This window comes from Mangifera indica, chromosome 3 (genome assembly GCF_011075055.1).
Source record: "Mangifera indica cultivar Alphonso chromosome 3, CATAS_Mindica_2.1, whole genome shotgun sequence".
NCBI lineage: Eukaryota > Viridiplantae > Streptophyta > Magnoliopsida > Sapindales > Anacardiaceae > Mangifera > Mangifera indica.
The window spans coordinates 17,647,764-17,785,536 of NC_058139.1; the positions used below are offsets into that span (position 1 = coordinate 17,647,764).

The 137,773-nt window shown below is 32.4% G+C and overlaps 3 protein-coding genes and 1 pseudogene across 3 annotated transcripts; all 4 read left to right on the forward strand.

The window, feature by feature from the left end:
• The first annotated feature begins 38,830 nt into the window (after nucleotides 1–38,830).
• LOC123210475 lies at nucleotides 38,831–42,042 on the forward strand (annotated as a pseudogene).
• Nucleotides 42,043–54,952: 12,910 nt separating this feature from the next.
• LOC123212065 (beta-D-xylosidase 1-like) lies at nucleotides 54,953–59,040 on the forward strand. The gene is made up of 7 exons (XM_044631100.1): nucleotides 54,953–55,451; nucleotides 56,290–56,571; nucleotides 56,811–56,980; nucleotides 57,116–57,213; nucleotides 57,312–57,662; nucleotides 57,735–58,148; nucleotides 58,234–59,040. Exons 1-7 carry the CDS (start codon nucleotides 55,008–55,010, stop codon nucleotides 58,833–58,835), a joined length of 2,361 nt encoding a protein of 786 aa, XP_044487035.1. The 5' UTR covers nucleotides 54,953–55,007; the 3' UTR covers nucleotides 58,836–59,040.
• Nucleotides 59,041–74,525: 15,485 nt separating this feature from the next.
• LOC123210676 lies at nucleotides 74,526–76,475 on the forward strand. Its single transcript, XM_044629150.1, has 7 exons — nucleotides 74,526–74,758; nucleotides 74,842–74,903; nucleotides 75,573–75,632; nucleotides 75,711–75,758; nucleotides 75,845–75,907; nucleotides 75,975–76,040; nucleotides 76,310–76,475. Exons 2-7 carry the CDS (start codon nucleotides 74,859–74,861, stop codon nucleotides 76,316–76,318), a joined length of 291 nt encoding a protein of 96 aa, XP_044485085.1. The 5' UTR covers nucleotides 74,526–74,758; nucleotides 74,842–74,858; the 3' UTR covers nucleotides 76,319–76,475.
• Nucleotides 76,476–118,380: 41,905 nt separating this feature from the next.
• On the forward strand, nucleotides 118,381–125,489 carry LOC123210689. Its single transcript, XM_044629174.1, has 4 exons — nucleotides 118,381–118,736; nucleotides 124,505–124,740; nucleotides 124,894–125,119; nucleotides 125,194–125,489. The coding sequence occupies exons 1-4, from the start codon at nucleotides 118,631–118,633 to the stop codon at nucleotides 125,310–125,312; spliced, it is 687 nt and encodes a 228-aa protein (XP_044485109.1). The 5' UTR covers nucleotides 118,381–118,630; the 3' UTR covers nucleotides 125,313–125,489.
• The last annotated feature ends 12,284 nt before the right edge of the window (nucleotides 125,490–137,773 follow it).

Consider the following 137,773-nt stretch of genomic DNA (forward strand, 5'->3'; position numbering starts at 1 on the left):
TTCCCAGACGAAGACGACGGCGTCGGCTTCGTTTGGGAAGATGAAGAACTTCGTCTTCCTGACGAAGTTCTTAGTTTCCCACGGTGTCTCCGGGCGTCGATCGAACCTCCAAATGAGAGGAAAGAGATCGCCAGAAGGAGAGGTTGCTTCGGGAGGGAGCGGTCGTCGGCAACGGAGCCGGAGAGGTAGCTGGAGATTTCAAAACCAAACCCTAGGGTGAAACTGTGATTTTTTAAAACTTAGGTGGGGGAAAAATTTTAGTTTTTAAAGTTTAGGGGGGCAAAATTAGATTCTATTTTAGTTTATTTTTAATATTATAGCAAAAATGACGATTTTACCCCTACCACCGTTAGGGTTTGGTTAAATCTAACCGGTTATGGGTGGGTGTTTGGTGTTTCCATAGTTAAAGGAGGGACTTTTGAGAAAACGTTAAACCTTGGGTGGGAAATAGTCGTTTGGCCTTAAATTTAAATCGAATTAAGTTAAACCATTTTTTATTTAAGTTAAACTCAAGTCATTTTTAATTTTGACTCAATAAAATCAAATTGAATTCAAGTCAAATGATTTTTATTTAGATCAATCTCAAATCAAATAGTATAAAACTCAACTCAGTTCGTATCCAACTCTATGAACACCCACCAATCAACAATATTTGGTCATTTTAGATTAGCTTAATTCGTTTAATATTTTAATTTGAAGAGAAAAAGAGCATCAAGGGGATTTGCTGGAGTAATAAAAGATTATTTTGATAAGGCCAAAAGACTACCCAACTTTTTACCTGTTAATTATTAAAAATCTAAATATTCATATATCTGATAAATTTTATTGTTATTGTCAGAGGTAAAATCGTCATTTAAAATGAAGGGTTTCATCTCAGATGAAGACTCATCTGACAAGTCTTCGTCAAATAAAGATAGTTAGAGTGGGAAGGGAAAGCGACTGACAAAGTAGATATTTAAATTTTTAAAAGTTAACGGATAAGAAATTGAGTTTGCATCAAACCTTGGGTGGGAAATAGTCATTTGGCCTTCTGGTGATCTATCTTTTATTGTTATCCTTATCTTGTTTAGTTTGTCAAATAAAAAAAAAAAATTCAATAATCTTTGTATTACTAATTATAATGTAACAAATAATATAAAGTAATCTGATTGTTATCTCTTACTAAGATAATATTTATTTTATTATTAATTTTTAAAATTAAAAAACCATCACTTTTAAAAATATAATAAATTACATAAGAAATTTAAAAATAATTAATATAAGAATATTTAATATATTTTATTTCCTACTATCAGTACAACGTAACGTGATATTTGGGATAGTTAGGATAAAATTATTTTTTAATAATTAATTCACATTTCATGATAAAATCTGTTATCATATAAATTTATAAAATATGATTCATTCATATTTTTAAAGTTTTATTTTGAAAGGCTTATTAACCATACATCTACTACAAATACTAACACCGACATGTTTTTGAGAGGTTATTTTTTATTTTAATAAAAATGAGGGTATATTTGTAATTGACATATATAGAGAAGGTGGGAAGTTACCGTTTGGGGCGTATAGTTTACAGTGTGCATGTTTCATGCCCCACAAATTTTGTCAATGAACTTGACTTGAGGGGTAGTCATTTGATGTGGACATTGAAAACTGATTAAATATGACATTTTTAGTACAGAATGTCACAGAAAGTTACTGCTTATTTTCTGCAATGTTCATGGTGAAAGGCCTCACATCACATTGAAATCCTTTTTCATGTGACGTACGCTTGACCCAATTACGTCTTATTTTTACAATTATTAGAGTTACTTAAATACATGAAAAATCCAAACTCCGTTAAACTACCGTGATTTTGATTAAGAGTAGATTTAAATCAAATTAAATATAAGTTTAATTTAATTTATATATAACAAAGTTTGAATTTGAGTTCATGTTCGTTGAACTCATAAAAGTTAAATTTGAACTTGATTTGAATTTAATTCGACTCATTTTAAACTTGATTCGAATTCAATTTGACTCATTTCGAACTTGAATTTTTAACTATTTTGTTATTAAAACGACGTCGTTTATATATATTGATCAAAACGATATCGTTTTATATTAAAATTTTTAATTAAAAATTTTGATAAATAGCTTGAACTTGAACTCAAGCTCGACCAAATTTTTATAAGGCTAGCTCATTTTGGATTCGTTCAAACTGAACTCAAGCTTGAACAGACTCAGTTCGATTCCAGACCTAACTTTGACAAATGACTTTGACATAAAATGACTACCATAATTATTTTCATATATACAATACACACATACTCTCATTTATGTTTTAAATTTTAACCCTTAATTCTTACATAAATCCTAACTCTAAATTTTCAAAATCTTTTATTGTATTTCAAAGAGTTGTTTGTTTTAATAAATATTACTAAAATCAAAGAGAAGGCAATCACAAAACAAAAAAAAATCTAATCCCAAAAAAAAAAAGTTTCAAATTGAAATTTTGTAGTGTAAAAAAAAAAACACCTAATTAATTGAAAAAAAATAGTGTAGATAAAAGAATCTAATTAAGTTTAAATGGGGGTGAGAATGAGGTGTTGAAAAAGAAAAAACCTAAGCTTAAAATTTAAAAGACTAAGTAGTATAAAAAAACTAGAACTGATAATTTTCAATATAACCCGTTAATATAATATGATATAACATAAAATAATTGATTATTCTAGTTAGTTTGACACAACTCAAAACTAAATTGAATCATATTAGAGTTAATATGAAAGTAGATCAAACTATCTGGAATTGACCTAAATATTTAGAGAAATATTATTATAGCATATTTTGTTATCAATAAATTAAAGAAATGTTATAAAACAAATAACAAAAACAATTAAAATCTTTATATATTGTATATAGTCGTGTCTTCATGGTTGTAATTAATTTGATTGTTTTTATTTTTATTTAAAAAAAATATTTTATTTTTCTATAATGAAAATGAGATTTAGTTAATAATATTATTGACGTGTTTTAAAGTTCTTAACATGTAATTATTTAGATTATTTGCAAACAAGACAAAATATTATACTTTGCTAGGAAGCTTGCTCAATTTTTTAGGCAAATAGAGGTATCTTTCCCCTCCTAATCAGTCAAAGGCTGCCTAAATTACCCAAATATCATATTTATTTCTTCTCTTTTACAATACTCACTCCCCTTTATATATAACTCATATTATCTTGATTTTATATATAATATCTTAATATTAATAAACATCTTATCCTAATAAAATATTATCTTAATCAATTAATAATAATACTAATAATAATAATAATAATAATATTATTATTATTAATTATTAAGTCTTAACATTACCAGATGTAGGACAAACGTGGATAAGAATATAATATCATTTATAAAGACGCTTAAAGTTGATATTGTTCAATAAATGCAAAAAGATAAACAAGAATTTAATGCATTTGCAGAGCAATTCAAAAGAAAAAGAAAACTCAAACTAAATTTTATTGTTAACTTGAATTGATTGATTACAAAAACTTAAGTCCTTTATACAGGTTTTTGACTCTCTTAATTAAAATAAAGATCTTGATTCTACTAGAATGAAAAACTAATTAAACTATGACACTAGTTTCACTATTGTTAGAAATATTAATTAATTCCAAATTCTAATAAATTTATACTTTAAATACATAATATTAAATAGAGCTTTCGAAAACACAAACTCCTCAAAAAACTAAATTAATTCCAAAATAATATTCTTAAAACTATTAGAAAAACTAATATTAATAAAAAAACTTAATTATCTAAATTAGATTAGGAAATTTGTTTTAAATCAAACTTCACAAGGAGACTTGATTTAAAACAAATTTCATTCAACTATGAATTTTTTTCCCACACGTATAAGACTTCCTATATGGCTCCACATCATCCTGCATGCCTATATCATCATGCCATGTCACCAAATTAGCTTCCAAGTCTTTTGCCACATCATCTTAGGCTACCACATCATTCTTTTTTGTTTGGCTTGATCCTTTTATGTTTTTAATGTTTTCCACCCAACCACCCTCTTGTCATGGTCCCCTAGTAATCTCCTCTTCATTTGCCTCTTCCACCCAACCCCCTTTTTGCCTTGAATCATCCTTCGACATCTTTTATCTCTATGTTTCAGTCTTGTTTTTCTTCCATAAATCAAATGTCTTGGTCTCCTATCATTACGGTCATCCTAGTAAGGATTCAAATAGTAGTTTATTAGTGACTGAGTGAGACATAATTCGATTTGAGAGTTATGATATGTAGCTTAGATATTCTTGAGATCAGTATGAATACAAATATGACATAAATGACCCATTATCATCCTAATGGGAGTTTAATGTCAAACTCTAGATGATAAAGATTATGTGGGTCAAACGAAGGGTATTATGGGGATTAAGTAAAAGTTAGCAGTAGAGTCTCTTACTTACTGAGTGTTTTATCACTCATTATTCTACTTTCATTTGTGCAGGTATAAGTGATCATGAAGCTGTAGGATGAACGACAGTCAATAGACAGAGTGGTGGAGGGCCTTTATGTTATTTTAATTAGGGAGAAGGACTATTTCCCACTTAACTTTTGATGCGTTTTTAAAATACCACCTACGATAGATGAAAATCCACTTTTCCTACCCATGAGCTGTTAATATAGATGATATCTGTTTGCATAAGGGTAAAATATCTATTTTACCCTTGTTAGATGAAATGACAAAAATACCCCTCAATTTAATCTCCCAAAATTGATGTGAGGGTTTTACCATTCACCCCCTTTAGGTTTTAGAAACTAACATTTTCACCTTACCTAAAGTTTTTAAACTTTAAAAACTAACATTTTCACCCCCAAACCTAGGGTTTCCATATTTTTCAAAATACGCCGCCCCCCATAACTTTCAAAACTAACATTTCACCCCCATTCTTCAACTTCATCTCCCGACGTCGTCATTGGCCTCCTCCTTCTCCTGGTGCGATGGCGGTAGTGCGACGAAGAGATCTTCATCTCCTCGTCGCACGGTGTGACGAAGAGACGAAGATCTCTTCGTCGCACGATGCGAAGAAGAGACCTCTCTTCATCGCTCGTCGTCCAGATCTGGGAGATCGGTTTTAAACTTCGCTCGTCGCCCAGATCTAGGAGATCGCTCGACGAAGGTCTCTCTTCTTCTCTCTTCGTCTCTCGTCACGTCTAGATGACGCGACGACGAAGGACAATGAAACGTCGCCCTTCGTCTGTTCTTCCAGATCTGGAAGACGCTTCATTGTCCAGATCTGGGCGACGAAGGGTCATCCTTCGTCGTCCTTTGTAGTCGGAGATGAGAGATCGATCGAATGCGTCGACCGTCGGTGGTGGCAGGAGAAGGAAGCAAACCCCAGGGGTGAAATCTAAACTTTTTAAACTTTGAGGATGGGTTAGTTATTAGTTTTTAAAACCTGGAGGGGGGAAACGGTAAAATTTTAAAGTTTTAAGGTTTTAAATAGCAAATGACAATTTTACCCCTATCCCTAATTGAAAAATTGGACGGCAGTTTGCTCATGGGTGGGAAAAGTGGATTTTCATCTGTCGTGGGTGGCAATTTGAGAACACATCAAAAGTTGGGGGTGAAATAGTCCTTCTCCCTTTTAATTAATGTTTAGTTCATGTTTATGTTTTGATTAAATGTATTATGCTACACATTATGCTATGTTATGGATCATGTTTTATAATGTTTTGGGCATCCTTTATCATGTTTCCAACATTTTAATGTAAGGGTATTTTTGTAATTTTCTATTTTATAAAAAAAAGTTTTATCCAAGTTTATATGTGATTAATTCATAAGTTTTTTTTAAAAATGTTTTTAAATGTATGCATGATCAAATGGTCTAAATAGTGACATATTTGTTTGGAAGGCAGTATTTCTAGAGAGGGGTGTTACACCTGATTACCACCTAATGGCAACTAAGAAAAGTATATCCTCCACTATTTGATGATTATGACCAAACATATCCCCTTAAAATAATCAAAGTAGCTTTCGAACATTATAAGCTATGTCTTATAAGGAATCTTGGTGCATCATCATTAACTCCCCTTTGGCTAGAAAAAATGACATGCCATTAGGATTCCAAACATAAGATTATAAAGACAAAATAAGAACCTTTCAAACATATATTTTTTTGAAAGAAACATCACATTTTAGATAGATAAACTTTTTAGACCACTCTTTGTCCTTTACCAGATAGAAAAATACATGTCAATTAAATAAACCAATCACTTTTGGGTGTATTAAATGTTATGGTAGGTGCCTTAGAACCAATTAAATTTGACATTTGTGAGTGTAATTTTATATTAATCATTAATAAAAAGATTTATTGTTATTCAATTCATATGTTGTTTATTTATATGATTGTAAGAATAATATGTCTTTAGAATGATGAAACTATAACAAAGGGATTAGACGATTGATCGTGAAAACTTTACATACACATTAAGTGTCATTCTAGAAATGTCCGTAATCTCAACATTATAATAAATAAGGATACATGTAATGATGATAAGATTATCATAGTGTTCAGCGATTCCACCAAAAGTGGCAACGGTTCTCACATGTTGAAGCTATTGTAGACAACTTGGTGCAACACATGATGCATATTATAGACAAGTTCATCGAATTGATCCTATCAAAGGATATCCACATGGATGGTTGCTTTAACGTTTATGGAAAAAAATCCCCTAAACACCAAGCCCAAGCCTATAGGTGATGTGGGGAAAGGAAAGGTTATATGCTTCTGTTGTGGCAAAGTAGGTCAATAGAGGAGACATTACAAAGCCTTTCTAGAGAACAAGAAGAAGAACACAGTTGAAGCCTTTACTTCAGGTACGTTTATCATTGAGATAAAATATTCTCCTTATTCATCATGGGTTGTAGACACATGATGTGGTTCTCATATTTATTCTGATATGTAGGGACTGCGATAGGGTAAATTGCTCACCAAAGGAGAGGTTGACCTATGTGTTGGAAATAAAGCACATGTTGTTGCATTAGTCGTTAAATTAATTTGGTTGCCCACTGGGCTAGTCATATTTATTATCTTTGGTTGTCCACTGGGCTAGTTTTAAAATTAAGAAATTATTATTATATTCCTTCTGTTTCTAGAAACGTAGTTTCTGTGTTTATTTTAGACAAAGAGAGATATTTATTTTCAATTACTGGTGGTATTATAACCATCAACTTAAATAATATTCTCTACAAAATAGCTAAATTACATAATAGTTTATATATTCTAAAACTAGATAATAAGATTCTTAAAATAATAAATGATTAAAATTGAACGATCTAAATACTACATATCTATGACATTGCAGTGTAGGCCATATAGGACACAAACATATATCAAGACCTTTGAACAAAGAATTTTGTAATAATTTGACTTCCAATCATACAATAAATGTGAATCATGCCTATTGTGTAAGATGACCAAAACACCTTTCAAGGGACACAGTGAAAGGGTGACTAAACTGTTAGAAATCATATACAGTGATATGTGTGAGCCCATGACAGTGCATAGTAGATATGGGAAAACCTACTTCATCGTATTTACTGATGACCTTAGTAGATATGACTATGTGTTTTTGATAAAACACAAGTTTGAATGCTTTGATAAATTTAAAGAATTCAAGAATGAAATAGAAAAACAACTTGAGAAACAATTTAAAGTCTTCCAAAATGATAAGAAGGTGAATTCCTGAGTACTAAACTCAGACAATACCTAAAGGAAAATGAGATAGTGTCTCAACTCACTTCTCTTAGTACTCCATAGTATAATGGTGTATCTGAACAGAAGAACAAGAGTTTAATAGAAATGGTCAAGTCTATGATGAGTTTTACTGATCTACCCATGTCTTTCTAAGGTTATGCCTTAGAAACTGCTACCTGTACACTGAACTGTGTCCTATCTAAATCTATAGATAAAACTCCATATAAGTTATGGACTAGACGAAAACCCGATCTATATTAATTGAAGATTTGAGGTTGTGAAGCTTATGTCAAGACATTGACTTCAAATAAGTTGAATGTTAAGTCTGAAAAGTATATCTTTATTAGGTACCTGAAGGTTACTAAGGGATATTATTTTTACCCCGTGGAAGAGCAAAAAGTCTTTGTTGTTCACATAGGTGTGTTCTTTAAGAAGGAATTTATTCTTAAAAGAACTAGTAGAAGAAGGGTGGAACTCCATAAAGTTCTTGAATCATAAGATGCCACAAATATTAGACAAGATGATGTGTCATCACAAATGGTTAATCATGGTGAGAAAGTTCCTCTACTTCAGATGGAACAACCTCAACATACAAAAGAGCTACGTAATCTACATGATACGTCACAAGCTAGAGAGATTTGGTTTTATCCTAACTCAATATAGTGATGCACTGGTCATTAATGATAACGAACCTAAGACCTATAACAAGACTATTTCAAGTCCAGATTCTAATAAATGGTTGGATGTTATGAAATCTAAAGTAAACTCCCTGTACCAAAATCAAGTATGGACTCTAGTAGATGCACCAAAAGGGATAAAACCCCTAGGGTACAAATGAGTTTTCAAAAGGAAAACTGATATGGAAGGTAACGTGTATACTTATAAAGCACAACTGTTTATCACAGGTTTAACTTAAAAGTATGACATCGACTATAATGAAACCTTTTCACCAATTGCTATGCTTAAGTCTATTAAGATTATGCTTGTTATAATTGTGTATTATGACTATGAAATTTTTTAAATGAATGTCAAGATTGCTTCCTTGAATGGTAACCTTGTAAAAGATGTCTATATAACACAACCCAATGGTTTCATTCTTACTAGCAAGTAGACAAAGTATGAAAGTTGGAAAAGTCCATTTGTAAACTTAAGTAAGCTTTGAGAAGCTGAAATATCCATTTTGATGACGTTGTTCATGAGTTCAGATTTATAAAAAATGAAGATGAACCGTGAGTGTACAAAAAGGTTAGTAAGAATGTGATTATATTTCTAGCATTGTATGTCGATGATATCTTAATTATTGGAAATGACATACCAAACTTACAATTGGTAAAAGTTTGATTATCCAAGTGGTTCTCCATAAAAGACTTAAAGGAAACAACCTACATTTTTGAGATTAAAATTTACTGAGATAGAGAGCATACATTATTAGGCCTAAGTCAAAGCATATACATAGACAATGTATTGACTAGATTCTATATGAAAGAATCCAATAAAAGATTTATACCCATGTCTCATAGTGTATATCTTTCAAAAGATATGTATCCTAGTAGATAATCTGAGGGAGACAAGATAAGTAAGATCTTTTATGCCTCAGTTATAGAATCAATCATATATGTCATACTATATAGGAGGATTGATGTCTCATATGTCTTGAGCATTTGTAGTAGATATCAATCTAATCCAAGTGGAAAATATTAGTTGACTATTAAGAACATCCTCAAATACTTGAGAAGGACTAAAGATGCGTATTTGGTTTATGAAGAGAAATTTGAACTCACTATAAGATAATATAACGATTTCAGTTTTCAGATTGATCAAGATGATTACAAATCTCAATTATGGCTTGTGTTTTGTTTGAATGGTGGTGTAGTTAGGTAGAAAAACTCCAAGAAAAATATAGTGGTTGATTCTATAATAGAGTTTGAGTATATTGTCATCTAAAAAGTGGCAAAAAATGTTATATAGATCAAAAAGTTCATCACTGAACTTAGAATGGTTTCAAGTGTCACTGAGCCAAATGAGCTTTACTATGACAATAATAGAGTGATTGCTCAGGTGAAAGAATCATAGTCTTATCAAAGATCCAAACACATATTCAAAAGATATCATATAATCTAAGAGATTGTTTAACAAAGTGACATACAAATAGCAAAGATTGATACAGATGACAATTTGGTTGACTTACTAACAAAACCTACGTTGCAGTAGAAATATAATGACATGTAGTCAAGCTTGAAATTAGATATATAAACAATTAACTATATTGTACGTGAGAGATTATTAGAGTAAATGCCCTAGAGTCAATCGAATTTAGTATTTGTGAATATAATTTTATATTAATCATTAATAAAAGGATTTATTGTTATTCAATTCATATGTTATTTATTTATATGATTGTTGAATAATATGTCCTTAGAATAATGGAATAGTGACAAAGGGATTAGACGACTGATTATGAGAACCTTATGTATACATTAAATGGCTATTCTAGAAATGTTTATAATCGTAACATTGTAATGAATAAGGGCACATGTAAGGATGATGAGATTATTATAGCATTGAGCAATCCCATCAAAAGTGGTAATGGTTCTTATATGTCGAAGCTATTGCAGATAGTTTTGTGTAACACACAGGTGCATATTGTAGATGTGTTCATTAGACTAACCTAACTAGAGGTATCCATATGGATGGTTACCCTGGTGTCTATAGAATAAATCCTTTAAACATCACGAGTGCATATGATCTTTTAACTTGAGGTCGCTAGACCATCTTGTGTAAGAATTGGCATGGTTTGAAGCCTTCTAATATGTTATTGTAATTGAGGTAACTATAAAGATATTAATTAACCATATCATAAGATATATAGAGGTTATGACAGATCAATAAATGATTCGCCACCCTTGAGCACAAAAAAAGATATTTCATATGAGAATACTGAATGACATTTATAACTACTTGAATATATGGCCATAGTAGGATAAGGTTGTAGTCTAATCTGTATTAGTTATTAATATATATTAGTTCACACTGAGAAACCACTAAGATAGATACATTTTTATATCTTACTCTTGAAAGATATTGGTTGACAAAAAGGTTGAATTGCATGTAACTATGATCTTGTAAAAACTTAAGAGATATTCACTGACACTTTGTCATCTGAGTGGCCATGATGCTTTGTTAGAGGCCATGGTCTGTGTATAGATTTACCTTGAATTCATACATTTCTAACTCAATAAAGAGCTTATGGGTCACACGCATAAAAGAGTTGAATCAAACTCAAAAGAATGAATTGTTTGTTGACAATTTTAGTGTTCATGGCTGAGAGAGAGAAACTGCAAATAGATCAGGTTTGCCTAATAGGTTGAAAAGACTCGATTTGACTATGCCTTGACTAAGTGCCAATAGTGCACTTGGTAAGAGAGGTGTCGACCATGCAAATGCATGAGTTTGACTGGCACCTTGTGACAAAAACTTTTTGGTTAGCACACAAATATGTGCCAACCATACAAGTTGTGGCCATGTCAACCGACACATATTTGTGTGCCAACTGTGTATGCCTGGGCATGTTGACCAACACACAAATGTGTGCCAGATGTGTAAATGGCTTGATGATACTGGCTAGACAAGTTTCATGCCAACTATGTATCTGTATGTTAAAGGTGTTTTGCGCGCTTAGAATTCTAACCATGCTTGGATACTTGTATATATGTGTGTGTGTGTGTGTGTGTATAAGACATGATTTTCATATAAAGGAATAAGTAGATACAAAATGCACATAAAGCTTAGTCTCTGGTTCTATGTTCTCTCATTTTGTCATAAATCGTGATTACAGTCAAGAGCCCTTACAACCTCTTCGTCTAGATTTCCTCTTTTGTGTTTATGCTCCACGTGAATATTAAGGTGTCACCACGTGAATACTAAGGCGTCGCTATATGAATATTGAAGGTTGGATAACGTACTTTCTCTAGTCATGTAAAAGTTAAAAGAGCCATGAACACATGTATAATTCTAAAACACCTTATACGTGTTTTACATGTTTCATGATTATTATGTTTAAAATGGGTATTCCGGCTGGGGTTTTTAGGATTTTTTTTTTAAATTTTAAATTCCGTTGTTTTGTTGATTATCGGCACCTTGAAAACCATACATTTAATATATTCACAACCAATGTATTTTCATAAAATTAACCTTGTGATTCATAAACTAAAAAATGTATCATTGCTATAAAAAAATTTTGTAAGTTTCACTAAATGCATCATTTTGATGATTAAACATTTTGAAAACTTAAAAAATTGTTCTAATGATTCTTAATATTATTGTCATAATCAAGATTTCATGAGACATGTCACTATATTATCTATGACAATCTTGACTCCAAAATTGTTGTATCTTAATTAGTGAACAATAGTCTTATTTTAATAGGCTAACTTAGCCACATAAAATAAATTTGATATTATATATTCATTAATCTTAATATAAAAGGAGTTGTAGCACCTATATGTAAGCCCAATGATATTTTAGTCTTTATCTTTGCATTTAATTAAGTTTAATGATAAGTTTTTTAGAAGGGTGCACACCTGTGTATGTCGGTATACATGGTCGTGCATTGTCAAGAAAGTTTGAATTTAAGATAAGATAAAAATTACGACTAAATCAAAAACTGCCTTAGTTGTGTAACATCATTCACATCTGTGTGTCTCAAATGTATGCCCCATTTATTGTGTTCAACAATAAAAATAAAAATAGACATTTAACCTAATTGTGTTATTCTTTACATACTCCAATCGCATGAACCAAAAGAGAGGAAAGGGAGTTAAGACTTAAGATGCCAAAAAGAAGCCATTAGTAGTCGAAAACGCTGCAACCACATGAAGGTTAATGCATTCTACTGAGGACGAGTAAGTTGGTGCTTTTGTCTTAGCTATTTGATATGCATATTGATGACTTTGTATACTATGATGCTAAGCCATGATTTGTAAATAACCTATGATGTTATGATAACCAAATTAATGATTTTGTACGTATATGTATTGCTAAATTAATATGTGAATCCTATGAACATGTCAATATGATGAAACTATGAATTTGGAGATGGTTATAATTATAATTGATTATTTAAAGCCTATGTATGTGTTATGGTTAATGAAAATGAGAATTAGGATGTTAGAGACATACTCTGAATATGTGTGATAGATTGAATGGCTAGAAGTTAGCTAGAGTTTATAGAAATCCATAGGGAATGAAGTACAGATCGCGATACACAACTATACAGGGTAACCCACACAACTGTGTATCCCTTACATAAGAAAGGAAATTTTGTCTTTATCATATCCATCTTGAGGAAAGGCATACACGATCATGTGATATGAGAAACATGTTATGTGTGGCTTTCCAAAAGTGGACGTCATGTTTTAAAGTTGTCACAATAGTGTATGAGTGTTAGTAAGCACACGAGGGTATGTCTACAACAACATGACCATATATATACATAAAAAAAGGGATACCAGGGTGTAGTTCAAAGACACACCTGTATAGCTACCAAAAAATAGAAAAAACTATTTTTCCCTTAAGTTGCATGGAAGAAAGGGAAGAAGAAAGGAAAAGAATAGAAAGACTTAAATAAAACAACAGAAGTTAGTCAGCCAAAGAAAAGGTGTTCAACTATATAGAAGACAGAACAAACCTTAACCGAGTTAGATATAGGTTGAAAACTAGGAAAGCTAAGAAAAAGTGATACATACCTAGATAACCACCAATTGTGTTTGTAAGTGACAAGATATGTAAAAGAAATAAGGTTAGATGAGTGATAGATGCCTATCAGATACATCATATACTCGGTGCTAAGATGCATTAGCCAAAAGTTCAGTTTAGTTTAGGTGTGCATGGTAAGGGTTATGGTCTTTTTAGTTAGTAACTCAAATGGTCAATAGAATACATCACATACATAGTCGTGATAAGGGTCATTCAAGGATAGTTTTTAAATAGTAGTCACGTAGCTAGTGCATGTGGTAAAGGAGTGACTATGACCAGATTCCCTGTCTTACCATGGTATCATAGTTAGCTAGCCTAATAGGTCGTATGGTATATGCACAAGACACGATAGCTAGTAGACATAACATGTGTCATTTGTTTTCACCAGGACATTAGATATGTCGAGATCAACTTAAGCTTTAGTAACTTTTGTGGATGACCTATGTTAGGGTATAAAGGTGTCAAGTTGTGACCACATTGAGATTTACTAATGAGACATCGGGTTTTTCAGTTATATACTTTGTGTATAGTGTCGAGAGGTTATGACTTATTGAGTGTTTTTCACTCATGTGTTCTTTTTCTATGGTTTTGCAAGTAGAAGTTAATAGTAGGGTAAGTGGGAGAACCAACAGTTTAGCTGAGCTATTGCATGAGAGTGAGGAGCAAAATCATCATTTTTGTATTACTTTCTATTTGCACATTTTGTATTTTAATTATAGTCCTTATAGACATTTATGCATTATCATAGTATATTGACGATTTTGGACACAATTATTTGAATAATTTAATTTATAATAAAGATATTTAGTTCATTTATTGCACCTTTTTGCATGTACAAGTATAAATGTTTAATATCTTGCTATAATTATCCATTGTTTTTAATTAGAAAGTTAAGTAGTAAACCTCTCTTCGAGTTATATTTTGTGGAGGGTAATATATCTAGGAGGGGTGTTACAAGAGTACTTTACCACAATATTCAATCTAAAATTCAATTTGATTTTAAATAGATTCTCACAGACGTTTCATATGCCTTTACATACCACCACAAGTCATCCATGAATCACCATGTATTGTCACTTATCTTTTATGTGCTACCACATACTTTTACACACGACATGTATCATTCACGCACTTTTATGTGCTTCAATAAGCCATTCATGTGCTCTTAGGCACCATCACATATCCTTAATTTGCTTCACATGTCGCTTTAAACTTTTCACAGGCTCAAATGTGTCTCACCTATCTTTTATTATGCACTCACACATTCTAGAAAACTTTTTATGCATATTTGCACACTCTTGGAAACTCAAACATGTCCTCAGAACCATTTCGTGCGCCTATATCCACTATAGAAACCTTTGACACACCTATAGAACACAATTATGTAATGTCAAGTGCACACACATACTATAGAAGTAATCCATAAGCACATATGCACTCAGATTCTTCAACATACACTTATATGTGCTTCTGGATAGTTTTCACATGCTAACATATGTATTATGCACCAATGGCATCTCACGCATCTTCACCTACCTAAGTAACATCTAGACATGTCACCACACATTGAAAAATGCCATGACACATTGAAATGCTATTTCATGTGCCTCCACGACAATTTGATGTGCTTACATGTGCTTTAATGCTCTTGCATATATAGACAACACACCTTAACATACCGGTGAGTCGTGACAGGTGCTTGAATGCTTTTTAGCACATTGCCATGCATTAGTTTGCATGACGGGTCAAATTGACTTGTCCATCCGATCTGGGTTACCTTTTAACTCATTGACTAGATGGGTTAGGTTGTTGACCAGTTTAACTCCATTGACTACTGGGTTTGGTTGATCTAATGACCATCTAGGTCAGTTTATTAGGTTTTTCCAACCTAATTTTGATCCACATATTTCGAATTCTCTGATTCTAGCGTTGATTTGTTGAATTTCGATCATATAAATGTTTAATGGATTTGATTTAATTTTTATATGTTAGCATAATGCACCAAAATTGGTTCCCGTGGTTGAAATTGGGTCATGATATTACTACTCAAAAAAGGGACTCGTTGTCATCAATAGTAATTTAAGGCTTGAGGATGACATCGTTCACGATGTCAGATGACTAGAAAAAGGTTTCAGCCCATGGCTAATGTCGGAAATGGCATATGCAAGTCCAATTTAGTAGCGAATCAGGGCAAGAACTATTGCCACTCGTGGCAATGGTATGGTCTGATTTTGGCTTTAAAAAAGTGCCCAATGTTAAAATTAAAGTTATCAAAGTGAAAATTCAGGCATTATAATTCTATATATGTGATTTACATACTTTGATTTTAGGGTTAAATGAATCAATTGAACTATCCAAAATTTGTCTATAAACCCTAAATGAAATCATATCAATTTCAACCAAAAATTAAATTAAATTTCACAAAATAGATCCTATAACATGATATAAATCACTTTAATACCACATGTTAAATTAATTGTACAAATCCATACATAATGTTTCATGTAATTAATCAATTAAATTATAGTAAACATAAAGTTATAAAATACTTGAAATTAAAAGATTTAGAGATTCAAACAAACCTAATACGCTATAGTTAATGTCGAACCAACTTTGAATTTGATCGATTCTCAATCAGTGGAATTGGTCTTCTTGCCTAATAACACATAGAACTATAATGCGATCATGTGAATGGTACATCAATCACTTCTGTATGTTTTGGGAAAGAGACCTAACTCTTTTATAATAAGTTTATGGGCTCTCCTATTAAAGACCCAATAAACTACAGCAACCCACATTTGTTACCCAAATTAAAAGACTCAATATGAGGTGTAATTGACATTTTACAATTTGATCACATAATGCCCAACAAATTGATTTTGAACTATACATTTATTCGGTTTTATTTTAATCAAATAAAAACTTAATAAATGTGTGCCCACATAAGAAATTCCAATACTTGAAGGTAGATCTATTGAATCATCCAAAATACCTATAAGACAATCCAATATTGGTGTTCCAAATTGCAATTTAGAGGTGGATGACTCCATACAGGAAGAATCAGACTTCAGCTCACGATGTGTTTATTGGTTAATGGAAGCCCACCAAGAATGATACCAAGGTCAAACGGGTTCTTTGTTTTGGAACTACCATGAACACTCTTTAAAAAGATGTCGTTTACAAGAATAGTGATGATCATGAATCCATGAACAACATTTTCTCCCATTACTTATATTAGCGAGACCTGATGGGCATTGGCTGTGAAGAGGTCAATCCCTAGGAAATCCTCGGCTATGGGTCTATGACCAACAAAAGGTTTTCAACCCATCATCTTTGTCTTTATCTTCTTGAGCTTGATCAATAAACCCTTGATGGTATGGATAACCATGCTCGATAGTAGATTGTTGAACAAATTTACAATAAGGGAGGGGCAATTGCATTTTTTTGGGGAATGAATATTCAAAACTTTGACATTAATTTTCGATAACATATGAATAGACAAGAATTATATAGAGTATTGTATATTGATTTGCTACTTCCTTTTGTTGTGTACATTTTGAGATATTATTCTACAAAAATTGTAAGTACAATAGCATGTTTTAGTTATGTGAAATGTGTCTTTAATTCTGTAATTGGTAGTCAAGTGAGTTAAATGGGTTAAAATAGTTGTGTTTTGACAACATGACCTATTTATTGGTCAAGTGAATTCAAGTTGAACTAGGTCATCCTACTCATAAATTAGTCATGGTTTAGTTGTGTTTTCAATTACGATTTTAATTTAGATTAGATTCAGATTGAAAGTTTTTTATCCTAAAATCCGAAATAACATGATAAGAATATGACCCAAAATCATGAATTGTCAAGTCTATATTATTAATAACGTATAGATCAATCTGGAGAGCACATTTGGATTGTATAAAGATGGAATTGGGATCAACTTACTTATATTAATTTTGAATGATTATGGTGTGTTGGGTTTAGAGACATAAAATATTAATTCAGTAATATATATTTTATTATTGATATTATACAATAATATTAATTTTATTACTATTTTATCCTTATTAAATTTTTAAGACAAAAATTCTCTCATATTGAATTAAAACTAAGTAGAACCCTAAGCCCTATTTTGACTATTTTACCCTTACTCAAACATGTGTTAATATAAAAAGCCCTTCATTTAAATTAAAATTACTCACACTACCACCAACTACAACCAACCACTATTATGCAAAGAAGGGAAAAACAATTGGATCTTGTGATTGTGCGAAGAAGATGAGGAGGGTTGGTGCTCGTGTTCATGTTTTCATTTGCTCTCATGTTATTGTTTGCTTCTAAGTTTTCAACCTCCATGACATTGCTCTCATGCCATTATTTGCGGTTTAGGCAGTTGTTTTGGAGTTTTCGATTGGTGGATAATTTTGTATATTTTATGAATGATAGTGGACAATTTTTCTATAGTTTTTGAACGAATGGTTTTAATCTAACCCTCAACTTTTGATTTACTGCATTTTCCCCTTTCATTTATTCTACAATCCATCTTTAATTTCTCTTGTCTTAACACTTTTAATTGAGTGAAATATTTAAAAATATTAAAAAAATAATATTTTAATATTATTTTATTACTATCAACTAAAAATAATAATTAATTATACATAACAATTCATTCAAATACAATATTAATTTGTATTTACACCTATTAATTTTAATATTTTTATTATAATTTTACAATTGTTTGTTATAAAAGATTGTTGAAATCACAATCCAACTATATTCTCTTATATTCTTTCAGGAATAAGCGCATGGTTATCAATTGCAGTACTTTACCCTAATTGATTTAATTTAATTTAATTTCCCCTGAGCATTAATAAGAAATTTTCATTAATAGAACAAAAATGCTTATATTTTCTTAAATATTAATAATATTGATAATTTATTTTAAAACATTTGAAACATAACAAAACTTTTATGTTATCTTAAATCTTAATAATATTCACAAGTGAAACATAGCAAATGGACAAACAAGTGTATTAAATGAAACAATATATATATGATGAAATATAGTGAAAAAAATCCACATACATTAATTCGATTTTTAAAATCCGACCTTATAATATAAAGGAAAATTGAAATTTTTACTTTTATTTTTATCAGTGTATATATAAATGTCACTCATTTCAAAGTCTAAACAAATATACCATAACAATAATCTATTTTTCTGAAATACCTCTCTTAATACGACCTATGCAGAGATTCTCTCTCTTTTTCTCTATAATTTTGAAAAATATTTTGTGTCAATGGAAACTATTTGAAACAGTAAGATGATGGTATAATATATAATATAATAATAATTAAAAATTAAAATAGTGAGATAGTCATTGATATCACTTTCAACATGAGCTAAAAGTAAAAAATAGTAGCAGGTGGAAATGGAAAGGATTCGCATTGACGCTGACGCCAACCTTCTTGCTATGGATTTAATTTTAAAAATGGAATGGGTCACGTACGTGAATTTAAAAATTTTGGAGTTGAAAATTTTTAGATTAAATTTCAACTCTTTTTTACTTGCTTAATCGTATCTCTTTAAATTATGATTAGTGTTACTGTTCATATTGAAGCCACCTGTAAAGAGCATGCAGTGAACGTCTTGGCGTGAGACATAAAACATAGAATATTGCATAGAATCTTACAGAGATTGTATTAGATATGAATATAATGCAATGTGTTCAACAAACAAAGTATATTATAATAAATATATATGAATAATGCACTGACAAACAAAAAATATTATAATGAATATATATATTAATAATGCAGTGACAAGCAGAAAATATAATGAATATGTAGAAGACTTTGCTTATTTGCTTCCATTTTTCTTTTACATGAAAGTTTTGCTTGCTTCTATATATGTTCATGCTTTTGCAAATTTTCTGCAAAAGTATTTGCTTGCTTGCTTCATATAGCATATATAACATAGGTCATCGGATTATTTTTCTGTGCACGAAGAAAATTCAGTGAATAGTTTCATTGATCATCAGCAGTGTTGACGTAATGGTTGGATGATAGGTCAGGTTTCGTTAAAAAAATGGAAGCATTATTGTATCGTATCAAATTTAATTCGATCCAAATTTAATGTAAATTGAAATTTAATTCTGTCCGAATTCAATGCCGAATTCAATGTAAATTGAAATTTAATTCGATCTGAATTTAAATCAATTTGAAATTGAAATTCTGGGATAGGGGAGGTTGGTGGAAACGCTAAGGCTTGGCAGTAACGCCAAGGCTTGGCGTTTCCGCTGAGCCTTCTACCACTAACCTCCAACATAAGACTTATTTATTTCTTTTTAGTATGCTGGTACCATCCATATTAATTTAGTGAATAGATTTTATTTTAGTAAGCTCATGATTGAAATCTTAAATGTAGCTTAATTGATATTAAAAACTTAAAAATGTTAATCTCATATAAAATATTATGAACACTCAAATTTAATAGTTTTTATAAAAAATTTCATTTTAAATATTTTGAAATGAAGTTGATGCCATCCATATTAATTTAGTTATAATCCAGTCTTTTTTTTATTCCAATATTACATTAGTTGATACCAACCATATTAATATAATAATAATAATCTAGTTTGGCCTACCAACCTTTTTTCTGTCAAGTTTGATTCCAATTTTGCCTGTCACAAATCCATTCTTTTAAAAAATGTTACTCATGAAAAAATTCATTTTAATAATGCTAATTCCAATTTTTTTGATTTCAATGTTACATTAGTTGATGTCTACCATGTTAATTTAATAATGATAATCTAGTTTGTTTGATTAATCTTTGATTAAAATGATTGTTTTTCATTAATCTTTCATTACTGTAATTTAACGAATTAATATATATTTTCAGACATTTGCAATCAACTACCAGGAAAAAGCGTACATATTTCATGATGCATATAGATTTCGAATGCACATGTCACTTCAGATAAAGATGGATACCATGACTATAATTAGGAATAAACTAATATTTACTCAGAGAGCTATTTTTTGAACAACTTATTTCAGACACTTATTAGATTTGGCCGAGCCACGATTTAGTGTCGTATTTATGCAAATGATGTTATTTCGTATGATTAATTGCAGGAGCCCAGATGGAGAAATGCAGTTTAGAATAAAAGGTGCTGAGTTCCGATTCAGCCTGTAGAGTTTGCATTAGTCATTAGTCTGATTTTTGGGAAGGATATGGACATGTCTAACTACATTGATTGCATGGAGACGCCTCGACTGAGAGAAGAATACTTTTCGAGTATTCACAGGTTGTTATCCTATGAAGAGATCAAACAAGTAGTTGGGAATCAAATTTGGTGAGATAATGACGATGATACAGTGAAGTTCGCGGTCTTGTATTATGCTTTTACGAGATTATTATGGGCTGATAATAGAACCAAAATACTTGATCATTTTTACATTTAACAGACAATTTAGATGTATTTAGTCTATACTCATCGGAGATAGTGATATGGAATAAAACAATTGAATCAATGTAGAAGGGAATTCATAACAAATATCAGTATTATGTTGAACACTACTCGTCGTACATAAGTTTGCTCCTTTTTCTTAGTTATAATATTTTGGGATACCCAATTACTTTCCAGGTAAGTATCGTATAATAGATAAAATTTACATTCATACTAACGATTATAAATACTAACCATAAATATTGTATATTGTGTGGTATTGGATTTATGAGACGATTCAAAATTTATCACCTTATGTCTGTCTGAAAGCAAATGATCAAATCTCTCGTATCCTAAAATGGAAGACAATTGTACTACCAATCTAGGATTAGATATTGATATTTTGAGATTCTTCTTTGGTAAGTTACTCATTAGTAGATTTATATTTTATTATTCCATCTTGCATTTCATTAATTTTTTTAAATTTCCTTTATGTTCCAAGAGGGATTACAACTACATTACGTTCGACTGAGATTAAGCATAACTCTAAGTGATACATTTGGGCTGTGGAGTTTATAGGAGAATAGACACCACTAGCATTATCAGATGACGAGTCTACATATTTAAAAGATGATGATGACACTTAGTCCATTTATCCTGTTGCCTTTCACGAAGCCTCCAGAGGGTTTTCACATTTCTCTACCACTTTCGTATGAATATCCTTGTCACGAAGGCTCTGACCTGTTATTTTTTGGATGTCTTGTATTGGATAAACATTCTCTCTATTGCTGTCATCCTTTCGCATTGCACACCTTTGAGAGTCACATAAGACTTCTAATAATATATGTGTATCCCCTTCACAGATGCCACCTCTTGTGCCTCCCATCCTCGAAAGCATTATAGGGATAAGCCTGCAAGACACTCAATTCACAGAACATTATATAGTAGTGTATCATATGACCGTCTTCAACAAATCTTAATGGAATATGAAAGAGGCATCAACTCTCAAATGCAGAAGCAATTAGACTAGCATGCTACAATGATACGTGTAGAGTGGCAGCAACAAACATTGATGTTTCGTGCGGATATGCAAGCACAATGACAGTAACAAACATCGATGTTTCATAGGGAGATGTAGGAGCAATGCAACAGTAGACATCGATATGTTCGAGGGAGATACAGGAACTCCAATGATCATTAAATAATTGAATTATGAGACTTGAAGATTTCTATATTCAGGCATTAGGATTAGTATAGGTTATTATCCATTATACTTATATTTTATTTTAATTAATTGTGTTATAAAATAATGATATCCATAATTTTTTTTGCAATTGGATGACTCATCAGAGGATAATGTTCAACAACAAGAGTAGGATCAACTGACAACTATTTAGAAGTCGATGACAACAAAAAAAGTGTTAATATTCGGATGTGTGCTACAAAAAGGAAAACAGTTGGTAAGTTCATTCGCAAATTCAACAAAGGCAAAAAAGAATAAACAACTTATACTTGAAGACCATCTTCTAGACTTGCGATTGGCTGAGGCCTACTCAGAGTTCTTATTATGGTACCGTTGTGCATCAGATAATGACAGCCGATGTGTTTTCCTCAAGGGACTAACTAGAATGACAGCCTATATGAGCAAACCATAGTAGACCCAAATTGCAACTCTGGAGCAATGGTTGAAAAACATGGTATGCACCATTCTTTTGTATTAGTTCATATTGGTTATCACTTTTAACTTATGGTCTAATTTATTTGTAGACAAAACACATCAAAACTTTTATGGCAATACTTCGTAAATCTTTTCCAGATAATAACTGGATGATTGTTTTCACCCAGTTTGTTGCACTTTTCTCACATTGTTATGAGAGTTTAAACGGTTGGGTACAAATACAGAGTGACCCTTTGTAGTACCCTTAGGTATGTTCTAGGGGTATTTATGTCTTTTGACTCTATTTAGAGATATTTCTCATTTTAAGTACATATATTTGTTTTACATGTATATGTGTGTTATATATATATATATATATATATATACCTAAAGAAAAAGAAAAAAAAAGAAAAGAAAAGAAAAGGAAAAAGACAAAGAGAAAAAGAGAAAGAGATAAGGCTTTATAGAGAAGACTTTTCCATCATTTTCGTCCATATTCCAGCAGCCTCCAGCAGCCACCATTCTTCATGTTTTTCCTTTGCTTTCTTGAAGAAAAAGGAAGGATTTGAGGGAGTTGGAAGATAAGAAAAGAAAAGAAAAGAAAATGAAGCACTTGGAAGCTTTGGTAACCAAAGATCTCCTTCCTTCTCCTTTTATCTATGTTTATATGCATGTTATGTGAATATGTTAGTGTGTTTTGATATTGATTTAAAGTGATTTTGATGATAAGGGAAACAAAACAAAGAGGAGGAAGCCAACTTACAAAGATTTGACTTGAAACAAGGTAAGGGGTATCCTGCTTGATATGTTACATGTTTTAAGCTTTTGGGTCCTTGGATCTATGTTATAAATGATGAATTTGAAGTTGAAGAATGTGATTTTGCCATTTGGGATGTCTATGTGTGTTATTTTGTTCATGGCAGAAAGTTGCATGATATTTATAGTTTTTGTCACTGAGTTTATCTCACGTTTTGACTGCCTGATTGAATGAATTATGAGTGCTATTATAGCTTGTTGGAAAGATCTTTGAATCCTCTTTCCAATGATATATAGCTTGTATGAATTAGAGATTATTTTGACTGTTAAAGATTGTATAAACCGAAAGGACTGCTTTATCAAGTAAACAGGGGAGGCAGTTTTTGCCACTGACTTTATCTGCTGTTTTGACTGCCTGATTGAATGAATTATGAGTGCTATTATAGCTTGTTGGAAAGATCTTTGAATTCTCTTTTCAACGATATAAATTTTGTATGAATTAGAAACCGTTTGGGCTGTTAAATTGTATGAAAATAATGCTGCCCTGCTAAATGTCTGTTCTGTGAACAGTATTTCGTAATTTTATCACTGAGTTTAGCTCACGTTTTGACTGCTTTATCTATTGAATTATGAGTGCTATTATAGCTCGTTGGAAAGATCTTTGAATTCTCTTTTCAACGATATATAGCTTGTATGAATTAGAAACCGTTTGGGATGTTAAATTGTATGAAAACGAAGGCTGCCCTGTTAAATGACTGTTCTGTAAACAGTGTTTCATAATTCTAGGCAAGAAAGAAAGAAGGAAAGAAAGGAAGAAGAAAGGAAAGAAAGGAAGGGAAAGGAAAGGAAAGGAAAGAAAAGAAGAAAAGAAAAAGAAAGAAAAACAAGAAAAAGAATTTGGGGCTCAAGATTTAGGGGTCGTCTCAAGAGTAATGTCTGGTGCGTTATGAATAAATTTAAATGGAAGCAAAATTAGTAAGATATAAGACCCGCATGCGTGCTATAAACTATGAGGGGGCACTTTACACTACACCGCCTGCAGTAGGGCACGTTCGCAGTAGGACACGTCCGTAGTAGGACAGAGACCCCTAGTAGAGTCCGCTCGCAGTAGAGCATGCTCGCAGTAGAGCTCAATTCAGATTCAGAAATAGTGTAGTGAAAGAAAAAGAGTTTGAGCTTAGAAAAGTGCCAAATCCCTATAGTTAGCTTCCAGAAAGTATTAAATAGACACCAGATGGGACAAAGTATGACCCAAATAGTAAAGAGTGAACTAAATTACCCCTTCAATCTCTTATAGAGGTTAGGATGTGAGGTTGAGTCCCAAAAGTGAGTTAGAACAGGAAAAAAGATAGTTTACTTGATTCTTTCCCCTTACTGAGTGTTCTTATCACTCATTCCCTTTTCTTTCCTGATTGCAGGTACAGGTGATCGAGGTAGCTACGAGACAGGGTCAGGTCAGCGTAGGTAGATCCGGTTAGAGCAGGTTATCTTTGGTTTATATTACATGCATACAGTGGCATGTTCTTATCGACTTTTGACTTTTTAAGATTATGGTACAGTTACATATGATTACTCCCTGTTTTCAGATACTTTCAGATGAGTCTTCATATGAGTATATACATCTTTTGTTCGCTTCCAGATTTTAGTTTTCTTGGAATACTTTCTAAACACTTTTAATGATGCGTTTATTTTAAAGTATTTTTAAAAAGAAAAAAATAGACGCTCCAAATATTAATTCATAACATTTCTCCTTCGGTGGGTAGTACTTCTAGGGAGGGATGTTACAAGTTGGTATCAGAGCATGATTTTGGAACCCAAAAGATGTTTTCTAAAACAAAATGGAGTAATCAAAGTAACACAGAGATGAAATACCCTTCAGCCACGCTGACCACCCTCATAGCCGATCACTGTAAGTTAAGTTTTCATTTATACCTGCTGAGTTTTATGAAACTAATGTGTTCATTTTCAGGACCTATGAGTCAAACACCAATAGATCCCTCTCAGAGGAGCCAGAATGAAGGAGCAGCCCCTCAGGTACCCTAGGGGGCACTCAGTGCATATGATGTACGAGAGATTTTCAGAGAGATGATGAGAGAGCACAAATGTGCTCCTACACAGGGAAGTGAGACGGCTCATACGCCGCCAATCCAGGGACATGATATGAGGGAGGTTACGTCAACATCTACAGCAGCCCCAGTGAGGACTCAGTTGCATCCTATTTTCAACCTCCCTAGTATGCACCAACCTAAAAAATTTGATGGTGCAAGAGACCCACTAGCAGCTGAAGAGTGGTTGGAATCAGTAGAGAGTGTCATGGCCTTGTTTGACATGACTGACCAAGAAAGAGTGAGATATGCCACTTATCTTTTCAAGTCAGGGGCAAGAATATGGTGGAACTTAGTCAGGGAGACGGTCAATGTCTCAGAAATGACATGGTCAGAGTTTAGGCGCCGATTTGAGGCAGAGTACAGAGGCGCCGATGTTACTTGTATCAGGGCCCAGGAGTTTATCAGTCTAGTGTAAGGGACAGAATCTGTAAAAGAATATTCCACAAAGCTTAATCAATTATCCCAGTATGCCCCTAAGATAGCTAGCACAGAAATTGGGCGTATACAGAAGTTTGTGTACGGGCTGGATCCAGAGATAGCTCGAGATGTTATGACCGGGGCGTAGCCACCCAGAACTTATGCAGAGGCCCTTGATAGAGCTTTGAGGGCAGAGGTTTTTGTTAGGAGGAGGTTTGGTCAGATCACAGGGCAAAAGGTTACACCTCCTTCTACCATACCAGCTCCCCCGGTGAGTAGTGGTTCAGCTTCAGTACAGAGAGGCCTTCCTCCAGAGTGAGACAGGAAAGGTAAACAACCTCTCCAATTCATAGGCATGAAAAAGAACTGGAAGAGTGGAAAGAAACAAAGAGTACCTGAGATACCAGCTTGCCAGAAATGTGGGAAGTACCATAGAGGAGAGTGTTTAACAGGTCAGACAGTTTGTTTCAGATGTCGTCAGCCTGGACATATTGCTCGTTTCTGTACAGTTGCCCCAGTGAGTGTAGAGCAGCAGCAACCTATAAGAGGGGCTATAGCCAGAGTTTATACGATTACCCAGGGCCTAGCAGAGGCTAACCCATCAGCAGTCACGGGTCAGATTCTCTATCTTGATACTCCTATTTATGTTTTAATTGATTGTGGGGCCACTCATTGTTTTATAGCCAAAAGTTTGCTTGAGAGGTTAAAGTTACAACCTGTTAGAATAGCTTAGAGTATTATGATTGAGTTGCCTGATGGGGGGTCAGTCATTAGTGAGATGATGCTACTAGGACAGAGTATTATGATTCAGGGTCGACAGTTACTAGTGGACCTGATTGTGTTTGAAATGCCAGATTTTGACATGATTTTAGGGATGGACTTTTTGAGGAGATATGGAACTGAAATTGATTGTAAAAAGAAGAAAGTGAGATTTAACCTAGACTCTGGAGATCAATTCGAGTTCGATGAGGGTCATATCCGGAGTTTGATGATCAGTATGTTAAAAGCTAGTAAAATGTTGAAAAAGAGGTGTACAGGATATTTAGCTCATATAGTGAGCAAGGTTGAGTCAGACCCAACTATTGAGGAAACACCAGTGATATGAGTTTCCAGATGTGTTTCCAAGTGAGCTACTGGGATTAGCTCCCGAGAGAGAGATTGAGTTTAATATAGAGTTGGAACCTGGCACAACACCTATTTCAAGAGCTCTCTATCGAATGACCCTTGCCGAGTTACAAGAATTGAAAAAGCAGCTTCAAGAGTTATTAGATCACGGTTTTATCAAACCGAGCCATTCCTCTTGGGGAGCTCCCATCCTATTTGTGAAAAAGAAAGACGGATCTATGAGAATGTGCATTGATTACAAAGAGCTAAATAAAGCCACAGTTAAGAACAAGTACCCATTACCCAGGATTGATGATTTATTTGATCAATTGAAGGGATCCGTGGTCTTCTCCAAAATAGATTTGAGATCTGGTTATCACCAGGTGAGAGCGACAGAGAAAGATATACCCAAGACAACTTTCTGAACGAGGTATAACCATTTTGAGTTTGTAGTGATGTCATTCGAATTGACAAATGCCCCTGCAGTATTTATGGATTTGATGAACAGGGTATTTCACGACTGCCTGGATAAATTTATTGTGGTATTCATTGATGATATCTTAGTATATTCTTGCAGTCGAGAGGAGTATGAACAACACTTGAGGTTTACCCTCCAGAGATTGAGAGAGAAACAACTGTATGCCAAATTCTCAAAATGTGAATTTTGGCTAGATAGAGTTACCTTTTTGGGGCATGTGATTTCAACAGAGGGTACATCAGTGGATCCCAGTAAGATTAAGGCAATAGTTGAATGACAGAGACCAAAGACAGTCAAAGAGGTTCGTAGTTTCCTGGGTTTGGCAGGGTATTATCGAAGGTTTGTGGAAGGATTTGCCAGATTAGCTAGACCTCTTACAACCCTCACGAAGAAAGCAATGCCATTTCAGTGGTCAGATGCCTGTGAGACAAGCTTCCAAGAATTGAAAAGAAGATTGACTACTGCTCTAGTGTTATCACTTCCAGATGAGGGAGTTGAGTATGATTTATACACGGATGCCTCACACGGTGGTTTATGAGCAGTGTTGATGCAGCGAGGTAAGGTGATAGCATATGCCTCAAGACAATTGAAAGAATTTGAAACTCGATACCCCACTCATGATTTAGAGTTAGCAGCGGTGGTTTTTGCTTTAAAAATTTGGAGACACTATTTGTATGGGGTAAAATGTAATATTTATACTGATTATAAGAGCCTCAGATATTTCTTCACTCAGAAGGAATTAAATATGAGGCAGAGGCGATGGCTCGAGCTAGTAAAAGACTATGACTGTGATATTAATTACCATCCAGGCAAGGCTAATGTGGTTACAGACGCCCTCAGTAGAAACGTGATGATATCACAATTGACGGTCAAGAGAGAAATTCAGAGAGAGATGAATCGAGAGCAGATTGAGCTCATGATTGGAGCCTTCACCAGATTAGAGATTGAACCTACTCTCATAGATAAAATTCGAGAGGCTTAGACACAAGATGAATGGTGTCAACAGAAAATTTAGAAAGTAGAAGAGGGTCTCGAGGTAGATTTTCAAGTATCAAATGAAATTCTCAAATTTAGAGATCGAGTGTAAGTTCCCCAGATAACTGAATTAAGACAGAGAATTCTTACAGAAGCTCATAATTCTCTTTACACTGCCCACCCTGGGGGTGTAAAGATGTATCAGGACTTAAAAAGGCATTTTTAGTGGTCAGGCATGAAAAAGGATATAGGTGAGTTTGTTACTAGATGTCTCACCTGTCAGCAAATTAAGGCCGAACACCAGAGACCTGGAGGTTACTTCAGCCTCTACCTATTCTAGAATGGAAATGGGAGCATATCTCCATGGACTTCATTAGTGGACTCCTTAGAGCTCAGAATGGATGTAATGCTATCTGGGTGATTGTTGATAGATAGACTAAGTCAGCTCATTTCCTATCCATCAAAGATACTACTACCACAGATCAGTTGGGGAGATTATATGTTAGGGAGATTATTAGATTACATGGTGTACCTAGGACCATAGTATCTGATCGTGATACGAGATTTGTATCAGCTTTCTGGAAGAGTCTCCAAAGATCCTTGGGTACTAATTTGGCATTTAGTACAACCTATCATCCTCAAATAGATGGTCAGATGGAGAGGGTTAATCAGATTTTGGAAGACATGTTGAGAGCTTGTTGCTTGGATCATAAAGCTACGTGGGTAGAAATGTTGCCCTTGGTGGAGTTTGCTTACAATAATAGCTACCAGACGACTATTCAGATGGCATCTTATGAGGCATTATATGGTAGGAGGTGTCGTTCTCCTCTTCACTAGGATGAGATAGGAGAGAAAGATGTGTTATCCCGATCCCTTGGGCCCGAATTGACCCAGAAAATGATTGATGATGTCCAACTGATCAGGCAGAGAATAAAACAGGCTCAGAATCGACAGAAAAGCTATGCAGATCATCGACACCGAGACTTGGAATTCAATGTAGGTGAATTTGTATTTGTAAAGGTTGTTCCATTCAAGCATTTGATGAGATTCGGAAAGAAAGGAAAGCTAGCTCCCAGATTTATTGGTCTATATGAGATACTTGAGAGAGCTGGTAAAGTAGCTTACAGATTAGCCTTACCAGCGAGTATGGACCGGATTCATGATGTATTTCATGTCTCATCGTTAAGAAAATGTCCTGGTGATTATTCCCAGGTTGTGAATACATAAGATATTAAGTTATCAGAAGACCTTAGTTATGAAGAAAAACCGATTCAGATACTTGACAGAAGAATTAAACAACTAAGGAACCGACAGATTCCTCTAGTAAAAGTTTTGTGGAGAAGCCAAAAGTTAGAGGAGGCTACTTGGGAAATAGAGCAAACCATGAAGGATAAGTATCCAGAGTTGTTTTTTGTGAATTTCGAGGACGAAATTCTTGTGAGGGGGGGAGAGTTGTAGTACCCTCAGGTATGTTCTAGTGGTATTTATGTCTTTTGACTCTATTTAGAGATATTTCTCATTTTAAGTACATATATTTGTTTTACATGTATATGTGTGTTATATATATATATATATATATATATATATATATATATACCTAAAGAAAAAGAAAAAAAAAAAGAAAAGAAAAGAAAAGGAAAAAGACAAAGAGAAAAAGAGAAAGAGATAAGGCTTTATAGAGAAGACTTTTCCATCATTTTCGTCCATATTCCAGCAGCCTCCAGCAGCCACCATTCTTCATGTTTTTCCTTTGCTTTCTTGAAGAAAAAGGAAGGATTTGAGGGAGTTGGAAGATAAGAAAAGAAAAGAAAAGAAAAGAAAAGGAAACACTTGGAAGCTTTAGTAACCAAAGATCTCCTTCATTCTCCTTTTATCTATGTTTATATGCATGTTATGTGAATATGTTAGTGTGTTTTGATATTGATTTAAAGTGATTTTGATGATAAGGGAAGCAAAACAAAGAGGAGGAAGCCAACTTACAAAGATTTGACTTGAAACAAGGTAAGGGGTATCCTGCTTGATATGTTACATGTTTTAAGCTTTTGGGTCCTTGGATCTATGTTATAAATGATGAATTTGAAGTTGAAGAATGTGGTTTTGCCATTTGGGATGTCGTGTGTTATTTTGTTCATGGCAGAAAGTTGCATGATATTTACAGTTTTTACCACTGAGTTTATCTCACGTTTTGACTGCCTGATTGAATGAATTATGAGTGCTATTATAGCTTGTTGGAAATATCTTTGAATCCTCTTTCCAATGATATATAGCCTGTATGAATTAGAGATCATTTGGACTGTTAAAGATTGTATAAACCGAAAGGACTGCTTTATCAAATAAATAGGGGAGACAGTTTTTGCCACTGACTTTATCTGCTGTTTTGACTGCCTGATTGAATGAATTATGAGTGCTATTATAGCTTTTTGGAAAGATCTTTGAATCCTCTTTTCAACGATATAAAGTTTGTATGAATTAGAAACCGTTTAGGCTGTTAAATTGTATGAAAAGAATGCTGCCCTGCTAAATGTTTGTTCTGTGAACAGTATTTCGTAATTTTATCACTGAGTTTAGCTCACGTTTTGACTACCTTATCTATTGAATTATGAGTGCTATTATAGCTCGTTGGAAAGACCTTTGAATCCTCTTTTCAACGATATATAGCTTGTATGAATTAGAAACCGTTTGGGATGTTAAATTGTATGAAAAAGAAGGCTGCCCTGTTAAATGACTATTCTGTGAACAGTGTTTCATAATTCTGGGCAAGAAAGAAAGAAAGAAAGAAAGAGAAGGAAGAAGAAAGGAAAGAAAGGAAGGGAAGGGAATGGAAAGGAAAGAAAAGAAGAAAAGAAAAAGAAAGAAAAACAAGAAAAAGAATTTGGGGCTCAAGATTTAGGGGTTGTCCCAAGAGTAATGTCTGGTGCGTTATGAATAAATTTAAATGGAAGCAAAATTAGTAAGATATAAGACCCGTATGCATGCTATAAACTATGAGGGGGCACTTTACACTACACTGTTCGCAGTAGGGCATGTCCGCAGTAGGACACGTCCGTAGTAGGACATAAACCCCTAGTAGGGTCCGCTCGCAGTAGAGCATGCTCGCAGTAGAGCTTAATTCAGATTCAGAAATAGTGTAGTGAAAGAAAAAGAGCTTGAGCTTAGAAAAGTGTCAAATCCCTATAGTTAGCTTCCAGAAAGTATTAAATAGACACCAGATGGGATAAAGTATGACCCAAATAGTAAAGAGTGAACTAAATTACCCCCTTAATCTCTTATAGAGGTTAGGATGTGAGGTTGAGTCCCATTCCCTTTTCTTTCCTGATTGCAGGTACAGGTGATCGAGGTAGCTGCGAGGCAGGGTCAGGTCAGCGTAGGTAGATCCGGCTGGAGCAGGTTATCTCTGGTTTATATTACATGCATACAGTGGCATGTTCTTATCGACTTTTGACTTTTTGAGATTATGGTACAGTTACATATGATTACTCCCTGTTTTCAGATACTTTCAGATGAGTCTTCATATGAGTATATACATCTTTTGTTCGCTTCCAGATTTTTAGTTTTCTTGGAATACTTTCTAAACACTTTTAATGATGCGTTTATTTTAAAGTATTTTTAAAAAGAAAAAAATAGACGCTCCAAATATTAATTCGTAACATTTCTCCTTCGGTGGGTAGTACTTCTAGGTAGGGATGTTACACCCTTATTTTTTCTAGATCAAATCAATGGCATCTCACGTATACAATCCACTGAATTCTTTTAGCTATGAAGTAGTATTAATAAGGTGGTTTACAATTGTAAGTCATTTACGGTACATGGTTATTGGTAATTGTACTTATTTCTCTTTATTGTTTAATAGGTATTCAGTCTTCTCAACATTGGCAACCAACATTGGGTTGTGATGTATCGGATATCAACGATTGAAAGTTGTATTTATACGACTCTACGCAATATACCACTAGCTTAAAGAGGGTAAAGAAGTTAATGATGCGGTATAGGACACTGACACACCTAATAAAGGTGAGTAATTTTTATACATCAAAGAGAATTCAACCGCCAAATACTTTATTAATGTTACAATACAAGTGTGTTCGTGATGTTCCAAAATAAGATGTGGGAAGCGGAAACTGTGATATTTTTTTACTTATGTTTATAGAATATCTCGCCTGAGTTAATCTATTTAATTTCACATTGAAACATTCTAAGAGGCTAAAAATACACGTAGCCACAACTATATTCCAAATGAGGGCCTTCAGTAAGTATTTAGGGTTCACAGATTTGTTTATATATTACTAAACTTTACTTAATTGGTTGTATTTATTAAATTCAATTGGATTGTGAAAATGCATGTTTCGAAGAATTTGATTAAGACGTGGGTGGGCGGGCATGCATATGAATTGGATTTCATTTTATTATTGTTTCAATGATGTATTTTATTATTGTTTCAGTGATGTATTTGCAGTATAAATAATAACTTCCTTTTGATGATTTCTTAATATGTATTCATGAAATAAAACTAGTCCTGGCCACGGTTCACGATTCGAAAAAATAAGGACCCTGAACCGAAACCGTAATAGGACAGTTTGAAACTGACGGTTCTGGTTTATGACCCTGGTTCGAAACTGACATTGAATCGTCAATTCTAATACATGATCTTGATTTAATTTTTAAATTATTAATTACAATAATTGAAAATTAAAAGAAAGGTTTGGACTTAATTTTTCAATTAAGTTTCCTACGTATCTTCTTGGGTTTAGAAAAATCAAAGCCTACGTAGTTCTTTTACCTTTGCATATCTAATAACTAGCAGTACCCCCTTACCTTATCATTCACCTCCACTATCTTGATTATTATTTCCCGTCATCGAACTATCCGTAGTTAAATCAAGCGATTCTTCATTAAAGTCCACTTTTTATTTCTTGTTGGCGTAATTCGGCTCTTGTCCAATCGTCCATGCATAGTTGGGCTTCAATAGATCCGGGAGCCAAACTTAATCGCCTCTCATCCAATATATTACTCCCTTGACTAAAAACTTGTTCTACTGCGATAGTTGATACTGGTGCTGCTAGGACTTGTTTAGCAATAGCTGCTAATGTTGGAAAAGTTGATACATGTCGACTCCACCATTCTAGAACTAGAAAGTCTTTACCCATATTGCTGTCATCAAACTCAAAAATAGTAGTTAAATAAATATCAAGCTTTGAGGTGGAGCCTAATGTTCCTCTTGGTCTTTTGCCCCTTTGTATCATAATATGGGCACCATAACTCATATTTTGGGTTGATGATGGGGTAATAAGTGGTAGAGAGGAAGAATAACCACCTTGGTTACCATAAATTAATAAATATTCAGCATAAATTTCTTTAATTAAATTCATAATGTTAGTTATAATTAATGGAATATTAACTTCATCATCACAATCTAATTACAAGCATTCATAATATAATGTCAAATAATCTGTAACACCATCTAATTTAAATATAAGATAAAAAAAAAACAACAAGAAAAAGTTCTGAAATTGTTTTATAATAAGTTAACCATTTTGTTTTCATTAAAAAAATAGCTTCTTGTAGAATAATATCTTGTTCAGTTTCTTGTAAAGCCCCAATAATATTAACGGCTTCATTTAAAAATAAATGAGAAGTGGGATAATAAACCCCACTTAAAATATAAGTTACATTATTAAAATTTCTTAATACATTTAAAATTGTTTTATAAATATCTCAATGTTGGGGATATAATGTAACTTGTGGCACATATTGTGAAATAAATTAGTATAATAAATCCCTATAATCAAAAGACTCGTTGAGTAATTCATATGTTGAATTCCAATGAGTTGACACGTTTTTAGGAAATCTTTTTAGTCTTCTATTATGTTGTTTACAAAATTTACCCTATTCTTTCATAGTTTGGGGATATGTCCATAAAAATGAAATTGTTGTTTTTATATAATTATTAAGACAATGTAAACCATCATGTACACATAAATTTAATACATAACATGCACATCTAATATGAAAAAATCTACCACCTAAATTAGGTTTGTAAATATTAATTAAATCATTTATTGAGACAATATTTGAACGTGCATTATCAAATGAAATTGAAAAATTTTTATAAAGTAATTTATATTATTCTAATATTCATTTAATTATTCTATAAATATTATCGGTCGTATATCGGTAATCAAACATCCTAAATGCTAAAATTCTTTTTTGTAATAGAAAATTGTCATCTATCTAATGACAAGTTATACCCATATAAGAGTGAACTTGTCAATAGTCACTCCAAATATCACCAAATTTTCACCAAAACTAAATGCTAAATGATCTATTGCTATCATTTTTGTAAATTCTTCTTTACTTTTATTATCACAATACATAAATAAAGATTTGTGTGTAGAACTATACCCGGTTATTTGTGTTTGACCTCGACTTTGCCCCATTTTTTTCGGATGCTTTGATTCCAAGTGCCTTTTGAACTTCCCATATCCACCTCCTTGTTTGAATTTATAAATTTGCCTACAATAATTGCAAGCAACATCGAAATTATCATCTTCCTTTTGTATTTTCTTGAAATGAATCTTGAAAATATCGAATGTAGGAATTTTTTGAGTGTTGTTCCATCTCCATCTGTTGTTGATGTTGTTGTTGTTGCTCCATCTCTACATATTGACTTTCACTTTCTTGTGTTGAAAAATCATCTATAAATTGATTTTTATTCACATTTGATATATGTGATTATTGACCAAATCTTCTATTAACGGAAAAATTTTCACTACTTGTCATTTTTTGATAATAAATAAAATTAATTATATAAATAAATTATATGATAAATTATGAAAGATAATAATGAAATAATAAATAAATTTGATTATAGAAATAAATTCTATAATTAATTATGAATTGTATAATAAAAATAGAAATTGGAATTAATAAAAAATTAAGAAAGAATTTAATTAAATTTAAGAGAATTTGATTGAATTGAAAGATTGAGAGAGTATTAAGAATTGAAAGAATGAGAATGAGAGTTTGAAGAATTGAGTTAGAGAGTGCAGAGATTGAAATTTGAATGGATATATATATAGGAATTTAAAAAAAAAAAAACAGGGGGTGAAATGCGATTTTGAAAAATTACAGGGGACCAACGGTCCGCTGCAAAAGTTTTGCAAATTGTAGGGGACCATGGTCCCCTGCAATTTTCAAATGTGCAGGGGACCAACGATCCCCTAAAATTGTTGCAGTGAACCAACGGTTCCTTGTGTAGGGAACTGTTGGTTCTTTAATAAATTTTAAAAAATAAAAAAAATTCAAAAAAAATTTAAAATTTTCGATTCAGTACAGTAAAACCGTCGATTTATATGTCGGTTCATAAACCGGGTGTGAATCGACGGTTTCACGGTTCAAAATTAGGTAAACCGAAACTGAACCACTAAAATCTGGTTTCGATTCCGGTTCAATCCGGTTTCGGGTTTATTGGTTTCGATTTCGGTTTTATTTGAGCTGGTTTTGGTCTGGTTCACGGGCCGAACCGGCCTGTGGCCAACTCTAAATAAAATGAATTAATAAAATATGTTAATACGAAATATATGATGTGATATAATAAAAAATCGAATATATACATAAAATGAATAATAATAAGGGAAAAAGATTATTTTCCACCCAACTTTTAACTCAATCTCAAACCCATACCTACAAGAGATGAAAAACCTAAATTTCCACCTATGACCGAACTTCTGATAATTTTTTCTGTTAAAGAGAGGGGTAAAATAGTTATTTTACTATTCATATTAAAAGTTATAAAGTTTATTACTTTTCGCTCCCTAAGGTTTTAGAAATTAATATTTCACCTTTACTTAAAGTTTTTAAACTTTGAAAAGTAACATTTTCACCTCCAAACCTAGGGTGTTCATATTTTTTAAAACTCAACCGCCCCTTATAACTTTGAAAAACAATAGTTTCACTTACACTCTGCAGCTTCATCTTCTGACGTCATCTCTGACCTCTTCTTTCTTTTAGTACGATGACGGTGGTGGGACAAAGAGATGGAGATCCTTATAATGTATTTATTTCATATGTTTTGACACTTCATGCTTATGTATAGGGTATGTCGATTTTGTACCTATTTGTCATATTTGAAATAATTTTCTTCGATTAATAAATACGATCAACCACAAACATTGACTTAAATATGTTTCGCAATGACTTTGCATTAACTTGTCTATGGTGTAATAATATTTGATCCTGCAGAAAAGTATGTGTCTCGTCTATATATCGTAAGACCCAATAGTCTTCATATTGCTTTCTCGTTGCTCGTGTCCACCATTTATATTATGGATATACACACTTAAGTTTGTACCGTATATTATTAAAGTGACCAACCTTGCATTGAATTCCTATCTTTAAGGTATATGTTTGAAATAATATTTTCAATTCTGCCTTCGAATTATAAAAACCCATCACTTACAAATGGTTGCCCCTTTATGTTGTCTAATTATTAATACCTGTATTTTTAACATCAACAATAGGCTCAGAAACTTATTGAAATGGATTTAAATTATGGATATGATTTGGATATGCTCCAATATTTATAAAGTCATGATGTCTCGTGTTACATTCAGCTGCCTCATTACAAGCATGATTTTGACTTCTGCCAACGTCTTGACTTGGAACACCATATCTGTCCTCATTAAACCCCGAGAATTCATCATCATCCTTATTTCCTTTTACTTCATAATCCTTATTCACATTATCGTTATTATCATCATCAGCACCATAATTCTCATTAAACTTAAGGAAACTTTGTGGATGTGTCTATTCATCTGTCGGATGATTTTCCCTTTCTTTCTCATAAGCATCTTCAGCGTGTTGATTCTCCTTTCTATCAATTGGACTTTCAGTAACATAAAGTTTTGTAGATCTTTGTGAACTTCTTGCTACAACCATTAGAAACTCCACATCATCATTGTCTACAATCTCCATTAGAGCCATATCACTTAGGGTAAATACACGTGCATTTGACTGAGTTTGATTGAGTCTTAGACGATAGTTTATTCTTGCAATAAATTCTTCAAAATCAACACTTGTGTCAATACAAATCCCTCTCTTATTCCCACCAACGTATCTTGTTACATTATCATCTCTTTCAATCCATTGAATTCTATAGCTAATCTTAAATGCATATTTTTCCATCTTGATTAAAAATAAACCTAAAAAATATAAAAACACTTGTGTTTAGGCAAAGTTTATATACTGTAAACAGTAACTATCAGTGAACAGTATCTTTCCATATATAACAGTAGCTTCAAAATGAAAAGAATCATAGTGAGCTCATACAAATAATCAATGTTGTGATACCAAACTGATGTGTACGATCATGTATGAGCAATAAATCCAAAAGGGATGCGCTAGAAAATACTATTAGCTCTAAATTACACTATTTAATAATTTTTTCAAATTAAACCCCAAATGCAATAGCAATGCAACAAATTTTCATATATACGTATTTATAACATATTAAACTATCATATCATCAAGTGATGTACAAATATTAATTAAGACAAGACAATAAAAAAAGGAAGAAAATGACAATAACAATTCTGTAATTTTTTATGTAACTATCTACCAAGATAAGGAAAGCAATACATATACTAAAATTACACCAAATTAAAATAAACAAGCATAAAAAATAAATAAATTGAGTGGAATGAAAGAAAACAGAAAAAAAAAAAATTCAGTGCGCATGGGGGGGTTAGCATTAACACCAACTTGTTATTTGGTTGGAATTTTTTCAGACTTAGATTTTCATATTTCATAATCATCAATACAATATTAAATAATATTATAATAACTTTAAACAATAGAAATAACATGAAATAATAGTATTAAAGAATTTAACAATATGAAATCATAATAAAATTAAATTTTACATGAAGTCATGAACATAAATCCACCATACATTATTTCATGTTGAATTGTTCATAAAAAAACACATAATATACCAGCTTGAATAAAAAATGATTTAAATATGAATGATTTTACTGTAAAATCTTTGTAACAAATGTTAATCTTTTTAATAAATTTAACAATTTTTGTTTCTCTTTCTCTCGTGTCCAAATTAAATATTTTATAATGGTTTTTTATGAGTTTTATTATTCAATTATGTATCATTTTTGTTGAAAATTTTTCTTATACTGTAGAGATTTCTTTTCATTTAAATGTTAAAAAAAAAAGAAATAATATTATCTCTTTTCGTATAAGTTATACCAATAAAAGTATTTTACTCATATAAAATATTATTATAATAATATATACAGATTAAAAAAAGGTAAAAATTTTAATTTCACTTATATAAGTGTCCGCTACCAGCCCTTTCCTTTTCCTGTATTTTGACAAAACTAAAACTCATACGCAGAGCCACAGCTAGAGGTGGTGTTGTGTTGAAGCTCCAGAAAGATGTTAGTGGGGAAGGACATGGACGGTCTTCCAAAAAACGCGGCCACCTACACGGCATTGACGCCGCTCTCGTTTCTAGAAAGAGCATCTACGGTTTACCCTGATAGAGCATCCCTGGTCCACGGATCCCTGCGCTAAACCTGGCGTCAGACTTACCCCCGTTGCCCTAGATTGGCCTCTGCTCTTTCTAAATTGGCTGTTGGACTCGGTACCCCGGTAAGCTCCGTATACTTGGATACATATACGTCTACATAATGATCGAGATAAAGTAGAAATGAAAACAAAATGAACTGAACCTTAACTCAGCAGTTTGCCTTGGCTGAGCCCTTTTTTTTTTTTTAAATAATAAAATTAAAATATTGATATGTGTTCAGAAGCTTTAGGAATTGAAATTAAATAGAATATCTTTTTTTTCTCTGAAAAATGCTGAATTGTAGCGACTGCTGAAAACCATTTTTTTCTACAATAACTTATAAATCTATGTTGAAATACAAAAATGTTTTTTCCTACTTATTTTTTAACCAGAGCGTTTTTCAGAAAAAATAAAATCCCAGAAGCATTTTTTTATTTAAAAGATGATGCTTTTTTCGCGATTCTGGTTCAATGAAAAAATCTAGCTTGGATGTGATTACTCAAAATAATGTTTACCGCGTCTTCTATGGATTCTTGTTGAATAATTTGACTGGTTGAACATCTGGCAGCTTTTGAATTCATCAGTTGTAAATTTTGAATGCTTTGTCATAAATTGTGCATAGTAAGATAATTGATAGTTTAAAGGTAGGTATCTGAAATCATTGCTTATCAAATAAATAATCATTTATTTATGTCGGTTTTTAACAAACCTTGTATATTATTTTTTGTTCTTATCCAAGTACTTAATTTGAAAGCAGAAAAAAATCTGTTTCAAAGTAACCGTATGTTATTTTTATATGTCAACTTGATTATGATGCTTTAAGGGTTCTAATATGTATGTATACTATCTTGTATCTGATGCATCAAGTTTATTTGCTGCTTCTTTTTGTTGAACTAGAGATTGTGGCTGCTTAATGTTTTCTCTGTCTTATGCTGCAGGTAGCCATTATTGCACCAAATGTCCTGGCTATCTATGGAGCTCATTTTGGAGTTCCAATGGCTGGAGCTGTGTTAAATTGTGTCAATATTTGTCTGAATGCATAAACAGTTGCCTTCCTTCTAGGTCATTCATCATCTGCTGTTGTTATGGTGGACCAAGTGTTTTTAACTTTGGCAGAAGAAGCTCTGAAAATCATGGAGAAAAGCAAAGCCAACTATAAGCCTCCAATTTTGATTGTCATAGGTGATGAAAGCTGTGATGCTAAGGTACTGGAATATGCTTTGGGAAGAGGCGCCATTGAGTACGAGAAATTCCTGGACACAGGTGACCCTGAGTTTGCTTGGAAGCCTCCACAGGATGAGTGGCAAAGCATTACATTAGGATATACCTCTGGTACAACAGCCAGTCCAAAGGGGGTGGTGTTGAGACACCGTGGGGCATAATGTCTATGACTGCTACTCTTGTATGGGGAATGAATGAAGGAGCTGTGTACCTGTGGACTTTACCTATGTTTCATTCCAATGGCTGGTGTTACACTTGGTCACTTGCAGATCTTTGCAGGACAAACATATGCCTTTGGCAGGTAAATTAGTGAGCTTATGATTGTGTTACATATTAGTATTTGAAAGGAATTATGTTCATTTTCATGATGATAACCCGAGGTTCTGATCTTATAAAAAGAGTTACACTCGGATTTATTTTTTAAATAGACCTATAATGTGATTTGAATATTACCCTGTAGGTAAAGATTTGGGCTTCTTACATTAGCCACACTTTCTTCATCAAAATATTTTTGTTGTTGGCTTAAGCAATATCATGACCAGAAAGGTAGAATTCAGTATTTTCTCACTATAAAAGAGCTTGAGGTGTTGCCTTGTTTACTTACTTCACCCTATGCCAATGAAGTTGTGCTTTGTAGCAGCAGTTAGATTCAATATGCTATGTGTGTGAACTTATGATTTTAAGATAACTTTCCATTTGGTGTTGTTCTTGGATATTGGGAAATATGTTTAAAGATTATTAGTTCTTTGTTCTCCTTTAAATCACTATTAAGATTAAGCATAGGGTTTTACTATAGTATTTTGTACTGAAATCTGCAATTTACATTTTTGAATATATATTCAGATGCCTGAGAGTACATTTTTCTTTTGCAGGTCACAGCCAAGGCAGTGTGCCATAGCCAAGTATGGTGTGACCCACTTCTGTGCTGCACCTGTGGTCCTCAACACCATAGTCAATACCTCACCAGAGGACACTATCCTTCCCCTGCCCCATGGTGTAAATGTGATGACAACTGGTGCTGCTCCAGCCCAATCTGTTCTTTTTGCGATGTTCCAGAAGGGCTTCCATGTCACTCACACATATGGTCACTCAGAAACTTATGGTCCCTCAACTGTTTGTGTGTGGAAGCCTGAGTGGAACTCTCTGACACCTGAAATCCAGGCCCGACTAAATGCACGCCAAGGGGTACGATACATTGGTTTAGAATTTTTAGATGTCATCAACACTTGAACAAGGAAAAACCATAGGAGAGATAGTGTTTGGTGGTAATAGTGTAATGAAGGGCTATTTAAAGAACCCAAAAGCCAATGAGGAAGCTTTTGCAGATGGGCGGTTTCATTCCGGGGATCTTGGGGTAAAGCATCCAGATAACTATATAGAAATCAAGGACAGATCAAAGGACATTATTATCTCTGGAGGTGAAAACATAAGTAGTTTGGAGGTAGAAAATATACTTGCAAGAAGTTGAGCCATCGAACTTGAGAATTTGACGAAAGCAGAAAAATTCTAAATAAAATCACCAATTTTAAAAAATAAAAACTTGTTTTAAATAGGTCTGAAGCTTAGTGTAAAGTATTTACTAGTATTTTTTAGCTAAATTGTGACTTTTAAATGTTTATAGTTTAGGGTTGTGTTATCCATTTAAGGGTATGGGGTCACGAATTTTTGTGTGAAGATTGCCTTAATGTTGAGGGAAAAGTGATTTAAGAGGCATTATAGTGTTTTTTTTTAGTGGATAAAGGGAGATTTGACATGAAAATCGTCAAGAACCCGTCAATAGATGTCATTTGTCCAGTTGACTTGATCATGCCTACTAGGCAAATTGATTATTTAAAAGCTAGCTCCTATACTAGTTCATAACAAGTAAAATGATGGAAACAAGTCCAAGTATTGATCCCATGAGGACAAAAAGAATTATCAATAAAATTACATATACATATTTTTGTATATGTAATTAGATATATAAATTATATATCATTATATGATTAAGTGATTTTGAATTAAGGATCAAATAACACTCAATTATATGATGACATATCGTTTTTATATACTAAAATTACCTTAAATATGGAACTACCTAAATTTGATTACACTAAATTCAAACAACAACTAAATCAATGACTTTAGATAATTAAGGTAGGTGTAACAGCCTAACAATTTTGAATTTTATGCCATTGGCTTGATAAATTGAGCAAATAATTACGAAATTTTCTAATGCATTCATGCCATCACTTTAGGTTAAGAAGTCTATTTCCATTTAATAACATTTTATATTAAATGAAACACACTATGATTTATAAAATTCTTAGTTTACAATGAGATTTGTGGGTTATTTTATAGTTAAAAGCCGCACAAAAAAAATCAAATTATATCTGTAATCAATTTAGAGATATATATGTAAAAAATTTAACTTGGTATATCTCCTCTCTTGTCTCAAAAGTCACCACCTGATCATGTAAATAATGGTCAAACACAGAGGTTGCACAGTGACAAGCAATTAGGCTAGGTTGGCCCATAAAATTTTTAAGGCCCAAGGTCTAACCCAATATATATAGGGTAAGGGAAAAGATCTTAATTAGGTCGACCTATTTCAATAAATTAATAAAATTTAATTATAAAATTTAAACACGAATTATTTTTCAATTATTAAAATCGAAGACAGTACTTTGAATATTTTATTTATAATCCCCCACTTATGACAGAAGAATACCATAGTTACATGATAAAAAATATTATAACATAGTATAAAGAAATTAATTTATATACTGCATAATTACAAACATAAATAATATACATATATATATAGACCATACCAATTATTGACATAAATAATATTTAAATGGATTGAATTTATTTGACCTTGGATCAATTTGTAATATTTTATAATGATAAAATTGAAATAATAAACACAAAGAATTATTATTTGTGAATTCAGATAGTTTATGAAAGAGACCTGATGAAAGAAAATAAAATTGAGAATATAATACAAAAATTGAGATTGTGATATTTGTAAATAAAATTGAAAAATGGAGAATATTTGAGTTATTTATATAGGTGGAAAAAATTAAAAAATTAAAAAAAAAAGATTTGGGTCTAGCTTCTGCCACAAGCAGAAGCAAATCTGCTTGCGGCAGAAACAATTGCAGAAGGCAATTGGGAAGACGATTTGGTGTGGGTCTTTGAATTATTAGACATTTGATGCGAGGGTTCAAATAATCTCTTTTATAAATTGGTTAGGTCATCTTTCTAAAACTAAATTGCTATCATTTTTTCCATTAAAAGTCATCATAAAAAAAGTTTTTGGAGTGAAAGAACCAGTCATAACATATCTTTGATTTCAGGTGATTCTCAAAGATTCTTCAGATTCAGAGACATGACGTTCTAGATATTCTTATAACCTTAAAAAAATTAATTTATTAATTTATAATTTATATGTAAATCTTGATATTAGGATTGATTAATTTTATTTAGTTTATATAAAATAAATCTTATATACAAAACTGATTCTTTAGATTTTAAACAAGATTTACCCTAAAATCCAATTAATCTAATAAAAACAATATTAAAACCAAATATACATTTACATACCTGGATTAAGAGAAGCTTCATATTGGATTTCATGTTTTTCAGTGAGAATTTGATGACAAATTTGTTGGAAGGGATGGTTAGCTGATGAAGGATGTTAAACATTACATTTCATAAGGCTAGGGATGAGACAGAATTGTCATTATTTGAATTGTTTTGTTATATACGTATTACCACTAGAGAGTTTTACTAAAATCATTTACACCTCCAAACTCAGGCTAATTTGCTTAATTTTCCTTTAAGGAAATGAATCTCACGCTGAAAGAATTTGTACCATCCCCTAGATTTTTCTTATGTAATTTCTTACAAAATTCAACTCCTAGTATTGCATGAAGTTGAAGTACAAGCTACTACAGCCAGACTAAGATATATACTTAACTGTATATGAATAAATAATAAAATGTTGCGTATTAGGATGTAAAGAGAGTTTAGGTTTGGTAAGGAAGTTTGGAAGCTGAAGAAGATAAGGCGAGATGAGAAGGAAACTGATTACTTGGCAGGATAATCTGTGTCCATCTCATATGTCAATTCATGGTACATTTTTAAGGATAAGATTAATATCATATCCATAAAAAAATGTACGCAAAATTGTAGCTCCACGCCATTGTTGTATTGTAGCTAGCACCTCCTTGCTTAAATCCAGCTCTCTTTAATATCCATATAAAAATAATATACCATTTTCATGGATCATCTTTCCGACAAAATTTTCGCAACCCAGTCAAAATCATCCAGCAATCAGAAATGTGACCAAACTTGTCTCAAAACAGATTGATTTTATCCATCTTGCTTTCAAGCATCAGCCACTCAGGCGTTATTTTGGACTCCTTAAGCTGTTTTTGGCCACATCTGCAACCAATCAATCTTCTTCTTTTTCATTATCTCTGCAAATTGTCTTGTCTATTCCAAATTAAGTACCCCACCCCACCAGTTGATGATGAATTAATTTAAAAGTCTTTCGGCGACTGAATTGAATGTCAGCAAAAAAGATCGAGTTGGCGTTAGTTGGCAATACCCACAAGCAAACGCCAAGACAACCGTTTTTTCTTCCTTCCTCCATAATTTATTATATATCAACAAACAAACCTATCCATGCAAACTCATTATTATTGCTGTACTTGCAACCCAACCATATCTTGGATTGAACTATAAGTTTGGAATCTTTTCTGAGTACACGATGTGAAGTTCCACCAATCGCTTGCACTCAACTCTAGTGATGAATGACATCATAAATTTTGAGTTGTCATACATATATATGACCTGAGATTTACTCCCTGTTACGTGATAAATAAGGACACTTAGTGAAATTACGGCCATCATGTTAAGTTTTCAATTAATTTCTTTTCCATTTTTTCACATATAATATAAGTTTATAGCTTCTGGGTAATGTGACAAACCATTCCTAATTTTAGGTTCAATAATAAATTATGGAAGCAAGTAAAACGAACAGATCATATCATTTATGAACATTATTGACTCGAATGAGATGGGAGGCTTGTAGATTCCTTTTTCGCGGTGTAAAGATTTCTAAAAGGAAGCTGATATAGGTTACGCAATTAAGGTCCGAATGAGTAGCATCAAAGGGCAAATTGACACGTGGAGATGAGAGTGCTTTCTCCAAGAGTTGTTGCTTGCTTCATTTGTACTCAAACACAAAAGATTACTGTTTTTCCCGTTACACCTGCAGTAACGAATTTTTAACGTCTGGTGGTTTATTATGGTGGCTTTTTAAATTGGATTTTTCCAATGCATTGGAAAACATGGTAGTGCTTTAGACCTTTTCAACTTCTTTTTCTTTCTTAGCTATCTAATCTATGTATAACTTTATCCTTTTATTATATAATTTATCAATAATATTATATTCTAACAACCAAAAGAGAACAAGGAATTCATGAACATTAATTAGTGTCACGGTGCTAAACTCTCAAACCAGTTAAATTTTTAGTAAGTGCATTTTTTTTAACTCTCGAACCACTTAAATTTTTAATGAGTGCATTTTTTTAGTACAGTCAAGGATATTTTCATGACAATTTTCCAACATCAAAACTAGTTTCTACCTGAATCACTTTATATTTTGGAATATTAATTAAAATATAAATGAAAGTTTCCTTTTAAAACAAACTTTGAGTGATTTTATATTTTTAAGTAAATTTAATTTGTATTTCAATAATACCCCTCTCCCCTAATTATGTCAGATTCGGTATAATTTTTCTTCGATAACCTGTCCTCTTCATCATCATATTGATGATACGTTTGATAACTTATGATCCGAACATTTAAAAACTTATTCAAAAATAGATCAATTTTTGGTGTAATTATTAATATTTACAGATCGTAACGAAAAGATGAATATAAATGCATAGAGTGCGTGCGGGTGTGAAGAGTGCGTGCGGGTGTATGCGAGGTACGAAAAATTGTGAGCTAAATTACAATGCAAAATTGCATGAATTTATGCATAAAAAAATTGAAAAAGTTGAATGAAACTGTTGTATGAAAACCCTTGTCATTAAACAGTTGCATGAAAACAACTGATTTCATTAATGTATTGCTTGAAGATAATTGATTTTATTTATTAATGTTTTGGATGGGATAGCTTTGGAGGCAAATGAAAATATTTATTGCACTTTCGTGCCTCATTTATAAAGAAACACACTTTTTTACTTGTTTCATTCGAAACTTAATTGATTTTAAACAAACCACATTTCACTTGCTTGAATTGATTGATTAGAAAAAATGGTGTGAGTGATATTCATGCTTGGATTTGGTGGGCAATGGCGCAATGAAAGTGGTAATAATTTAAAATATATTGGCAGAATTCATACATTAGTTTCAGTTAATAAAAAAATCAATTACGATGGATTTGTAGAAATGGTATCTTCTCGTTTAGGTATCGTTCGAAGTTATAATGAGATAAAAATTTACATGCTAAACCCAACGAAGTTCAGTGATTTGTCATATTTATTAAAAGATTACTATGATATTCGAATGATGATGAAGCTATCTAGGTCATGCAGAAGGTCTTCTTTATTTCTTGAATTGGTGACACACCAAATTGAATTCTGAGTTAACTATGAACAACAACATCCATAATCAAAACTAGGGATTCACCAAGGGGTTCATCAAAACCCATCCACTGAAGTTAACTTTATGGATAACATATATATGCAACCAAAAAGTGTACTCAAAAGTAGCAGGATAAATGTAAACTTTGATCATGATGGTATTGAGATTGATGTTAGTTAGAATTCTTCGTCTCAAGATTGGACATATGGTGAAAGAAACTTAGAACCACTATAGGGAACACCCAAAGGATGTTATCAAATAAACGATTTATCAACAAATGATTTTCACTTTGATGAAGAAGATGAATATCATGGTTATTATGATGATGATGGTGGTAGTGATTATAATGACGATAATGATATTGGTGGTGTTGAAGGAGGTTATGATGTTGTTGATGATGTAGGGGTTGGTCCATCAAGGATAGTGCATGAAAGTTTAGTTGACGTTGCTCCAATGCATTATGGTTTCAATCCATTTGTTGGTGGTCTAAAACCTTATATAGATGAAGAAAATGAGGGAATTGAAATTCACACAACTGCACCACGAGATGACATATTCAAAGTAAAAGATCAATTTACTTCTAAACAAGTTTTAATAAATATATTATATAGAGATGTATTGGAAAATGATTATTAATTCAGGGTTTTGAGTTCAAATATATATAAAAAAGAGATATAAAGTGTATACATCAACAATACGAATAGAAAGCAAAAAGGGCGAACTAACGTAACAGTGACATTTTTGTGTTTCGAACATTAGGAATGCATACTTGTCCTTAGGATGTCATGAGACCTCATCATAGACAAACAAACAAAAAGACACTTAGAAAAATATTATAGACATTGTTTATTATAGGTGACTGTGTGTATAGGCCGAAAGTAATCATAACAAATATGCTAGGTAGGTATCGAATTGATATCTCTTATTTACAAGCTTGACGTACCAAAAATTAGGCTTTGAATGAGATAAGAGGTTCACCGGAGGAGTTATTTAGACTATTACCAATATTTTGTTATAAACTTGAACAACGAAACCTTGACACTGTTGTACAAATAGAAATTGATGTGGATAATCGATTTCATTTTGTCTTTATAGCTTTAGGATGCTCTATTAGAGTATTTTATGATTATTGTCGTCTTATTATTTGTATTGATGGACATTCTTGAAAGGTCAATATTAGGGTACATTTTTTATTGCAAAAGGCAAGGAATCAAATTTGTCCATTATTTTTGATGTTGGAGGAAATGAGGAAACGATAACTTAGATCCCGTTCCTTCGAGCATTACATAGATGTATTAGGGATCTCCTAGATTTAATAATCATCTCAGATATATACCACATTATCACTTATTACGTGAGAGAAGTGTTCTCGAATACGCATCACGGTTGGTGCAACCATTATATAAAAAGGAATATACATAGTCACTTCAAACAAACAAAACATATAGAAGGATTATTTTGGAGAGTTGCTAAAACATATCAAATAGAAGATTTTAAGAAGGGTTTGTGGATAGTTAAAACTAAAAATCTCACTACAACAACTTATTTGGAAGGTATTGATCATCAATGGTGGGCTCATGCTCACTTCATCAGTATTCGATATAATATCATAACCATAAATATTACTGAGTTGTTTAATGCTTTAACACGACACGCACGTAAGTTGCCAGTGGTGATTCTCCTTGAATTTCTATATTCCATTTTACAGAAATGGTTTTATACTCGTTCCAATATGACAGGTTCAATAAATTTTTTGTTTGATATTTGATGCTTGTACGAATTCATAAATTTTTAATATTTCTATGTTTGTTTGATCATGCAAATGATTGTAATCATTTTCTAACTTTGAGGGCTGAAGAGAAGTTGGCTGGTAATATCCAAAAATTAGCCAATATGATTATCAAGCCAAAAATCATTAATAGATATGAAGTGCATGGTCTAGACAAATTAGTTCCTAAAGTTAACGTTGCTACAAAAGAGTGTAGCTGTAAGAAATTTCAACTATCATAAATAACATGCATATACATTGCAGTAATTGATAGATTTCAAAACCTCTTAAATTGTTATCCATAGGTGAATAAGTACTATACTAAATATTAGATAACGGTTTATAGGGAGAGTGTAAAAACTATTGGGAGATCCATTTGAATGAATGCAACTTGAAGAAATACGTATCGTCTATCCACCTTAGAGAAAACGTCAACGTTTTGGTCATTCTTCTGAACACAATAGTAGACCATCACAAGGGAAAAGAAGTTTGTCAAGTTGAATGCAATCGATGTTATGAGAAAGGTCATACATAATTGACTTGTACGAATCCATTACATGAGGCTACTACATCTTCATCAGGTGTCGGTTCTTCAAAAAGAGTATAGTTTCAAATAATGTAATCTTTTAAACTTTACAAGAATAAACATTAGAAAAGGTAATTTTGAAATTACTAAACCGTATATTAAATTAAGTGATATATTATATTGTTATGTTGGTTCCATTTCTTCTATTTGGTCTGTTGTTTCTATTTTTGCTTTTTTTGTTTGTTCTGTTGTTTTTGCATTTTCTATTTAAGTATATAAATGGTGGTTCGTTAAACAGTTATATTTTTTGTTGCAAGTTTGAATTCTTGGTTTTTTTTCTTCTGTTTTATTTTTAAAAAAAGGCCAAAGGACTATTTCCCACCCAAAATATGCGTTTTTCTCAAGGTTTTCCCCATTAACTTTGAAAATACCATTTATCCACCCGTGATCGGTTAAAATTAACGGTTTCAAGAGCAAAATCATTATTTTGTCTGTATTATTAAAAATAAATTTAAATTTGATTTTATTTTTCCTTCTAAACCCTAAAAACTAACAATTTCTCTCAACCAAAGTTTTAAAAAACTTCATTTTCCCCCCTATGGTTTTCAATTTTCTGAGTTAGTTTTTTGATGCCATTTCTTTCTTTCCAACGAGCTCTAGACGACTCCTCTTCCTCTTTGACGCGGTCTCCTTCTAGTAATTATCTTGGGAACTGTTGTCGACGAAGATGAGTCCACGATTATGCCTAACATAATCGTCGAAAAGAGGCCATGTCAGAGAGGAAGAGGAGTCGCTTGGAGGTTCTCAGAGAGAAAGAAACAACGCCTTAAAACTAACTCTGAAAAATTGAAAACCCTAAGGGGGAAAACGCTATTTTTTAAAACTTGGATTGAGAAAAATTGTTAGTTTTTAAAATTTTAAGGGGAAAATGAGATAAATTTTTCAGGGGTTAGAGTTCCATTAAATTTAACAACTCATGGGTGGGTAAATGGTATTTTCAAAGTTAATGAGGGGAAACTTGAGAAAAGTGCATACTTTGGGTGGGAAATAGTCCTTTGGCCTTAAAAAAATTTTGGTAGTATTTCCCCTGTATTTTATGCATTTTCCTCTCTGTGTCAAGCAAATAACAAATAAAAAATATTCCAATATATATATTCAATCAACCCAAACTTTAACTACTCCAAACATCAACCAAATGACAAATAAGAAAACACTCCAATATATGCATTTGATCAACCCTAACCTTAATTACATCCAAACATCAAACAAATAACAAATAAAAAAACACTCCACTATATGCATTAAGTAACCCAAACTTAAACTCCATCCAAACATCAACCACAAGCAAACAAAACAATTATGAAAATGAAAACCATAATATAAATAAAAAACAATAATATAAATAAGTATAATATGAAAAATTATCTAGAGGGTGAATTGCCACCAAGCTTCCACATCTGTGATGATACAATGCAACTCATAGAGATAGCGTTTTTTGTTAAACATGAAATATGTGTCCAATGGCAGGGTACTCTAAAATATAAATTGTGAATATCCCATAATCACCAGATGTTGTGGCCTATTGGGTACATCCATACATATAATTAGTTACATTGATAATGGATAGAAGATGGAGATAATGTGTCATCGCCTAAAAGAACCTCTTTGTAGAGTTAAAAAAAGTTATTGATGAGTCATAAATAGTTAAAGTCCATGCATTTAGGTTTAGCTCAATGCATACCCAATGCTAACAATCAAAATTGATTAGAATGTATACCTGTAAAAATAATAATAACTTTGTTATTATTGCTACTAATATGTGTAAAATTAATTAAATAATATATTAATATCATTTAAAATGTGATAAACCCTATCCATATGAAACCATAGGGTATGGCCTCATCTAGGCTAGACCATTTATTCCTTCGATCAGGTTTAGTAGTAATAGCGAGATAATTATCGAGTCTAGTCTCTTCCCGATTCTTTATTTCGCATGACAACCATCCATTGAAAGAAGTCTCTTAATGCAAGTCCATTTGACCAATGGAAACACATGTCATAACATGACTAAATAGGTATCACTGTGTTGAAACAATAATATTATAAATATAGTGAGAGAATTGATAATACAATAATAATATGATGAAGAAATAATCCCATGTGTGGGTTCAAAATTATGTACCTGATCCATTAGCCATTGATTGTCTTCATATAACCATTTTCCACCATTCAATTTTTTTTTTTGCATGACCCATACAAAAAAGTGCTTGCTGTGGTATCTTCAGAAGTGTCCCCATACCATTGCAAAATTCCATTATATTATCTTTTTCTCTATGCAAATGTGACCGTTGGAAAACTTCTTATGCATGCCGTTGTCTCAATGGATCAGTATATAGGCTTTGAAGTAAACGATCCTTCTTTACAATCCTTCCTCGTAATGTTCTACAAATACTAGATTAATGTTGTATCGGAGTTTCTTTTGTAGAGATAGTTGATTGCTGGGGGCCCGCATCCTCATGGTTGGTGAACTTAATCACCACCTCGATTGACTCAAATTGAAATTTAGAAAAAAATTATCAATGATAGTAAAAAATATAACTACAAATTATAAATAATAAATAATATAAGAAAAGACTTACCTCTTCTGTGGTGGTTACGTAGTACATACGCTGAAGCTCTATTAATTTGGCTTCCATTGATGTTTGATGTGCTTTGAGTGTCACTTGGCACTTATCGATGTTTTCAAGTCGCTTAACAACTTTGAGCATAAACCTTTAGAGAAGCTCCTGAAGTCGATTGAGTTTATCTTTAACCATTGATGCGGATACAGTGGTAGCCACATAGGGGAATGTTTCTTTGGTCGACCGAGATGATGACATGACAACGCTGTGCATAGGTGTACCTGATGTGATAGGACTACATATAAGTGTACTTTGATGCCTATGAATAGGTGTACTTTGATTTTTTTGATTGTAGAGATTGGATTTTTGGAGGAGATCTTATAAGGACACGAGCATTATCATATTCTTCTTTATCACTAATGTACTCCATAACATCTTTGTACCCTGGAATTCCCTGAGAAATCCTTTTAAAAAAATTTTGTAACATTAAATCATTTAAACCCAAAACAAAATAATCCATTATGTTAGTGCAAGTGCGACGAGTGTGTTTGGGTGTGAAGAAGTAAGTGCAGGTGCGAATGGGTGCAAAGAGGTGCAAATAGTGCGTGTGGGTGCATGTGAGTGCAAAAAGTGTGGGTGAGTGCGACGAGTGAGGCCATAATCAACCTTTCTTCTTTGTCACTGACAACACAACACAGTAAATTCGACAAAATACACTACATTATAATTGAAACCTATAACTTTAAACCAAAATAAATCACAACCTACAACTCTAAACCAAACGCAATAGTATAATCGAAATTGAGAAAAAAATAACCATTTCAAACATCCCTAAACCGAGGAATAAAATACCTTTTCAATTTTAACAATGCAAAGGAATTAGACTTACCTTAGATGAATTAGACGACATTGTTGAATAGTGTTTGCTGACATCTATTATCTGAATGTGAATCGATGGAGTATTGCTTAGGTAAGGAATAGGAATAGGTTTTGGTTTTTTGGATATATTGTGTCGAATGCCTTTTTAATCTCTTGCATTTTTTGCATCGAAATCACATTCTTTCGTACTCACTTACACTATTCACACTCGCATGCACTTACGCATTTTTCACACCCGCATGCACTCTTCACACTTATGTTTATCTTTTCATTCCGATTTGTGTGACATCAAAAATTGATCCGTTTTCAAATAAGTTTTTGAATCTTCGGATTATAAGTTACCAAATGTAGAGTATGCTGCAAAGGAAAGGTTATTGAAGAAAAATTATACTGAATCTAACGTAATTAGCAGAGAGGGATATTATTGAAATAAAAATTAAATTTGCTTAGAAAAGTAAAATCACTTAAAGTTTGCCTACAAAGGTTTAAGCATAAACTTTTGTGTCTATTTTAATTAATATCCTAAATTTTTTATATACAAATTGGTATTCATTATTAGTGTAGAAAGTCTTACTATTTAAAAAAATCAAACCCAAATTTAGCCTACAAGTTAACACTAATGGGAGATGGCCACTTGAGATTGGATGTTTATCATTAACATTAATTAAGATATAAAAAGGAAAACATATATATGAAGCAATATATGACTTATTCAAACCTCAAAGTTTTGAAATTACAGGATAATATTTTCTCAATCAAGAAATTTGATATTCAAATTCGAATTTTGAAAATGTGATAAAAGAATTTGATATTCAACATTTCTGTCACTAAAGGCCCCAATCATGGCAGGACTCCAGGATTTACAATTAGAACTGATAATGCAAAAAAATATGAATGGTGAGTGGTTTTCCATCATCACTATGTGGCCATGAATGAGGAATATGACTGCCAAAAATAAAATTTTTACTATGAAAATTAGTCATCTTCTTGATTAAACATATTAAAATTCTTGAACAAGAAGGGAACATCCCTAAATTTCAAAATCTTATTTAAAAAATAAATTGTTTATCTCTGATAATAATTACTTGAAAACTAAAACCAAAAACTCAGTGTCTTGAAGATTACTCATCTCTTATTATTTTGTCGTTGGTATTATTTCTTTTCAAACTTGTTTGGTAATCCATGCATATTGTAAATTATAATTATTGATTGTCATTTTTTGATGGACCTTTGTGTTGTTTTATGGTAGCAAAAAGAATAAACAAGAATAATCCATTCTGTTCAAATACAATATCCAAATGATAATATTCCACAGGCACATACACCATTCTGGGTCCCCATTTACGATTTCTTTTATTGAATTTAAATCATTTTGGATGTTACACTGATCCCATATAATATTTCCATCATTGACTCCAACTATCTGTCTATCGTATGACCCAAGAGCGTATTTAATAATTACCCTTAAAAATATATAAATGACAAAGAAAAAACAAGCCTATATATACTTTAATCTACGATACTTCTCAACTGGGTAAAGTAATTAATTAATCAGCTTCTAAAATATACAATGAGTAAAGAGTGCTCGAGAGTTTGATTAATTAGTAGCCAGACAAAAGTTCACATGTCATAAATCTAAATGTTGAAAACTGTTGGCCAGTCACGAGATTAATTCTACAGTGGCCATTTTATATCACATGCTTGAAGGTTTATAGCTCTGACATCACTGCTGAAAAATGTTCAATCAAGAGTAAGAATATAGCACCACGCAAAGGACGGGCTTGTATATCTATACATCTACCATACTTTGATATTATTTAGTTATATTTTAAATTATTTATGACGGTCCAATAATATTCTATTGCAAAATTTAATGAATGAACGTATTGGGTGTTTGAGTGGGAACAAGTACAGATGAAGAAATAGATTCGCACGTCCGTGACCAGTGACCAGTGACCACCAACCACCAATCCACCAAGTTGTGAAACTTTTATATGGAATCAGTTTTTAGTTTTATCAGCTTTATAGTTATGGCGGAAATAGTTATTTATTTACTACTGAGGTATGAATCTCCTTTTTTCCATTTTGTTTGTGTCTTTTATTTTCTTTTATCAGTCTTAGCTAGCTAGTCGCTATAGCTAAATACGTGCTAAACTCACTCACTTAGAGGGAGGCTGCGTCTGTGTAATTTATCTTCGAAATAATCGACGTGTAACCTAGTCATTCAGAGACTAACTTTTTCTCTATATAAGCGGCTTCATTTTAGAACAAAACACATATACAAAAACAAACAATTGCTCTCTTATTATTCTACTGAAACATGCCAACCATTCAGAGTTTTATCAAACACTATTCTTTTTCTTCTTCACTTCTCCCAAAAACACTCGTTCTGCTTCTTCTTTTAACTTTTAACTCTATATTTGTTCCTGTACACTCACGTTCACCTTTTGCATGCGACCCTCGAAATGGGGTGACCAAGAGTCTGAGGTTCTGCCGGGCGTTTTTGCCCATTCACGTGAGAGTGAGGGACTTGATTGGACGGCTGACACTGCAGGAGAAAGTCCGGCTACTTGTGAACAATGCAGCGGCTGTGCCCAGGCTTGGAATTCAAGGATACGAGTGGTGGTCCGAGGCTCTTCATGGCGTGTCAAATGTGGGTCCTGGAACTAAGTTCGGTGGGGCCTTTCCGGGAGCTACTAGCTTCCCTCAAGTCATCACCACCGCCGCTTCTTTCAATCAGTCACTGTGGGAGGAAATCGGACGGGTATGGTTCTTTCTCCATTCAACATCTTACATCTTTGATCAAAATTTGTGATTTTTCATCAAACAAAAGTAATTAGAAATGTTTGAACTCTCCGCTAATGATGCCTTGGAAGAAAGGCAAATATTAATTTTTCAAGTCAATTAATTCATTTACCAAATTCGTGAATGATAAGAGTCTATTATGGTAACCTCCTTCAACAATACATAAATTAATTAGTTTTAGGAGCAATGTCACCATCTAAATACGCTAAAAAGCAGAGGAAAAGTTGAAATGAGTGGCCATTTATTCAGAAAAGTCATAATCACGGGCTAGTCACAACAATTATATGTACCTACTGAAAGTTGCTTCAATGAACTAAATCCGTAGCCACAAACTTTGATATATTATTGAGTGGCACTTGCAGTAGCCCCGTAAGAATAAATCCATTATAAAGATGTGTAATGGGTTGTTAGATTTGGATTTGTATGATAAATTAATGAAATAAAAGTTAGGAAAAAGTAGTCTCCATATTAATAATTATAATATAATACGGACGAGACAAAAGAGAGAATATTATTGATTGATTATAACAACTAAAGCTTTCAGAAAAGAATAATAAAATTTATCAAATTGTGGATAAAAGTAAGATCGCATACAAACATGCAACATGTAGCAGAGTCTAACTTGCAAGCATTTACCTGCTATTTTTAGCTGCGGCTCCATGCTCATTAGGATCCCATATATATAGCCGCAAATAAATAACTCCATTTTATAATCTTTTTCTTTAAATAAGATATCTTGACTTAAACGAAAGGTAACTGATTGATAGTCTATTGTTGCTGATGTTGGGGGGGTGCAGGTGGTGTCTGATGAAGCAAGAGCAATGTACAATGGAGGAATGGCTGGTTTGACATTTTGGAGTCCAAATGTGAACATATTTCGGGACCCCAGATGGGGAAGGGGCCAAGAGACTCCCGGTGAGGATCCTGTTGTAGCTGGAAAATATGCTGCCAGTTATGTGAAGGGACTGCAAGGCATCTTTAAAAGAAACAGGCTTAAAGTTGCTGCATGTTGTAAACATTACACAGCCTATGATCTTGATAACTGGAAGGGCGTTGATCGCTTCCACTTTAATGCTAGGGTAAGAAATTTAATTCTTTAATAAATTGTCTACACAGATGGAAAATGAGATTATCATCTGCAGTTAACATTATTATTTCATTAATGTAAAGTTTGTAGGACCATTCTGGTGGCCCAATAATTTATCATTTTCTTTTTATTAGCTGTCAATTATGGGCTATTCTTTGAAATTATAATCAATAAATACTATAATTTCATAACCAAGAAAAGATAAAATTATATTAACTATGATAAGTGCAGGTAAGCAAGCAGGATTTAGAAGACACTTATAATGTGCCATTCAAGTCATGCGTTATAGAAGGGAAAGTTGCCGGTGTTATGTGTTCTTATAATCAAGTCAACGGAAAACCCACTTGTGCTGATCCTGATCTTCTCAAGAACACAATTCGCGGCCAATGGAGGCTTAGTGGGTGAGTTCCATTTTATTTTATGTGGAACTTATTGCTCTTAATTATCAGCTTTGATTTTGGGAGTCAACCATATGGAAGGCTCTTTATCTTGATCTGACATTTTTAAAAAAAAATTTTTTATATGGGCCCAAACAGATACATCGTCTCAGATTGTGACTCTGTTGGAGTCCTATATGATAATCAGCACTATACCGACACACCAGAGGAAGCAGCTGCGGATACCATCAAGGCAGGTTAGGAAAATAATGACTCCCTCAATTTGTATTTTTGAGAAAAATTAATTGATTTGGGTGGAGTTGTTGAAGCTGCTGGGACTTTGGGAAACTTGCAGGCTTAGATTTGGACTGCGGGCCTTTCCTGGCAGTCCACACAGAGGGGGCCGTGAGGACAGGATTGCTAAAAGAGGACGATGTAAACCTGGCTTTAGCCAATACAATAACGGTCCAAATGAGGCTGGGCATGTTTGATGGTGAGCCGTCGGCCCAACCATTTGGAAAGCTGGGCCCAAGAGATGTTTGCACCGAGGCTCACAAACACCTCGCTCTCGAGGCCGCGAGACAGGGCATTGTTTTGTTGAAGAACTCAGGGCCTTCTTTACCACTTTCTACTAAGCGTCATCATACTGTAGCAGTTATAGGGCCCAATTCCGATGCTACTGTAACAATGATTGGTAACTATGCAGGTATGAATATAATCCACGATTGAATACTTGTTTACTATGGTATCTTAGTTAAAAGTTTCAGATAATTTTCAGGTGTTGCTTGTGGTTACGTTAGTCCTGTACAAGGGATTTCAAGATATGCGAAGACCATTCACCAGGAAGGTTGCTCAGGCGTTGCTTGCAAGGGGAACCAACAATTTGGAGCAGCGGAGGCAGCAGCCCGCCAGGCCGATGCAACGGTCTTGGTGATGGGCCTGGACCAATCCATAGAAGCAGAATTTAAGGACAGAACTGGATTGCTATTGCCAGGACTGCAACAAGAGCTTGTAGCCAGAGTGTCGAAGGCCTCAAGAGGTCCGACTGTGTTGGTATTGATGAGCGGCGGTCCCATTGATGTCACATTTGCTAAAAATGACCCTCGTGTTAGTGCCATTTTGTGGGTCGGTTATCCTGGACAAGCTGGTGGTGCTGCCATTGCTGATGTTCTGTTTGGAACAACTAATCCAGGTTTCCATTTTAACAAAAACTAAATTTTCTTCAAAAAAAGCAACATGTACATCTAACTAATTCGTTTTACTTTTTCTATATCCAGGAGGAAAACTGCCAATGACATGGTATCCAGAGGACTATTTAGCCAAGGTCCCAATGACAAATATGGGCATGAGAGCTGACCCATCAGGAGGCTATCCTGGAAGGACTTATCGATTCTATAAGGGCAATGTTGTTTACCCATTTGGTCATGGATTGAGCTATACTACATTTGCGCACAATTTAGCCACAGCCCCAGAAGAAGTGTCAATTTCTCTTGCAACAAGTTTCAATGCCATCAAGAACTCCAGTTTATCAAGCAATGCCATTAGGGTCACACATACAAATTGCAATAAACTCTCGTTAGGTTTCCATGTTGATGTTAAAAACACTGGCTCCTTGGATGGGACACATACTCTTCTTGTCTTCTCAGAGCCACCAGCCGGAAAATGGTCTGCAAGTAAGCAACTAATAGGCTTTGAGAAAGTCCACATTGTTGCTGGGTCGCAACAAAGAGTTAAGGTTAATGTTGATGTGTGCAAGCACCTAAGTCTTGTTGATCAATTCGGAATTCGAAGAATTCCAATGGGTGAACATAACATTCACATTGGAGATATCAAGCATTCAATTTCACTTCAAGCAACTTTGGAGGAGATCAAATCTTAGTAATTTTATAAATTTGATAGGAAAAGCTCCCGTCAAATGATATCATAGATATATGGTCTAGTTGGTCGTCTTTCGACACTGCAAAAGCAAGAGGAAAAAAGAGACAAAACACTAGCACTATTTTAAGATAATAATAGCATTAAATGTTATAAGGATTTTTTTATACTCCAAGGTATTGAATTTCAATATATTTTCTTTGTTTCAATGAATTGGTACCTTAAGTTTTGTTGGTTCTTGTTTATACTGTAACTTGTTCTTCATAAATATAAAGAGTCATTATTACAAGAAATAGAATGGACAAGTTCTCACTTATCAATTTTGGAAAGTTCATTTGCTCGTCCTTCGTGCATTCAATTAATAAAAAACCATTAGGTTTCATTGTGAATTACTAATTTATCCTTACTAAAATTACGAAAAAATTAAAAAAATGACAATATACATTAAATCTTGGAAATCTAATTCCTATACATGATGTTAGCTAAAACATACTCTAACTCAAAAGCCTATCTAAAATCTACCTATGATATCTCTGAAACTCAACAGGTCTCATATAATGCTTGCCACTAAACCTTAGCATCATCTTTCAATAGGAGACTAATATATTGGATCTTATTAGTATTTGTCATCAAGTAGATCCTTATGACATCCTTTACTACCTCCAACCACTCTTCAGTTGGTACTCCTATTGACATTACACTACCTCTGAAATTTGACAACTAATGATGACTAGACATGTTATAGATAGGATATGGCTGTCTTCTATTATTACCCCCAATCTTTACTTAAGGTGTTCCTGCACTCCCCTTACTTTATTGGAAGGGTGTCGTTATTTTTGAATACTACTTTGGCATTACTAAGGCTTTGGCTGAATACCCTACACTAGTTAACACCTCTTTATTTTACCTTAAAACCACATCCATAATCTAATGGATGGTAGCACTATTAATAGATGGCATAACTGGTGCGTCGGATGCCTGTCTCTGAGCCTCAGCTTGGCTCCTCTCTTGATAGGGACTTCTAGGGCATCTCTAATTAATCTCCTGGATTTCCTTATCCTAAAATCATAATAATCTTTATGCATATATTACTTTTAATATGAAAGTAAGTATATTGTACTTATAGTGGCAAACATGTAGGGGCAGGCAATGCTACAAAAGAGGCTACTTTCTTGTTTAACTATATATGCATTTTTCAAACACATAAAACTTTTCACCTTTTTGGGAATCAAGATTATGCTTTGGTACCATAAATGTAACTTCTTTATCCAGATACATACCATTGATGGGAAAATACCAAAAAACACATGTGCAATGAAACTATATCAAAACTTTAATGCATGGTCAAAACTATAAAACGTGCAAAAAGGTGATACAATAAAAACATTTTATTAATAAATGTTTATAAAACCCCAAATGTTTGGAAATACTGATAGTAACAATAATGATAATAAAATAGTAATAGTAGTAATGAAAAATATAAGTCTGATAAATTGAATAATAAAAACCCCTCTCCTCATGTAACTGTACATTGGACCATTAGATCCCTACTTGTCTCACTACTTACCTCTACTAACAAAACATACAAAGGAAACATGTGAGTAAAAGTTAGTAAGTGGAGACCTTTTGATATCCATAGCTATTAAACTGTCTAGCAGTAAAACTTGTGTTGTATTTATAAGCTAAATATTGTCATACCATAGTACCTCGATGCCCTGACATGGGTCATTCACGAAAACTATAGTGACCCAAGCTAGAATCGACATATCTGATACCCTGGTGAAAGCTACTATGGTGCCTTGTGTATATGCCAAATGACCTATTAAGCTATCTAACTAGGACACTTTGATTACATAGGAAAATCTTTGATAATAGCTTCATCCCTTACTACATAAGCTGATCAAAACTGTTGATTAACCATTTGAAGATTACTTCTATCTTAGGTATATAAGTAATGCATCCTGTTAATCACATGAAGAATATCTAAAAGCCACATCTTTTTATACATGTTTGAACTGAATTAGGTGGCTATGCGCCTTGGCATTGAGTCTATGATGCATCTTATAGGTATCCAACCTTATTGCTCCACAAATAATATCACTATACATATAATTGGTGATTATATAGTTGTGTGACATTAGCCTTAAGGTTACTAACTTTTTAACTCAAATTTGACTTGATCTGAGCTTGTTTCATCGTTTATATAATCTGACACCTCATCTATATCTTTTCTGAATTCTTCATCCTCTATTAGGTTATTATCCTTCTTACATAACGTTTGCCCTTTTATGCATATAGCCTAAGGGTATAAATGTCCTTTACCTTTATCGAAAGGTACATGGTCATGTGCTTCTCAAACCTCATTCATGTGCCTTTTGAACCATATGTAACACTCAACACCTGGTCGTGTATAGAGTAGTGCACATAGGGAGGTGACTTAGGCATACTTCTGTGCACTTGGATCCACATGTATGAGCCATGTGTCCTCTAACACACGTCATTCACTTTTAGAAAGCTATACAGAGCGTATGTCCTATACCACACGACTATGCATTTTTTCCCCTCAAAACGAGCACAAAATCTTTAGGTTTTCAAAATTTTGGAATGACATATAAACGTTTATGGGCCCATACATGCCTATGTGTTGTGATTTGAAAACTACACCTTAGGATTTCTTTGCCTTTTTGATTACGATCTCGATAATACACACAAAGTCAAAACACAACAACCATCTTTAAATATCCTAGACATAATATTTTCAGCATCTTTTTAACCACAACACACATACATAAAATCTCATAACATCAAATCTAAGATAAAGATCTTTCAAGCCGAAACATAAAACCATAATATAATACATAAACTAAGCATGCTTATAACTTGTTCTATTCACATATGGTATCCATTTCATCCTTGTTCTATTCACATAACTTGTTTTATTCACATAAGCATGCTTAGCAAAGATTGGCTTGAAATAAGGTAAAGGGTATCATCTTTGATATGTTGCATGTTTTAGGCTTTTGGTTCCTTGGATCTATGTTATAAATGATGATTTTGAAGTTGAGAAAGGTTGTTTTGCCATTTGGGATGTCTATGTGTGTGATTTTGTTCATGGCAGAAAGTTGTATAATATTTACCGTTTTGCCACTGATTTCGTCCCATGTTTTGGCTATCTTATCTAATGATTTATGATTGCTATTATATCTTGTTGTAAAGCTCTTTGAATCCTATTTCCAATGATATATAGCTTGTATGAATTAGAGATCATTTGGACTACTAAATATTGTATGAACCACGAGAACTGCTTTACCAAATAAACAGAGGAGGCAATTTTTGCCACTGATTTCATCTCACGTTTTGACTATTTTATCTAATGATTTATGAGTGCTATTATATCTTTTTGGAAAGATCTTTGAACCCTCTTTCCAATGATATATAGTTTGTATGAATTAGAGATCATTTGGACTGTCAAATATTGTATGAACCATAAGGACTGTTTTACCAAATAAATAGAGGAGGCAGTTTTTGCCACTGATTTCATCTCATGTTTTGACTGCCTTATCTAATGAATTATGAGTGATATTATAGCTTTTTGGAAAGCTATTTGAATACTCTTTTCAACGATATATAACTTGTATGAATTAGAAACCGTTTGGACTGTGAAATTGTATGAAAAAGAAGGTTTCCCTGTCAAATGAACAAGGTTGTGAACAGTATTTCACAGTTTTGGAAAGGAAAAGAAAGAAAAGAAAGGAAAGGAAAGGAAAGAAAGGAGAGAAAAAAGAAAAGAAGAAGAAAAGAAAGAAAAATAAGAAAAGGAATTTAGGGCTCAAGACTCAGGGGTCGTCCCAAGAGTAATGTCTAGTGAGTTATGAATAAATTTAGATGGAAGCAAAATTAGTAAGATATAAGACCCGTATGCATGCTATAAACTATGAGGGGACACTTTACATTACACCGCCTATAGTAGGGCACATCTGTAGTAGGACATAGACCCCCAGTAGGGTCTACTCGTAGTAGAGCATACTCGTAGTAGAACTCAATTCAGATTCAAAAATGGTGTAGTGAAAGAAAGAAAGAGAGCTCGAGCTTAGAAAAGGGTCAAATCCCTATAGTTAGCTTCTAGAAAGTATTAAATAGACACCAAATGGGACAAAGTATGACCCAAATAGTAAAGAATGAACTAGATTATCCCTTCAATCTCTTATAGAGGTTATGATATGAGGTTGAGTCCCGAGAGTGAGTTAGAACAGGAAAGGAGATAGTTTACTTGATTCTTTCCCCTTACTGAGTGTTTTTATCTCTCACTTCCTTTTCTTTCATGATTGCAGGTACATGTGATCGAGGTAACTGCGAGGCACGGTCAGGTTAGCGTAGGTAAATTCAGTTGGAGCAGGTTATCTCTTGTTTATATTACATGCATATAGTCGCGTGTTCTTATTGATTCTTGACTTTTTGAGATAATGATACAGTTGTATATGATTACTCAACGTTTTCAAATGCTTTTAGATGAGTTTTCAGATGAATATATATATCTTTTGTTCGCTTTCAAATTTTTAGTTTTCTTAAAATAATTTCTAAACACTTTTAATGATGCATTCATGTTAAAGTATTTTAAAAGAAAAAAAAAATATAGACACTCCAGATATTAATTCGTAACATTTCTCCTTTGGTGGGTAGTACTTCTAGAGGGGAATGTTACACATAGGCTCCTCTCTCATACTCTCTCACTTTTTAAATAATTGGGAAGCAAACAAATGTGAGAAAATTAAGGTTGATCGATTTTTAGTTTTATCTCCAAGATGAGATACATAGGCATGTATGAACCATACATGACCGCATGTCTAGTTGCACAACTAAGGCAACTTTTTGTTTTATTGCGATTATAATCTAATCCACTTATTAACTTTCTGCTGACTATACATGATTGTGTATGCCTCCATACACGAGCGTGTATCCTTGAAATCACTTATTGCTATATTTAAAAAAACTAAGAAAAGAATGAAATACCTTTGAGCTTACTTGTAAGTGTTACATGACTAGTTTTTTAAACCCAATGACACTATTAGGATTTCAGCCACACTCTCTTTCTTATTGATAAACTTTTAAGCAAAAATCCTTTAAATTGAGCTATTTTGAAGCAGAGAAAGGTTAGAAAAACTTATTGATAAACTTTTAAGCAAAAATCCTTTAAAGCTTATTCACTCTCTTTCTTTTCTTTACCAAACTCAAATACTTAAGAGAACCATTGTGCTTATCTTGTATTTTCAACCTTTGTGAGACATCTAATACTCAAAAATTTATTTAAAAAACTTGTATGTGAGATCTCATATCAACTATTGTATTAGGTAAATCTCAAACAAACTATATATAAAGAAAATTTTCAAGTGATGTTGGAACTCCAAAATGGTTTGTTTGGAGAAGTGGACTTATAAGGTTTGCAAGAGAAAACTCCAAACCATTCTAAACTGAGCTCTTCTAATCCCTTAACTTTTAATTTTGAGCTTTTTTGTGTTTGTATTTATTGTTTTTTTGCTCAATTATTTGTATTTATTATTGGTTGCGTGAGTTTTAATTTGTGCATTAATTTTTTTAAAGAACTTATTCAACCCTTCCTTTAGGTTCCTTTTATCAATTCAAAAGGTTTTTCAATTGGTATTGAAGTTTTGGCTGTATTTTTGATAAAATCTAATGATTTTTAGAGTCAAAAGATATTTTTGAATAGATAACACTTTTACACTCATTTTTGTTGAAAGCCAATGCACAACATGACCTCTTTTATTTAGTGGCACTAATTACACACAATAGAAGATTAGAATGAGATTACATATTAGGTCTACTAATTTTAAACTTTGGAGAATTATTGAAGATGGAAACCTAGTATCAATGGACCCTAGAATGAATCAACTAAAAGATGAAATGAATTTAATGAAGAAAATGAAAAGATGATGAGTTTAAATGCTAAGGCAATTAACATCTTATTTCGTGCTCTTAATGCAACATAATTCACTCGTGTTTTGGCTTGTGAATTGGTAGAAAAATTTGGCCTATCTTTCAAACAACACATAAAAGAACAAACTAAGTTAAGGAATCAAAGATTAAGCTTCTATTTTGTGAGTACGAGCTATTCAAGATTAAGTCTAGAGAGAACATCACCGATATGTATAAATGCTTCTCTAACTTGGTAAATGATTTCAAAGGGCTTAGAAAAAGATTTGAAAAAGTCAAATTGGTAAAAACGATATTAAAATCATTACTAGACTCATGGACTATAAAGGTAATGATAATTAAAGAGTATAAGGACCTTAGCAAGATGGGTCTAGATGAGCTCATAGGAAGTCTTCTCACTTGTGAGATTAAAAGAAAACTAAAAGGGGAGGAAACCAAGGCATTGAAGGATATTACCTTAAAGGTTGTAGATGCGATTGAAGAGGAAGGAAACTCTTCCATGGATGAAAATGATATGAGCCTTCTAGCTAAGAGGTCCAATAAATATCTATCAAGATCAAAGAGGAATAAAAGAAAAAAAAGAAAATAAAAGAAAGATGATGAAAGGAGCAATAATGACATAATTTGTTATGAGGGCAAAAACTAGGCCATATTGGACAAGATTACCTATTAAGAAAGAGGAAGAATGACAAGAAAGAGAAATAATTGAAAAAGAAAGTCTTTGTCACCACATAGAGTAGAAGTGATGACTTTATTAATAAAAGTAAGTTTAAGGAAGAAATGGTCAACATATGCTTTATTGCCAAGATTGATTCAGAGGATAAGGTAAATGATTCAAACTCATACTCTTTAAATGAATTACAAGATATATTTGATTTATTAATGGAAGAATATGAATGCATGCAAGCTAAATATAAGGTATTAAAGAAACAATTAGTATGCATTAAAAAGGAACATGACACACTCTCACATAAGCATAATGAATTGAAAATTGAGTTTGAAGATATATCCATTGAAAATGAATCATGCTTGAAAGAATTGACACGCATTAAAGATGAACATGGAAAATTGAAAAAAAAAAGTGTCTAGTTTAAATGAGTTGTTTGAAAAATTTAAAATAGACATAAAAAGATTAGATGGTTTCATCTCAAAGAAGTGGTTTTAATAAAGAAGGGTTAGGATATAATGGAGGTAACCCCTTTACAAATAATCATAGACCATTAAAGAAACCTCATGCATTACATGTATAATGCAAATATTGCTTATTCGTTGGTCATTCAATTAGGCAATGTCCAATTAGAAATAGTAAACCTTTTAAGATTAAAAAGGTTTAGGTTTCTAAAGGGATGCTTAGAACTAACATTGTTGGACCTTAAACTATTTGGACACCAAAAAGTAAATGAATGAATTTGTGTTATAGGTTTTTTTGGAATCCTCTTTGAGATCCTTTAGCAAATGGTATTTGGATATTGGATGCTTAAGGCATATTATGGGAGATAAAAGTCTATTCTCCTTATTGAAGGCTAAAGATAAAGGAAATGTTAATTTTAGTGATAACTCCAAGAAAATGTAATCACCATCGACACCATGGGTAACTCCTTGTTCACTATTAATGATGTTTTATTTGTTGAAGGCTTTAAACATAATTTACTTAGTATAAATCAATTATGTGATAAGGGCTTCAAAATTATTTTTTATTCTTTGTGTCTCAAGATTGTTGTTGTTAGTAGAAATGCAATTGCATTAATTAGTTATAAGAGTTTAGATGTATACATTATAAATTTGCATGACATTGCATCTAGAGACCTATTTCTCATGTCTACCAATGAGGAAGACATGTGGCTATGACATATAAGATTAGGACATGCAAGTATTGATGTTTTACAAAAACTTTCTCAAAGAAATTTAGTGAAAGGTTTACCAAAATTGATTTTAAAAGAGAATCATGTGTGTGATATATGTATGAAAGGCAAATAGACTAGAATTTGTTTTAAACCCAAAAATTGTGTTTTAACTTCAAGATCCATTCAACTTTTGCATATGCATTTGTGTGGACCATCTAAAACTATAAGTCTAGGTGGAAAACATTATTGATTTGTAATTGTTGATGATTTTTCAAGATTTACTTGAGTTTTACTTCTTGAACATAAAAACGATGCATTTAATGCCTTTGTTCCATTTGTTAGGAAATTGCAAAACCAAGTAGGTTATGCAATCACAAGCATTAAAAGTGATCATGACAAAGAATTTGAAAATTCAGATTTTGAATCATTTTGTAATGAGTATGACACTGAGTACAACTTTTGGCATTTAGGACCCCTTAACAAAATGGAGTTGTTGAAAGGAGATATAGAACATTAGTAGAAATGGCTAAGACCATATTGTGTGAGCATAATTTACCAAAATATTTTTGGGGTGAAGCCATTAACGCATCATGTTATATCATTAATAGAGTTTTACTGAGGTCAATCCTAAAGAAAACTCCTTATGAGTTATTCTATTGAAAGAAGCTTATTATTGCATATTTTCATCCATTTAGATGTAAATGCTTTGTGTTTAACAATGGTAAATAGAACTTTAGAAAATTTGATGCCAGGTCGGATGAGAGAATTTCTTAGGTTTCTCTACTTCCTCCAAAGCGTATAAAGTTTTCAACAAAAAAACTCTCTTAGTTAAAGAATTTATATATGTGGTATTTGATGAATCTTTTAAGTGTATAGATAATAGAAACGAGGATGAAGTTATTAAGCTTATGGAAGATGTACAAATCAAAGACTTATCTCAACCAAAAGTAGAAAAAGAAGAAGAAGATCATCAAAATGAGATTAAAGAACAAGAGGATCAACTCATGCAACCTCAAGTATCACAAAGAGAATCTGCATATCCAAGGGTGAAAGATAAAGTCAAAGAAGGAAAGATTATTAGAGATTTTACCCAAAGAGTAAGGACAAGAGTTTCATGGAGGAACACATGCTAATTTGTGGAATTCCTGTCACAAATAGAGTTGAAAAAGGTAGAAGAAGCTCTTGAAGATGAAAGTTGGGTATTGATTATGTAAGAAGAATTGGAACAATTTGAAATGGCAAAGTATAGGAACTAGTCCTAAAGCCAACATATCATACCACTATTAACACAAAATAGGTATACTGTAACAAGGTGGATGAAATTGGTGTTGTTGTAAAAAACAAGACTAGATCAGTTGCCTAAGGTTGCTCTTAAAAAGAATGTATTGATTTTGATGAAACTTATGCTTCCATAACTGGATTAGAAATAATTAGAATATTACTTTCTTATGCATGTCATTTAGATTTTAAACAGTTTCAAATAGATGTTAAAAGTGCATTTTTAAATGGTTTTATACGGAAAGAGGTATATGTTAAATAACCTCCTGATTTTGAAAATCATGAATTTCAAACCATATTTTCAAACTTACAAAAGCATTCTATGGTTTAAAATAATTCTTAGAACTTGTTATGAAAGATGAACCAATTTTTTAATTGAAAATAGTTTTACAAAAGGAAAGATGGGTACAATCTTATTTACAAGACGCATAAACATGATATTTTAGTTGTGCAAATTTATATTGATGATATCATTTTCAGTGTTATTAATGAATCTCTATGTACAAAATATTTTAAGATGATGTAGAGAGAATATGAATTGAGTCTAATGTGAGAGCTTAACTACTTCCTTGGATTTCAAATCAAACAACGTAAAGAAGAAATTTTGCTCAACCAATCCAAATATGTCAATGACCTCTAGAGATTCAACATGAGTGATGCAGAAGAGCAATTAACACCTATGAGCACCTCGATAGATGTAGATGAGGCAAGTAAAAGTGTTGATATTAAAACATATAGAAGCATAATAAGTGCATTATTGTATTTAATGAAATTTAGACTCGATATCATATTTAGTATATTTATGTGTTAGATTTCAGGGTAATCCCATGGAATTACACTTAAATGTTGTGAAAAAGAATTTTTACATACTTAGGGACACCTCAAACATTAGTTTGTGGTATCTTAAGTAATCTTCTTTCGAATAAAGAGAATATTTAGAGGTTGATTTCAGGGATGTAAGATTGATAAAAAAAGCACAAGTGGTATTTATAAATTTTAAGAAACATGTTAGTTCTATAGTTTTTAAAGAAATAAACTCAATAGCAACATCTACCACGGAAGCTAGATATATTTCAACGGCTAGTTAGGCATAACAACTAATGGATTTTGGTTTTGCCCAACTTTTATGAATGAGACAATAATTGATAGATTTTGGTTTTGAAATGAAAAATAATCTCATATTTTGTGATAATCAAGTGTCATTCAACTTTCTAAAAATCCTATCTTGCATTCTAGAACAAAACATATAGACACTAAACATCATTTTTTGTGCGATTATGTTAGCAAGGGTAATATTAAAATTGAATTTGTTGATATAACTAATTAACTTGATGATATTTTTACCAAGCTGTTTGATAAAGATAGATTTTGCTTCATTAAAAGAGAGCTTTGGATGATTAATGCAAATCAATCAAGTACATATCTTTTTGAAGACTTCTAAAGAATGCTTGTGATGATGTACATGTTTTCTTGCTTGATTTGTAATGTGAATGTTTAATGCATGATGTTTGTATAAATTATCAATGTTTGTGATTAATTATAAATGTTTTTACATTTACATTTGCATAAACGCTTAATGCAAATTCAAATGAAATCAGTTCAAACTTGTGCTCAAAGTTGGTAAAACCTCAAATCACATTGAATGTCCTTAAATTGGTAAAATATCCAAGATTCATGTCTTGAGGTGTTTTGATATTTGTAAAATTGAATAATTTTCTAAGAAAAGTGTTTTTCAAGCATGACACAAACATTCTTCTTTGGGAATGATCGTTCCAACATTTGACTCAATCGAATTTTCAAAAATTGTATTAGAATACAAGTCAATAAAGACTCATATTTAAAATAACACACCCGACATGCTCTATTTTTTAATACTTAAAATTGTTTTAAAAGGCATGACCAACTCTCCCTAATTGGAGTTGTTCATGTACGTGACTCTATAAATGGAAACTAGATGGTTTCTTTTAGTTTCCATGCATTCTTAAAACCCTAAGCCCATTAATTTCTCTTGATTGACTGCTTTTTCTCATCAAATCTCACGATTTCAATCATCATCTTGCATCAAGGATGACATTCATACCATCATTGGTCTCGGCTTCATCAATTATTACTTTAATCACCCTCAATTAAGTGTAGCCTGATGTTACTCAAGGGTTTTACTCCAAAATCAACTCCAATAGGTCCAAGAACAAAGATAACCATGACAATAGATACATCTTGCAACCAAAGAGTTCGAACTACTATTATGGTTCTATGATTGCAAATGATGAACATAATGATTGTTTAGAAGAAATTAGGCATAAAGATGTATATGTTGGTAGATGTGTTTACATGCAAATTTTGGAAGAAATTGGTATTGCAAATGAGTTTATGAAGATTGTAAATAAAATGAAATGGGGGAAATTATTTTTCAACAAATACGATGCATATAAAAATCTAGTTTGAGTTGTGTAGTTTTCTAAAATTGAAACTTGATGCAAGGGACAATATTTTAGATTATACAATAAATTTTAGATTGCATGGCGAATTTAGTTACTTCTGATAAGCTTTCTGAGTGGTTAGAGTCTTATTGTGAAGACATGTTGAATGTGCCTTCGACTTTTACTCAGACTAGAGTGTGGGCCGATTTGGGAGAAAGAAAAACTTATCATTCACATACCTCTAAATTGACCAAATTGGAAGAACCTGTTTATAGAGTTCTTCATTGGATCATTTTTTATGACTTGAATACCTGTTAAGAGTCAAATGGGCAAATCTCAATTCAAGATTTGAAATTGATGTTTACTACCATGATTGAGATTCGGGTAGACACAACATGATGGTTGATTTGCCAAATATATTACATTAGGAATGATAGGTTTGCTAGTCACTTTAGGATGTTGATTTCATTATCTGTGGTGCAACTAGGATTGAAATTAGATAAAGAAGATTCTAAGCACAAAATCAAGTTAAAAAAGAGTGAAGAAAAAACCCTTTTAGTAAGATAAACTCCCTAGTTAGGATGGAGTTATTAAAAAAAGAATGACAATGATGACTATAAATTTAGACCATAAAAGCTGAAGAGACAAAGGGTAATTAATGACCAAGAAGAAAAAGCCCCTTTAGTAAGATAGACTTCACCTCCTTTTGAGAATGTATCGAGCTATGATCAAATAATTCCAAAAGCTACCTAAATGCCTCAAGCTAATCAAGATTTTGTAGCTCTTCTTATTCCTCCCAACTATGACATTCTAAAGGCAAGCTTTCAAGTTGAGAAAAGGTTAAGATGGGATGATTCATGTGAGGATCCTTTCTACCAAATTAATTGTCAATTCTAGCACTAGATGGAATTCATGGGTAAAGGATTCCACACCATTAATCTTTGGTTAGAAACCTTGGAAAACCAAAATTGGGAACATGGGGTAACTTTAGATTATTTGAAAGATATAGCCACCTCGATGGATGCGAGGCAATATCAAGCAACTCAGGCAGTTGAGCAGTGTTGAAAACAGTCGTGATAATCATATTGCATTTCATTTCTTTCTTTTTTTTTTTTTTTTTGCTTTATGTTTTCTCACATGCATAAGTTTCATTTTAAGACACATGATTATATCATGACAACTTTGCATAGTTGTCAAATTTTATTCATGTTAATGATAGATGTTAGATGATTATTTTCTTTTTCTCTTTGCATACAAATTTGGAACTTAAAACTTGGATGGTTATTCTTATAAGTTGATGCTTTTAATGCCTTGATGATCATATTTAAAGTTGATGTCTTTAATGTTTGGATGCTTATTAATGCTTGTATGATATTGTTGGTATGCTTTGCTCTTGAAACTTGATTGGGTAAGGTTGACAAAGGTGTGAGGTTGGGAAGGAGTGATTGAATTGCCTTGAGTTGATGTATATTGGAAGTGCTTTCTCTGATATTTGATTGATAACAAAAGGGGGGAAAAAAGAAATATAGGGGAAACTATGTCAAAATTTTTCCCAAATTGTGAAAATGTGCAAAATGAACTTGTTTAAAGGATTGGTAATGCATTTTGTTCAAAAATATTTCAGTAAGACTTACAGAAATGGGGAGTAAACTTAATGTTAAAATACATTTTTTTCCACTTTAATTTTTATAATTTAAACTTAGTTTTTGTTATCAATAAAAAATAGGAAGATTTTAAACATATAAGTGTTTTGATAATGATAAAAAAGTAAATTAAAAGTGCTAACATGCCCGAAGAATGTGTAAAATATTACAAAATGGATAAAGTGTGAAAAATACAAGTTTAAACTTTGAGAACAACTGGCTCATCAATGGCATGCCTGACACATGAAGAAAAATAAGTTGTTCATGAAGTCATGTCATATGTCATTCCTTAACCGTGCATGCCTCTGGAATTTGAGCCATATTCAAAATGGTCATGTCCAATTATTCCATTCAAGTAGCTGCTCATGCCAGACCATTTCTAAGACAAGCACAAAGAGGGCATCTCAATACTGGGCAAGCTTCCAAGGGGTTCAAGTCTGGTCAACACATGAAAGAGTTAACCATATCATGTCAACCATTCCAGAAGACTTGTGTTGTTCGTACTTAAACATTTGTGAATAGAGCTAAGGAAGAAGATCATTTTAGCAAGCTGAACTAAAAGTCAAGAATTATTGTACCGACCGTGCTAATGGATGGTCAATTGTTCCTAGTGTAAAAACAAGGCATTAAACAAGTCGTCCAACATCCCGACTTCAGTGTCATGCTTGCTTCTAGAATTTTCAAAAGTTAAAGTCTTGAAAAGGATGTTAACCATTCTATATCCATGTCAACTGTTCTTCAAGTGGGCAAACAATTAAAGCTGACCATTGGAAATTCTAACCGAGGTTGACCTTTAGTCGTAAAACATGGTATCGACCATGACATTTAAATAAGTCACTTGTTTCGACATAATTTTAAGAGTAAAATTTCACTTTCAGATGTCAAATGGTTAGTTTTTCAAACCCAATGATATTATTACGGTTTCAACCATACTAAACCTATAAATTGAGCTATTTTGAAGTGAAGAAAGGTTAGAAAAACTCATTGATATATTCTTAAGTGGAAATCCTTCAATGCTCATTCACTCTTTTTCTCTCATTAAGCCAAACTCAAATACTTGAGAGAACTATTGTGTTTATCTTGTATTTTTCAACCTTTGTGAGGTATTTAGTACTCAAAACTTCATTTCAAAAATATTTCAAAAACTTGTGGGTGAAATTTTGTATCAACTATTGTATTAGACATAATCCTGAACAAACTAAGTATAAAAAATATTTTAAAGTGATAAAGAAACTCCAAGATGGTTTGTTTGGAGAAGTAGATATAGAAGGTTTATAAGAGAACGCTCTGAATCACTATAAACTGAGCTTTCTTATCCCTTAACTTATAACTTTAAGCTTATTTGTATTTATATTTATTGTTGGTTGTTTGAGTTTTAATTTGTGTATTAATTTTTTAAATAACCTATTCACCCCCTTTAGGTTTTTTTTAATCCATTCAGTGGGTTTTTTAGTATCAATTCTCTCTTGTCATCTCTCTACAACTACCACTAACCTATTTTCCTTGCAATCAAAACTCAATCGTTTCTTTGCCAAACGCATCATAGTTGCCATTACCTATAGGGAGGTAAGAAAGAGGATAATGATAGGTAAGAAAGTTTAGATACGGGTGACTACCTATAGGGAGGAAAGAATCAAGTATGTGGTTGTTAAGGGTGACTGATCATGGGGAGGAAAGAATCAAGGATGTGGTTGTTACTCAATCTATTGGTTTAAAAAAGGAAGGAAAAGATTGCATTAGTAAAATTTTAAATATTTTTTAATCATTTTTTTAAGTTCTATATAAATAAGAGTAGTGTTATGTACACAATTTTGTATATAAATAATGATATATCACTATATAAATTATTTACTTTTAAATTAGAGATAAAACAATATCTAAACACATAATAATATGTTATTTTTTATATATAAAATTATGCATATAATTTGTATACTTAGTTGTATAATTTAAACAATTTTTTTTTTTTTCAAATTTAAAAGGTTAAAAATGATTGTTTCATCAAACTTCCTATAAGAAATAATTATTCGGCCAAATAGAATTATGATTTTGTTTTGATCCAATTCGAATAGAATTGATATTGGGCATTTACAATGAGGATGCATGAACCACCCCTTGCTAATCACCAAAGATTAATAGCCTTGGCTCCTTGGCTACTTTGGCGGCTATTGATTAATTACTTTGATACTCCCATTAAACTTAGCAAATATAGCATTCAATATGAGTTCCCCCACCCCTGCAATTGTGAACTATCAACTTCTTTTTGCTTGAAATACTCTATATAAAATTAATGAATACCTAATTAAGGGTTCCCACAATATAAGAAATAATAAAAGATAAAAATCCCATAATAAATGCTTAGATTTAAATATGTGGGAGAAAAAGATTGAGGTAACCGTGAATATTTTCACATGGAAAATGTACGGTTTAGGGTTGCCGCATGGACCATCCGATGTTGATAGCTTAACAACACAGACAGTAACCTCCTCCTACAACACTACAATATAATCACCCTCTTATTAGCTAGTTTTCACCGGACCTTAACCTTATTCTTATCAACCCTCTCTTCTTCTTATTGGTTTTTTATTATTATTTTTTTTAATTTTAATTAATATTTACTATATAAGTTGTATTTAACGTCTTAAGTAACTTCCTGTAGATATATTCTTATCCTCCTCTTCACTCAACCCTCCCTCATTCCTTTCTCTCTTTTTTATCTCTTCGATTTTGTTGCTTCTCTCTTTCATCTCTCTCCTCCTCTTTTTTCTTCTACAATCTGTTCTTTTTCTAGAGGTTTGTTAATGGCGATTGTGTTTTTTTTTATTAATTTTTCCGCTTCTTGCTGAGTTGATAATTTTGAATGAATGATTGGACAGGAGAACTCAACTGGGAGATGGCAGACTGCAACAGAGCCCAAGAATTCTATTCTTCCCCAGAGGTACAACAAACGCAGAAACTCCATTGATTTTTACATAATTTATGTATATATATATTTGTTCAATATATATGACTTGATATAATATTTTTGCAAAACATATATATATATATATATATATATAATAATAATGATAGGATTTCGGGTTGCTGGCCTCGGCCATCAAAAGCCGTAGCATTTACCTGATGGCAGAACTAACTGTCCTGATTGCAGGATTTGGTGCACGTGTATCATGGCGTGTCACACGACAACAATTTTATTTTTTTTCAAATTTTTTAACCGAATTTTACTTAATCGGTGGAATTTGGTTGCAAGATATTTTGTTGATGTTTTAATCCAATTATGGTTTAGAGGTGATCCCATGTGCACTTCTCTATGAGAAAAAGGGATGCTGGTCCCTACATCCAACGGCTAGTATTTTGCTACGTCTTCGTATGCGTTATTCAACGGTAAAAGCTGCGCCAGAATATTCTTCGAAATGTCGGCAGCCGACTGTTGTTGTATTTGTAGAAAGTTAGACCTAACCAACTAAACCATGATACGTGTCAAATTTTGCCACCTATACATTGAAACGTGGTCGTCCAGTTCTATTTCTTAACTAGATACTTTGGTTTGTTTAGTTTAGATAGTTTGAATTAGAATAAATTTTTTATTTATTTTATTCGAAAGCAGGAAACAATGGAGAAGAAGTATGGCGGCCTTGTTCCCAAGAAGAAGCCTTTAATTTCCAAGGTAAGTAAAAGTTTAGCCTTCAAGAACTGCATAACATAGTGCTGAGTAATTGATTCATTTTGTACTGGGTATATACAGGACCATGAACGTGCCTTCTTTGATTCAGCAGATTGGGCATTATGCAAGGTAAAATTGTTGTCAATATGTAGCTGATTTGTCCCCTTATTTTGAAGTTATACCTTTACTGGAAATGGGTTTTGAATTTGGAACAGCAAGGCGCCGGAGTGAACCAGAAATCTACAGTGGCAATAGAGACTCTGAGACCAAAACTCCAGGTATTATCATAGTCTAAATGTTGTTTTTATGTGCCAGAACAACTTAACCTAATTGTGTAATTTTCAGAGAACTCCGCACCAACAACTGCCACCCAGAAGACCGGCTTGCACATCTGGTCAAGATAACCACCATGTGAGTGTTACATTTGATTTTGATCATTTCAATAAAGAGTAGTACTATGATACAAATAATAGACACAAATTTATGTATAAACAACGATATATGTAGGTGCAGTTTTATCTTTGATTCAAAATCCCTTAATTACATAATAACTCATTATCTTTTCTGTACAAGTTTGTATCTATTATTTGTACATATAGTTTTATTAATTGATAAAACATCTGAACATTTGAAGATTCTTCAATGTGTTAGTAATTTGAGCTGTGCTTATAATTCTGCAGGGAGAGTAGTAGATTGAATGATTTGGTGCGGGAAGTGCTTATTATGGGATGATATAAGCAGTTCAATTCATAAAATTGTACACATAACAATTGTCCTTTGAATTGGTATTGGTATTGGTATTGAATAAAGGCATTTTGGTTATGCGAAAAAAAAATTTTAAATTGTGGACTGTTCAAGTCTTTCAATTTTCCTATCCATATAGGGATGCTTTTAATTGCATTTACTTATATTTATACGGTAAAACATGTTGAAATCCAAATGTAACACAAGATAAAGTGAGTATTAAACTAGTGATTTCCTCCTATTTATTGTTGTATAATCCTTTCTTTTCCCACGACCTCTTTCAAAACAGTTCTTTTTCGATTCAAAACTCTAAACACTTTTTATGTACTTTCATTGGGCCGTGATTGCTGCCCATATATGTTGTTGGGCTAGTCACAAAAATGCTACAATGTAAATCCAATACCTAGATGCTCAAAATATAAAACTTTTTAGTTGGTAATATTTTATTTTATTATTAAAAATAAAATATTTTTATTAAATAATAATTTTATTTGTGTAATAATAATAAAATTTAATAAAAAGAAAAATATTTAAATTTTTGATAATTATAAAAGAAAAATTAGATTTACACCAAAAGAGGAAGTTCCCGATCTGCTAGAGAACGGCAGGAATGATTTATTAAAACAAACAATGATTTTTTTGCTCTTCTTACCCGTACAACTTCAATCTCTTCCCTAAAATCCTCTTCAACTATAAAATTTTCACAAGCTAAGCCTGCCTCCACAGATTTGGCAATGCCATCAGAGCGACGTGCGGCCAGATCAAGCATTTTCCACTACCCAAAAAAACATCATGAGGCCAGATCTGGCTTCATTGCTAACTTGGACAATGACGTGACTGGATCTGGCTTCGATTAGTGTCAAAAAAGTGGTGCGAGGCTATAGATTATGTCGTCCGCTGCTTTGCTTGTGGGCAAAAGGTTCAAATCTGGGCTTGCAGTTCGACGACCGTGGCTGGGTAGCGGGGAAAAAGAGAAGAGAGGGCAAAAAAAAAAAAACAAGATAGAGCAAAAAATAATAAAAAAGAGCATGTATTTTTGTATAAATATATAAATTATATATTTTTATATAATTGAATGTTAATTTTTTAATAATTTAAAATTATATAATTATTTAATAATATATAAACATATTTAAAATGGATATACACAATTCTATTATTAAAAAAACATAAAAAAGATAGAATTCTATTATTAAAAAAACATAAAAAAGATAGAATGGTAATATAACAAATAATATATGTTGACTCGGATAAGAGTTATTTAAAATATTTACGTCTTTATGAACTCATTTGACGGAAAATAAAAACAAGCTATAAAATATAAATGGGACAAATTAGCATTTATATGTTTCAATTATAACAATAATCTGTATGAACCAAAATTAAATTTTCTTGATACAACTAAAAATTTTAGGATGAAAACAAAAGAACTAAAACTAAAATATTAATTGGGATGGAAAGATAGAATTTTTTACAAACTTGATGATAGACATTTTAAGAAATAAGAAAGTATTAAGTTTGTATGATATATGGAGAAATATAGTTGTTTATATAGTGAATCAGTTGTTACTGATTGCTACTACTTGTAAAATCAAATTTTTGTCCACTTGTTCAATTATATTAAAATTTAAGAAAGTACCAAATGTATTAGATGTAGTACACAACTTAACTTTTTTAAGTATCAACTGGATATCATATAAACATTGTGATCACAAAGTGTGCATAAAATGATACATTCATGATTTGTCAAAAGTCTTCACAACTAGGATAAAAAAAAACAAAATAAATTAGGATTCCTTATAAGTGAAAAGCCTAAGTTACCCTTTATAAAAGTTCAAAATTAATGTTTGTTAAATTTGTAATTATTATAGGATTAATATCATTTACACCCATAAAGTATAAATAACTTACATTTTCTTTTATTAACTTAACAATTTGTTACTTATATTCAATTGGAAAAAAAATTAAAACCCTTGCTCAAAATCCAACCAATCCCAAATCCATAATAACACTTATTACAATTGAAATTAGGGTTGAAATCTCACTGAAAGCTTCGATCAATCAAAACCAAAATTACATTAGAATGGTGTAATTTTAGTGGGACTGCACCGAAATGATGAGATTTTAGATGGAACTGATAGTGCATTTCTTGTTTAATCGCATCATTTTGGCAAGATTTCAATTGTCGAAGCAAGGGTGAAAATGTATTTGATAAAGTTTTGGGGGTTTTATTTATCTATAATAAACACCGAAAGTTATGAAGGCTATTTTTGTCTTTTTTAATATGTATATCTTAAAAATTTACTAATTTCACTAACAATGTTTGACAGAAGGCGAGAAAATGTTATTTTTCAACTTTAAGGGTAGGAATATCATTTGACATAAATAGGATGGGAAATAGTTAGTTCTCCATTGAATAATTGTAATCCCATCAAGTACCTCCTATTGGTATTATTACCTTTTTAAGAAATTTTATTCTTATATTAGGTTGTGCTTGGGCTTAAAGATCTGGCCATATATATATATAACGATCAATTGATGGAAATTTTAATTATTTAAATTCATTAAAGATTTCACCCAAATTAGGAGTTCAAGTTAGACTAAGATTAGGGTTAGATAAGTTACCTATATAAAGCACCTTCCACTCAAGGATTAAGACTTTTTGTAACACCCCTCTAGAAGTATTGCCTTCTAGAGGAAGATTGTAATGCCCATAGGTAAACCCAAAGACATTTTAGTTTTTCCCCTTACCTTTAAATTATGTACTTGAATTTTTAGTGTGATATACGCCTATGCATAGGGGTATACATGCTTGTGTATTGTCATAAAAAATTTAAATTATAGATAAGATTGTGATTGTGACAAAATCAGCGATTGTCTTAGTTGTGTAACACGATACACGACCATGTATAGTAAATACATGCTTGTGTGTCATGTCCAAACAGCAAAATAAAAACACGACTGAACCTAATTTCTCTTATTTTTTTCATATATAGTTGCACCATAGTAGAGAGAGAGCAATGAGAGGTGAGCACTTTAGGTGTTAGAGAAGTCATCGATTGCCAGAGGAATGCTAGAAGACTGTATGGTGCCTCATTGGTTGCTTTTCTCTAAAATATGTGTATGTTTTAGTTTATGGCTGAAAAATAAGGATTAGTGGATGATATTGAAGAACTAAATCCATATATTTGAACGAGATGTGTTAGGTTCTTGAATTAATACTACTATAGTAGTGAATCACATGTATATATGTATAGATATATGAGTGTGTATGCGTATATGTCCATGAGTAAGGCTTGTATGTTGATCATAGGTGTTTGATTGTTAATGAATAAATGAAAGCATGTTTTTGAGGTTATGTGTTGTGTTGTAGCAATCCTGTAAGGGAAAACAGTTTAGGATTGAATGACACATAACTCTTTGTTTATAAAACTCCATTGATTATAGCAAGAGACCCATGTCCTTGTGCGCATGATTCATCGTACATAGGAGTGTGGCTAAAGTAACTTCCTGTGTGCACCTGTTCTATACTTGTTGAGTGTTGAGTACCACACACTCATGTATATCTACTAGATAGCATACAAGCATGGGTAGATAAACACATGACTGTGTACCTTTAAGAAGAGTTAAAAGACAATTATACTCTTAGACTATGTGCATAGAAAAGAAAAATCAAGAAAGAAGATGAAATAAGTATAATAGAATAAAAGAATCAAGAAATGCATAAAATAAGTGTTTGACTAAGTAGATGATGGCACAAACTCAAATTTAGTCGAATCCGAGTAAAAAATCAGATAAGTTAGGGATAGTGGTACATATCTAAACAGTTACCAGCTATGTTCATAAGTGGTAATATTATGAAAGCATTAAGGCCGGATACATATGAGATGCATCATGCACTTGGCACCAAGGTAGGTAGTCACTCAATTCAGCTCAGGTGTGCATTGTAAGGATTGTGGCTTTTAGTTATTCCTCACATGATCAGTAGGATACACAACATATGTACCTTAAGTAAGGGTCATCCCTAGATAGTTTAAATAACATTTTCGGCTAGCTATGTTGTAAAGGAAGGAACTTTTACTAAATATTTGTCCTCGTGTAATCAGGATGTCCTAGTTAGTTAGCCCAATGATTAATATGACATATGTGCAAGGCACGATAGATAGTGACATCCAAGGTGTCTTTTGTTATGTTTTATTTTGATTTAGATAGCAATACTTTTTTTTCTTTATCTTTAGGCCCACCCAAAACAAAAGACAAAAGAGTAAGCCTGTTGTAGGTCTCGACTCTAGCGTTTTAAGCATTTCGATATTGCTTTCTATCTTCCAGGGGTCAATCCTCTTTGGTTTGGCCCTTTCAGTCAATAAGCTCCCCGATGTATCATAGATGCCAATTTTAGCTTAGGCCATAGTAACTTTGTGGATGGCTTATGTTAGGGCACCAAGTTGTTGAATTGTGACTAATTCCATTTCATAAATAGGATGCCAGGTTTTTCAGATTTATGTTTATTGTTATTCAGGGTGCCGAGAGGTCACTAACTTATGTTTTTCACTTATGTATTCCTTTGGTATGTTTTGCAGGTAAAGGTGAGTAGCAAAGAACACGGGGCATCCAGTAATCTAGATGCAGTTGTATGGGAATGAAGGGCATATTAGTCATTTTCTAGTTTCCTTCTACTTATATAATCATATATTCTGGTTATGTTTTCTTTCAGTTGTGTATGCAATAGTACTTTTTAGTCATGCCTAGACAATTCATTTATGAATGTTAATAATTGAAGTATTTATTTAGATTTCACTTGTTTGTACATTGAGCATTCATTATAATGCATTAAATTACCAAGTTTTAAATTAGACAATCTAACTGTGCATTTCTCTCTTGGTCATATTCTAAATAAGGGTATGTATTTAGAGAGACGTGTTACATTTATAGTATCAGAGCATGATCATGGTACCCAAAAAGATGATAAGTCTTATGTGTTTGAAATTGCATACAGAGTTAAATAAAAAAGGAAGCCCTTTTGTGCAATGCCAACCACCCCCCACAAGCCTATCATTGTAAGTATAATAAACCTGTTTTTAGTTTAAAGTTATATATGCCTAAAGTATAATGATATTTAAGGATGAGAAGATCCAGGAGGTTATTCAGAGATGCCTCAATGGTCCCTAACCATAAGAAGAGCTAAAATGAGGCCTAAAGACAGACATCCAATGTGTTAACAATGTCTACCATTGATAATGCTACCATTTGCCAAATAGTAAAAAATATTTTGAGGTAAAACAGAGAGACATCGGGTAGTGGTTGGTATCCAATTTAGACTCTACCGATGTTAGGGTAGCTTTCAAATGTAGAGATACCCTTAAAACAAGATAGACTAAGTATAAGAGCTCTACAAGTAAAGATTAGATGTAGTAATTAAGGTCAGACACAACCCATTTATAGCTTGTTAAGTCGACACCAGTCCTTAGATTTTAGAGGTAGTGTAGTATCAAGGGGATTACTAGTTGAAGAATGGTTGAAAGCAGTGAAGGATGTCATAAGGATTTACTCCATGATTGATATTGATAAAATTTAGTGTGCCAGCCTTTTACTAAAAGATAATATTAAGGTTTGGTAGTGGATGCTATATGAGACCTATTGAGTGTCACAAATGACATGGGCTGACTTCAGATGGGCCTTTAAAATAAAGTATATATTGGTAGATGTTATGTATATGAAGGCAAAAAAGTTCCTCCATCATAAGCAGAAAAACATGTTACTTAGAGAGTTCTCGACTAAGTTAAACTCCTTAGCCAAATATGCATTGGGAGTCACTAACTCAGACAAAGGAAAACTAGAGTAATTCCTTGCAGGGCTTAAATCTGATATAGCTAAAGATGTGATGATAAGAGGTAATCTTTCTAAATCTTTTTCAAAGGCTGTTAGGAGAGCTTTGAGGTTGGAGACCATGAGGCAACAGATGGCTAAGGACAGAGAGTTGTTAGAGGAATTTTTGTAGATTGCCTTAATATAGGGATAAAGTTAGATGACTGTGGGAGGTAGTTAAGAAAGAGGCAGCCAAGATGGTCTTAGTAGAGATAATAAGGGTAAGAGTAGCCCAAGAACAAGAAGAACTAGAGAGGTAAGAAACAGAGAAATGACGATTAGTTTAAGTGCAACAATCCCCTTACATGCTGAAAATGTGACAAGAGGTATACTAATGAGTTCTTAGTTAGACAAAGGGTATGTTACAAGTGCAAGCAACCTAATCACTTTGCTAGATAATCCATAACCCCAATAACATCAGCCCCATTAGAGTAGAAAGTTGAGGGAGGACTAACCTGAGTATTTATAGCCATACAAACTTAGGCTAATGCCAACCCTGTAATAGTAACTAGTCAATTAACCTTCTATAATTACCCTTTATACACTTTGATTGACTTTGGTGCCATACAATGTTTTGTTACTAGAGGCATAGTAGAGAAACTAAAATTGGAGCCTACGATTGTCCCTTAAATTAGAATAAAGATGCTAGATGGGGATAAGGTTCAAAGTATTCAGATGCTAATTGAAAAGATAATTTCTTTGGGAAACTGTGATATAGTTATGGATTTGATAGTAATAGACATGTCATAGTTTGACTTGATACTCGGTATAGACTTTCTAAGTAGATATGGGGTAGAAATAAACTACAGAAAGAAAAAAGTCAAGCTCAGTCTAGATAGTGGCAAGTAATTTATTTTTAAACAGGTTTGAGTTCTCAACATGATGATTAGCAATATCAAGACTAAGAAGATGTTAAGTAAGGGGTGCATGGTGTATTTGGCATATATAATTATCAGATCAGATAAGGTAATCCCAGGTGTGAAAGATACTCTAGTGGTGTAAGAGTTCCCAGTTATATTCCTTGATAATCTTCCAAGGTTAGCACTCAAGAGGGAGTTAGAGTTTAATATTGTTTGGTGGTGTTTATTGATGACATCTTAGAACATTACAAAACTAAAAAGGAGCATGAATAACATATGAGATTTGTGCTCTAGAGATTAAAGGAGAAACGGTTACTTGCCAAGTTCTCTAAATGTGAGTTTCGGTTGGACAAAATGGCATTTCTTAGGCATTTTATTTTAACAGATAGCATTTATGTTGATCTTAGTAAGGTTGAGGCTATGTTGGATAGGTAGAGGCCTAAGACAACTAAAGAGGTTAAGAGTTTTCTTGGGTTAATAGGTTATTTCAAACATTCTGTTGAAAGATTCACCAAGTTAACTCGACGCATCACAGAACTAACTTACAAGGAAGTTATTTTTAGATAGTTAAATGCTTGCAAGTAGATTTTCCAAGAGTCAAAGAAGAGGTAGACATTAGCTCCCATTCTAGCTTTGTCGATAAAAGGTGAAGAGTATGACTTATATATGGATGGCTCATATAAAAGCTTAAGAGCAATGTTAATATAGAGAGGGTAAGGTAATAGCTAATACTTCCTAGTAGTTAAATGAGTATGAGACTAGGTACCTGACATATGAGCTTGAGTTAACAGCTATTATGTTTACATTTAAGATATGGCCAAATTATCTATATGAAGTAAAGAGTAATATTTACACGGATCATAAAAGTCTTAAGTATTTCTTCACCTAAAAGAAGCTTAATATGGGATAAAGATGGTGGTTAGAATTAGTAAAGGACTATGATTATGAGATTCGATATCACCCAAGTAAGGCCAATATGGTTGTAGATGCCGTAAGTAGAAAATTGGTCCTATCATAGATTATCGCTCACTGTGAGTTACAATAAGAGTTGATGAGAGATAGATTGAAGAAATCTTAAAGCAATTGGTAGGCCTTCAGATATAAGCCTAAGTTTTAAATGAGAGGTGCATTCAAATACGACAGAGGATTGTTAAGTATGCTGACATTGATTTATATATGGTTGAGGACACCTTAAGGTTTAGAGAAAAAGTATATATTCCTTGACAAAAGAGCTTGAGAGATAAGTTCCTTTCATAAATGTATAGTTCTTTTTACACTACCTACCCTAGGAGTATAAAAATGTATCAAGATTTGAGGAAATCATTCTGATGGTTAGGAATGAAGAGAAATATAGTAGACTTCATAGCTAAGTGGCTTGTATGTTAGTTGGTTAAAGCTAAATGCCATAGACCATCGAGACTATTATAGCTTTTTAGTATTCTCAAGTGGAATAGGAACATATATCGATGGATTTCGTGGTTGGGTTATTAAAGGTCATAAGAGGATATAATGTTATAGGTCATGGTTGATTGGTTAACCAAGGAGAACACGAGTACAAATCAGTTAAGTTAGATCTACGTGAGAGAAACTATTAGGCTTTATGTAATAGTATCAGATTAAGATGCTAAATTTTTCTTGACATTTTAGTAGAGTATGTACAGTTCGTTAGGACTAGACTTGACTCAAAGGATGATTGAGAATGTGAGGATGATCTGGGAAAGGATAAAACAAGCTTAAGATTACAAGAAAAGTTATATAGATTAGAGGAGACAAGATCTTGAGTTCCAAGTAGGTGATAAGGTATTTGTCAGATTGGCCCCCTACAAGCATGTCATGAGATTCGATAAGAACAACAAGTTACCATCGAGATTTATGAGACCTTTAAAGGTATTAGAGTTAGTAGGTAATGTCGCTTACCAACTTATGTTACTAGTAAGTATGGATCGTTTCTACAAGGTATTCCATATGCCATTGTTATGTAAGTGCATTAATGATCTGACTCATCTACTCAGTGTTTAGATCCTAGATAGACGAGTTAAAGAGCTTAGACATAAATAGATTCCTTTAATAAAGGTCATTTGGAGGAATCACGTAATTAAAGAGGTCATTTGGGAGGTCAAGAAAGATATGTAGTAACAGTTCCCATACTTGTTTGAGTGAATTTCAATGATGAAATTCATATAAAAAGGGAGGATTTTAACACCTATAAGTAAGCCCGAAGGTCTTTTAGTCTTTTCCTTTATCTTTAAATTGTGTAATTGAATTGTTATTGTGATAGACGCAATTGTATAGGGGTATACATGCCCGTGTATCATCAATAGAAATTCAAATTATAAATAATACTGTGATTATAGCAAAATCAACAATTTCTTTAGTTGTGTTATATAATACATGACCATGTATAATAAATACATGCTTGTGTATTGCATCCATAAAGCAAAATAAAAATACGACCAAACCTAATTTCTCTTATTTTTTCACATACACCACACCATAGTAGAGAAAGAGAAGTGAAAGTTGAGCTTTCTAGATGTCGGAGAAGTCACCGATCGTTAGAGGAACCTCTTGGTCATATGAAGAGTTACTCAAACGCTAGAAGACAAGTATGGTGCCTCATTGGTTGTTTTTCTTTGAAATATGTGAATGTTTCAGTTTATGGCTAAAGAATAAGGATTAATATATTATATTAAAGAACTAAATCCATATATTTAAACGAGATGTGTTAGATTCTTGAATTAATACCACTACAATAGTGAATTATATGTATATATGTATAGATATATAATTGTGTATATGTGTATACCTACGAGTAAGGGTTGTATATTGATCATGGGTGTTTGACTGTTAATGAATAAATGAAAGCATATTTTTGAGGCTATGTGTTGTGTTATAGTGATCATGTAAAGGTTGAAAATCAATTTGGGATTAAATGGTAGCATAACTCTTCGTTTATACAATTTTATTGATTTATAGATTCAATACTTAGGAATACTACCTTATTGATAATTTAAGGATGCATAGAAACTTGTTTGTGAACTTGCACATATGTTTGGATGATTGTGTATTCATTGAAATGATATGAAAACCCTAGGACATGATTTCTAGATCATGATACACGATCATATATGCCTCATACATGCCATGTGTTGTTTAGGAAAAATAAGAATCTTCATATTTATCGTGTTTGTTTTGAAGGGGAGACATGCATGGTCATATGGTATGGGATACATAATCGTGTATGGATTTATGAAAGTGGATAAGGTGTAGGGGGAGACACATGTCCTTGTGCACGTGATTCATCATAAACGAGAGTGTGGCTAAAAGAGCTTCTCGTATGCACCAACTCTATACGTGGTCATGTGCTGAGTGCCATATACTTGTGCGTATTTGTGAGGAATAACACAAGCATGATAAGATAAGCACACGACTGTGTACCTTTAAGAAGAGTCAAAAGATAATTCAACCCTTAGGTTTTGTGCATAGAATGGAATAATCAAAGAAGAAGGTGAAAAGAAGCATAATAGAATAAGAGAATCAAGAAAGGATAAAATAGGTGCCCGACTAAGTAGATGATGACATAAACTCAAACTGAGTCAAATCTGTGTAAAAAATTAGATAAGTTAATAATTGTGGTACACATATAAATAGTCACCAACTATGTGCATAAATGACAATATCATGAAGGTATTGAGTTCGGATACATGTGAGATGCATCATGCACTTGGCATTAAAACGTATAGTCGTTCAGTTCAATTTAGGTATGCATAGTTAGGATTGTGGCTTATAGTTATTCCTCATGCGATTAGCAAGATATACCATATATGTACTTTAGGTAAAGGTCATCCTTGCATGGTTTTGATAGTAGTTTTGGCTAATGCATATGGTAAGGGAAAAAACTGCTACTAGATATTTGTCCCTGTATGATCAAGGTATCCTAGTTAGTTAGCTCAATTGGCTAATATGGTATGTGCGTAAGACACGATAGATAGTGACATAAGGTGTCTTATACTTTTATCATGACATTAGATATGCCAATTTTAGCTTAGGCCTTAACAATTTTTATGGATGGGCTATGTTAAGGCTTTAAGGTGTTGAATTGTGACCATTTCTAGTTTCACAAATAGGGCGCCAAGCTTATTAGATTTATGCTCATTATTATTTAAGGTGCCAAGAGTTTACCAAGTTATTGGGTATTTCTTACTCATAAGTTCCTTTTGTATGCTTTTCAGGTAGAGGTGAGTAGCAAGGTAAGCAAGGGATCCAACAATCTAGATGCAGCTACATGAGAGTGAGGAGCATACTAGTCATTTTCTAGTTTCTTTTTACTTATATAATTAGATATTTTGGTTACATTTTCTTTCAGTTGTGTATGCACTAGTACTCTTTAATCATGCTTAGGCAATTCATTTATGAATATTAATAATTGAAGTATCTAGTTTGATTTCACCTTATGCATGCTTAAGCATTCTTTGTCATGCTTGTACTCAAAAAGATTTAAATCTTGTAAATAAACAATTTGATTATAAAACATGAAAATTATGAAAATACCCTTTTGATAAAAACTGTGATGTCCCTAATATAAAACATGAATAACATCACCATACTATATGTATCTAAATATATAAAAACATAGTTTGTATACATAAATTATCAAACATGAAAAGATTAATATGCCTTTCGCAACTCTATGTTTGCTGACCACTGCTCGCCCTGCAATCATTACGATCACTTTTATCTATACATATGAAAGTGGGGGAAGAGTGATAAAACATTCATTAAGTAGGAGATTTTATTGCTATCTATTATTTAATCCTAAAAATGCCTTTAACTTGTCCCATACTAGTTTTGTCATAAGGCGTTTGTCTCTAAACTCCTATTAGGATAATATTAGGTCTTATATCTCATAATTGTACTCATATTGCTCTTGAGAACCTCTAGGCTGCATATCATAACTCTCGGATCGAATCATAATCTAATTGGTTGCTAAAAAACCATTTTTCAGATTCCTAGCTAGTGTGAACATATCATTTCTAGGGTTGACTAGATCCCACTCAATCACTATGAGCCACTTATGGATCCTTATTGGTATGACCATGATATCTCCTGGTGAAGACATCATCATCTAGTAGTTGTGTCCCATAGTTGTATATTAAGTTGATCGGACTAGATTAATACAAGGATTTGACATCTTGGCCATGTGAAAACTTGCTATGTAGTCCACTCATCTATAACATAATTAGAATATCTATCATTACCTTAATTAGGTTCTACTATGAGCAACTACCCTACTATGGGTACGGTATCCTACTATAGACATGCCCTATTATGAATGGTGTAAGAAGTTTTTACTCATGGTGCCCCTTCGTAACGATTTTAAGATGTCTAACATGCATGTATCTCAAGCCACAGATCACCTCGAGCTCGTCATAGCTTTCATCCTAATCATATCTTGTGCCTCATTAACATTTCATCACTTTGACACATTAGGTATTATTGTGTACCCAAGATCTTTAGAAATCTTTTAGGACAACCCATAAATCTCTAGTCTAGTTTCCTTTTTTTTTTTTTTTATTCTTACCTTTATACACAAGCATGTTATCTATGATACATGGGCATGTATCTTCCTTATGTACGTGACATGTCTATCCCTTCAAGGGTGTGTCTTTACAATGCTAGACATACAGACATGTTGTTTTAGGAACCAAGTGTGTTAATTCTATAAAATTTTACTTATAGTTATCAGTTGTGAATGCAGTCAACATGACATGAAAAAACTTACATTCTTACTTATTTAGCTACACACATATCTCTAAGACACCTTTTGGGTACCAAAATCAAGCTTTGATACCAACTTGTAACACTCCCTCTATAAGTATTACCTTTAAGAGAAAGATGTCATTATATTGACTAATTGAGTATACACTTATATTTAAAAGCATTTAAATCTTGTAAATAAACATACTAATTATAAAACATAGAAATTACAAAAACAACCTTTTGATAAAAACTATTGGAAGTGTTACAAAAGATGTCCCTAGCATAAAACATAAATAACATCATTATATTATTTGTAGCCAAATACATAAATGCATTGACTATATACATAAATTATTAAACATGACAAGATAGAAATGCTCTATTCAACTTTATGCCTACTGACCACCATTCACCCCTAAGTCATCATGATCATATGTACTTGTACATATGAAAGTAAGAGAGTGAGTGATAAAACGTTTAATAAGTAAAAGACTCTTTTGCAAACTTTTACTTGATCTCTAAAATGCCTTTGGCTTGACCTATATTAGCTTTGTCATTCGAAGTTTGTCTTTAAACTCCCATTAGAAACTATAACTATAATCATACTACTTTTAGGAACCTTTAGACTACATATCATAACTCTTAAATTGAACTATGACTCGTTTGGTCACTAAGGAACCATTCTTCATATTCTTAACGTGTGACTATATCATTTTTAGGGGCAACTATGTCTCATTCAATCATTAGAAAAAGTTATTTAGATCCCTACTAGTATGACCATGACATCTCTCAATGAAAAGATCATCATTTGAAAGCTATGTCTTATAGTTGTATACAAGGCCAATTGGATTAGATCAAATACAAGGATTTGACACTTTAGTTAAATGGACACTCGTTGTGCAATCCACCCATCTACACCATAATTAGATTATCAATCATTATCTTAATTAGGTTTCACTAAAAGCAAGTACCTTACTATGAGTAAGTACCCTACTGTATGTATGGTGTCCTATTGTAGATGTGGCTACTATAGGCAGTGTAAGGAGTTTGTACTCATGATGTCTCTTTATAATGATTCTAAGATGTCTACCATGCATGCATCTCGAACCACAAATCACCTCGAGCTTATCATAGCTTTCACTTTAATCATATCTTATGCCTCATTAAAATCTTATGACTTAGGCATATTGTAACACTCATCTCCAGACATATACCCTTATTCAGAATATATACCCAAAGAGACGTGTTAGCCTAAACTCTTTCACAACATATGTAACAAATAATAAATAATATGCATGGTAAATAAAACACTCCTAGGATCCCCAGTGATTGCCACTATCTCCCTTTGTTATGAATGCTTAACAACCTTTATTCTCTCAACGATTGCCACCATCTCCCTTTGTTGAAACTACCAAAATTAATCCTAGAAATTACTCTAAAAACCTCTCTCTCTTTATACAAAAAATGCTTGCATTTACTTTTGGGATAAGGATCCCTAAAATGCAGCAAAGTGTTATATATACATGAATTAACATAACATCATACATATGCATGTGCTTTATCACACACGATAATGTATCACTTAATTCATATTTCACGTGAAGATCATCTTATTTGGTTGACATGATAATTGACATGCGGGAATGACCTCTCTATGCATGGTTGTGTGTCACTTAAAAATGATACTTTAATATTTAATTCATACTCAGTTCATCATATAACCATAGATACATCCAAAATGACTATTATGCCTTTAAGACATATCTGTGGGTGTTACACATTTTCTCCACCTTGATTAAAGAAGAGGAAAAAGAGAATTTAGGAGAGTAAACAACCGTCAGAGGAAGAGAAATTTGGCAGTCTTGAGAGAAGATGTGATAGCCAAGAAAGGAAAAAAAATTTTGTGCTTGGATTTTTAGTGTGCATCTTTGGAAGATTTTCTTGTTCTCTCAATTTCATAATCGAATCACTCTGAATTTTTGATTGATGATAAAAAAAACTTATTATTCTTTATTTTGAACAATAGAGATCATATTTTATTTCTCAAATAACTATTAATTTGTGTTGAAATGTGGTTGGAAATTTCAGTAAGTAGGTAAAACTTCTTCCCTCAATTTCTTGATTCTTGGCTAGAATTTTGGATGCTTGGAATCTTGTAATTGTTAGGTCAATACCCTTGATGCATGTGATGAATTCTTGATAAATTCTTGGTTATTTTAATGGTTTTTGCAATTGGATTCTTGGAGAGTGTCTACATTACTAAAGATTAGGAAGTCTTGAATCTTTAAATGTTTATTGAATCAAATCTTGCATGTGTTTAGTGTGATAGGTGTTATGGCCTAATGTAATAAAGCTTTACATGCTAAAATTCTTTAGATTTGGTTCAACACATGTAAAGGAAATTAAATCTTAGAGATTTGGTGTTGAATCCATGAGAATAACATGTGTATAGAGGCAGTTGCAGTGCGATTTGCATGTGTTGCATGCTATGAGTTTTTGGGAAAAATTTGAAAGATGTAAACTAAGAATCATGTGTTGGAAATTTCTAGTGAAAATAGGCCAAGTTTTGGGTTGTAAATTCCATCTCCTGGGGATGTTAACAAGCTTCCAAAAGGTATCTCGTGAGACTACCACCTATGTTTTGAATATGAGACATCTGTTCTAGGGTTTTAATGTGTGCAAACATTTGAGATAAGATAAGTGTCTATTCATGGTAGTAATTATAAATTAGAGATGAATGGAAAAAGACACCTAACACTTATTCAAACTAGATAAAATTATCCTTTAAGCTAAGTGCATAATGGGGATTTAAGTTAAAAAAATCTAGAAAAGTTAAGAAAAGAGATAACTAGCCCAAGTAAAGATACCTAACTATATGAAAGATGAAACGAATCCTGTTCGAACCATATTCAGGTAAAAAATAAAGAAAGCTTAGAATAATAATATACACTCAGATAACCACCAGTTGTGGGGAGTTATGTGAAAGCAACATGACTATATGAAAGATTGATACCTATAAAATGCATCATACACTCGACATCAAGACATCTTAGCCATATAGTGTAGTTTAAAGGTGTATGGTAAGGGAGTGCCTATATACTTAGTTTCTCATGTGGTCATGGGATGCACTAAATATGTGTTTAATGGTAGGGGTCATCTGAGGATGGTTTTCAGTTAGTAGTCTTGTAACTATACGTATATGGTAAAAGAAGGATTATATCTTGTTTCTTTGTATGACTAAGGTATCATAACTAGTTAATTTGATAGTTTGACTGATATATGTGTGAGGTTAGTTTATGCCTTAGTAGTCTTTGTGAATGACTTATGTTTAGGGCATAAAGGTGCCAAGTTATGACTACATCAATCCTTAGCCTTAAAACACCAGTTTCAATTATGTTTCATGTTAGGTGCTAAAAGTTCACCTACTTACTGAGTGTTTTTCACTCATGCATTCCTTTTCAATGGTTTTGTAGGTAGAGGCAAGTAGCAAGACATGCGAGAGAGCCAATGGTCTAACTCAGTTTGTTGCATGAAGGTGAGGGCAAAAACATCATTTTTAGAATTTCTAACATTTTGATACTTTATTATTAGCATGAGAGCTATGGGACATATGCACTTTATAAATATGGTTATTATTATTATGTTTTGCATTTCATACTACTATCTATGATAATAAATAATTTTTATTTACACATTTTTGCACACAAATGAGTTAAAAGTTTTTACTTCATGCTTATATTCTGTTGTATTCATTAAGTAGTTAAACTGTGCATGCCTCTTTGGGTCATAATTCATGTAGGGATATGTATTTAGAGAAGGGTGTTACAATAATATTTGAAAATAAATTCTAAATATCTTCTGCCAATCCTATTGCTTGATGTGTGAAACTGCGAAAGGATGTAAAGAAAATTTATATGACATATGGTTTCGTAACTTTAAACATCTAGTCTTTTGATATTAAAAAGCCTTATTTTCTATGAGCAAATATGTTTTTTAACCATTTCTTCAGGGAAAACACATGAGAAGCACACTTTACTTAAAATCTCTAAAGAATTTTCTTGTCATAATATATCAAACTCTGAACTAAAACTATCGTTTCTTTATAAATGGACTAACAACATTGAAACATCTTCAAGAAGTAAGAACTCTTCTTCTTATTTACTGAATTCTCATATAGTTAATAAACCTAATTTTGTTGTACTCTCAAACAGTCCCATTTTAGCTAACAAAAACTTTAAAAACAAATTTATCATAGTTACACTTCTCAAATTCTTACTAGAAATGATTGGGTTTTATTATTGAACCTTTGATTGAAGGCTAAAAAGATCAGTTTGGTACCTCAGTTTAGAATGAATATTTTGCAAAATCAAGAAAACGCATTACATCTTTTAAGATTTTATAGTATAGGTTTCTAATATTGATCATCTTTTCTCTATACCTAATCGGTTAAGGGTGTTTTACCTAATGTACTTTATAAAAAAGGTTTAGTTATTTTATATATTGAGTTGCTTAAAGATATTAAAAACTCGGTTTTTCAGTTAGCAAGAATTTACTTTGTGTTCTAATTCGTAGTTGGGTCACATTAGGATTATCTAAATATTGTGCAGACATTTTATGGGTAGATATTTTTTATTGGTATTAGTTTTAGTATAAGAGTATGTAATGTTGTTTTTGATCATTTGATGAAATCTAATTGCATTAATTTAGGTCATTAAAGTTTCAAGATATGTCAATAGATGATTGTAAATTTGATAGGTTCACATACAATATACTTATTCATGGAGTTTGTAGAATTGGTGTGGTTGATGATGCTCTTTGATTAGTCAAATAGATGGAAGGATTAGATATTCGCCTGATGAGTTTACACATACAATTCCCATTGACAAGTTTGGTAATGCAATGAGTGTAGATAAAGCTTTTAGGGTTTTAAAGATGATAAAGGAAAGGAATGTTAGCTCAATGAAGCTTTTGTTAGGTTATTTATTCATGGTGTTTTATTATGTAGCCCTCATAAGGCATTTTAATAATGTTTATGGAAAAAGAGCCTGTGATGCCAAACTTAGCATGTGATAGTTAATTATATTGCCTTTTGAATAACTCTATAGCAAGAAAGGCAATATTTTCATATGGAACGTTAGGGAAAAGGGTTATTTACCTAAAAGTTATACATTCAACACTACCATGACTTGTTTGCTAACTGGATTGAATTTCAATAAGACATGTGGAATATTTGATAGTTTTATTAAGCAAGCTAAGAAACAATGGTTTAGTACATATTTGATACTTATTAAAGTATTATACAAACTAGGAAGAGGAAATAATGGGACTACTATTTGGAACATATGGTTAAAAAATGACTTATGTTATATGTATATTCACATAACATGGTGATTGATTTTTTTTTTTTTTTGCAAAGTCAATATGGTAGATAAGGCTATAGAGACTTTAAGAGAGATGCAAGATAACAATATGTTGATAACCTGATTACATTTTATTACCTTGATTAGCAGGCATTACAAAGATGGAAAGGTATGTAAGGCTTGTGAACTTTTGGAGATGCTTTTAGAATGTGGTTTGAAACTTGATATCATCACTTTTTAGCTCAATAATTGATGGCTTTATAGAGCATGCAACATTGGAGATGTTTTAATTTTTTTTCACTAAAATGCTTGAGTAGGGTGTCACTCCAAATTCTTTCACATACAATATCTTGTATGCCATATCTACTCTTTCAATTCTCTAATGCAAAGTTTTGTAGAATGCATGAGAATAAGATTGAGAAAGTATAAAAGCTTTTTATTTTCGTGATGATAATAGGTTTAAGTCCTAACAATTATACTTATAGTGCTATTATCAAGGCATTATATCAATAAGGAAGACAATTTGTTGAAGCAAAGGAGATGTTTCTTCCAAGGGAAACAAAAGGTTGCATCTCTGATTATTATACATTAACTTAATTTTAGAAACCATGACTTATAATTACTACTTTGTAATACCCACAGGTAAGCCTAAGGGTATTTTTGACTTTTTAGTTTTAAATTTGGTGATTAATGATTTTTAGAGGTACATATTTGTATATGGAGGCATATACGACTGTGTTTGGTCAGTAGAAAGTCAAATTAGTAGATCAAATTATGATCGCAACGAAATAGGAAGTTACCTTAGTTATGCAACTAGATACATAACTATGTATAGCCTGTACATGTCTGTGTATCGCGTCTTGGAATTAAAATAAAAACAAGATAACCTTAATTCTTTGACATTATCATTCACAACTGTAGAAATAAAGAGTGAGAGAGAAAAGGGGAGGGGAATTATGTCACTTAAGGAGTCGTTGTCGATCACCAAATTCACCGTAGCTATACATGGGGAGCGTTTTTGCCGAAATCCAAGTAAGTGGCACGACATCCCTTATTTGATCATGAAATCTTAGAACTTTGTTTTCCTATTATACACATGATCTAGGGTCGTTTAGACATGATAGTGATGATTTATGTGATGCATTTGACTTCGTATGTGAATGTGATAATCAATATGCATATCTAGTCTCTTTAGTGTATGAAATTGGCAAAAATTAGGGTTTATACTCATAAGAATTGTAAGGTAGGCGTATGTCCTTACATGTGTTTGATGGATGTTAAGAGAGTTGGTGCAAAATACACTGTTTGATTAATGTATACATATCAAAGAATAGTAACAACATGATTATGGCATGGATGTGATGTGTTTTAGCTTGATAATATGATAATGCCCTAAAAGTGATCATGTATAAGTTGTATTACATGTTTGTCCATTGCATATACTTGTTTAGGACTCTTTAGAGACATGGTCGAAGCTAGTTGGTACGGTTTTAGTGTTTATGTTGCATTTGTACAATGTAGAAACTCTTAAGACGTGATTTGCAAATCATGACACATAATCATGTATTGTCTCATACACGTCTATATGTTGTTACAAAAATTTCAAAAGCTTGAGAATCTCATGCTCATTTTAAAGGAAGGTATGCATGACCATGTGGTATAAGACATACACCTGGATTTTTGCACACGAGGGTGTGTTTAGGTTAACTTCCCATGTGCACCTACTCTATACATAACCATGTGATAAGTGCCACACACCCATGTATATGGGTTAGAAGGCACATGAGCATGGATAGAAAAATACACAATCGTGTACCCCCTAAACAAAGACAAAAGATGATTATATCTATTAGGTTGTTTGCATAAAAATGGAGAGTTAAACAAGAAGAATAAAGACCATCAAGGGATTAAAAAATTCAAGAAAAGCATAGATTAGATGCCCGACTACATGGATGATGACATAAGCTCAAACTAAGTTGAATCTAGGTTGAAAGTAGTAACCTTAAGGCTAGTATCACATATTTAGATAATCATCAGTTATGTGTGTAAGTTACAATAATCGTAAAAGTGATAAGGTTAGATACCCATGAGATACATTATGCACTCGATGCTAAGGCGCATAACAACCTAGTTTAGTTTAAGTGTGTATGGGAAAGATGTGGCTTTTAGATATTTCTTTACATATATACCCGAGGTAAGGGTCATCTCTAGATGGTTAGTTATTTTAATAACTAGGGATGTTAAAAGGTCTTCATTCATTGACTTTTACTCATGTGTTTCCTTTAATTTATTTTGCAGGTAAAGGTAAGTAGCAGGGTAGATGGAGGATCTAGTGGTCCAATAAACAGTTGCAAAAGATAGGGCATTTGTGTCATTTTAGCTTTTTGATCAGACATGTAGTTATTATTATTATTATTACTACTATTTTTAGACATTTGTTATTTTTTGAGTATTAATTTATAAAACAATTATTTTAATTATATCACCTTTTGTATGTTTTATAATTATGATTATGCATTAAAATTTTCAAATAGTATAGTTGTACACATCTCTTTTAGTATATTCCCATCAAAGATATGTATATAAAGAGAGGTGTTACATTTATGGTATTAAAGCATGATTTTGGTACCAAAAAAGGTGAAAAGTTTTATTTGTTATAAAAATACTTATAAAGTTAAGTAAGAAAGTAATCGCTTATGCAGCGTTGACTGCCCCCGTGTGTCTATCGTTGTAAGTATTATATACCTATTTTTAGATAAAAGTTAAATATGTCTAAAGGTTGTTGTGATTTCAGGATGAAAAGATCCAAGAGGTTAATTAGAGATTTCTTAGAGATCTTTAGCTAGGGAATAAAGGAAACAAAGGTTTAGGGATAGGCATCTGGCACGTCATTTGTGTTTTCCATTGATAGTGCTATTATTTACTAGGTCGTAGAAGAAGTCCTAAGACAAAATAAAGAGGTGTTGACCAGTATTAGGTACTAGTTTAAGCCTTACTGATGCTAAAGCATTATTCAGATACTAATTTAACCTTTTAGGGGAAGTGTAAAAATACCTCGAGTAAATATTGGTGATAGTAGCAAATGATAAACATATTTTATTTATAGCCTGTCTAGTTATCATAAGTCCCCAGATTTTAGAGTTAGTTTAGTGATAAAGGGATTACTAGTCAAGAAATGGCTAGAAATAGTTGAGGATGTCATAAGGATCTACTCTATGATAGATGTTGATAAGATACAGTATATCAACCTCTTATTGAAAAATGACACTAAGGTTTGGTGGCAAATGTTGTGTAGGACCTATCGAGTTTCAAGGATGATATAGGTTGACTTTATATAAGACTTTAAGTTAGAGTATGTTTTAGATGATGTCATGTATATGAAGCACAAAAATTCCTCCATTTTAGACAAAAGAACATGTCAATGAGAGAATTCTTAATAAAGTTGAACTCATTGGCCAAGTATGCTCCTAACATGGCTAATTCAAAAAAAGGCGAGCTAGATGTGTTCTTAGAAAGGTTAAAACTAGAGATAACCAAAGATATAATGATAGGAGATAATTCTCCTAAGATTTCTTCAAAGGTTCTCAGTTAAGCACTGAAATCTAAGCCCATGAGGTAACACATGGTTAGAGACAGAGTGGAAGGCAACAGAGATGGTCTTGGTAGAGATAATAGGGATAAAAAACCCTTTCAGCCTAAGAATAAAAAGAGCTAGAGGGGTAAGAAAAAGAGAAAAGAGGATCAGCCTAAATGTGATAATCCTTCTACTTGTTGTAGATATGGTAGGTGGCACATTAGCAAGTGTTTAGCTAGACAGAAGACATGCTACAAATATAAGTAGCCAGGATATTTTGCTAAGCAATATATAACCATAACAACGATGTTAGCTCTAACAGAGTAGACAATTGGGGAAGGATAAGCCTGAGTGTTTATAACTATTTAGATACAGGCAGATACTAGTGTTACAACTATGATGGGTCAGTTATTGTTTTACACTTGTCTTTTATATGTTTTAATTGACTCTGGTGTTTCGTATTGTTTTATTGCTAGAGGTATGATTGAGAGATTAGGACTATAGTCTTCAATCGTCCTCTAGATCATAATAAAGATGCTAGATAGAGACCAAGTTCACAACAATTCAAGGTTATTAAGAAGGCCAAATGACTATTTCCTACCCAAACTATACTAAATTCTCAAAGTTTCCCCTATTAACTATGAAAATACTGTTTACCCACCCATAGCCGGTTAAATTTAACAAAACCCTAACGCCTAAAAATTTTATCTCTTTTTGCCCCCCTAAACTTTAAAAACTAAAAGTTTCTCCTAGCCTAAGTTTTAAAAAATGACAGTTTCATCCTAAGGTTTCATTTTGAAATCTTCGATGACATTGCCAACGGCCTTTCCCTCTCGAAGTATCCTCTCCTTTTGACAATCTCTTTTCTCCCATTTGGACACCCGATCGGCGTCAGAGACGCCTCGGGAGACAAAGTTCTTTGTCTTCCTAGATGAAGACGAAGCTATCGTTTTTGTCTGGGAAGATGATCGTCTTCCTAAAGGTCTTCTTCTAGGAAGACAATAAACAAAGAACTTCATCTTTCCCGATAAAGTTCTTCATCTCCTAAGGTATCTCTAATGCCAATCGGGTGTCCAAATAGGAGGAAAGAGATTACCGAAAGGAGAGGATGCTTCAAGAGGGAGAAGTCATCAGTAATAGAGCCAGAGATGTCATCGGAGATTTCAAAACAAAACCCTAAGGTGAAACTGTCATTTTTTAAAACTTAGGCTGAGAGAAAATTTTAGTTTTTAAAGTTTAGGGGGGCAAAAATATATTATATTTTAGTTTATTTTTAATATTATAGAGAAACTGATGATTTTACCCTTACTACTGTTAATTTTAATTGTTCATGGGTGGGTAAACGGTATTTCCATAGTTAATGGGAGGAACTTTGAGAATTTAGCATAGTTTAGATAGGAAATAGTCGTTTGGCCTATTAGGAAAGATAATTTTTTAAGAGATCCTGAGATAGCCATGGACCTGATAATCATTGACATGCAAAATTTTGATGTGATACTTAACATGGACTTTCTAAGAAAATATGGAGCAAAAATAGACTGTAGGAAGAAAAAAGTTATATTCAATATAGATAATGGTGAGCAATTCACATTCAAATAAGGTTGAGTCCTCAGTATAATGATCAAGAACATTAAGGCTAAGAAGATGTTGAGTAAGGGGTGTACGATGTATTTGGTACATGTGGTTCAAAAATTAATAGAGATAGTTTCAAGCATAAAAGATAGTTTAGTGGTGTAAGAATTTTCAAATGTATTTCCTAACAACTTTTCAAGGTTTACACCCAAGAAAGAGTTAGAGTTTAGTATCGAGTTAACCTCAGCCACAACACCAATTTCAAAAGCCTCATGTAGAATGGATTTAACCAAATTGCAAGAGTTAAAGAAATGGTTGTAGGAACTGCTAGATAGTGGATTCATTAGACCAAGCCATTTGCCATAGGGTGTACTAATCTTTTTGTAAAGAAAAAAGATTGATCGATGAGGATGTGTATTAACTTGAACAAGGTGACAGTGAAGAATAAATACTAACTCCAAAAGATTGATGATTTGTTTGACCAGTTTTAGGTTGCCTCAATGTTCTCTAAGATAGTTTGAGGTCAATGTATTATCAAGTCATAGTGGTAGAGTAGGATATGCCTAAGATTACCTTCAGAACTAAATATGAGCATTATGAGTTTGTCGACATACCCTTTGAATTGACTAATACCCTGATAGTACCTATAAACCTTATGAATAGGGTCTTCTAAGATCATCTGGATAAGTTTTTAGTGGTATTCATCAACGACATCTTAGTTTACTCCAGAACCCGAGAAAAACATAAGCAATGTTTAAGATTTGTGCTCTAAAGGTTGAGAGAAAAGCAGTTGTTCGTAAAGTTCTCTAAGTGTGAGTTTTGGGTAGAAAAAGTGATATTTCTAGAGTGGTAGAGACCTAAAACAGTTAAGAAGGTTAGAGTTTTCTAAGATTGATAGGCTATTACAAATGCTTTATTGAGGGATTCTCCAAGTTAGCTTCACCTCTTATGTACATTTTTAGTGGCCATTTTAGAAATGTTCATAATCCCGACATTACAATTAACCAGGGCACATATAATGATGATAGGATTATTATAGCATTGAATGACCTTACCAGAAGTGATGACAATTCTCACATATCGAAACTATTTTAGACAATTTGGTGTAACACATTGGTGCATATTGTAGATGTGTTCATTAGACTGACCTGACCAGAGGATATCTCTATAGATGGTTACTCTAGTGTCTATAGAATAAATCCTCTAAACACTATGAGTGCATATGATATTTTGACTTAAGGTTGTCAGACTATTTCGTGTAAAGATCAGTATGGTTTGACATTATCTAATATGTTATCGTAATTAAGGTAATTGTAAAGGTAGTAATCGACCATATTGAGAGATACATGACGGCTATGATTGATCAATAAAAGATTTGTCACTTTTGAGCACAAGAAAAGATATCTCACATAGGAATACTGAATGATATTCATGAGTGCTTGAATCTTTGACCATAGTGGGATGAGGTTATAGCCTAATTTATTTTAGTCATTAATGTATATCAGTTTATACTGAAGAACTACTGAAATAAAAACTTTTCTATGTCTCAACCTCGAGAGATATCGACTAACGAAATAATTGAATTACACGTAACTACGATGTTGTAAAAGTTTAAGAGATCTCTATTGACACTCTATCATTTGGGTAGCCATGATGTTTAGTTAGAGGCTAATCTTGGTCTATGTTTGAATTTAGACATTATCGATTTGAACCTAAAGGAAAGAATTATTTGATGATAATCCTGGTGTTTATGGAAAGAAAGAACCTGGTTGACCACATTATGACCAAGTTAAACATGATATGCATGGTGTTGGGTGGTACCATGCAAAATTATAAAAGCATGGCACAACTGGACAAAATATTATCTATTCATGCAAGGCTTAAGACTATGCTAGGTGGCACACTTTTGGGGCCACCTATGTATGGCTTGATGCTTGCTAGGTGGCACACTTGTATGCCACCCGTGCAAGTCTTGAAACATGCCAGTTGTGCATATTTACATGCTAGCCATGCATATGTGTTGAAGGTGCTAGGTTTGGATGAAATCCTTGTTGTACTTAAACATCTGCACATGTTTAAAGCATGTGTTAAAATTAAAATAATACATGAATACAAACAAAAAAGAAACTCTAGCCATAGTTTTTCTGTTTTTCTCTTCCTCATGTGAACACATTTAATTCAGTAGAGAAGCCTTAGTAGCTTTCTCTATGGATTTCCTTTTATATGCTCGTGCTCCATATGGATACCAAGACACCATCTTTCAATGGTTGGATAACATTCAATCTCAAGCCATATGAAGATTTGAAAGATCCACTAATGCAGGCATAAACTGTAACACCCCAGGTCCAATAGCCCGGCCCACTGTTAAGATATTGTCCACTTTGGACACACAGTCCATCATGGGTTTGCTTCTGGGCTTTGCAACCCAAAACGCGTCTTAACAGTTAAGGAGCTCACAGACTATTTAACCAATTCAATTCTCTCACCACTAACCAATGTGGGATCCAAAGACAGAGCACACACAGACCCAGCATCTCTCCCGTGCTTTGTCGATGTGGGATTCGCCTAGGGGTATCACATACACCCCCCCTTACGGGACTCAGCGTCCTCGCTGAGGTTTGCCCCACCATCGTTCAAGAGGACACGCGGAGTTGCTCTGATACCATTAGTAACACCCCAGGTCCAATAGCCCAGCCCACTGTTAAGATATTGTCCACTTTGGACACTCAGTCCATCATGGGTTTGCTTCTGGGCTTTACAACCCAAAACGCGTCTTAACAGTTAAGGAGCTCACAGACTATTTAACCAATACAATTCTCCCACCACTAACCAATGTGGGATCCAAAGACAGAGCACACACAGACCCAACATCTCTCCCGTGCTTTGTCGATGTGGGATTCGCCTAAGGGTATCACATACACCCCCCCTTACGGGACTCAGCGTCCTCGCTGAGGTTTGCCCCACCATCGTTCAAGAGGACACGCGGAGTTGCTCTGATACCACAACTGTAACACCCCAAAACTATAATAAAACATATGATTTCAAAAGACTTCATAAATCCCTTAAATAAAGTCAAATCTTGAATACAAAGTTTTTCAACCACAAAAAAACATGAAAAACAAAAATCTTTCAAACAAAACATACAATCAAATAGTTACTAAACTAATTTATTATTATTTTTTTCTCTTAGCCAATCTTCCCAGCTAACTTCTTTTATTCTTTATTCCCCAAAGCTAAACAGAAACTCACACTTTATGACATCTTTAATCTGCAAAAATGTTAATGACGAGGGGTAAGCCGTCAACTCAGTAAGCAGAAGCTAAACGTTATATATGCATACTTAAACATTTAATTTAAACATTAATAAAGAAAATCAAATAAAAGAAGGTCAAACAGAAAACCAAGTGCTTACACATATAAAATCACAAATAAATAAATAAATAAATTATTTCAGAACCTTTCAAACTATCAAACTTAAGTTAAAATTTATTTTAAACTCTTGTCACGTAGTGTCACCTGTACTCCCGGTGACCCGGCCAGAATTTCAGAATCAAATGTCACCTGTAATCCCGGTGACCCGGCCAGAATTTCATAAATGTGCACAACAGAACAAATAATCCAGCTGAACCAAACTTATAGTTTCAGAGTTCAGAGCAGATATTCAGAGACTACGGACAATGAGTCAAAACCGTATATATATAAACAAAATTTCAAATCATAAATGTACCATAAATAATTTTATTGAATCAATGTCTGAGTAATTAAAATTTAAGTGGAACAAAAAGTATACGAAAATATTTTATAACTTGCAAAAGTCATTTGATACAAACAGAATGAAATATCATTTATATAACTTACAACCCAGGTATGTGAACAAACAATTATATATATATATATATAAATCAAAGAAACATATATATATATATATATATATATATATTATATAAACAAAGCATTTGTAGAAATTCTTTGGGTTTGTTTTGAGTATCATTTCCAAACATATATGCATACAAAAAGAATAGTTTCTACTTACCTTGACTATCAGCAAAAGTCTACACAAACCCTTATACGATCCAAGCTATCACGTACAACCTATTCGGATCCTAGCCAAAACCAATGAATTCAAATTGTAATAATACTCTTAGTAATATCCTTAAATCCCACTGAAAATCCTCAATTCCAAAACTAATTTTACAAATTCTAAGAGTGTCTAAGGTGAATAATCCTAGACTTAACTAACACATATTTATACTGTATAACCTTCGTTCTATGAATTTTATAAATTTTTACACAAATTAAAACGTTACAAAACTTTGCAAAGACAAAGAAGACATATAGATGGTTTACCCAAAAATTATTCAGCTAAAAAAAATAAATATAAACTTCTAAAAAAAATTACTTCCGTCCACAGCTCCTAATCACAACAACAGTTTTCAAGTTTGACAGTTCATGCTTCCAGCAATTTTATAAAATTCTGTATAACTCGAAAATTCACGAAATTTTGCAAATATAAACTTAACATATTGACGTTTTTATCAAAAAAATATGAACCCAAAATATTTTAAAAGTCATGCAAAACGAAATTTTTATCACAAACCATTAACACTGTCAAAAATATTCCAGATTGAACATATACACTTATAATAATTTTAGTAGATAACATAAAATTTACAAAATTTTGAAAACTTCCAGAATTAAACTATATATGCTAATTTACTTATAAAAAAATTATTCAAGTCAAAATCAATTCAAAAAGAAACTGAAAATTATATTTCTTTACTAGTCACAAATTCTGTCAAATAAATTTCAGGTTTAACACTCAATACTTTAACAATTTTAATAAATTGTATTAAATAGATAAAATTATGAAAATTTTCAGAACATAACTAGACATATTGATTTATGTTAAAAAAATATTTAAATTGAAAACGATGAAAAAATATATATAAAAATAAATAAATCTTTTACCAAATTAAGATATCAACAAATTGCTAAAAAATTGTATTATTATTATTTTTTTCTTTCTTTTCATAAAACGAAATTAATATATAAAATAAAAATAGAATTAAAGGTACATAATTTCCTTTTGTTTTTAGTAAATTTACAAACTAATATAAAACTATCATGAAATAAATAATTTACAATACAAAATTGAGTCGAATCCTAAAAGAAACCCTAATCTTCAAATCATAAAACACCTATATATCAAAATAATAAAATATTGAGACATACCTTAATGAAATAAAACAACACTATTTCCTTGCTTTAGCCTCCTACTCACAATTCTTCTCTTCCTAAAATCATTACTCCAAACCTTGCTCTTTGTTTTGAAAAAAATAAGAAAATCCTCTCTCTCCCCTTATTAATAATGATTTTATTTTTCTTTAAAGAAAAATAAGTTTTGAAATAAATCCACATTTATCACCAATAAAATATCTCATCTCTTAATGGAAAGATTTAACTATTATCCATATTTTACCTAATAAAATATTTTTAAAAATTAAACTCACATTATCCCCTAAAATTTAAATTTTATCCTATTTAAAAATAATAAAATAATAATAATAATAATAATAATAATAATAATAATAATACTAAAGATAATAATAATTAAAAGGTGAATATTACAATTCTCCCCCCTAAAAAAAAAATTTCGTCCTCGAAATGAGTACATACCTAAAGCTTCAAAAAGTTGAGGATACTTCTCCTTTATTTCAGCCTCTTGCTCCCACGTGGCCTCTTCTAATGAGTGATTTCTCCAACGCACCTTTACTAATGGAATAACTCTATTCCTTAGAAATTGCTCTTTTCTATCAATGACTTCTAAGGCTTGCTCTTCATATGACAAATCTTCAGAGATTTGGATTGGCTGATAGTCTAAAACATGGGATGGGTCCGCCAAATATTTCCTTAATGCCGAAACATGAAATACATTGTGAAGCCTTGAGAGACTTGGTGGTAAGGCCACACGGTATGCAACTGCACCAATCCTCTCTAAAATTTCGAATGGCCCTATAAACCTAGGGCTTAGCTTCCCTCTCTTTCCAAACCGAAAAACTCCTTTCCAAGGTGACACCTTCAGAAAAACAAAATCTCCAACCTCAAATTCCAACTCTCGTCTACGATGATCAGCATAACTCTTTTGTCTACTTTGAGCTGTGTGAAGCCTTTCTCTAATCAACTTAATTTTATCAGATGTAATCTGAACGAGCTCTGGTCCTAGCAACTTCCTTTCTCCAACTTCTTCCCAACAAATAGGTGATCTACACTTCCGACCATACAAAGCTTCATAAGGAGCCATACCAATACTAGAGTGGAAACTGTTATTATAAGCAAACTCTATTAGGGGTAAATGGTCTTCCCAAGAACCACCCAAGTCTAGCATACATGCTCTCAACATATCTTCAAGGGTTTGGATAGTCCTTTCAGATTGACCATCAGTTTGAGGATGGAAAGCAGTGCTAAAACTAAGTTTTGTCCCAAGATTTTGGTGCAAACTTACCCAAAATTTAGAGGTGAAACGTGCATCTCTATCCGACACAATAGATTGAGGAACTCCATGCAATCTCACAACCTCTCGAATAAATAAGTCAGCCAACTGAAACATATTATAGGTGATTTTCACTGCCAAGAAATGTGCTGATTTAGTCAAACGATCAACCACCACCCATATAGAATCAAATCCCCTTTTTGAACGAGGCAAACCACTCACAAAATCCATAGTAATATGGTCCCATTTCCATTCAGGAATAGGCAAAGGCTGTAGAGGTCCCCCAGGTCTTTGATGTTCAATCTTTACTTGTTGGCATACCAAACATTTAGAGACATAATCAGTAATATCATTCTTCATGTTTCTCCACCAAAAGTTATTTCTCAAATCACGATACATTTTAGTACCCCCTGGATGAACGCTATAAGCAGATTCATGAGCTTCACTCAAAATTTCCTTTTTCAAATTATTATTATTAGGAACACAAATTCGTTTCCCAAACCTTAAAATATCATCGTCAGACAATCCAAATTCCAACTTATTTCCTTTCTTTACTTCATTTACAATTTCCAATAATAACGGATCCTCCTTCTGAGCCATTTTAATTCTTTCAATTAACATTGGTTGAACCTTTATGTTTGCCAGAAAACCACTATGGCCAGGTAATACCACCATGACTTCATATTTCCTCAAATCATCCAATATATGTTTCTGAGTACAAATTAAATTTGCTATACCCCCAAATGATTTTCTACTAAGAGCATCAGCTACCACATTAGCCTTCCCTGGATGATAATGAATACGACAATCATAATCCTTCACAAGTTCTAACCATCTCCTTTGCCTCAAATTTAACTCTTTTTGGGTAAATAAATACTTCAAGCTTTTATGATCAGTGAAAATCTCATAAGTTTCCCCATAGAGGTAATGCCTCCAGATCTTTAAAGCAAAAACCACAGCTGCCAACTCCAGATCATGAGTAGGATAATTTCGTTCATAATTTTTCAGTTGCCTAGAAGCATAAGCCACCACCTTACCATGTTGCATCAACACACATCCCAAACCTTTCTTAGATGCATCACTATAAATGATAAAACCACCACCACTTGAAGGAACCGTTAACACCGGTGCAGAAACCAATCTTTGCTTTAACTCTTGAAAACTCTTCTCACACTCCTCATCCCAATGAAATTTGACATCTTTTCTTGTCAGCTGAGTCAAAGGTGATGCAAGACTAGAAAATCCTTCCACAAATCGCCTATAATAACCAGCTAACCCCAAAAAACTTCTAACTTCTGTAACATTAGCAGGTCGTTGCCAATTCACCACAGCTTCAATCTTAGAAGGGTCAACACTAATTCCATCCTTAGTTACCACATGTCCCAAAAACACCACCTTGTCTATCCAGAACTCACACTTTTTAAATTTTGCATAAAGCTTTTTCTCTCGAAGGGTTTGTAAAACAATCCTTAAATGTTCTTCATGTTCCTCCTCACTCTTAGAGAAAACCAATATATCATCTATAAACACAATAACAAATTGATCCAAATAATTTTGAAATACTCTATTCATCAAGTCCATAAAAGCTGCTGGAGCATTAGTTAACCCGAAAGGCATGACTAAAAATTCATAATGCCCATAACGAGTACGGAAAGCTGTCTTTGGCACATCATCAGGCTTAATCTTCAATTGATGGTACCCTGATCGTAAGTCAATCTTTGAAAACACTGCTGCACCTTGCAATTGATCAAATAGGTCGTCAATCCTAGGAAGAGGATACTTATTTTTAATGGTGACCAAGTTCAGCTGACGATAGTCAATGCATAATCTCATAGACCCATCTTTTTTCTTCACAAATAATACAGGAGCACCCCAAGGTGAAACACTAGGACGGATGAGTCTTTTATCCAATAACTCTTGCAATTGAACCTTCAACTCTTTTAACTCTAAAGGTGCCATCCTATATGGAGCCTTAGAAATTGGAGCAGTCCCAGGTAACAAATCAATTGCAAATTCAATCTCTCTATCAGGAGGTAAGCCTGGTAAGTCTTCTGGAAATACATCTGAAAAATCTCTAACTATCAGAATATCCTCAAGTCTCGCCTCTTTATCCTTATCAACTGTAACACAAGCCACAAATCCCCCACTTCCTTTATTTACTAAGTTTCTAACTCTAACTGCCGAAATCAACCCACTATAGGAACTTTGTGCCCCTTGAAATCGAAAAGCTTCATCTTCTGATATATGAAAAATAACCTCCTTGGAAAAACAATTAATACTAGCATGATACTTTGCTAACCAATTCATCCCTAGAATAACATCAAAGTCATACATCTCTAAGGGTAAAAGATCTACAAGAAATTTTCTACCCCCAAGGCAAATTTCACAAGACTTATAAACACAATCAATCCACACACAATCACCTAGAGGAGTAGCGATTGATAAAGGGTATTTTAGTGGCTCAGGGGATTTCTCACAATGACAAGTAAAAGCACATGATACAAAAGAATGAGTTGCACCAGAGTCAAATAAAGCTTTAGCTTCCTTAGAAAATAGAGATAATGTACCTGCCACCACATCGTTGGAAGCCTCAACATCTTGATTAGTCATGGCAAATACTCGTCCTTGAGTCTTTGGCTTCTTGTTTTGACCTTCAACATTTTGAGTGCTAAAAACACCATGCTTCTTTGGGCAGTCTCTGACTAAATGCCCTATCTGTCCACAGTTAAAACAAGCTCCAGTCTTTCTGTGACATTCTCCAGAATGTGCCCTACCACAAAAACTACAAAGTGATGCTACATTATTCTGAAGAGATCCCCCTCCCATAGGCTTTTGAAATGAACCACCCAAAATTCGAGGTTGAAAAGAACCAATTTGCTTGCTTGAACCACCACTGCGATTACCACCAGGCTTAAACTGCTTACTCCGTTTGTCTCGAGCATTCTGAGACTCAGCTAAATATCTCTCTGCTATCATTGCCCGCTCAACCATATCAGCATAAGTATTCAACTTTAGAATAGACAATCGACTCTTGATAGCTGGTTTTAAACCCTCAAAGAAACGTCGACAACGACTACCTTCATCCTTTATAAGTCCTGTTGCAAAACGAGATAGAGTAGTAAACTTTTCTTCATACTCAGCCACAGATTTGTCACCCTGAATTAGACTAAGAAAATCAGCCTCCATCTTAAAACGCACATGATCAGGAAAGTATTTCTCATTGAAAACCTCTTCAAACCTACTCCAAGTAATAGGGGATGCACCCAATTGATTCCTTAAAAGACGTGAAGTAGCCTCCCACCAATGATCAGCCTCACCTTGAAGCATAAATGTAGCAAAGACAACCTTTTGATTAGCACTACACCCCATAGCTATGAATATCTTTTGCATTTGCTTCAACCAAGCTTCAGCTACCATAGGATCTGTGGTCCCTTTGAAGACAGGAGGTCCTAACTTCTTAAATTGCTCCAACGTTGCACCACCAGCATTAACATCTTGTTCTTCGTTCCTCACATCCTGCCTTGCGGGGGCTTGACCATTTGCTAATTGCTCTAAGACTCGAGCTTGACTTTCTAGAAATTTATTCATCGCATACAACATCGGGTTGCTTTCTTGAGCAAGTTGACGAAGGGTAATGTTGTCATTATCTTGATTGTCATCTCTCGAAGCTGAAGGGTCTTGCCTTGTAGCAGATTTACGTGGTGGCATCTTAATGACAATAACAAAATTAGCAAAACTTTAGTGTAAACTAAAAATATAAGCCTATATATATACTAAATTTATCTAAAGATAATCATATAACATGATTTTATTGCTAAATCATATTACCACAACACAAATTAAAATCATCTTAAAAGTCTACAGAATCTTAAACCTAAAGCTCTGATACCATTTGTAACACCCCAGGTCCAATAGCCCGGCCCACTGTTAAGATATTGTCCACTTTGGACACACAGTCCATCATGGGTTTGCTTCTGGGCTTTGCAACCCAAAACGCGTCTTAACAGTTAAGGAGCTCACAGACTATTTAACCAATTCAATTCTCTCACCACTAACCAATGTGGGATCCAAAGACAGAGCACACACAAACCCAGCATCTCTCCCGTGCTTTGTCGATGTGGGATTCGCCTAGGGGTATCACATAAACCTAAAACACCCTATGAGTGTTTTGCATAACTCATGAATATATATTCTAAAATAGGTATCCTGTTTAACATTCCTGAGTTTACATTTATAAGATATATGACCCATTGTCATTCTAATGGAAGTTTAGAGATACTCTGGATGACTAAGATATGATAGGTTGAGCTAAGTATATTTTAAGGATTATGTAAAAAGATTAGTTAAGTCACTTACTTATTGAGTGCCTTTACTCACTCTCTTACTTTTTATGTGTGCAAGTACTAGTGATTGTGATGATTGTAGGGTAAGCAATAGTTAATGAGTTTAATTCTGGCATGAGGGCATTTATGTCTTTTCAACTTTATGTAATATGTCAAAGTTTATGCAATTAGTATGAGACACTATGTTTATATTTAGTTGCACACTATATAATTAATTGTGGATGATATTTATTTTATATATATGATATCCTTTACACATTTTCGCAATTCTAGTAATTGAGGGTATTTTTGTAATTTCATGTGATGAATCAAATGATTTAACTTTTTACATGTTCTAATAGTCAACATCTTCCTCTGGATGACAATACCTTTGGAAGGGTATGTTACATTTGTCTTTGTTACTGCAATGATGATAACTTGAAATTTGGTTGGAACATTACTTGCCCCCAATGTTTACCACTTTTGTAGCACAACTTTGTTGGATTTCCTTTATAATTTCATAAACCTAACAACTTTAAAATTGCGATTTCATCATTTTTGTTATTGATCTGAGTTTAAGCATCCTTCTCACCATCTTACTCTTTTCTCCATAACATCATCAACCCTTCTCTACCTCTATTTCACATTGTTTTTTGGTTATTCACTCAAGTCTCAATTTTATCCCTGTTGTTTATTTTAACTCTTTGAGTAATATATATTAGGGCTTGGTTTGTATTGGGTTGCTAAATTTTGTTTGAATTTGATTTTTTAGACTATTTTGTTTGTGATTTTACCACTGTGAATTACATTGTAATGTTACAACCTATTGACCAATTCATCTATTTTGTTTTAATAAAGCTACATTTTCTTTTATATAACTTGTCTTCTTTGTTATGCTAATGTATATATAGAATTTTTCATAGTTAGAGTGTTGTGATTGATATAAAAATGAAATAGAAAAACTTATAAGTTTGTTGGTAAAGTGTTTGCCCCTATATCATTCTAAAAAGCTCGTACACTTTTAAAGAAATAATAAAGGTTGGTAGGGAAGTGGAATGTAAATGCTAAGAAACATTCTAACTTGAAGTTAAAATTACAAGCCTAAAGGTTAAAACAAAAACAAAAAGATAACTTTCGTGTCAAAAGTGATCCAAAATGACTCAGGTTGATAAATAATTCTTATATCAATAATTTTATTATAAATGATCTTCTCATCTTGTACTGCCATGTTTCAAATTGCAAATATTATATGTGAGAGTAACCTTATAATGATTATATTATTTTAAGAAATTTTGATACTTAATAAAAAACTTATATTTTTAATATTTACATGTGTCTTTTTGTTTATATTTTCTATATTTTTGATAAAATATGTTTCAACATCTTTATGTTTCTATTTCTGTGCTACTTAATTGACTATAAGAATTGTGTATGCTTGTAATGATGAATTGTTTCATAGATAAATTATATGATGTTTAGTCAAAAGGACAAATTTCTGAGTTTTTTCCTCTCATTCTTCTTGTATATTGAAATTGGGTAGTGTTTTAGCTCTCTGTAAAGCATATTTCAAAATTTCATAACATATAGTTGTCTTTTATACACCTTAAAAATAGTTTGTGAAGGACGCAGTGTATATATTTGTTGAACCTCTAATGTTTTGATGATGATAAAAATATAAATTAAAAATGCTAACATGTCTGTAAAATGTATAAACTGGACAAATATTTGAAATTTACAATATAAAAATAACATAAAATTTGACTTAGTCGTGCATTAGCTATGACAAAGCCATGCGCCTCTTGTTCAACCTTATAGAAAATTGGTTGAAATTTAAGAATAAAAAGCCTTGTCCAGTTATACTTCTTTTTGTATTTAAAGAATGTCAACCATATTTTTTAGATATCCAACCATGCAAATGAAGACCTCACCTAAGTTTTGTCCAATTGTGCTTCAATTATGCCAACCGTGCCTTTTGAAAAATCAAGCTTTTAGAATTTGACAAAAGCAAATAAATGAAGTAAACTGCCCATGCCAAGAAACTGCCACCCTTGTTTAGTACATTTAAAGCTATTCATTGGAAACTCTAACCATGGTTCACTCAGCCATAAAAATCAGATGTCAATCATGCTCTTTAAATAGATCGACCATGTCTATGGATTTTTAAGAGCAAAATATCCTTTTTAGCATAAAAACAACTATTTTCTTAAGGTAGCTTAGTTCAACATAAACATTGCTTAAGCTCATCACTCCAACTCTATAAATTGAGTTATGTTTGAAAAGAAATAAGTTACACAAATGCAAGAAAGAAAAATGAAAAAGAAAATCTTCCATCCTCCTTCATTATCTGTTCTCTCTCTAAATCTCTCATCAATCTTTGACTCATATATTTGAGAGTGCTTTTGTGCAAAACTCATACACTTAGCCTTTATGAGACATTCAAAACTCAAAATTCTATATTTCAATTACTCTTGGGCAAAATCCTGTATCATTATTGTAAAAAAGCGTAATCTTAATTCAACTAATGTAATCTAGAAATGATTCGACTGAAAACTTCAAGTCGATTGCTTGAAGAAGTGGACATAGGAGGCTTAGCATGAAAAGCTTCGAACCACTGTAAAACTCCTCAGCATTCTCTCAACTCTTCTTTTTACTTTGTGCTTTGGTTGATTTTTTGATTATTGTTTGTGGAAACTTGATTAAAAAAAAAAAAATCTTTTGGTAAATCTATGATTAATTTTTTTACAATCTTATTCAATTCCCTCCCCCTCCGCCTTTTAGGATTAATTTGCCATTAGGGATTTTTCAATTGGTATCAAAGTCTGGACTTTAGGTTTATAAATTCTAACAAATTTTACATTTGATAATGACAAACACCTTTACACTAGTCTTAAGTGAAAAACAATGCAATACTAGATCACCTCTATTTTATGGAGTAAACTACATCCAATGAAAGATTAGAATAAGATTACGTATTAGATCATAGACTACAAGTTGTGGAAAATAATTGAATATGGTGATTTTGTACTTAGGAAGCTTATAACGAATAACCCTGAAGATGAAATAGAATATAATAATGAAGACAAGAAAATGCTAAGTTTAAATGCTAAAGCGATAAACATTCTATTTTGTGAATTACATTCAATTGAATTTAACTGAGTTTCTTCTTATGACATAATAGAAAAGGTTTGGACCATCCTCTAAACAACACATGAACGCATAAGTCAAGTCAAAGAGTAAAAAATCAAGCTTTTCTTTCATGAGTACGAATTATTTGAAATAAAGATAGGGGAAAGCATAATAGATTTGTATAAGAGATTTTCAAACTTGGTAAATGACTTGAAGGATCTTAGAAAGAGATTTGAAACCATAGAATTAATAAAAAAGGTGTTAAGGTCACTACTAGAGTCATGGCCTATAAAGGTGGCAACGATTGAGGAATCCAAAGTAAGATGGGAATGGATGAGCTCATAGAAAGTCTCTTGACATATGGGATGAAGAGAAAACCAAAAGAAAAGGAAGTAAAGCCAAAATGGACATTATCATGAAGACGATTGAGAAAGATGAGGAATATGAAAAATCTTCAATGGATGAGGAGGATATAAGCCTCCTAGCTTGTGAATTTAACAAATTTCTTTCTAATTCTAAAAGGAATAACAAAAAAAGTTTCAACTGATCAAAGGGAAAAAAAATAAAGGAGAAGGAGATCATATGCTATGAATGCAAGAAACTGAGCCATATTAGATAAGAATGTCTTCTCTTTAAAAAGAAGAGAAAAGAAAAAATGGAGAAGAAATTCAGAAGAAAAGTACTTGTCGCCACTTGGAATAAAAGCGATGGCTCAAGTGATGATAGTGAATAAGAGGAAGAAAGGGTCAATCTTTGCTTTATGGCCAAGAGCGATTTGGAGGAAGAGGTAGATGATGCTAACTCTTACTCATTTGATGAATTACATGATGCATTTGAATCATTACTAATTGACTATAAATGCATTACTTTAAAGAATAAATCTTTAAAGAAAAATTTTACATGTATAAGAGATGAGTTAGAAAACATTAAAAATGAACAGGATAAAGCTAAGAAGGAATTAGAACTAGTTTTGCATGAAAAGGAATCTTCGATTAAGGAATTAGATATCATGAAAAGTGAAAATATTAAATTAAAGAAGTAAGTTAATAGTTCTAATGAAATATTAGATAAATTCAAAGTTTTCACAAAAAAATTAGATGAAATAATATCATCACAAAGATTTGAGTTAAATAAAGAGAGTCTAGGTTATAATAGGGCTAACCCTTTCATTAAAAATCATTGACCATTAAAGAAGCCTCATACATTGTAATGAAATGCAAATATTGTGGTTTTGTTGGTCATACCATTAAAAGATGTCTAGTTAGGAATGACAAACCCTTTAAGATCAAAAAAGTTTAGGTTCTTAAGGAAACTCTCAAAGCTAACCTTATTAGACTCAAAACTATTTGGGTACCAAAGAAATTTTAAATGATTTTGTTGCGTAGGTGTGTCTTGAAGCCAAGAGCAAAAAGTCAAGTAAATAGTATTTGGATAATGGGTGTTCAAGGCACATGACTGAGAACAAAACCTTTTCACCTCCTTAAAATCCAAGGATGATGGAAATGTCAACTTCGGCGACAACTCCAAAGGGAAGGTAATCAGCATCGACACTATAGGTAACTCTTTTTTCTTAATTAATAACGTTTTGCTTGTTGAAGGTCTTAAACATAATTTACTTAGTATTAGTCAATTATGTGATAATAGCTTCAAAGTTAGTTTTTATTTCTTGTGTTGTGAAATTGTTCACAGTTACACTAACGCCATTGCATTAATAGGTCATAGGCATTCAAATATGTATATTATAAATTTGCATGACATTTCATCTAGAAATTTATACCTCATGTCAACTAAGGAAGAAGACATGTGATTATAGCATAAAAGATTAGGACATGCAAACATTGATATGATAGAAAAGCTTTGAAAAAGAAATTTGGTCAAAGGTTTACCAAAATTAGTTTTAAAAAAGGACCAAATTTCTTATGCAGGTGCTTTAGGAAAACAAACAAGAACTTGTTTTAAAAGTAAAAATTGTATTTCAACCTTTAGACCTTTACAACTATTGCATATAGGCTTGTGTAGACCATTTATAACTATAAGTCTAGGTGGAAAGCATTATTGTTTTATGATAGTTAATAATTTTTCAAGATTTACATGTCTTACTTCTTGCATATAAAAATGATGTTTTCAAAACATGTGCTCCATCTATTAGAAAATTGCAAAACCAAGTAGGTTATGCAATTACATGCGTTATAAGTGATCATGGAAAGCAATTTGAAAATTCAGATTTTAAAACATATTGTGATAAGCATGATATTGAGCATACCTTTTCCACACCTAGGACTTCTTAACAAAATGGAGTTGTTAAAAGGAGAAATATAAAATTGGTAGAAATGGCTAGGACCATTTTATGTGAGCATGATTTGCCAAAATCTTTTTAGGGTGAAGCTATCAATACCCTATGCTAAATCATCAATAAGGTCATGATTTGGTCAATCCTTAAGAAAACTCATTATGAGTTATTCAAAGGGAAAAAAAAACCTAATATTACATATTTCCATCCATTTGGTTACAAGTGTTTTGTGCTAAATAATGAAAAGGTTAACTTAGAAAATTCGATCCTAAATCGGATAAAGCAATTTTTTTATTCTATTCATCAACCTCCAAAATGTATAGTCTTCAACAAAAAGACACTTGTTGTTGAAGAATCTATACATGTTATTTTTTATAAATCTTCTTCCAAGTGTGCTAATAAAGATAATGAAGATGAGGTGGTGTTGCTTATAGAGAATTTGCAAATCAAAGAAACTTCTAAGCCTAAGGAAGAAAAAATTAACTTGAGGTGGTGCCATATGAAGATGAATTTATGCAACCTCAAGAACCATAAAAGGAATGTGCATATCTAAGGGTGAAGGGTGAAATGAAAGAAGAAAAAATCATTAGAGATCCTACTTGGGTGAGGATAAGAGCTTCATTGAGGAACACATGTCAATTTATGGCATTTTTGTCACAAATGGAGCTTAAGAAGGTAGAAGAAGCTCTTGAAGATAAGAGTTGAGTGCTTGCAATGAAAAAGAAAATTGGATCAATTTGGGAGAAACAAAGTTTAGAAAATAGTTCCAAGGCCAACGAATCATCCCACCATTAGCATAAAATAGGTATACAAAACAAGGTGGATAAAGTTGGTATTGTTGTAAGAAACAAGGCTAGGCTAGTTGTCCAAGGCTACTCTCAAAAGGAAGGTATATATTTTGATGAAACATATGCTCCCATAGCTAGATTAGAAGCCATTAAAATATTACTTACTTATGTATGTCATTTAGACTTTAAATTATTTCAAATTGATGTTAAAAATACTTTTCTAAATGATTTTATACAAGAGGAGGTATCTGTTGAATAACCTCCCAATTTTGAAAATCATGAATTTTCAAACCATGTTTTAAACTCATAAAAGCTTTTTTATGGTTTAAAGCAAGCTCGTAAAGCTTAGCATGAAAGATTAACTAATTTTCTTATTGAAAATAGTTTTTCAAAAGGAAATGTGAATGCCATCTTATTTATAAAAAGACATAACCATGATATTCTAATAATTCAAATTTATGTGGATGATATCATTTTCAGTACTACTAATGAATCTCTATATAGAGAATTTTCTAAGATAATTTAGGGAGAATTTGAAAAGAGTATGATAAGGGAGCTTAACTACTTTCTTGGTCTACAAATCAAATAACTCAATAAGGGAATTTTGTTAAACCAATCTAAATATGTGAAGGACCTCTTCAAAAGATTTAAATGAGTGATGCAAAAGAGCAACCCACTCCCATGAGCACCTTAATCAAGTGTTGATACTAAAGCATATAGAAGCATAACATGTGCATTATGATATTTAACAACACCTAGGCCTAATATTATGTTTTGTGTATGCATTTGTCTAGGTTTCAAGCTAATCCCAAGGAATCGCACTTAAATGTCGTGAAACGAATTCTTAGATACATTAAGGGCACCTTGAACATTGGTTTATGGTATCCTAAAAGGTCTTCATTCGCATTAAGGGCATTTTCAAAAGTCAATTTTGAGGGACGTAGGATTGATAGAAATAACACTAGTGACACTTGTCAATTTTTAAGAAACATGTTGGTCTAATGGTTTTCAAAGAAACAAAACTCTATAACAACTTCTACTATAGAAGCCAAGTACATTTTCGTGGCTAATTGTTGTACACAACTTTTATGGATGAGACAACAATTAATGGATTTTGGTTTTGAAATAAAAAATATTCTAATTTTTTGTAATAATATGAGTGTCATCCAACTTTTGTATTCTAGAACTAAATATATAGTTATTAAACATCATTTTTTGTGTGATCATGTTAACAAGGGTGATATCAAAATTGAATTTATTGATACAACTATTCAACTTGCTGATATTTTTATCAAGTCACTTGATAAATATAGTTTTTGCTTCACAAGAAAAGAACTTGGGATGATCAATGCAAACCAAGTAAGTGAAATGTGAATGTTTGTGATTATTTGAGAGTGCATTTACATTCACATAACATAAACACTTAATGCAAATTCGTGTCAAATTAATTCAAACTTGTATTCAAAGTTTATCGAATTATGAATTATATCAAATGTCCTTGATTCGGTTAAAATATCCAAGATTCATGTTTTTGAGATATTTTGGTTATTGTAAATCTAGACCTTTTTTGCAAAATTTGGTTACTGCAAACTTTCATTATTGCAAAATTTTGATTGTAAAATTCTGGGAAATTTTGATCTATAAAGCCTTTGCAAAATTTTGATCTGTAAGGCTTGCATGGATGTGCCATTCATGGTCCAGGTGTGCTGAAAATTGGCTCAAGTGAATTTTAAAAAAATGCATCCAAACGGTCATCGGGATTTACTGATGCACAACTGACTCTTGTATCAAATTTTAATAATTTTTTTGGCATAGTTGGCAGCCACCTCGTGTCGCTCGTGCATGTAAAAGAAATATTCCTTCCAACGACTGCTTGTGAAAAGAATATTTTAAAATGCTATTAATATATATCTTTTTAATTTAAAAAAATATTATTATTATTAATTCTAATAGGCACAACTAACATGCGCAAAAGTGTTGCACATGCCATTTGTGCCAATGCACTTTTATAAAGAATGAAATTCTTTCTTTTCGTCTCATGCTGCACACTTTCTCTTTCTTTTCAAAAAAAATCCCTAACCTCCTTATCTTGCTAATAACTATTCTCCCCAAAATGCTTTCTTTTTGCTCAAAAATCTTACCAAGGACCACATTCAAACACACATTCACACCATTTTGCATCTTTTCATCTCCAGATTTTTTGCTCAAATCATCTTAAGAAAGTCTTTTCTCCACGGGTCTTTATTAGTGTCGATGGTTCAAGCTTCTCAGGGGTTTGACACGTTTTCTTCACAGGTTTTGCACGGGTTCTTCCAAGCTTCATCAATGGGTCCAAGAACTATGACTACCAAAGTTGTAGGTACATTTTGCTCTACTCGTGTTAGAGTCGGTGCTTTTGATATTATGATTAGAAGTGATAAACAAAAGAAATAGTTGGATGCAATTAAGCATAGAAAAATTTGTGTGGCAAAAAGCATTTATTTGCCTATTTCATAAGAAATTGGAATTGCAAATGAGTTCATGAAGATAATCACTAGAATTATGTGGAAAAAATTATTTTTCATGAAGCTTCATGTGTACAAGAATTTAATATATGAGTTCTACAGTTCATTAAAGTTGCAAATGGATTCCAAAAATGACATTATAGATTCCACTATGAATTTTAGATTGTGTAGTGAGAATCATATGGTCACTCTAGAAATGTTTGCTACATGGTTAGAATATGATTGTGATGGGATCTTGGATACCCCGACAAATTTTAATCAATTGAATGTTTGAAATAAATTAAGAGGAAGGGAAATGTATCACTCAAATCTTTTCAAAATCAAGGAAATTAGATAGTCCAGTGTATAAAGTACTTTATAGGATCATCACCTACACTTTGAATGCAAGAACATATTCAAATGGATCAGTCTTTGTTCAAGATTTAAAGTTGACGTTTGTTGCGTGCCATGAGATCCAAGTTGGTATTATGAGATGGTTTATTCATAAATTGTATTGCACTAAGAATGATACTCGCGCCATTCAATTTGAGATGCTTATAACATTTAATGCACAGAAATTTGAGTTAAACTTATAAACGAAAAATCCAAACCATTATATCAAATTCCAATATCCTAACATCCTCAATGCTCAATCCTTAGTAGAGATAGAATTACTAGAAAAGAATCCATAAAGAGGGTACAAAATCTGAGAATACTATTTGAGACATCAAAGAATTATCAATGGTGAAGAAGAATAGGTTCCTCTTAAGTATCAAGTGAATGTTCCTCTTATACCAAGTGATATTCTAGGATTGAACTCTTGGGCTGAAAAACAACCTAAAATGGAAGGTGAAGAAGTGGTGAACCCATTCCAGGATTAATATGCTGACATGATGAGTTTCATAAGCAAAAGATTTCAGGTTTTACAACTCCATCTGGATTGAATCATGCATGAATAATAACATTTAAGAAAGGATCATAAGAGCTTTCGACAAGAAGTCCATGATTGGACGGATTGATATCTATGATCATACATGTCATTTTCACATCATGTCATATTTTGATCATTTTGTATGACATGCCATTTACACTATATTTGTTATATGGTCAAAGGACTATTTCCCACCCAAGTTTTGGTGAAATGACAAACATATAACCGCAGCAGATGAAAAACTCAAATACCCACCCAAGTTTTAGTTTGTTAGGATATACCCATAAATTTTCTAATAGAGTTAAAGGATAAAATCATCATTTTACCAATAATATTAAAATACTTACAATTATATCTCATTTTCTCTCTTAGTTTGAAAAACTAACAATTTTACTCAAGTATTAAGTTTTGAAAAATTTACTTTCTCCCCTAAAATACCAAACCTAAAATCTAGTCACTTTTGCTAGCAAATGGTGAACCTAAGCTGGACAAAAGAGTTGTCATTGTCTAGAGAATGACCTTTGGATGATAACCATTGTCTAAAGACAACGAGTGTCGTTCATTTTGGATGATAAGGGTCACCCATTTTGGATAGCGCTCCTTGTCTAGCAAAGTTCGAGGCCTCCAACCACCATTAGTAGCCAAAGGGAAGAAAAACCTAGGGATTTGGAGGATAAAAAATCACATTTCAAAGTTAAGGTCTACAGGTGAAATGTTAATTTTCAAAACCTTAAGGGAAAATTGGATAAAATTAGATATTTTTTAATATTATTATTAAATAACGATTTTACTCTTATATTTAATAACAAATTTAATAGTAGTTTAAAGATAAGTGGGTGTTTGAGTTTTTTCATCTGTTATGAGTATGCTTTTAGATTGAGTTAAAACTTGGTTGGGAAATAGTCATTTGGCCTTGTTATATTTGTTACTTAGGTTTATTTCAAAACTTGGATATTACTTAGATTTTAAATTAAAATTTTCTCAATATATATATTTCAATGTCACTATGATGATGATTGTTAATGTTTTTCATCATGATTGTTGATATTGGATGTCTTCGATTGTTTGGAATTGATTGGAAGAAGCTGAAAAAGTTGTGGATTAAATATATTGAATATTGGAAGTGTTATTGACAAATTTTTTATTGATAACAAAAAAGGGGAGAAGAGAGAATATAAGGGAGATTTTGTCAAAATTTTTCCAAAATGTTAAACCTTTAAATTTTCTTGCTTTGACAAATCTAGTAATATAGTTTTTGCACCAATGTTAAAATGAGTGGAAGTTTTTTACAGGCTTAAAGTAAGGGGGGAGTAAAATTGATATAAAATGAAAATTTTCACTTTCATGATTATATTTTCAATTTAGTTTTTGTCATTAATAAAAAAAGAGAGATTGTTGAACTCATAATGTTTTAATAATGATAAAAATATAAATTAAAAATGTTAACATGTTTGAAAAATGTATTAAACATTACAAAATAGACAAATATTTGAAATTTGCAAGACAAAAATAACATGGAATTGGGTTTAGCCGTGACGAAGTTGTGCACTTCCTGTTCAACCTTCTGGAAAATTGGTTGAAATTTAAGGGAAAAAAGGCCTTGTCTAACTATGCAAGATAACCTGTCTAGTTATGTTCATGCTTTTCTAGTCGTAGTCATTCCATATTGCTTGTCCAACCATGCTCCATGAGGGGTTGTCTAGTTGTGCAAACTTGTCTTAAAAGAATGCCAATGCTTTTTTGATATCCAGTTGTGCAAATGAAGACCTCACCTAAGTTTTATCTAGTCGTGCTTTAATTATGCCAACCATGCCATTTGTAAAATCAAGCTCGTACTTCAATTGTGTGCACAAGTTTGCTTACAAGTCGCTCAAGCTTCTAGAATTTTTTTTTTTTTTTACAAAAACAAAGAAATGAAACAAGGCACCCGTGCTTAGTGCATTTAAAGCTATCCATTGAGAACTCTAACCAAGGTTAACTTAGCTATAAAAATTAGATGCCAACTGTGCCTATGGATTTTTAAGAAAAAAATGTCTTTTTCAGTAGAGAAATGACTATTTTCTCAAGGTGACTCAGTTCAATAGAAACATTGCTTAAGCCTGTTATTGTAATTCTATAAATTGAGTTATGTTTAAAGAGAGACAAGTTACACAAACACGAGAAAAAAAAATGAAATAGAAAATCTTCCATTCTCTATTATTTCTCTAGATCTCTCACCAATCTTTAACTCATATATTTAAGAGTGCTTTCATGCAAAACTCATACACTCAGCCTTTATGAGGTATTCAATACTCCATATTTTGTATTTCAATTGTCTATTACTCCAACTCTATAAATTAAGTTGAGTTTGAGGAGAGACAAGTTACACAAACGCGAGAAAGAAAAACGAAATAAAAATCTTCCATTCTCTATTCTTTCTCTAAATCTCTCATCAATCTTTGATTCATATATTTGAGAGTGCTTTCATGCAAAACTCATACACTCAGCCTTTGAGAGGTATTTAAAACTCAAAATTTTGTATTTCAATTACTCTTGGATGAAGTCTCATATAACTATTGTAAAAAGGCATAGTTTTGATTCAACTAGTGCAATCCAGAAATAATTCGAGAGAAAATTTCAAGTTAGTTGCTTAAATAAGTGGACGCAAAAAAGCTCCAAACCATCTAAAACTCCGTAGCATTCTTTTAACTCATTCTTTTTAGTTTGTGCTTTGGTTAATTATCTGATTATTGTTTATGGAAACTTGATTAAAAAAATTTCTTTTGCTAGATCTTTGATTAGTTTTTCAATATTTTTGGTGATAGCAAGAATACCATTAAAGAATTTATATTCTTTTCCGTTTTCTATAGGTTGAGATTACTTATGAAATATGACTCTCAAACCTCTGTGATTTGCATAATTGTTTTGTCTGTGCATCTAATCACTAGCCTATCAAGCACTTCAAAAGGAAACAAGAAACGCTAAAAACTAGGTTAACTAAACCCTAAATCCTAAAATATGACTCTCACGTGTTATCTTTGTTTTTGGCAGAATTTAATGTTTTGGGCCTTGTTAAGACTTGAAATTATGCCCAAACCTGAAATTTCTGGATGAATTGAGTTTAAACAAAACAAATGAAACCCTAATTTATAGGTCAAGTTTGAGTAAATGAAACATGATGGCCCAATTAGGCAGATCTGATTGATAGGTCTAATCTCTTTTTAAATTACAACTTTAAAATTTGCATTTTATAAACACTGCATTTTCTTTTGCCAATTTTGTTTAAAATTTTGAAATTATGAGCTTCTAATCTATGTTATTAGTCTTGTTATGTTATGGTTGGCTCAATCATTATTTCCCACCCTAACTTTTTATCATCATTCATTTCTGGTGGTGAAACTGTAATCTAGAAGAGCAGAAAGGTCACTACCTATGAACTTTTCTATTTTCTTTCCCCCTTTCTTTCTATTTTCTTTTTTCCTCTTACTCTTTTGGTTTTCCCTTTTCCCCATTCTTTGTTCTTTCTCTTTTGCCAGTTATTCTTCCCATGTATTAGTAACTGTCTTATCTCCCCTTTTTCCTCGTGCATGCCTTGTCTTCTCCCTTTGCCAATTTTTCTTTATTGCATGACTCCTTCGTCTTAGCCGACAAGGAGCTCTCTCTTACCCATAGCTGTTTGACTACTTCTAGCCTTGGTTAGTGATTGCAAATTTTTTCGAGGGTCTAAGCGATAAAGTTTTAATTTAGTTGGGGTTTTGATTTTTCAAGGGTTGAAGTGGTAAATTTTTAAGTTAGCTAATATTTTTTTAGAGTTTAGGTAACAAATTTTTGAATTTGCAAGTACATATTGGTAATTTTTATTAAGTGTTAAAAGTAGTTTATAATTTCGACAAAAAGACAACAATTATCTCTTGTAACCTGAACATAATTCATTAATGAAAATAAATAACATGTGAGAAATTAGAATTTCAAACTTAAAGGGTGGATACTTGTTGATTCGTCAAAGTGTGGGTGGGAAATTGTCGTTTGGCCTTGTGGGTTTACCAAACTTGGTGTAAGATGCATAAATGGGATTTTAAACTTCATTAAGAAACATGTCCGACACTCCACACATTTGCCTGGACTGTTGCCACTGTCCTCATACACCAGTTCTATGATTCTGTGAATGGATTAATAGTTGGTGACTTGCCTCCACCTGCTCTTTCCTTCTTAGTCCACTCCATTCCTCCAAATTTATACGCTAAGTAAAGAGCAACCCACCAAGTTTTCATTTTTCTAAACGATTTCACCAAACTTCTGCTATTCAATTTTTATTTGTCAATCTTACTAAACTTCTAGTTAAATATTTGCACAATGTGAATATAAGGAAAAATCTTGAAAATTTGGTTTCTGGGGTTTTTTTGTTTAAAAAAATTTTGAAAACATTTCACACCAGTCAATATGAGAACAGAATTTGGCAAGAATACCAGCAAACCATAAAGTGTACAAGTTTGCCAAACTTCATTTATATAATTAGCCATAGATCACCTCTCTCTTTCTTAAATTTGTACTGTCTTCAATCTTTTATAATGGCACACTCAGTGACCCTTGAGCGTTGTTTTTTAGCTACAGCTCTTGTCTGCATTTCTTTCTTTTGTTGCAACTTTGGTATTTAAAGAGAAATTAAGTGTTGTACCCTTTGTTTTGCTATGGTTTGTAGTTATAATGCTAACTATTTGCACAAACTCTTGACAGGTAAAGCAGATGCTCAAACAGGGATTGGCGGCACAGGTGGCATTGGCAGTACAGGCGGCATTAGTGGCACAGGTGGCATTGGCGGTAAAGGCGGCATTGGTGGCACAGGTGGCGTTGGTGGTACAGGTGGCGTTGGTGGTACAGGCGGCGTTGGTGGTACAGGCGGCGTTGCTGATGGTGATGGTGATCCAGCTCAAATTGTTGCCAAAGCCTTGCTGTGTTTCAATGATAAATATGTAAGTGACATGCACTAGCAGAAGTGAAAGACCGTACAATTTTACATAAATTCATTATACTTAAAATTTACTATGATTCTTCCGTTATGTTAAATTTCTAACTATTTATTTTGGAATTATTTTGTTTCTTTTTCCATTTGGACAAAGTTTTAGATTTACAGCAGCTGCCAAGAGTCGTGCAGATTGACAGAGAGTGGAAACATCAATGTGCCTCCTGACTATGTAGATGAATACTGCAACGGGCCGTGCCTTACAGAGACACACCTGGTGCTCAGCTGCATAGACAGCGTCTTGTCAAACTTCATATTCTACAATAGAGCAACCATAGAGGATATTGAAGACACCATCAAGGCAGGCTGCGGCTATGGCCCTGAAAGAGGTAAGCTTACTCATTACTAACGTTTTTCCTTTAATTATTGCAAAATATCATAAGCTGGTGCTTGTGATGCGTAGGTGACTTCAGTGTAGCTGAGCATATTCAAGCTGAAGAAAGCAGTGCATACAAGACTGCTTCCCAGATTCTGTTAGGACTTGGAGGGATGGTCACGGCTGGTGGCATGTTACTCGGATAATTGACATGTAGATTGAAATAAATAACTGATGGGATGAATAAGTCTTGCTTTGTTAAATATCTAGGAAATACACAAAGCTCATGTATAAGTTATCCAACTGCTGTCTGCTGCAGAAAATTTTAAGTATCCACTACGAAAGATTGGTATAAATAGTAACAGAATCAGTTACAGATTGAATTTGGAAGCCAAATTAAAATCAAATTGCATATGCAGGTATCATAAAAGAGACCCCTAGCTCCACCAAAAAAATACCCAAATTGCATTCCCTTTCTGCTTTCTTTGGCATCTTTCATGAACTTCTTGTCCACTCTTATTTAGTCCTCAAGAACCCCATCAACATCAACGTCATGTCCTTTCTTGAAAACAACATCCCTCCCTCTTCACTTTCTTCCTCAAACACATGCCTTGTATTGGACTTTGGGAGAGACCGCACGCTTTCTTTAGGCACTGTAAGCGAAAGCCTCATAAGAGTTCAAGAAATGTTCAAGAAAGTTATAACCGTATACAGAACTTTAATTCTTGTGATATCTTCAATGATAAGTGGGTGGTTGATGATACTGCATAATTGCTGCAATGACGATAAAATACCGAAGACGTGTCATCCTTTTTGAATGCTTATAGTTTATCGTGAATTTTGCTTCTCTCCTTAAACCTTATTTAGTGACGACTATCAATAATTAAGTTTTGGTTTTGGTTTTGAAAAGAATATCTAACGATATTTATTGAAGCCTTCAAACAGAAGTGTAATAATTTTAAAACCCATATTGAACAATCCTTATTGATCCTATTCAGTAAATCCATAAGACTATCATCCGTTCATTTTATTATATAAAAACCATAATTGGCTCACATAAAAAAATTCCCAATATGTTAGCAACTTTTTGAATAGGAACAGTGGGAGTCTTTGGTCTGTGCATTGAGAGAATCGTTGAAAGATAAAGCACATTCCATGAAGTTTCAAGTACGAACAAAATCAGGACTCGGGTTCTATTCTTTCATATTCAAAGTAAATCTTTAATCCCTTTAGCAGTTTGCTGATTTTGTTTATCCAATATGCCATCTTATGAAAGAACTTTAGTAGAAGCATTTTGTACTTTATGCTTCCTTGATGATGTAGGAAACACAACTGCTCCATAGACTTCATAAGATTACCATTTCTTGTTTTAGAATAAAAAATCTCAGATAGGATATGAAAAGGAAGAGACACGCTTAGGTTTGACATGATTCACGGCTCTTCCTCATAGTATTACCGGTGGACTTACCACAAAAGCATCAAGGGGTAATATCTAATTCTCTTTTCACCTTTAATGTTTCAGTGCTCTAGTAATATTACACTGATCTTCGACTTCTTCATTTCAGAATTAATTATTAATACAAAAGCAAATTTAATAAGGAAACAATCTTTGCTGAAAATCAAAAGAATTTTCAAAGTCAAATAGAATCATTCTCACCAACTCATGCCTACATTTAAGGATCATTCTCATCAAATTTGTAGGGAAATTTCGGGTCACCGAATCCAGTGAAGGCATCGGAAATATAACAAAAATTTGAACAATAGAACATATAGCCCAAAACTTCCCTTGCTTGGATCACGTTTTAGTTAGAACATATATGAACATGGAATGAACAACCATAGTGTGTTTAGAATACAATACCTATGTTTGGAGGCTCCTTTAATCTTTGCATGACAAGAAAGTTGCTTTTCAACCCACAGTGAGGCAGCACCTTAGTATCTATGCGAAGCACAAACGAATGGGGGCTAATAACGTTCATAAGAGGCTTCTAGGGTTTTGTGAATAAGAAGAGTGTTGGAAAAATAGACATTCGTATATGTATTTTGGTAAAAAGTGCAAAATTGTGAAATCGCGTTCTTATTTATACATGTATAATCATTATATGCATGCTACTCTAGTTGCTTTCAGTTAAGTCCAACATGACTTATATATGCGAGGACGAAAATCCGATAAGTTTATTAGGTTCAATCAGTTCAAGTTTGTACCTATGTCAAAAGCAATATGTCCAAGTAATTCCAATGGCCAATTAGAAGTGTAATGTAATTGGATATGAGAGAATGAGTGCAAGGAAAATAGTAGATCCAAAAAAAGGGTCTATATGTTGTATTCCATAAACGTGCACAAAAAGATCAATATAACCAATACATAATTTTCCATAATAGAACCAACCATCCAACCAACTAAAAATCCTCGATATTTTTATTGCGAACTCCTATGTAATACGAGTAACCATGGTGTTGATTTTACGAGCTTTGATTGAATGAGGTATTGGCTAGATAGAATGGCCTTCACCTTCTCTTTGAGCTTAGTGAGCTCTTCAAATGGTGTTGGGGTAGGAGCTAGAGGGGTAGCAAGGTACTTTTTTTCCTTTAATGTTTGTGGTTCCTCTTCTTATTCTTCTTAGGGTCCTAAGGTTACTACTCCAATTGGTTCAGAGTGTAAAGGTGCAAAGGCAAAGCTTCCATCCTCTTGCCTCTTGTAGATGCCCACATTGCGAAGCATCTTTAGGTTGAGGAACATTTCACCCTAGACTGTTAGGATAGTGGTCTATGTTGGGCGAAGACAGTAATAACTTCACCACACATGATTTTTGGCTTCTTATTTTTCTTGTCTATAGCCACCTAATGTAGACGATTGCAAAGAAAGAGCTAGCATTGAATAGGTTGTCGCTTATTAAACAAAACAAGGTAAAAAAATCCACTCTAGAAACGACAACATCACTACTTAATTGTGCATAAAAATGGTGAAAAATGAACCTATGTAAAACATGTTGGAATGGGTCTTTGAACATTGAGGATTTATCAAGCAAGCTATTTTCGTACTTAACCCAGTCAGCCTAAACCAAAACTAGGCATAATCTATGGTAGGCTAGGTATTCACAATGGGTTCTTTATCTGAGAATCCAAAAAGGTGATTAACTTCTATGATAGTGAGGCTAGAAATATGACTCAAGAGACGGAAAGTAAACAACATGCCTTAGTCAATGAATCAAAAGTAATGGAACTCAAAAATTTGAGAGTTAGGGAATGATAACTAGAAAAAACAAAGCAGACAAAACAATCAAGCTTACAAGCTATAAGTATATCATTGACTTAGTCGAAGACTTAAAGTTGCTTTAACACCTCAAAGTCAAGATACATGGTTGGTTCCATAGAACACAATATGAGCTTCTCGTAGCATTGTTTTTGAATTGGCCCCTCAAAGGTGATCAAAACAAAAGAAATCAAAATGGAAGGGTCTAAGATAGACATGGGTTGAGTGGTCAACTGAGTTTTTTGATGCTTGGGATTGGTCTCAACTTCCTCTAAGGAAGTTCATTTAGGAGTAGTGGATTTCTTACCTATGTTTTTGCTCTTAGGTGCTTAAACGAAAGAAGAGAGATTCAGGTTAAGATGACGTGTGTGAAAGAAAAGCTGGAAGTGCATTTATATAGGCGTTTGCATTAGGATGGAAAACTCGGGAAACCTTAACTTTTGGCTAACTTGGCGTCAAGACAGTAAGTTATTTTGGCTCATAGTAAAATTATTGAAAAAATTAAAACGTAATTAAGTTTAATTAAATTGAGATGAAGCATGGTAATTGTGACACTGAAATTCAAGATCTTCCCAATATTTCACCTAACTAAAATAAGCACAAGTAACGTAAGTCTATTTCTTTTTACCGAAAGTAAATTGCATCCGACCCAACCGTAATTATAAAGACAATTTGGCCCACCACTCATCTCAACCTAAGTTTTAAGTCCAATAAACCTAGAGATAAGAGACAAAAATGTAATGGAACATGTACAAGTAGAAAAAATGTAATACAACCAAACTTATTACTTAAGCAACTAAACAAGTATTACTATAATGCGCTTCCAAACTGGTTAAGCACGTGGTACTAAATTTAGGCATAAATTTAAATCAAGCAAGCACAATATGGGGCATCATGAAAAATATGGATGAAATGGTGATGGAAATAGCAATGCATGTTAACAAGAATGTATGGTAAAAGGGAAAATCAATGCATTCAAAGAAAACACAAAAGAAAGGTTAGAACTTCACCATCTCCAAGCTAATCTTTGATGTAAATTATGGAGTGGAGTAACCGAAGTGTGAAGCCTCTAAAATGTTACACTAACCAAGTGATTTTTGGCCCTTGGCCGAAACTAGAGAGAGATAGTGAGGTGAGAGAATTTTTTAAAGCAAAATGAGTTCATCTAACTAAAAATGCACTAACATTTGTTTTATATAATGGTGGACCAAACTGTAATTGCATAATTTTGCATGGCACCTTGTAAATATGTTAATTCACATAATAGTCATGCATATCCAATATACATTAGCTACCCAAGTTTTTTCTCATGAACACCTTAACCTTTAAAATATCATTTTCCCATTTATATAACACTTCATATAATGTTAAGTTTATTACCTTTGGATGATGCTTGCCATCCCTAAATAATCAATCCTTTATCTCTTTGAAATACTTGGTTTGTTGGTGTAACTGTCTAGGTTCACCATGGTGTAGTTATGAGTCATTTTCGGATGAACCAAAAAACATATTAGAGAATAAACGACTATGGTAAACATCTAGCAATGTATCATAATCCCTAAACCATGATGAAGACACACTCCATTGAACTTATTTTTGATTATATGTTCCATGTAGATAAGATCCTTCCGTTGTCAAATCTGATCAAGTACGGGTTCATGGTTTGTCAAAACTCTAGTCTTGATATTTCATCGAATTGTAGATTGATATATTCAGAATGTATTATCATAAACATCCTTCGTATAACTTATATTAAACTTTAGTTAAAGCTTTTGTTTCCAATATTTATCATTGTTTATGCAAAAACTCAAAATTGAATAATTACCAAGTCAATAGATCGTCTGAATCCAATAACTCAAAGTCAATGGATCCTTTACTGATCATCATTCATCTCCATGCATGAACCATGTATAACCAGTATGTCTTTATTATACAAAACATGGCTGATTTGTATTTATATACCATATGAACCATATGCATTTGTATCAGATTCAACTACGATATCTCAAGTCAAAGGATTACTTCGTATATTAGTATAATTATACAATAAGTCATTGACTACATTAGAATGTCCATGTGATTTATCATAATTAGTTAGATTCGAATCTGAATTTGAGGTGAAGAAGATGAGATAATAGAAACCGAAAGAGAGGAAGAGATTCATAGGATTATAAGCGACTTTTTTCCTAGTTTTGATGTCTTCAATAAATATAAAGTGAATTTGGGTGGCTCAAGCTATAATATTCAAAAAGAGGATCCTAATAATGAAGCAAAGAAATTTTATAGATTATTGAGAGATTTGGAGCAACCATTATATAAGGGTTCTAGGATTTCAAAATTTCCAACTATAATCAAACTTTTACATATTAAGAGTCTTGATTGTTGGAGTAACGAGTCATTTACCATGTTATTACAAATGTTAAAAGATGAATTACTCTTTGATGGTTCAACATTTCCAAATCATATAATCAGACAAAAAAAACTATTTAAGATCTCGGGCTCTCTTATAAAAAGATAGATGCATATGTTAATAATTGTATGTTATATTGGAAGAATGATGACGAATCTAACTTTTGTAGTATATGTGGTGTTTCAAGACAGAAAAATGATAATAGAGGAATCAAAGTTGGAAGGAATGGCAAAAGAAAACCAATAAAAATATTGCACAATGAGATACTCCCTTTTAAAGTCAAGACTTCAAAGGTTATTCATGTCTACTAAGATAGCATCCTTTATGAGATAACACCATGAAAAAAGAATAGATGATGGAGTAATAAGGCACCCAACTGATTCTTTATAGTAGAAATCTTTTGATGTAATGCACAATATTTTTGCTTTAAAGCCTCGTAATGTGAGACTTGGTCTTGCAAACAACGACTTCCAACCATTTGCACATTCCAAGACTTCATATAGTATTTGGCCAATATTCCTTATTCCATACAATTTGCCTCCTTGGATGTGCATGAAAATTGCATCCTCAAGAGGCGCATTGTAAAGATTGAAGAGAGATTGTTAAAGGTTAAATGTTTTACGCAACAAGACTTAAATGCATCAATTGAATTTTTCCCCTCTGAACTTGACCAAGAATTCCATGAGGTTAGATTTTCATAACTTCTACTTTTACATATATGATTACTTTTTAGATATATGATAACTTTTAATCATAAAATGTTTTTTTCCTTTGATCGAATGATTCAAAATATTGCAAAACAATGTTTAAAAGTTAGACAACATCAAAACATTTTGACAACTTTCTTGTTAGATAGGTATTATATTTTTAAACCTCCTATATGATAATTAGTAATTTTGGTTATGTCTTATTTTTTTCTTTATTGAAATTAATCTTAATTTCTTCTTGTTTGACTGGGTCTCCACATTGTTAATTTATTACTTATTAAAAGTAATTGGTGAGTATTGTTTGGCTCTACCATTTTTTGGGCTGATTTTGGTTGTTGAAATATTTAATACTATTAGCATCAAGATTTGGTATTAATGATGGGTTCTTTTTGTTTGTTTGTGTACTTTTGTTGTCAATGCCCCCAAGCTAGATTTCCAAATATTTTGTGCTAGATATCTTTTACTACTATGCAATGCCTAGTTTTAGTTAATATTATCAATGAAAATGGAAGTTGAAAGGATCCTAAAATCATCGATATATAACAGCATAATCCTGTGAAGTGACATGTAGTGTACTTACAAATATATCTTGCACATTATTATTGAAAAGATTTGTCAATATTATATCTTATTGAATATATTTTCTATTAGTGGGTAGTAATATTGGCAAATTAATTTTTTCCTGGGAATAATATTTTCTAATCATGTTTTTCACATGTTGGAGGCTATACTTCAATCTTCAAACAAATCAATCACCTCCTTCATCCATTCAAGGGTAATTTTCTTATGATTGACTATTTGCTAGGTGAAACAATTGCCAAGTTTAGTTTAAAAATTCAACTTTATAGAGTACTACGACTGAACTATTTTAAAGTGATTTTAGTATTAAAAGGTTATATATCTCATTGTTATTTAGTTTTCAATAATATAGGGAACATATAGTAAATATCTAGACAATATACATATCAAAGTTATTTGAGTGGAATTTTTATTGATTTAGCTTTCATTGCAATAAAGTAAAATTTTTATCTTTAAAAGAATGCCTACTACTAACAATAAAACTTTTGGAATAGTGATTCTTTTTTGGACAAAACTTAAAAATCTGAGTGTACCAACTTTAAAATTTAAGTAAAATCTACTTGTAACAAATTTTTAACGTTGATTATGAGGAGAGATTACCATAATATGAAATTTATAGTTTTTCTTTTTATTTTTTAAAATTGTGGATCATATGAAGACTTTTAGATAATTGTGATTAGAATATAATCAATTTGAATGATTATATTTTGATAATCAAATTTTTATTATCAAATATGATTATAACGATGGAGATATTCATCATTGATATTGTATTTAGTAGTAGGTAAATATTGCTAGGATATTCATCATTGTTAATATTATATTTAGTGGCCGATAAATATTGTTATAACGAAGAAAATATTCATCGTTGATATTATGTTTGATGACGGATAAATTTGTTATAACGATAAGGATATTCATCGTCGAAATTACTATTTTTAGCGACGAGATTTATATCTCTCACAATTTATATTAACGATGAGACTTTTTTTTCCTATTGTTAATACTTTTTATAGCGGAGGCTATAACAATGGGTGATGATAGGATTTTCTTTGTTGTTAAAACTCTTTAATGATGGGAGATAGATTTTTAGTGACCAATTTGTCTCTCGTTATAACCCTTTTTTTGTAGTGATACTTTTATCACTTTTATTGATGATTTTTCACGTTATAATTATATTTGTTTGCTGCCTAAAAAATATCAATTAGTAAATGTCTTAAAGGTATTTATAAATGAGGTTAAAAGACAACCTGATAGAATAGTGAAGATCATTAGATCTGATAGGGATGGTAAGTATTACAGAAGATATAATGAGCTCAATAAACAATGTCTGGTATGTCGTAACAGAATAGTGTTGTAGAAAAACGTAATCATTCCCTAATAGATATGGTTAGGAGCAATGATTGAAAAACTGGACTGGACCGGCCGGTTTGACCGGTTTAGCCGTGACCTGGAACTGTAGACGGTTTATATAATGGATAAAACCGTTTTAGAGTAAAAATCAAGTTAGACCGCGGTTGAACCTCCGGTTCACGGTCAAACTAGGTTTAGCAGTTCACTGTTCAGTATTTTATTTAAAAGTGAACAGTTTTCTTTTTTCTTTTTTTTCTTCTTTCATGTTGTGAAGTTTTGGTTGTCAGCGACTTATTCTAACTTCATCCCAACAGTTGATCTTTTGCTGACAACATTTGGAAGACTTTTACCGATGACGACAACAGTTGACGATGACAAGGACACTGTTGAATAGTAGTTTCGATCAAAGGTCTAGACAACAACAAATGTTAATGTCTGTATTTGTTACTGCTGTCGACGATATCGCAGGCTGAGACAACAAATTCCCATGCTACAGTAACCAACGATTGTACTCCAACAATACCGACGGCAGGCTAGTCATTGTAAGGTTGTGTAATTTTGATTTAAATTTTTTCCGTTTGAATGTATAAACTGAGAGCTGGAAAAGTGCGTTCTAGAAAAGTAAAAATAGACTGTTTATATTTATTTTGAATTGCTACAAAAATGACACTTTATATTTGTATTCTTTTGTCAAAACTTGTAACAGTAAGATTTTGCTTTCTTTTAGTTAATTGATGCACAACAAGCCAACAAAATCATCATCATGTTTATTTGTTTTTGTAATTTAATATATTTAAGCTTTTGTTTTCTTTTGGTTAATTGATGCACAACAAGCCAGCAAAATCATCATCATGTTTTTTTGTTTTTGTAAGTCAAGTTGGTTGATTTTATATTTTATTTAATACATATATTAAATTTCTGATTTGTTTGAGTGTTCAATAATTAATAGTGCATGTGTTTGTAGAATTGGATTTGTTTAATACCTATGTTTTATTTTGATGTAAAGTTAGTTATTATTACTTATTAGATTTGTGTTCAGTAATACATATACTTATTAATTGTGAAAACTGAAAAGTATGTACAATATAAATTTTATTGTATAAAGCACATATAATTACTAATTAGACATAATATTTTTAGGTTTTTATATAAAACTGTAATTTCGGTCTAATCGACTGGTTCAAACGATTCAACCGATTCGATCGAAACCAGTACTTAAAACTGTTTTTATCCCGGTCCGGTTTTAAAAACCTTGGTTATGAGTATAATGCGTAATTTGTCAATACCCTTATCATTATGGATGTATACATTAAAAAATTTTGTATATTTATTAAACAAGGTTCTTAGTAAGGCAGTTTCAAAGAATCCTTTTGAACTATGGACTTGAAGGAAAGCTAGTCCAAGTCACTTGTATGTTGAGAGTTACCTAGCAAAAATAAAGTTTTATAATTAACATAAAAATAAATTGGACTCAAGAACAACCAATGATTTCTTCATTTGTTATCCAGAAAAAACAAGAGTATAAATTTTATTGTCCTAACCAATGAAAATAATGAAAACTGGGAAAACTAGATTCATACAAAATGGTGAGACTAGTGGGGAGTGTGGAACCACGTAAAGTGAAAATCCAAGAAGTTAAGGTATCACTACAAAAAAAAAAAAAAGGCTTTTAACAAAAGGGAAAATGGCCATTAAAGGTGAATTTCTCATCGTTAAAAAGTTTTAGTAATGAGAAAAATCTCGTCATTATAACATCCATTGTTAAAAGTATTGACAGAAAGAAAAGTTATATCGTTGATATAAATAACGAGGGATGTAAGTCATATTATTTTTAAAAAGAACATCGTTAATTGGTGTATATATCAAAAGGCTAATGGAAGCAAATTTATGTTTCTCATCCTATATAGTGACAATATTTTGTCAATCACCAATGATCTTGGCATGATGTATGAAATTAAAAAGTTTCTCTCAAAGAATTTTGAAATGAAAGATATGGGTAAGACATCCTATGTGATAGAAATATAAATATTTCGTGATAGATTACAAGGATTGTTAGGATTGTCTCATAAAGGATATATTAACAAAATTTTAAAAAGATTTGAAATGAATAATTGCTTTACTAGTATTGCTCCAATTCAGAAATGAGATAAATTTAGTTTTATACAATACAGAAGAAATTAATTAGAACACACTCAAATGAAATGAATTCCTTATAAATTCATTGTAGGGAGCTTGATGTATGTTCAAACTTGTATCTTACCATATAGTAGTTTTGTTGTTAGGATGCTAGGTAGGTATAAAAATACTCTAAGAATAAACCATTGGAAAGCTGTAAAGAAAGTATTGAGATATTTACAAGGAACGAACGATTATATAATCACTCATAAGAGATTTGATGATCTCGAGGTTATAGTTCATTTAGATTCAAATTTTGTTGGATGTGCGAATAATAGAAAGTTCATATTTGGATATATGTTCCTATTAGTGGGTGGAACGATTTTGTGGAAAAGTACAAAGCAGTATGTTATTGCTATTTACAATATATAAGCTGAATTTGTAGTATGTTTTGAGGCCATGATTAAAGGATTATGGTTGTGGAATTTTATTTCATGGTTTGGGACTATCAGTAGTATTGCTAGGTTGCTTAAAATTTATTGTTATAATACCGCAACAGTTTTCTTATCCAAAAACGACAAATATTCTTAGAGTGCTAAATATATGGAATTGAAATATTTTGTTATTAAGAAAGAAGTTTAAAAATAAAGAGTGTCAATTGAACACATTAGTACCAGCTTTATGATTGCGAATTCATTAACTAAAAGATTGCCACCTATGACATTTATCGAACATATCAAAAGAATGGGCATTATCTCTGATGATTTATAATGTATTGTGTTTTGGTATGGTTGACACTCTAAACTCCTATATGGATTGTTTTTTATCTATATTTGTGTTTTTATTTGGTTACTAATTATATTATTGTATATATACAAAATAGAATGCATATTTTATAAGAATGTTAACATGATATGTATTTTATAAATATATTAGCATCAGACCATTGTAATATCCTTTAATACATGTCATGACAAGTGTAAAATTTATATAATGATGCATGGAGGGAACCATGTTGAGTTGATGATGTATGATTTTTGCTTAATGATAACTAGACCAAGTGAAAAAATGTAAGAATATTTTCATAATGTGGTCCATGTGTAATTAATATAAAGTATAAGGGGATGTTTAGTTTGAATAATATTTTATTAGCAAAATAGAGAGATTACTTTGAAGATAAATTATTTAGAAGATTACTGGATGTAAATAATTACTATATTTGATAAAATTTAATAAGTATAAATAATTATTATGTTTGATTAAAAATAATAAAATAATACTAATAAATTATTTTACTTAAATGTCCTTAAATATAATTATTTTAAAATATTTTTATATTATTTGTTATATTAATTAAAAATAAATTTATTTTTATCTCAAAAAATTAATAAACAATAAGATAATTATAATAAAATCAATATTATCTTAATAATCTTTTAATACCTAAACTGAAGGTGATAATCAGATTACCATCTATATTACATGTCATATCAATACTGGTAATAAAAGATTATTGTAATATTTTATTATTAATAAATCAAACAAAATAATGTAAGTAATAAAAGATAAATTCTCAAGATAATATATCTTTGTATTATTAGTTAATATATAAGAGTTTATATAATATGGTATATTTTAATAAGAGTGTAATTGATGTTTTTCTAATGAGTATATAACACTGGTCGTTTCACCGGTTACATTTGCATCTATGGGAGGACGAAGAAAAATTAAGTCTTCTTCAACATTTAAGCCCACACTTCAATAATTAAGTCAAAATTTTTTATCAAATCATTAATGGAGTTACCTGTGATAATTGCAAATTTATATTTATTAGGAATGGAGTTAATAGGGCTGGATTCGAGCCAAGTCAGCTCGAGCTCGGCTCGGCTCGCTTCGAGCCCGAAACGAGCCGGGCTCTGCTCGGCTCGATCGAGCTCGAGCTGGCTCGGGTTGGCTCGATAATTTTTTTTTAAATTTTTTATACAAAACGTCGTCGTTTTGATCCATATATATATACAAAATGATACCGTTTTGATATGAAAAACCAGCCGAGCCGAACCATAAATGAGTCGAGCCGAATACAAACCGAACTCGAGTCGAGCAGAGTTCAGCTCGAGCTCGAGCCGAACTCGAGCCGGGCATAAAAAACTGAGCCGAGCCCGAGCCGGCTGCGAGCCGAGCTCGGCTCGGCTCAAATCCAGCCCTAGGAGTTAAGGCAAATTTAAGGTAATTAAAGTTCAAGAATATATT

What these genes read in the sequence shown, in the direction of transcription:
- LOC123210676 (XM_044629150.1), top strand. Translation starts at nt 74,859, where the DNA reads ATGGCAGACTGCAACAGAGCCCAAGAATTCTATTCTTCCCCAGAG. An exon ending in CAGATTGGGCATTATGCAAG is followed by an intron (nt 75,759 to 75,844) that starts GTAAAATTGTTG and finishes AATTTGGAACAG; the next exon opens with CAAGGCGCCGGAGTGAACCA. An exon ending in CTCTGAGACCAAAACTCCAG is followed by an intron (nt 75,908 to 75,974) that starts GTATTATCATAG and finishes TGTAATTTTCAG; the next exon opens with AGAACTCCGCACCAACAACT.
- LOC123210689 (XM_044629174.1), top strand. Translation starts at nt 118,631, where the DNA reads ATGGTTCAAGCTTCTCAGGGGTTTGACACGTTTTCTTCACAGGTTTTG. An exon ending in TATGACTACCAAAGTTGTAG is followed by an intron (nt 118,737 to 124,504) that starts GTACATTTTGCT and finishes AACTCTTGACAG; the next exon opens with GTAAAGCAGATGCTCAAACA. An exon ending in TGTGTTTCAATGATAAATAT is followed by an intron (nt 124,741 to 124,893) that starts GTAAGTGACATG and finishes ACAAAGTTTTAG; the next exon opens with ATTTACAGCAGCTGCCAAGA.
- LOC123212065 (XM_044631100.1), top strand. Translation starts at nt 55,008, where the DNA reads ATGCCAACCATTCAGAGTTTTATCAAACACTATTCTTTTTCTTCTTCA. An exon ending in TGTGGGAGGAAATCGGACGG is followed by an intron (nt 55,452 to 56,289) that starts GTATGGTTCTTT and finishes GGGGGGGTGCAG; the next exon opens with GTGGTGTCTGATGAAGCAAG. An exon ending in AATGATTGGTAACTATGCAG is followed by an intron (nt 57,663 to 57,734) that starts GTATGAATATAA and finishes GATAATTTTCAG; the next exon opens with GTGTTGCTTGTGGTTACGTT.